Consider the following 143,100-nt stretch of genomic DNA (forward strand, 5'->3'; position numbering starts at 1 on the left):
TGAGGTCCAGGGTTTGAAATTTGAAACTTGGAAGTTGAAAGGGGGAATTCTCTATGGCAATTTCTTTTTGAAAGTGTATACAAACTCCCAAGTTTCAAATCCTGGCCATGTGCTTTCTTTGTCCAATGACAGAAACAGTCCAGAATCCTTATTCAAATATCTGTGTTTAGAATTGATACCCACACCTTTGAGACATGGCTGGAGGCAACTGTCAGTGGAAGTTAACGATGTGCCAAGAAATGAAGGGATGAGGTAGTCGTCACACTAAAAATCATAAAAGCAGTTAGAGTGAGGGAAGACTGAAATGCCCATCTGTGCCCGATGCCAGCAATGGTCAGGGGTCAGGGGAAGTTATGGAGAGCTGGTGGCTGGACTGGGGACTCAGGTGAAAGCTGACCTCAACAAGAACTGTCGGGAAAAGCCCGCTGCCGGGGCTTTCAAGTACCCAGAGAAGAACGGCAGATGTCAAGTGTTGCCTACAGGACAGTGAGGAACAAAAACAGACAATGAAAGCAATTAGCTTGAAAAACTGAGAAAGATGAGCTGAAGTGTTTTAATAACTGGTCTCTTAGATTTAGTGGTTATAACCAGACTCGTGTTCTCTAAGTCAGTGGTTTTATTAGAAATGGGCAGCTCGATCTGTTTCTAGAAGTTTCACATCTGTAGGAAGACTGGGAGGTATCTAGGCATTGATCTCTCAAAGACCACGGCTGTATATATGATCACATACTTGTTTTTTCACATTTTTAATAGCTCTGAAAACAGAATGCATCTTACAGTTGATGGCAGTTTTCAGTGTTTATTGGCAGTATGTTTTCATTCTCTGTGGTTCATAACATAATGGTACCTTTTATGATCAATATTGCTTAGACTCCATAAAATATGGGTGTATGATGAGTGACTCAGCTAAGGAGAGGGAGCTATGAGTGGATAAAAGATGCAGGAGAAGGAAGCGGAGGAGATAACTCTGAACAGCCGTGTCATTCGGTAAATATTTGCTGAGTGCATGAGTTATGCACACTGATGGGGTGGTGAGGGTGAAGTTTAATTATACTCTGTGTTCAGGGCTGGAAGGACAGAGGCAAGATGCATGGGGTGTGGAGATGAGGACCAGCTGATTAAAACCCTGGGTGGAGTGGCCGACAAGCTCGGAGACGCCATGGAGGACAAGCATCTCATTAGGAAGGGGCCTTTCTGGGGAGAGCACCCCAGTGTGGCGTGTGCTTGATTGGTGTCAAGAAGGGAGACAGAGGTTAAGGCCGTGGGTGTCCTAAACAACCCATCAACCCTGATGTGGGTGTTGAGAGGGCAATCCATGGGTGGAACAGGGCAGGAACCACTGGAGGAAAACCCAGTCGGGCTCAGAGTCCTGGGGGCGGGGTGGGGGGTGCAGAGTAGATCTTCTGAAGCCAGGAGAGCCCCAGCCTCAATTTCTCCCTGGAGGCTGGGCTGTAGCCACAGAAGACACCGGTTTGATCCCTGGATCAAGAAGATCCCCTGAAGGAGGGCCTGGCAACCTACTCCAGTATTTTTGCCTGGAGAATCCCATGGACAGAGGAGCCTAGAGGGCTATAGTCCATGGGGTCACAAAGAATTGTACATGACTGAAGCGATTTAGCATGCAAGCACACAAATATTTAAAAATTTTAAGGACAAGGAGTCCCTTTTTCCTAATTCAGAAGGAAAGATTGCCCCTCTAGATGATAATGTGATAAAAGAGTACACAGTCTGCAGTCTGCCTTCCAATTTCAGCCAGATCCCTGGAGGACAAAGAAAATAGATAAAAACAGCTGATGGTGGGTGGAGGCAGAAACACCACCACCACACCCCCCCCCCTCCCCCCCCCCCGCCCTGATCCTGGTGTGTTTCATGTGATGGCGGCTGCACACAATCCAGGCAGAAACAAACATCAGTCATAGCTCTTAGCCACTGTTGTCTTGTGATCAGATGATGCCTCTTTCAAGTAAAACATCTTTGTTTGAAAATTCTCTGCTCTCCATTCATTTCTCTAAGTCATGCACATCCAAAGTTGTATGTACATATATGAAAGGCCCATTGAAAACATTTTGCTTACCCTAGGAATAAATTCTGCAAACCTCTGCACACTGGCCCTGCCTTCTGATAACTCACATGTGACAAGCCACAGAGAAGGGGTCCAGCCTCTGAGCTCCAGGGTGGGAGGCTGATGGAGACCCTACAGCTGCTGACTCTCTGCTTTCTGGTCCTCTACCCCTGGAACTGCCTTCAGGAACCGTCCCATCCTCCAACGTAACTTTCCACATGTGCTCTTTTCCCTCTCAAATGCCTTAAAGTTGTACCCCCTTGGTAGCCGTTTAGTTGCTAAGTCAATGTTTGACTCTGCAGCCCCATGGACTGTACCCATGAGGCTCCTCTGTCCATGGGATTCTCCAGTCAAGAATACTGGAGTGGTTAGCCATTCCCTTCTCCAACGGATCTTCCCGATCCAGAGATTAAACTCCTGCTATTGGCCAGTGAATTCTTTACCACTGAGCCACCAGGGAAGCCCTTGCATTCCCTTGCTGTTGCTACTGCTGCTAAGTCGCTTTAGTCATGTCCGACTCTGTGTGACCCTATAGACGGCAGCCCACCAGGCTCCGCCATCCCTGGGATTCTCCAGGCAAGAACACTGGAGTGGGTTGCCATTTCCTTCTCCAATGAAGGAAAGTGAAAAGTGAAAGTGAAGTCGCTCAGTCATGTCCGACTCTTTGAGACCCCATGGACTGCAGCCTACCAGGCTCCTGTCGCATTCCCTTAGTTGTTCTCAAATTTAATTCTCTCCCAACATAAGAGGGGAGTGAAACACCACCCAGGGACCCCACACGAGCCTCTCCCCTGGGACGTGGGAGGGCACCCATCACCTCCCTACTGCCCTCAGTACCTTTCAGTCTCAGCTCAGGGACTTAACAAGCCCGACTTAACAGACAGCTTTCACTTCAGACAGCCAATGTAGGAGACACAAAAGACATGGATTTGACCCCTGGTTGAGGAAGATCCCCTAGAGGAGGAAATGGCAACCCACTCCTGTATACTTGCCTGGAGAATCCCATGGACAGAGGAGCCTGGCAGGCTACAGTCCAGGGGATCGCAAAAGAGTGGGGCACAACTGAGCAACGGAGCACAGCACAGCACTCTGCTCCAAGGGGGGTTCTGCTGTCTTTAGGAATTCACCAATTCTGGGAGGGACAGTCTCTCCCTGGTCAACATGGGCCCATGATATGAAAATACCAGAAAATACAAAACATGATCAACATAATCATTCAGGCCTTCGAGCCACCCATCCCCACCCCCACTCCAACCATGACCATAGGCAAGGAGAATCACTCTTCTTGATCCTAGAGATTCAGAGAGAAATAAAGCTTCGTTAACGTGCACTAAGCCCAAGGGCCTCAAATTTTATCATGCATGTAATTTTCTGAGCCATCTTAAGAAGGTTTCTGATTGGGTGGGAGGGGTGGGGTCTGAGTAGCTTCAAGTCTAACCATCCCCCAGATGATGCCTGGGCTGCTGATCCATGGCCCACAAATGTGGGAGGGCATTCAACTAGAATCATGTGCCCCATTTATTCATGCATGTCGATTTGTTAACTAAAGACGGAGAATATTATTTAATGTGTAAAAACGAGCATTAGCCTAAGACTTGTTTATTCCAAAGCAATTACAATTAAGGCTTTTTTTTTTTTTCTGTACCAGCCACTTTCTATCTCCAAATAAAATTCAATCTTACCATAAGGCTCATCTAATGAGAACTAGCCCAGGGACCTTATCAATTCTCAAGACAAAAGGTGCCCTCAGCCCCCTGTTGCTCAGAAGCCCTGGACTTAGGCAGGAAGGAAGTGGGTCTGTTGAGGGGGACAGACCTGGAGGCAGGTTAGGAGACTGTGTCTGCCCTGGCATTATATTGGACATGCAGTCATCCCTGTGGTGGACTCCACAAACGTAGAAACTCCTGCATATTTTGAAATCATCCCAATCGGGTTTGGTCATGAGAACAGACCCCCAGCTGGGTGGTCAGGGGCAACTTTCTGTTGTTCAGTCGCTCAGTCGTGTCCAACTCTTTGCAACCCCAGGGACTGCAGCACACCAGGCTCCCCTGTCCTTCACTATCTCCCAAAGTTTACTCAAACTCATGTCCATTAAGTCAATGATGCCATCCAACCATCTCATTCTCTGCCGTCCCCTTCTCCCCCTGCCCTCAATCTTTCCCAGCATTACAATCTTTTCCAGTGAGTTGGCTCTCCTCATCAGGTGGCCAAAGTATTAGAGCTTCAGCATCAGTTCTTTCAAGGAATATTCAGGGCTGATTTGCTGTAGGATTGACTGGTTCAATCGCCTTGCAGTCCAAGGTGCAGCTTTAAGGGCTCCTTAAAACCAGGACCACAGGACTTACAGTGGGCATCACCGAGCAGGCTATGGCTGCTTCTGGGGGACCGCCCACCTCACCACCGGATGACCTGCACCTCCCCTTCTCATCCAAGGGCACTCCTCACTGCTGGCCAGTCTCTAAAGCTGCAGTTCTCAACCTTGCCTGCCCTTCGGCATCAACTGGGGAGACTCGGAAACTCAGAAGAACAAATCCTGGAGGCTATTAAATCAGGGTGCCCTTGGCCTTGCAAGGGGTAGATGCAACCAAGCTGAAATCTACCAGAAAGGGTCCCCTCGGACACAGGATGCAAGAGGCAAATAGAACCACCTATAGGGCTGCTTTTAAAAGGTTTTATCCAGGGGAAAATAAAGCACATGCTCAATTCCACTCTTTTCCTCTTCGAATGAATTTCACTTTATTGGAGAGAATGTAGCATCAACTGTTTCACTCTGTGTGGAGCTTTTCAGTTTTCCTGTTCCATTTTACAGCACCTCCACTCCTTCAGCTGTAATTTTATATGATGCCTTGCCGGCATTTGCAGAGTAAAACATTACATGTAGTTTTAAGTGCCAAAAGGTGTAGGAAGTTTTGTAAAACTCTGGAAGGGAGAGAGCAATAGGTTTATCTTAAGGTCATAAAATTTTATATTTGATTTTTTTGCCCCTCCTTTATACTTGTTGCTGTTACTTTAAAAGTCTTTGGGCATTTAACTGGCAATAAACAGGGCAAAACAAACTGTTCCTTCCTTTAGATTGTGCAATTTTTATTGCTCCAGTTTACAGCCACCAAATATGCCTTTTCAAAAAATGCTTGTTTAACCACCTTCTGTTTGTAAGCAGTAGGGCTGTGAGCCAACCCTCCCCTGGGGTGAAGTCATACTGTCTGAGAGCCCCAAGGTTTTCAAAGATGCTTAGAAACAATCCGAAGTTAAGTGACACTGATGATGCTGGTTCCTTAGCCAGACAATTGCGTGGAATTGAATCAAAGACAGCTGAGCTTGTGTTGTACCCACTTGTCACGCCCAGGCATTTAAAGCAAATGGAAAAGCCAGCAGGATCGTGGTTGTAACCGAAGGAATCAGGGAGGAATTGTCCGTTTCCACGATAGTTTAGAAGCCAGTGACCAGAGTAAATACTTCCATGCTAAATCAGGGAACACATTTTGGATCCCGTAGGCAATGTGGGCGGGGAGGGTGAGTTTTATTTTAGCTGACACTATGCCATGCTTCCAGTTTTCACATCTTTTCAGTACATCTCCACCTCAACCTCAAAAACTTCAGGGTAATGAGTCAGGATCCAGCCGGATTGGGGGGAGGGGGGTTGGGGGGTGGGAGGTTGCCTACCAGTATATTCCTTGGGCAGGAAAAGAAAAGTAGGATTTCAGAGCAGTAAGTACTGTCAACATAAAACATAGCCACACCCTAAAAGTTGAGAGTTACATTTTATTTGGTGGGAATTTTTAAAACTTCAAGCCCACAAGACAGCATCTCAAATGATCCTGAGAAAACTACTCTTAGGAGGTAGAGGGTGGCGGTGTGGGGCAGGGTGGCAGTGGGGGGTGGATAGGGGTGGTGGTGGGGCGGGCGGGGGGAGTCAGGTTATATAGAAGTTTGCAACAAAAGGTAGCTAATCTGAACATCAAAAGTATTTTTGTGAATTAAAGAAAACCAGATATCTCAAGGTCCTAGAGAAGGAAATGGAAACCCACTCCAGTATTCCTGCCTGGAAAATCCCAAGGACAGAGGAGCCTGGCAGGCCACAGGCCACAGATGAGTCGGACATAACTGAGCACACACAGACATCTCAAGGAATTTAGCGCTTTTCTGTTTATGGGAAGATGCAAGAGTCTGGGTTCACTGAAATCATTCCTGTATCTAGGGCCAATGTCCTGTGCTTTTCACACCCTGAGCTCCTCAGGGCTCCCTGTGGGGAATGGCTACATACAGACTGATGGCCGCCATGTAACTCAGGTCTTCTCCTTCCTGGATGTCCTGGAGGGCTGGAATCCCTGAGGACGATGACATCCTTGTTCACTGAGATGGCAGGAAATACTCTGTTTCTCAGTACTTAAACATTTAAAGACAAAATTCGAAGAATTTGGAGGATTTTTACTCTTCTCTGAACACCTATGTTTTTGGCAATATGTTTAGCCTCCAAGGCAAATAGAGCAATAATCTCCACCATCACATAGCTTTTTTGTTTTGTTTTTCATCATTGACTTCTTTATTTATTTATATTTGTAGTCATGGTAGCAACCTGAAATGAAAAGGTTATTATTTCCTATGTGAAAATAAGAAAATCTGGAGCTTCCAGATACCCCCCAGCTCCACAAAAATCCTTCCTCCAGAGTTTTCTATCTCCTGTCAGTTATTACACAATGCAATTAGAATCATTTGTCTCTAATATTGCTTTATCATGTTGCCACCTTCCTCAAGAACACTGTAATAATAACAACAATATTATTTAATTTTATGGCACATTTCCTTCCCACTAGACACTTTGCTAAGTACATTATCCACACTGCTTATTTAGTTTCACATTAGGAAGCTCTTATTATTTTATTGTATCATTTTACGGTTAAGAATCATCAGCAACTTAAGTAACAGCCAAATATAGCTAGAAAGTTGAGCCCAGCTCTACAATAATGCATGAGTGCTCAATCACTCAGTGGTATCTGATTATTTCTGACCCCATGGACTGTAGCCCATCAGGCCCCTCTGCCAATGGGATTTCTCAGGCAAGAATACTGGAGTGGGTGGCCGTTTCCTCCTTCAGGGCATCTTCCCAACCCAGGGATCCAACCCCCATCTCCTACACTGGCAGATGGATTTTTTTACCACTGCGCTACCAAAGAAGTAGTTGTCTTGCCTGCTAATAGAATGTTAAAAGCTGTCACTTTCTCCCTGTAGCTCTGACAATGTTTCCTCTCAATAGTTCATTGTTCAGCGCACCTAAGCTTAGCTGTTTGTGCATGGCCAGTTGCTTCAGTCATGTCTGTTTGCGACCCCATGGACTGTAGTCCACCAGGCTCCCCTGTCCATGGGATTCTCCAGGCAAGAATACTGGAGTGAGTTGCCATGCCCTCCTCCAGGGGATCTTCCCAACTCAGAGATCAAACCAGGGTCTCCTGAATCTCCTGCATTACAGGCAGATTCTTTATTGTTGAGCCACAGGGGAAGCCCCAAGCTTAGCTAGAAATCATATCAAATACATATTTAAATGTTTACCTATTTATTTATACATATATAATTCCATAGATGTAAATTAGATGAGCTACATTTGCTATAATGTCTGGTGATTCGAATCTTACAACTAAGAGTGAAGCACATACAAGTCTGAGGCTCTTTCACATAGGACACACCAAGTTTTCAAATGACCAGTCTCTGGGTAGGGTCCCAGTCATGTCATGACCATCTGAGGATGAGAAGGGGCAGCTGATGGGGTCGCCAGGTGGCCTTTCTCTCCGGTGCTCCGTTGATCACTGCTGGGGGCACTCTGCACAGACTCCCCAGTTAGTGGGTCCCTGTGCAACTCTCTCCATGGTTTCAGGACAGCTCCCACCCCTGAGCATGTCCAGCCCCTATATTAATGCTGTGTTTGGAGGTCATCTCATGCCCTTCACATGAAGGGCTCCCTGTGATGAGCCGGCAGGAGGTGAACCTCATTTTTAATCCCAGCTCCATCATTAGGAAACCGTGTGTCTTGCACTTCCGGCCTGATTGCAAATGAGGGTGGGAGGGCTGTGGCCCTTCTGATCCCTGGGAGGAAGATGAGATCATATTTGTGCACATCTGTGTGTTGGTGTGTGCACATGCACGTGGAGTATTACTTTCAAGAAGTGGGAAAGCCCATGAATAGCAGGAAGCACTTATTTTTTCCCCCCGCATCTGCCAATGTTTTCTGGGTCCTTGGAGAGGCACTAAACACCTGGTTCTCACCATAAACACTCTGCAGAAGAGCGAATCCATGCTTCCCTCTGGGCAGGACCTGGGGGACCCAGGGGCCACAGGGCCTTCATCCCAGACTCACCTGCCTTCCCAGCACAGGCAGCCTATACCCACGTAGGCATAAGGGTAGCAAGTCCTCTTTTAAATACGTTCATCGGTATATTTGGAAAGACAGTTTCTGTGAGCAAGAAAACAGAAATGAGTTGCTTACTCCTTGTAAGGGAAGACTGTTCAGTTTTATTGTATCTTTAATAACCAGAGAATTAACTCTGACACGTTTGACTGCCACTAGGAAGGGAAAACAAAAAGCAAACAACCCAGCAACCCCTTTCTTCACTCTGCATGTGTTTGTTTTTGAAATGCTATGAATAAAGAGTTTAAATACTGTCCAATACTCATGAAGATTAGTGAATAACTTTCTTCTTTTTAAATATATACACGCATACATGCATGTATAGTTATCATCCCACTTTTTTATTATGAAGGATAATTTGTGGGTAGACAAGAGGGTCACGTCAAATTCTAGCTGCAGGGGTCACTGGTTTTATGATCTTGGAAAATCACTCCAACTCACTTTGCTTTATTTATAGGTGGGATTGCAGTGATGCCCACCTCAGGAGGTTTTGTGAAAATTCAATTGGAAGAGTCCATAAAATTTTATCTAGGGCAAGCAATAAGGAACCACGACCACACAAGTGGCAATGAAAAATTAAAAGTAATCTTCGTTAAAAAATGTGAAGTCAGTTTTTAAAGCACCATAATCACATGAAACCACATGAATCCACAATGGAGAGGAGTTCCTGTCTAACTGCATACTGGCTTCTTGCCGTCCCCACACCTCCCTCTCTGGTCCCATCTCTGTGTGTGGTTTTGCTGCAGAAATAGGACAGACTCCCTGAGATTCATCACCTCCTTCCGCCAAGCAGTGCTATGCTCGGGATGTTGCTAAATGTAAACACAGACCTGGATCAGCTCGTCATCATTCATGGGCGCCTGGCAGTCCACAGTGTACCTAAAACAGGACTTACCTCACCAGTCTCCCACCAACAGCCCTTCATGGCTCTTACTTCCTTTTTGTCTTTTCTGTAATGATGATGCTTACTTTTCAGTTTTTGTGAATGTGACCTCTTATTGGATGAAATCCAGAAAGTGGAACTGAACACCCAAGGGTCCATATTGCTAAGATTTTGTGTCCAGGGTGACAAGTTTCCCCCAAAACTATCATGACAGTGTACACCCCCACAAACAACACATGAGGACATCTACTTTCCCACAGCTTTTCAACCTTTGCTAATTTTTTAGCCCTAAATTATCTTTTTATTGTGATAATGCATTTAGTTTTGATTGCTAGTATAAAAAGATGTGGTGAGGTGACATTCATGAAATTAAGTCACCACGTTGCTGCAGAAAGTGGGAGACAGCAAACCACTGTGATGCACTGAGAGGACTGCACGTTCCCTGGACTCAAGGGGAGGCTGGGGCCCTGGAGGTGACCCAGAGCATCCGGCATGTCCTCAAGAGACAAGCCCGGAGAAGGTTTTTCCAACCCACGGTTCTAAGGAAAGACAATGTACTCATGGTGGAAGACAGCTTGGGGGTGAATGGATTTACGACTCTGGAAGGGCTCACACCCACGGAAGGTGTAGGCAAAGCTGGAACAGTCTACCAGGGAGCCACCTCGGGACCCCCTTTAGTGTCGAGCAATGACTGTGAACCACGAAGGTTACAGGCCTGAGGGCAGTGGTCCAGTACCCAGACCAGGAGAGGCATTCCCACCAATGAACACATCCATCTAGAGAGCGCAAGCCTGACTCCCGCATCCCTGCTCTCCTTCTCTTTGCCTGATGTTTGGAGTAGGATGGCGGCCCTTGGGACCACGTAAGCCCCAGGATCTCTGGATAATTGAAAGGAAGTCTCAAGAGGGTGGAAATGCTATGTCATAGGCTCTGCAGATGAGAGCATGTCAACATTGGAGCAATTTGCTGGGAAAGAAAGAAAAACCAAGCTGGGGAAACATACCCAGTGTCACTGAAAGAAAATTTCACATGATTACTGGCCTTGCAGAATTCATGTTCTGAAATTGTCCTATTTATAGCCTCCATCCATTTTTCCTGGACTGCTTCTCTGGCTCTTGGAACAGGAAAGAGCTGTTTATATGCCGGTGATGTTAATGTTGTTGTGAACACTGGAAACATCAGGGAAGGGAAAGACCTAGGGGAGAGAAATGGAAATGCAAAGTGAAGCAACTTCTGGTTTGTGAAGACTTTTTGTTGACTTCTGCCCTCACCAATCAATTTTTAAATAGGTTAAGCAATAAAAACATTTTAACACATTTAGAAACCTTTTAAAGCATTCAGGGATTCCTAAGGGAGCCTAGAAACCTCAACTTCTTTGGGGCTTAGAAGCTGCAGAATGTGAGCTGGGAGTTGGGGGGATGGATGGGGAGAGGACTCAGTCATTCCATAGGTGGCCCCGAGAATGAAGGGCTTTGGAGCAAGGAGAATGCCTGTGGTCAGAGTACTCTCTCTTTTTTTTTTTTTTTAATTGAAGTATAGTTGATATACAATATTATGTAAGTTTCAGGTGTACAAAACAGTGATTCACAATTTTTAAAGATCATATTCCATTTATAGTAATTATCAAACATTAGTTAAATACCCTGTGCTGTACAATATGTCCTTGTAGCTTATTTATTCTATACGTAGTAGTTTGTACCTCTTACTCTCTTACCCCTATATTACCCTGGTAACCACTAGTAGGTTCTCTATGAGTCTGTTACTGCTTTGTTAGTTGTATCTTTTTAGATTGCACATATAAGTGATATCATACAGTCTTTTGCCTTTCTCTGCCTGACCTGGTTCACTTAGCTTAATGCCCTGTAAGTCTATCCACATTGATGCAAACAGCATTATTTCATTCTTTTTTACAACTGAGCAATATTCCACTGTGTATATATACCACATCTTTTTTATCCATTAGTCTGCTGATGGACACTTAGGTTGCTTCCTTGTCTTGGCTATTCTTGAACATTCTAGCAGTCTAATCCATACTCCCAGTTGGAATTGGGACAACAAGGAATGTATCATTCGGAAAACAAGTTGACCTATTTTTGACAAAAAGTAAACCATGAAACCACATTTCAAAGAAGAGTCAGAAGTCTGATTTCAAATGGGAGCATGAATACTTACCATCTAGGAGCCTTGAGAATTCTCGAGCAAACATGTTCTGAACATCAGCTCCACGCCAGGACACAGAGCTGTGTGGGCACCAGGATTTTTAAAGATGTGAATGAAATAAACGATTTCAGTCAAAAAGCAGCCCAAACTCTGTAAAGACATGCAGATGTGTAAACATACAAGTGTAATTCAGCCGCAGGTAGTGACAAACACAGCTCAGCAGAGCAGTTAGGATCAGAGGAGCTGAAGAATAACCAGGTTCCAGTTGTTAGCTGTGTGACCTTGGACAACTTGTTTAACTTCTCTGTGCTTCACTGCTTCATCTGTAGAATGAAAATAATACTAGTCCCTACTTCCCAGGTTTGACTGAAGATGAAATTAGTTGATACTCATGAGTGAGCAGAACAAAGCCTGGAACATAATAACTGCTCAGAAAGTGCTAGCTGTTGTATGTTCATAAACAGCTCCCGACCTCAGCCTTCCCATCTGTAACATGGGAGTAATAATTAGAGGCTGCCTTTAAATTATGACCATGGGGCTTTCCTAGTAGTTTAGTGGTAAAGAGTCTGCCTGCCAATGAAGCAGACATGGGTTTGGGAATATCCCACATACTATGGAGCAGCTAAGCCCGTGGGCCACAACTACTGAGCCCCTGCTCTAGAGCCTGGGAGCCTCAACTACTGAAGCCTGTGCGCCTGACAGCGTGTGCACCACAGCAAGAGAAACCAGTATGGTGAGAAGCCCGTGCACTGCAACTAGAGAGTAGCCCCTGCTTGCAGCAATGAAGACCCAGCACAGCCTTAAATAAATAAATAAAATTTTAAAAAGGATGACCATTACCAGATGGGACTGTGCGAAGACTTGGAGCATGGTCAGGACTGTTCAAAGGCAAAGTGTTGCTTGAATGATAACGTTCCCCTGCAAGGCTCTTCAGCAAATAAGGTGTGTGTTTGTGGATTACATCACAAGGCCATCTGCCTTAACTTTCCACAGTGTTACACTTTGTGATTTTACAAGTGTTTGTTGGTGATGAGGCCAAAATCACGCTGTGATGCTCTGCCTCCCACGTCACACATCCCATTAAAGAGAAGCAGAGGGGACATATATACACCTATGGCTCATTCATGTTGATGTTTGACAGAAAACAACAAAATTCTGTAAAGCAATTATCCTTCAACTGAAAAAAAAATTTTTTTTTTTTAAAGAGAAGCAAGTAATGGATACAAATCTAGCTCACACAAGACTGACAACAAAACCTTTTGCCTTCCCAAAGATACAGGAACCCAGAACCCGCTTGCTTCTGCTGGGCCACTGAGGAACCATATGCGTGCAGCCTCTGGGGATCAGGACTAGGGTAATGGATTTGCGCCATCACAGAGTCAGGCCCAAAGCAAAGTCCTCACCACCAAATGAAGGATTAGTACGGATGGAGCAGCAGAACTAAACTGCTGACCTCGTGAATTGCTGTCATCATTTGCCACTCTCCAACCAGCTTCGCCAAATGTGCAGGGAAGTCCCTGCTGGTGTCTGAAACCTTCCCACCCCGACAAATGACCCCTGAGGACACTTGCCCATCCTCCTTTGTCCATAGGCTTTCCCTTCCAGCCCCCTCTCTGCCTGTCCGGCTCCTAACCACCTGGAAAACCCCAAGTGTGCACTTTCCAGCTTGAATGTTTGGGCAGTTCATTTCTAAAGCCCCTCATGCTTTCCTGCAAAATCTTTAAAAAGAGCAGACAGATAGATGAGGCCAAAATGAACACACAGGTCTTACCCGGCCCATCAAAGATGCTCCAACCCATGAAAACAGGACTTTATAAATGTCGCTCTGTTAATACCAGGTCAAATGTTCCTAATCACTAGAAAGTGAAGTAAGATTTCTGTCAAGTTAAATGCCATTGTTCTCATCATTAGACCCTGGCGTCTGAAAATAAGAGAGAACGTGTCTTCCTCTTTGCTGTGAATGACAAGCCATGAGCCATCTTTACTGTTGACTGACAACTGTTTAATAAGCCATGTGATGGGATAAAGCTTGTCTTTCAGCCTAACTAGTGGCTCATCTCTGTCCCTAAACACCTGCTGAAAGTGAAAGTGAAATTCTCTCAGTCACGTCCGACTCTTTGCGACCCCATGGACTATACAGTCCATGGAATTCTCCAGGCCAGAATACTAGAGTGGGTAGCCTATCCGTTCTCCAGCAGATCTTCCTGACCCAGGAATCGAACCAGGGTCTCCTGCATTGCAGGCTGATTCTTTACCAACTGAGCTATCAGGAAAGCATAACATCATACCCTGTTACCACCACAGCCACGGAAATCTTAAACAAGGCTGTTAAATGGACATTTCTTTCTTTTTTTTTTCCTCCCAGTTATTGAATTTGGAATGTTTTAGGTGACTGAGACAATCAAGAAAATAATGATTAGATATCATTTCTACGTGTCACACCAAATGCTTTGGGAATGCCTCCTTTTTTGTTAGCTTCATATGGTTTGGTGATTTGTTTCCCATTCTTATCACTGATGCTGAAGTAGCTTAATGCAGTGGTCCTTGTCTTCCAAGAGTTTATCATCCAAGTAAGGCCATGGGATCAACCACTGTGGAACAACTGGAGAAGGTGGGATAATCAAGGACTGCATGACGGTGGGTTTCTGAATGAAGAACACCCCTGAGAGCTGGCACAATCAAGGAGAACTTCTGGGGGAGGTGCTTCCGCTGGTCAGAACCCTCCCATGATAAGAGGAGACAGACCGTGAGCTGGCCCTGGACCATGGCAGGTGAGCATCAGGGTCGGTCCCTGGAGGACCTCATGAGGCAGTGGGGGGGCAAGGGGACCTGGTGCCTTGCGATACATATGGTGATGGAAAATGAATGAGCAAGGAGACAGATGAAAGCAACCTTTGAGGAAGGTTAATCTGGCTGTAGTGCACAGATTGGGGGGAAATGGGGGAGAATGGTCTGGCCATTCTTCTGTGAGGCTGTCGCAGTGATTCTGGGGTGATGGTCGCAACCTCTCCTAAAAAGACACACTTAGAAAAAGTTGAGGGGAAATAACAGGACTTGGTGATCTGAGGAATAGTGAAGGTATCTATGGGGCTTGGAATACGTGGTTCTCCCTGTTTTCCCAAAAAAACCAATGACTTTGAGTCAGCTTTGGGGGCTGCACTCGAGACTAAAGGAAGCAGCGGTTTTGAAGGAGACCCTGCACAGACTTCCTAAAGGACCAACACGGTTCCTTTACAGGGGGCTCCTCACCCACAGCCCTGCCATCCCAGTGTCACATGAAATATCCTTCCTTATCATTATGTGAGCCTCAGCCACTCTACAAATCTCACAGGAATAACTTCCTGCCTTCTCTGGAGGCTTGATCCCAGAGCTGCAGACCCCGGGCCCCTCATCAGGCCAGACTGACTGATGGCCTGGGTGTGGACACAGCACCCGGCTCCCTGTCAGGACGCCTTCAGCACCCTTGGTGAGCAGGTCCAACAGCAGGTCAGCCCATGGGCTGGGTTACAACCCTTAACAAAGCAGACCTGGAATTCTCCTCATGGAGCACAGTATCCAAAATATCCTTTATAGTGAAGCATATTTAAAGGTTTCTTTTCAAAACATCCTCCCAACTACTGAAAACAACCTTTTTCTTTACTATTTTTCACAGTGCAGGATAGCGCAAACAACCTTGATCACTCATGTGTCTAAAACACCATTCTAATGAAAGCAATGATAAATTGATTGTGGCTGTCACAGGCCGTTTAGATTTGGAAAATTTGGGGCCTTCAGTGTGTTCACCTGGCTAAGTCATGCCCGGGACTGTAGAGTTTCTAGTGAGGACACATCACTGCTGAATTCCACTTCCAAACTCTGAATCCTGGGAACGTGCATTATGCCCCAAAACCAAACGCTGTGATATTGTCATAAGGCCTTGTAAGCAATGAAGAAATGGTTAATACAGTATATGACACCAAAGATAAATTATCTAGCTATACCTCCCATAATTAAGAAGGAGGCATGAAATCAAAGGTAGAGACCTAGACAAAAAAAAAAAAGGAAAGCAGTTATACTTGTAATTCTGGTTTTCTGGCTATTCTTGTTTGGCAAACAAATGTTGGAGGTTTTTTATCTGTTGGCTCTCCCTATAAGCTCTCCATTTGGTGAACTCTTACGTAATGTTTATGCTTATTTATTTATTTTTAAATTTTTTTTCTTTCCCTGAGCCCAATTATCTTATAGACTATATTTTTATTGTATTTATTTTTAATTAGAAGATAATTGCTTTACAATGTTGTGTTGGGTTTTGCCTGTTTCTTTTAAAAACAGTAAAAAAACAACAACAACAAAAAAAAAACCACCCTCTAAAATGTAGTATGAAAATCTTTAGACAGGAAATTCTTGTGAAACTGTCATTTTTTGAGCCAGTTTATTTGGAAAGGCTCATTACACAGACTTAAATATCAGTGAAAGAAATGGCCCATTTTCTAAGTCATAATGTCTATATTGTTTTGAAAACCTGTATTTGAAACCTGTCACATGAGTTCAAATTTAAATGAAAGGGCATACTTTTTAAAAGCAAAGGATAGTTGCCATGTGTAGGGAAACGATGGTATTTAGAATTTAGTCACCAGTTTGAAAACTTAAATATCCTGCAATCTTTTCTGGGGCTTTGCTGGGCTGCGCCACCCCCAGGCAGCATCAGAAGCCGGCCTGCTTTCTCCTGCATCCCGTCTGCTCCTCCTCTGGGTCCCCACGCCCTCCCCATGCTGACCTTCAGAGAACACAACTTCTCTTGGCCTCCCCAAGCCCAGTGGTCCTCTCCTGTCAAGTGGGAGGGGCCACTGGGGTGTGTAGCTTATGTAGAATCTACTGGGGGTGCAGGGGCCACATACAGGGGGCCCAGGCAAGAGGGCATCTTTCAAGGAACCCTGGTTTAAGAAGGACTCTTGGTGTCATGGGCTGAACTCACATCAACATCCTCACTTCCATGCCTCATAAAGTGATTGTGTTTGCACACACCTCAGTGTTCATAGCAGGAGTGTTAACAACAGCCCAGATATGGTAGCAAAAGAAGTGTCCATTAGCTGATGAATGTTTTCTATTGCCTGTCAAGGCAGGAGATGCAGGAGACGTGGGTTCAATTCCTAGGTCCAGAATATGCCCTGGAGAAGGAAACGGTAACCCACTCCAGTATTTTTGCCTGAGAAATCCCAGGAACAGAGGCACAGAGTGGGCTATAGTCCATGGGGTTGCAAAGAGCTGGACACAACTTAGCGACCAAGCAACTATGTATCTATATAGTCACATCTTCTCCATCCATCATATATATATATATACATATATGTATATACATATATGTATATATATACATATACATATGTATATAACCACCAAAAGTGAAAGTCGCTTAGTCGTGTCCAACTCTTTGCGACCCCCCATGGACTATACAACCCATGGAATTCTGCAGGCCAGAGTACTGGAGTGGGTAGCCTTTCCCTTCTCCAGGGGATCTTTCCAACCCAGGGATGGAACCCAGGTCTCCCCCATTACAGGCAGATTCTTTACCAGCTGAGCCACAAGAAAAGCCCCATATATATTATGTATAAACATACATAAAACTACTCAGCCATAGGAAAGAATGAAATTTTGCCATTTGCAATAATATAGATGGACTTATTATTTTGCTTAGTGAAATAAATCAGAGAAAGAAAAACATGGTACTTCTCACTTATAATGTGCGATTTAAAAAAATAAAACAAATTAGTCAGTGTAATAGAAGAAGAAACAGACTCACAGATATAGAGAACAGATATAGAGAACACACTAGTGGTTATCAGTGGGGAGAGGGAAGATGGCAGGGGCAAGATGGAGGCAGGGGATTATACAATACAAACTACTATGTATAAAATAGATAAGCAACAGGATATATTGTACAGTACACCTGGTATTTTATAATTACTATGAAAAGTATAATCTTTAAAAATTGTGAATCACTATGTTGTACACCTTACACTTACATAATATTGTACATAAACTCTATCTCAATTAAAAACTCTATAAACTCATCCCCCGCCCCCTCCCCCAGTGTCTGTGAAGAAGTGATTAAATAAGAATGAGGTCATCAAGGTGGCCCTGGTCATATCTGACTGGTGTCCTTAGAAGAAGAAAGGCTCAGGACACAGAGGAAGGGTCACGTGAGGACACGGGGAGAAGCTGTCGACGTACCCATGAGAGAAGCCTCAGAGAAAACAGCCTGTCCTCACCTTCCTCCAGGACTATGAGAAATAAGTTCCTGTTGTTGAAACCGCCCCACTGGTAGTGTTGGTTATGGTGGCTCAACACACCTGGTGTGAGTGTGTGCCCAGCCCGACCTCGCTCCCTCTGCCAACTCGAGCTTTTCCATCATCCCAGGCCTGATAAGTGGCAGGTGGTGTCACGGGACCCTGGCAGAGCTGTAGACACCAGACCCACCAAGTCATCAGAATTCAACTTCCTCTACCGTCCTACTGGGATGTGCAGAGGCCGCAGGTATGGGGAGATCCAGCCGAGATGAAGGCCCGAGCAGAAGAGCGTCAGAGCAAACCCTCTGCAGGACAACATACCCTGCCTGGGAGAGGAGGTTCCTCCAAGCAAAGTGCCTGATTATAGATGTTGTGATGTGGGGAAAACAGGATCAAACTGGTTGATCAGAATTCAGACACGAAAGAAAAGACTGAACTTGATTTGGAGAATAACAGAAATTTCTGTCCCTGAGTCAAAAAACCTTGGGAACAGATTTACTAGTTTTTCATTCTTAAAAATAGAATTTAACTGTCACATCCTCACACCAGGATGGGTTTCAGTTCTGAAATCAAACGTGTCCTTGTTCACAATCAGTGTTCCATGGCGGTAATCAAAAGATGAAAATTTCACTTTTTGTCTCTTTTTCCCTGTTCATCTGGGTAATGCATTGCTTTTCCTTTGAGTGTGTTTTAAACTTTCGCTATTTCTTCATTTTCTTTAAAACCAAAGGCTTCACATTTTAAGATTAAGATGAGAAAGAAGAATCCCAGATCTCTTTTGATCACTGATATACTCTCAACCAATGTATTTCTAGGAGTATAAATGTCTCAATAATTTATTTATGAAACAGCAGCAAATCAACATGACCTCATCAGCGGACACTAACTAGTTGTGTTGTCTAGAAAGTGCTGACATGGTGCTACAGCTGTTGGTGTTTTCTCCTGATGAGTGGAGGGGAACAGAAATAGAATTTCTTGGCACTGATGGCCGTGTCTCCACACATGCAGTCAGTTCCTTCCACTACAGGAGAGGAAGTGCCGATCCACATGGCCCCAGGAAGATTAGATGCAGGGAGGGCTTTGGGAGGGAGAAGGTGGGAGGTGAGTGCTGGGAAGTGGGGTCAATGGAATCAACACGGATGACAAGACCGGAGTGACTTGGTGTGTCTTGGGTCACAGCTCTCAACTGGCTGACGGCCGTCAACAGTCAACAACTCCTACCAGAGGTGCTGCTCCTGTCCTCACTCAAAGCTGTTCCTTATCACTTGGTTGATGTTCTTCATTGCTTGTTTCAGCAGCTCATCAGACTGAATCCACTGCATGTCAGGCACTGCGGTAGACTCCAGAATCGCAGCCGTGAGCTAAAAAGACAAAAATATTAACGTCTGTCCTTGCAATCTGTTATTAGCATCTTGAAGCTGTCACCTTATGAAACAGGATATAATAATCTGATTTCCTGCATTTTTAGGTTACAATTAAGATTTGAGTTATGTTTTGCCTTCATTGTTGTTTTGTTCAGTGACTAAGTTGTGTCTGACTCTGCAGCCCTGAGGACGTAGCCTGCCAGGCTCCTTTGTTCTCCACTATCTCCCAGAGTTTGACCTCCTAAGAACCCCTAAATGATGACAGAATAAGCAGGATGTGTATTTCTCACTCAAGGGGTAGTATGTGTAGCTAGACCCTTGATGATTGGGCAGCATTCCATCCCCCGGGTGAGTTCTGTTTCTCAGGTGCTGTTTAGGACCCCTTGGAGAGAAGTTCTTTCTCTTCCTCTGGAAGCAGTATGGGATGCAAACTCAATTCTTGGGAATTTTGCAGCCATTTCATCACCATGAGGGAAACAGCAAAGATGAATCATGGGGTTGGTTAGCAAACCCTAGAGAAATCCAAACAATCATTGCCAGGGTACTGCTCAAACCATACTGTAAGAATAGTGTCCAATTCCTACAGTTAGACAGTTGTGTATTTTCTTTTAATGGATAGTGTTAGTATTAGTCACACAGTCGTGTCTGACTCTTTGTGACCCCATGGACTGTAGCCCACCAGACTCTTCTGTCCATGGAAGTCTCCAGGCAAGAATACTGGAGTGGGTTGCCATTTCCTTCTCCAATGGACAGTGGTCAGTGTCAAATCCCTGACCACATGGAATAGTAATTCAATCATTTCATTTTTATCTGCCCATGTTACAGCTTACTGAAATTTACTTCTCTTGCAATTATTTAAACTCATTTTATATGTTGGGTTAATAAGGATTATTAGGTTGCAGTTTTCAAAATAACAGAATATAGCAATGAAAAACATTTGAAGATTACTGATCTAGAAAGCATCACAAAACATCCATTCCAAAGCAAAGTTATCTGAAATTTGACCTTTTAAAATTTATTTGAATATCTTTGTCATTTTTCTCAAAGGAGTAATCAATGACAAATACCTTTCATGTTTCAATGGTGAAGTATGTATTATTTGGTTTAATTAACTAATAATTGCATCATAATTTCCAGGGATGATCTTTCCTGAAGCTATACCTCCAATGATATTTATTTTGTTGGATTTTTTAAAAATCCCCTCAGAATAAATGTTTTAATATTTTTTTTTCATTTATTTTTATTAGTTGGAGGCTATTTACTTTACAATATTGTAGTGGTTTTTGCCATACATTGACATGAATCAGCCATGGATTTGCATGTATTCCCCATCCCGATTCCCCCTCCCACCCCCCTCCCTACCCCATCCCTCTGGGTCTTCCCAGTGCACCAGCCCCGAGCACTTGTCTCATGCATCCAACCTGGGCTGGTGATCTGTTTCACCCTTGATAATATACATGTTTCGATGCTGTTCTCTCAAAACATAAATTGTGTGGTTCATACACATTTTAGAGCTTCCCTTGTGGCTCAAAGGGTAAAGAATCTGCCTGCAATTCAGGAGACCCAGTTTCAATCCCTGGATCTGGAAGGTCCCTTGGAGAAGGCAATGGCTACCCACTCCAATATTCTTACCTGGAGAATCCCATGGACAGAGGAGCCTGGCGAGCTACAGTCCATGGAATTGCGAAGTGTGGACACAACTGAGCAACTAACGCACACATACACACGTTTTAACAGAAACATATAGCATTTTAATAGAAACACACATATGCACATGTACTTAGAGATTTTAACTTTTAGGACCTTAGAATGAATTTGGAGTTCTTACTGTCTTAAATAATTTCAGCAAACATACAAAAGAAAATGAATTAATTTACAGTAGGTAGTAAAACTCTACAGTGTACAGTCCATAGATGTAACCATCTGGATGCCTGTGGAGAGAAGCAGAATATAGCTTTAACTGATATGTTCTGGTCTGAACAGATATTTCCAAACCCACCTGGAGGATGTGTCTCTGAAAATAACACAACGGTTCCAGGTGTAACATTAGAATTGTTAGCAACAAACTGCTATTCGCTAAAACTAATAAAGACAGAACGTTAGAAGTGTTTTATAGGGGAGAGAGCCATAATACACCCTCATTGAGAGGTACCCAACAAATATGTATAAGTGCAGCCACACTCACAATTATGTTAAGAAAAATGTATAAGTCCTGGAAGTAAAGCAAAAGGATGGGTATTTGTGTGTGTGTTTATGTGTGTGTATTAAAATCCTTTCACACATGAGAAAATCCTCCCTGGCAGTAAGTTTCAACATTCCTTCTCAGCTGAAATCTAAGAATAACATTTTCTCTATTGAGAGGCATTCTGTCCTGGTCACACCCCTGAACTGAAAAGCAATTCCGCCATTTACATGCCATCATCCTACCCTTTAACATGCAATGACCAGCTCCTGCCTGTTTCAAGTGTGACAACCAACCATTCAGCATCTTGTCCGTAAGTGCTACCCTTATTGTGTAAAAGCAAAAATCAGAGAGGAATCCGTAAGTTGGGGAAAGAAGAGGAGGAGAAAAATGATCACAAATAAAGATTTGCATTTGTTTTACACGTGGTTTTTTTGGTGGGTGGGGGGTAGGGCGGGGGGCATGCTCCCTAAGGCAGGAATGAGGTAAAGGGGACTGGGACAAAATGGTGATTTCACCCTGAACATACAAGTGGATTACCAAAAGCAGGTATTTCTCTTTATGAAGAAGTGAGAGGAAGCCAAAGAAGTTATATGCCAACTTCTGATATATTCAAATTTGACCTAATAAGCTGTGGATGCTTTAATTAATGTGGGATAAATTATACAAGACTAAATAAAACATCAAGGTAAGAAGTCAACATGGGAAGTATTTGTCTGAATGTTTTAAAATTTTTCTGATGAGATTAACAATCGACATAAGAAAGTCTGTTTTTATACAAAACTGGAAATCAGTGTAAATGGTGTCCTTTTTTAAAGCAGGTTTCTCAAGGGGCTCAATGGTAAAGAATCCACCTGTCAGTGCAGGAGATGCTGCTTTGGTTTCTGGGTCAGGAAAATTCCCTGGAAAAGGAAACTGCAACCCACTCCAGTATTCTTGCCTGGGAAATCCCATGGACAGAGGAGACTAGGGGGGCTACAGTTCATGGAGCTGCAAAAGGTCAGACACAACTTAACTACTAAACAACAACAACAACAAAGAATCATTTACTTTCAATGATTCTAATATTCTTGTTTCTCTCTGTTTCAGAATGCTGTCCCCAGTGCCTACTAGGATTAAATTAGATTTTTCCCTCAAATTAGGAAGTCTGTGTTATTAATTTCCAACAGATGAGTAAAACCAAACTAAATTGCAAAGTTTATTGCTTATTTTTGTTAACTCCCTTACCTGCTGGTGGCAATTATGATTTAGGGTTAGAGGCACATAGCAAAGAACTCCCATAAACTCAATAACCAGACAGCTCGGTTCTTGGAGTTAAACTTTGAAAAGGAATCTCCTCGTACATAATGTAATTTGCTTGACAACAAAGAGGGAATATTTTGTAACTGGACTCTCTAAAAAATACCTTTATGGCTTTGAGTAATATATGACTTCTTACCAGAGTAAAGCGAACTAGAAGTTTTAAAAAATTAATTCTAAGCTTTTCAATTTTCCCTTGAAGAAGAATTCTATTGCACTCCTGAATGTGCAGAATGTGGGAATCAACTGAAATAAAGAAGGTTTCCAGGGTGCTGAGACGCAACCTTGCACCGTATTTCATTGTCTGACCAAATATTTGGGGAGCAAATCAGAGCACAGACATGGGGCTAGAACTGTAAACAAACAACTGGTTATCTAAAACGCCAAGGCCTGCAGAGTTAAGCTTGGACTTTGCCAGAAACAGGCAGCAGGCTCCCCTACAAGAATCCGGATATCGGTCTGTTCTGGGGCCATAAATCCCATGAGCCTGATGTGCTGGGACATAGATTTCTCCAACAACATTCTTGCCTTTCTTACTCATGCCAGACACTGTGCTCTGCTTTCAACTGTCAGAGACCAGCACAGACGCTGATGGACAAGAGAGGCCCTCCCTGGTGTTTATCAGCCTCAGTGAGTTATGTGAGATGCTCTGCGTTCCTGAACATCCTTTTACGGTTATTATGGACATACAAGGTTCTAATTCTTAAGGGGCTTCAGAAACGCTGCCCCACACACCACTTTGGCATATTGGTCACTTTTGAGCTGGAGGTCTGGAGAACCAGCAGACACAGGAAGGGCTGTCTGACCTCCCATTTGCTTACCCAAAAGCAGGTCATCAAATTCCCATGAGAAGGGTGCCCTCCCTGGACCAGGAAGATCGGAATGTTCTTACTGATGCTGGAACGAACCTGTACAAGCCACTTCCTAAAATAAGACTGAATCATCCATTAGACTCCCCCCACATATCTCCCAGCCCCTGTCCCACAATTTATCACCCCCAATCCAAGCTTCTTCTCCTTGTCACCTCCCCACTGTTCCTCATTCTTTATATAACAGACATATCAGCTTTGGAAACGCAGAGCTTCTTCAGATCTTCATTTTTCTTCTGAACACTTCCCTGTGCACATAAAAGTATTCAACACAATTTGAATGCCTTTCTCCTGTTCCTCTGTCTTCTGTCCATGTGATCCATGGGTCAGTGGTGAGTCTAAGAGTGTGCAAGGGAGATTTTCCTCTTCTACGAGCTCACCTTGTCTTAAGGCTTCTTCAGAGGAGTCCTTCTTCCTCACATACTCCTGAAGCTTCTGTTTCTAACAGGGGATGACTGCAGGGCTCAGTGGATGGGGTTGGGTTGGGGACTTCCCTGTGCAAAGCTTCTCCTCTGACATCTAAATAAGACATGAGTAAACCTTGAAAGACATTGTCCATCCGGCCAAAAACATGCAGAATCTCCTTAAATATTTGTGGAGTAAATATCTATCACCCCATTAGTTTTTCACATGGAAAAACCAGCAGAGGTGGGACTTAGTCTGTGGGACTGACAAGCCATTGTGGGTCGGCTTTTCTTCTGTTTGCAGCTGACTAAAATGCTCATTTTAAAGTGAAAAAGAATTTTTCTGAAGTTATTTGCTGACTGTGCACAACTTGCATCTTCACAGTGATACAGTGCAATATAGTTGGATTTTTTTTAAACTAAAATTTAAAAAAAGAAAGAGCAAAGAGAAAATTGTACTTCTCTCTCTAGTGAAAAATGTAATTCTTCAGTAATAAGCCCTAAGTTGAAATGGATACAGAGGTGTGTGTATGTGTGTGTGTGTGTGTGTGTGTGTGTGTATCTCCAGTATCAACATGGTCATGATGGTTTAGTTGCTCAGTCATGTCGGACTCTTGCAACCCTACGGACTGTAGCCCACCAGGGTCCTCTGTCCATGGGATTCTCCAGACAAGAATACTGGAGTGGGTTGCCATTTCCTTCTCCAGGGGATCTTCCCAACCCAGAATCGAACCCGGGTCTCCTGCATTGCAGGCAGTTTCTTTACCAACTGAGCTATGAGGAAAGCCCAATATCAACATAACTAAAGGTTTTCTGGTCATTTTCTACTTAGATGTATGTCTATGAGACACATCACTCAATGCCTGTGTCAATAGACACTAAACCTTCACAGCAAGCAATGTATGAGACACTGGACACTGTGATAATGTGGAATAGATAATGCCCAGTTCACACTTATTAAGCTTATTATATAATACTTATTACTAAAGTAGAGAAATCCTATTATAGATGTTCACTTCAGTTCAGTCACTCAGTTGTGTCCAACTCTTTGCATCCCCATAGACTGCAGCATGCCAGGCTTCCCTGTCCATCACCAACTCCTGGAGCTTGTTCACACTCATGTCCATTCAGTCAGTGATGCCATCCAACCATCTCATCCTCTGTCATCCCCTTCTCCTCCCGCCTTCAATCTTTCCCAGCATCAGGGTCTTTTCTAATGAGTCAGTTCTTTGCATCAAGTGGCCAAAGTATTGGAGTTTCAGCTTCAGCATCAGTCCTTCCAATGAATATTCAGGACTGATCTCCTTTAGGATGGACTTGTTGGATCTCCTTGCAGTCAAAGGGACTCTCAAGAAACTTCTCCAACACCACAGTTCAAAAGCATCAATTCTGCAATGCTCAGCTTTCTTTATAGTTCAATTCTCACATCCATACATGACTACTAGAAAAACCATAGCTTTGACTAGATGGACCTTTGCTAGCAAAGTAATGTCTCTGCTTTTTAATATGCTGTCTACATTGGTCACAGCTTTTCTTCCAAGGAGCAAGCGTCTTTTAATTTCATGGCTGCAGTCATCATCTACAATTACTTTGGAGCCCATGAAAATAAAGTCTCTCATTGTTTCCATTGTTTCCCCATCTATTTGCCATGAAGTGATGGGACCAGATGCCACGATCTTAGTTTCCTGAATGATGAGTTTTAAGCCAACTTTTTCACTCTCCTCTTTCACTTTCATCAAGAGGTTCTTTAGTTCTTTGCTTTCTGCCATAAGGGTGGTGTCATCTGCATATATGAGGCTATTGATATTTCTCCTGACAATCTTGATTCCAGCTTGTGCTTCATCCAGCCCGGCATTTCTCATGATGTACTCTGCATAGAAGTTAAATAAGCAGGGTGACAATATACAGTCTTGATATACTCCTTTCCTGATTTAGAACCAGTCTGTTGTTCCATGTCCAGTTCTAACTATTGCTTCTTGACCTACATACATATTTCTCAGGAAACAGGTCAGGTGGTCTGGTATTCCATCTCTTGAAGAATTTTCCAGAGTTTGTTGTGATCCACACAGTCAAAGGCTTTGACATAGTCAATAAAGCAGAAGTAGATGTTTTTCTGTAACTCTCTTGCTTTTTCGATAATCCAATGGATGTTGGCAATTTGATCTCTGGTTCCTCTTCCTTTTTTAAATCCAGCTTGAACATCTGGAAGTTCACAGTTCGTGTATTATAGATGTTACATTGTTCCATCAGCAGCAGTACCTTGTAAGCTGTGAAGACAAAGCACTTTGACCTATGGCACCCAGCTAGCAAGCTGCAGAACACTTTGGATTAAAGGATTCCCCGAAAACAATGCCCACTGTATGTATCCATGGGGGTGGGGCGGTCACAGAGATTTATGTGTTCTTAGAGGACAGTCTGCGTCGGACTGTGAGATCATCATGGGCAGTGACTTTGAGGATTGGGAGGATTTTTCTAAGTTTTACTTTCTTTTAATTTTTATTGGAATAGAGTGTAGTTACAATGTTGTATTACTTTCTGCTGTATAGCACAGTTAATCAGTTATACATATACATACATCCACTATTTTTTAGATTCTATTCCCATATAGATAATTACAGAGTATTGAGTAGAGTTTCCTGTGCTCTAGACAATATAGATATTTATGCACTATATAGATTATAGTCTATAAAATTAAAATATAAGTATTTATAATATATATGACATGTTATATATTAGAATAAAATATATTACATATTATTGCATATTTCTATATAGTAGATACATTATTTGATCTATAATTATATATATTCTGTTTATTGTGATTATATCATATAATACAAATACTATATTATATAATATGCTATATAATTTATAATATTGTATATTATATATGTGATATATAATTTATATATCATGTGTATAATATAAATTGTACTATATATGTACATATACTGTACTATTTATATTATACATAATATACAGTAGTTATGTGTAATTGTCCACTATTACAGCGTGTTATGTAGACATATGACCATCGCTGTGAAGCAGATGGTCTTGGTCACTGCGCTGGAGCCCGTCTCTCCCCTGCCAGGGTTACTGGCTGCTCTACCTGCTGTGTAAGTCCCTCCCTGCACCCCCCGATGAACTGCTGCACCCCATCCCTCCCAGCCAGCCTGAGTCCTGGGATCTGATTTGTTTTACAGCCTCACAGTAGCTCTTGTCTCATTGCAGAGCAAGTTCAACTCTGGCTGTATTTGTTCAGGCTGATATCCTCTCGATACCAGCTGGCCGCACGGTCCCCACATTGCCACTCGTCCTACCCTGGTACCTACGGTCACTCTTCAGTCAGTCTGTCCAGAAAGACTGTCCAGCAAGGGCTAGCTTAATGAGTCAAATCCTAAGAACCATGAAAACCTTGATATTTGAAAAATGAATATGTTTTCAATAATCAATTCTAAACTGTACCCAGTCATGTTCGCCTACTGGTGAAAGTGGATGCAAATGTCTCTCATTAAGCTTAACGAGATGTGAAATAGGAGACAGAAGTTATGAGCATGAACACGCTCAGAGGAAAGATCCAGAGCCGTGAGAGCCCTGAGCCCGTGTCTCTCACCTGCCAGTCCTCACTGTCCGGCCTAGACGACCCCTCCGGTCCTCTGTCCTAGGTGACCAACTCCAGGGATGTACCACCCCCACCCAGGATTCTGCCCCTGAGAAAAAATTTCACCTAAAATAACACATTCGGGAGACCCTCTTCTCTGCTGAAAAGGATGAAGAATCTTACCTAAGGCATCTAAGCTTGTAATTCAGATGTCTTATTCTTTTCTTAAATGTGTCCAAAAATCTTACCCTTGATACGGAACTTATGTGAGCAGGGGGACCAATCATGAAAAAGAATGCCTCTCCACACATTTTTGCTGAGAAGTGGGCTGGGGCGGGGAGGCAGGGCGGGTTCGGGCTAACTCCACCAGCGAGGAGCAGAGCCTGGAGGAAGACAGCTCTAAAATAACAACCAGACTTTCCCTCTTCATTTAAACCTCCCTCACAGGCTGTTAACATTCCATGAAAGTGGCTGACATATTTGTAAAAATTACTGTATTTCTCAGCCTTGGGGGAGGCCCTGCCTGAGAAACAGCATGTGGGCTGCCTTTGAAATAAAACCTCAGACCCAGAGCAAGAAGACACTGTGCACCCAAGGAACCCAGGTCCCCACGGGGAAGTGCAATTTCCTGTCGGTCTCTCCACTTCCCGGGGAACCCAGGACCCCAGGGGCACAGGGGTCCCAGGCCGCTGGTCCATGGGGGCCCCTCACCTTGACATCTAACTGTAGTGTTTCTCTCCCTGAACCTGAGTCACCCAGCTTCTTCTCCTGATCCCTGAATTCTGCACTTCCCTCATCAGGTTGATCTTGAGAATTCCTGCCATCCCACCCTACTCCAGCTTCCTGGAGAAAGTGTTTTAGACACCTTTTATGGAGTAGAAGGAAGGAGAAAGCACAGGTCTTGGATGCCCTGTTTCTGAGCTCTGCAACCTTTAACCTTGGATGGAAAAGGGCCATGAGGAAGGGATGACCACAGCCTCCTGAAGTGACCGTGACTGGAACAACACCAGGGAGTGATTGGGCCATGTCTCCGGCCATGGACTCTGACCCATGGGCTGTAAATTCATCTGTGGGCACAGGGGGTGGGTCAGGGACCAGCCAGGTCAATGGGCCTCGTGTAAAGAGGATGGTGGAGAGCTCTGCACAGGACTTGTTTCAGAAACATGAGCTTTTAATATTCATTTGGCTCCTATTTCTTGAGTTCCCACCAGAGGTATGGCAGGGGCTTCAGAGATGAACTTATTTACAAAACAGAAATAGAGTCACAGATGTGGAAAACGAACTCATGGTTACCAGGGGTAAGGGAGTGGGAGGGATAAATTGGGAGATTGGGGTTGACATATACACACTACTGTATACAAAATGGGGGCTTCTCTGGTGGCCCAGATGGTAAAAATCTGCTTGCAATGCAGAAGACTCGGGTTTAATCACTGTGTTGGGAAGATTCCCTGGGGAAGGGAATGGCTACCCACTCCAGTATTCTTGCCTGGAGAAATACATGGACAGAGGAACCTTGCTGGCTACAGTCCTGGCGTCACAAAGAGTTGGACACAACTGAGCCTCTAACATGTTCACTTCACATGTAAAATAGATAATCAACAAGGACCTACTGTACAGAACAGGTAACCCTACTCAATACTCAATAATAACTTATATGGGAGAAAAGTAGATATACATATATGTATAACTGAGTCACTGTGCGGTACACCTGAAACTAATACATTATAAATTAACTGTACTCCAATAAAAATTTAAAAAAAGAAAAGAAATGAGAAACTTGTTGGTAGAGGGCAGACAGAGCAAGAAAAGTGCACAAGTAATGACTTGAGGAGGTGGCTGGAAGGTGCAAGAACACAGCATGCCAGGGAAACCAGACAAGCCCCATTCTTCCTCTAAAAGTAGCCACACGTGGAGAGTCCACACTCCAGGGACTGGCGCCTGATGAAGCATGTTAATTACTGAATGATGCAATTAATTTCCATTGTGCAAACAGCTATCTGTGTGATCTTTGTCTTGGACTCTTGGATGAAGCCTGGTTTCTCTTGCTCCTCAGAATTGAGGAAAAGTGACCAGCTCTAGATTCCCTGGTCACATTATGAGTCCAAGATTCCAAGGTGGCCTGAGCAATAATAATAGAAATCAAGGTGATTATCCCTGATCTAATTAAGTTGTGATTAGGGTGCAGTAACGTGAGGGGCTGCTGACTTCCGCTCTTAGGACTGGCTCTCTGGCATGGTTCTGAGTTTGGATCAGCACAGTGATTGCCAGACATTGTTTTTCTGCTCCATAGCGTTCAATTAATTGCATGAAACACTGACTCATCATTGGCCAGTGTCCTCATTCAGAAGAATGTCCATTAGAGTCAAGTCAACTAAAATTCATAATGGAATGGGTGCCCTGAAGCTTTCCTTTTAGAACAGAACATGTAGGAAATTGAGCCTGTTTTGCCCACTTGACTATTTTAGGGGTTTTATTTTGTTGGTTGGGGATAGTATATATATATATTCACTTGACATCTTGAGTACTTTTATGCTGTGATTTACCTGTGATCACTTTGGAATATCAAGGTGAAAAAGGATTCTATCTGAAAAATTAATTCTGGGAAAGAAAGAAATATCTTTCCCTCTGAGAACCTTTGGGGAAGGTAAAATTCGTCATGGTTGTGTGCTCAGTCACACAGTAATGTCCGCCTCTTTGCAACCCCGTGGACTGTAGCCCGCCAGGCTCCTCTGTCCATGGGATTCTCCAGGCAAGAATGCTAGAGTGGGTTGCCAGTTCCTTCTCCAGTGGATCTTCTCAACCCCGGGATTCAACTATGTCTCCTGCATTGGCAGGTGGGTTCTTCACCATCTGAGCAACCAGGATAGTCATTAAAAAATGCTAGCTTATTCATTATTGTCAAAACATGACATCAACCAAGACATCCTTCAAAAGGTGAATGGGTGCATAAACTGTGATTCATCCAATGGCTATTCAGCCAAAAACAGAAGTCTTGTATTTCTTCTAGTCTTAAGTCCTGCTTTTTTGAACATCGAGGTGTGTTGGTTATGCAGGAAATAAAATTTGAGTCCTTGCTGTGGATCCACAGACAACTGAAAGGTAATACCCAGCCTCTCCCCAACCCCTCTCATAGGTATATGTATATATTTACATATATTCATAGATACATATCTATCTATGTACATATACATGTACAAACATGTAATTTTATACACATACACACATCTCAGGGTTTTTCCACCTCAGCACTTCTGACATCACTTGGGGCCAGGTTATTAGCTGCTGAAGGGACCATCCTGACACTGTGGTACCCTTAGCAGCCTCCCTAGGCTCTGCCCACTAGATGCCCATAGCCCTCCCCACCCCCAGTTCCAACAACAGAAAACATTCCTAGTCATTACCAATATCTCCCAGGTTAGGGCGGACAAAATCCCCTGATTGAAAATTACTGATATATATACTTTTTTTTTCAAGAAATATACATAAAATGTAAAAAATGCTTTGTATCTTAAAAATAAATGAAAACATTCTTTGATTTCTATCACTGAACCAGCATTTGGAGCATAACAAAGAAAGCAGATTTAAAAACCACTTTGCCGTCTCATTCTGTACAGACCACACCATACCACAGTTGGCATGTCAGCCAGATCTTCCCAATTCTGAAATCACTGTTTGATCCATATTTCCATAAAATGAAGAGCTCCAAATAGAAAAAAAAAAAAAGAATATAGTTCTACCATTTATCTTCAGATTTCCTTCCAACTATTTTTGGAGCTTTGCCAAATAAACATGACTGCCTTGTGACTGCTTATTAGTGGACCACTTCACTTGTGTCTGGATATGAAGATAGAAAACATCACCTCAATCAAGAGACTTGTGACTGATTTTTAAATATCACAAAGCCACGTGGTTCCCATCCCTGCAGTTGGCCAAGCCGGTGGGGTAAATGTTGAGTAAGCCCTGGTGTGGGGGCTGTCAGGTCAGGGGTGCCCGCAGGGAGCAACCCCAGGGAGGTGGACCACAGCAAGCACCCTCCTCCTCAGCCCCCCGTGGACATTGCTAGCCATTTCTTCATCTCCCCTCTGGCTTGGTCACTGCCTGGGAACATGCTCCCCCTGAGGTAAAGCTCAATGAATCCAATGGTCTCATGAATGACTTCTGCCCTGCTGATGTCCACCTAAGCGGTGCAGAAACAGTCAAGGTCCAGTCTCATCACAAAAAATCTCAGCAGAGCTGACTTTGGACTTTTCCACCACTAAGTTCCCCCAAAGTCGAAGTCTCATTCCAACCAATAACCATTCAAAGGCTGTGATTTTCAGGACTGCCAAACAAGACTAATATTCTAGTGTCTAAAAATAAATGAACAAAAAATAACCAAGCACAACATCTTGGGTTATTTATCAATAACATCATTGAGCTCCAAAGCTCTAAGAAGTAACATTGACCAAAAGTGAGACGAAACGAAAGACCAAGTTTATTCTGAAAATAGGTAAGGTGTAGCTAACAGAACACATCCATACAGTTAAGCAGTCCATGACCTGAGGTGGGAGGCAGGCCATGCTCCTGTCAGATGGGGTTGCTGGTAACCGTGCCCTATAGGTGGATGTCCTGGATGGGCCTGGGGAGCTGCACAGAGAAGGATACCCCTGTGCTCAGAGCCCAGGGAGCCCGAGGTGAAGGTCACAAGGCAGCTGAGGGGAATTTGGGGAAACTGGAGTTGACCTGGCTTTTCCCAGAAGACTGCTATGCTTATCCCAAACCCCATCGCCTTCCAAGGCCCAACAAGGTAAGTCAGTATGAGAAATCTCAAACATCTTTTAATCTAGATTTCATTTTCCAAGCTTGGATAGACAGACATCAGGAAAATAGTTCCATGGGAGCAAACATGAATGGGCAGCTGCCAGGCGATGCTAACCCACGTGGGACGTTGACATGGCCATCGCATGGCATCTGGCCACCATCACTCAGCAGTCTCAGACTCAGGTAAATAGCTCCAAAGTCCAATGCTCCCAAAGGTCCCTCTGCCACCCCTTCCAGTCCCAAGTGGGATTTCTCCATGTTTAGCCATTGATTCAGAATTATTTACCCCACCCCAAGAAAATAATTTCTGTGGATGAATCTGGCCCTTAGCCCAACAGAGCGGGCCCTCTGGGTCCTGTCCTCAGGTGACATGTGAGGAGCCAGGGCAGGGGACTGTGGTCACTCCAAGGCCTGGAATGCTGCCCATCAGACCCTGCTTCCTTCAGGTCCAAGTGTGGATTCACTGTGTCCCCAGTCACCTGAATCATCCTTTGGTCTGACCCATTGACTTCAGCTAAGACGCAGAACATTGTGCACTGAGGACCCTTTCATTTGCCATAAAGTCCGTGATTTCTTCAAAGCCTGCATTGCGATACCTTTCTCCATAGCTTCATTTACTTAGAATTTGGAAAATGTGCACAGATGCCCAACTATTCGTCTGTCTTCATTTCACTCCTAGTCTCTAGCTTGACACACAGACACTCACATGCACACATACACACACACACACACACACACACATACACACCCCTTGCCTCCTCACTAGAGACCACATTCTGCTTCAGTTAAAAAGGCCCTGCACCTGTGTGTGTGAGAGTGTGTGTTTGTGTGCAGTAGTTACAATGCCTATCTGACAGTTCTGAGTATAAAAACCCACATATCAACACTGAGCTGATTCGATACTCACTCTGTACGAACACAGTGACAATGGCACCGGGATCAGATTCTGCCCTACTAAAAGAGAAAACATTTTTTTCAGAAAAAAATTAAGATTGTGAAAGTCACATATGCCAGGAAAATGTACATTTCACTCTTCTTACAACACTGATGGGAAATTCATTGCACCCTTTCATCTAAGACCAAAATGCTCAATGATCAGAACTGACATGAGTCATGATTCCTGCCATAGGCCGATGAGATGAAATGCACTCGTCGGCCCCAGGTTGATAGAAAGTGCAGCTTCAGTAACACACCAGCCCTCCAAATGACAGAGCCGTTTCATGGGTTTTAGAAAATAGGAGATGAGTCTGAAGTGCTAAAATCTTATCACCATCATTCCACCCATGCCTTCAGGCAACATTAAATGTGGAATTGTGATTTTTAAGAATAAAGACTTGGAACAGGCAGGAGGATTCTTTGCTCCTGGAGAAATGGGAGTCTTCAGGATATGGACCCTGCTGAGTTCTCCTCTGGGGCCATGGGCATTGGGTGAGATGAGGCACTGACCTTCCTGTCTGAGCTGCAGAGGTCTGCTAGCACTGACCACCCCCACTATTGATATGCATCAGCCCTGGGTTATTGACCTGAAGACGTGGGTTATGCAGGTCTGTGCTTTTGCCACAAATAAGTTACACAACTTTAGAGCCTCACCAAACCATTTTCTGCCTTCCCCGGCCAATAGGCATCATCATGCCTGACCTCTGTACTCACATAATTATTGTGGGGAAGATGTCAGTGATAGTAGAAATCGTGAACACACTGGTCTTCATTGAATCTTATTTTGGTCTCTAACCCTGATGCTGGGAAAGACTGAGGGCAGGAGAAGAAGGAAGCGACAAAGGATGAGGTGGTTAGAAACATCACTGACTCAATGGACATGAGTTGAGCTAACTCTGGGAATTGGTGAAGGACAGGGAAGCCTGGTGTGCTGCAGTCCATGGGGTCACAAAGAGTCGGACACAACCGAGTGACTAAACAATAACAACAGCCCTTGGAAGTGTTGAAACATTAGAGAAACTGAAGAAACAAACTCCAAAGAAAGAGACATATACCTATGAGAACTAGAAATTGAGATGAGCAGTTTATTTGGAAGTGGTAACTATAATAAATTAGAACACTTAATCATGTAACTGATATCTGTGTGCTCACTTTGAGCTAAGCCCAAAGAAAGGCAATGCCAAAGAACGTTCAAACTACCACACAATGGCACTCATCTCACATACTAGCAAAGTAATGCTCAAAATTCTCCAAGCCAGGCTTCAACAGTTCCTGAATCATGAATTTCCAGGTGTTCAAGTTGAATTTAGAAAAGGCAGAGGAACCAGAGATCAAATTGCCAACATCTGTTGCATTATTGAAAAAGTAAGAGAGTTACAAAAAAAATCTACTTCTGCTTTATTGACTATGCCAAAGCCTTTGACTGTGTGGATCACAACAAACTCTGGAAAATTCTTCAAGAGATGGGTATACCAGACCACCTGACCTTTCTCCTGAGAAATCTGTATATAGATCAAGATGCAATAGTTAGAACTGGACATGGAACAACAGACTGGTTCTAAATCAGGGAAGGAGTACATCAAGGCTGTATATTGTCACCCTGCTTATTTAACTTCTATGCAGAGTACATCATGAGAAATGCTGGACTGGATGAAGCACAAGCTGGAATCAAGATTGCTGGGAGAAATAGCAATAACCTTAGATATGTAGGTGACACCACACTTATGGCAGAAAGTGAAGAAAAACTAAAGAGCCTCTTGATGAAAGTGAAAGAGGAGAGTGAAAAAGTGGCTTAAAACTCAACATTCAGAAAACTAAGATCATGGCATCTGGTTCCATCCCTCCATGGCATATAGATGGGGAAACAATGGAAACAATGAGAGACTTTATTTCTCAGGGCTCCAAAATCACTGAAGATTGTGACTGCAGCCATGAAATTAAAAGACGCTTGCTCCTTGGAAGAAAAGCTATGACCAAAATAGACAACATATTAAAAAGCAGAGACATTACTCTGCCAACAAAAGTCCGTCTAGTCAAGGCTATGATTTGTCTAGTAGTCGTGTATGGATGTGAGAGTTGGACTATAAAGAAATCTGAGCACCAGAGAATTGATGCTTTTGAACTGTGGTGTTGGAGAAGATTCCTGACAGTCCCTTGGACTGCAAGGAGAGCCAACCAGTCCATCCTAAAGGAAATCAGTCCTGAATATTCTATTGGAAGGAATGATGCTGAAGCTGAAACTCCAATACTTTGGCTACCTCATGCTAAGAGTTGACTCGTTGGAAAAGACCCTGATGCTGGGAAAGATTGAAGGCAGGAGGAGAAGGGGATGACAGAGGATGAGATGGCTGGATGGCAGCACAGACTCAATGGACATAAGTTTGAGTAGGCTCCATCACCAGTAGTTGGTGATGGACAGGGAAGCCTGGCGTGCTGCAGTTATGGGGTCGCACAGAGTCAGACACAGCTGAGCAACTGAACTGAACTGAATTGAACTGGGCCACACAAAATCACAAAGCCTATATTCACTTACATGTTAAAGTTAAACATACACAGATCTGCTGGAGCACAGTGGTTAATTGATTATTTGTATGTTATCATATTTCATCACATTAAAGAAATTATCAAATTTAATGGATAGCATTACTTTCTATACCACACAAATCTTTAAGTGATCAGCACAGACCCACATTTGTCAAAATTTCTAAAAAATCAGAATGAACTTTTTCTCTTCTTTTTTTGTTATTTTTAGATGAGTCAATTATTTCTGAATGAGATAAATCCCATTTCTGCCAATTTTGACACTGTTTTCAACAATTGTCTGCTCTATAGAAGTTTCCTCTCTTGAAAACCACTGAAAATGAAATCACGGAGCCAGCCGTGCGCTCTGTTGTGGTCTCTCCGCGTCTTCCTCCTGAGCTGACTCAGAACCACCCCTAGTTCTCCCTTGGGTCTCCTGGACCCAACCCATTGCCTCATTTAACCATTTTCCCCATCACTTCTCTGGCTCACTTCCCCACTTGTAAGAAACGTTTTGTTTCCACATTTGCTAAATCCACACATGGCTATAAATTTGGCTCTGGTGGCTGAAAACAGCTGCAAGGTGAGCTGAAGATGAAGCAGGGGCTCCAGAGAGCAGCTGCTCAAACAGCCTCTCCTGCTATGACCTGAACTGGGAACAGGCCAGTGGTGTGGACCTGGAGATGTCCCACCATAGACAGAAAGGGCCGGAGTCAGGCCTCATTTCCAGCCTCACATGTGCCATAAAACGTGCCCTTTGCCAAGCAGTTTCTGCCTCTGCCAACTCAAGACAGGATGAACAGAAGCTGCCGGGGAAACCGAGGGGAAACCCCACAAGTGTTGGCCCCACGGAGCGAGTTTCTGTTGCTCCATCAGATGCCCTATCTCTCACTGCAGAGCGTGGTTTCCAAGAGCTGAGCAGAGTGCAGAGAGCAGGTGCTCTGCCACTGCTCCGGAGAGGCTATGCTGGGAGCCGGTTCCCATTACTGCTTCCCCAAAACAAAAATAGATGCTCTAGTCAGCCACAGACATTCAGTAATGACTCCAGCACCCTCAGCAGGTAACCATTGTGACACCTGAGTGCCATGCCAGAGGACACACCCACACCCCTCCTGCCAACACAGAAAGAGGGATGGAGGAAAAGAGGGAGGGAGGGAGGAAAGAAAGAAAAGAACAAAGAAAGCAAAGAGAAAAAATAACTGGCACCATATGAATAGAAAATATAAAAGTGACTGTAAGGAAATGCTCGAGGTGTGATACCCATTGCTGTGGCTCATTCTAACATGTGCAAACAGTTCACAATCTCTTAATACCTGTGTGCACATTTTTCAGCTCACTCCACATTCTTCTTAAATTTTGGTCAAGAGAGCTCTGCAAACATTCTTTCTGTTGCCTGCCAGTCTGCCCAGAGGTAAACCAGAGCAAGCCACACACACATGTATCACCAGCAGCCCGAGGTCCTAGACACTGACCCTGATGGCTGAGGCAAGAGACGCTTCAGGAACGTTTGGCCCCCTCGTGCTCAGAAGGTTTACTCACTGGGCAGAGCAGAGACGTGTCTGACATCAGGTCTGTGTGGCACCAGCAGTGACCAATGATGAATGATGATTGGAACATCGTGTGTAAAAGATTAGCAATAGACTTTTCTGTGTCAGAGCTGTCCAGGGTAGCAGCCGCCAGCTCTATGTGGCTACTGACATTCAGAAAATTAGAAATTAAATGGAAGTCAGCATTCAGTGCATCGACCACAGGTGAAGGGTTGCACGAGGCTCCCGACTGCCTCACCAGGCCTGGCAGAGGAAGTTGTGCCATCATGAAGTTTCCCTGGGACGCCCCAGTCACAACACTGACCACCTGGGTCCCCCGTGCCCTCGGGGCCACCATGGTACTGTCCAGCTTTGCATTCTCCCTCCTTCTTGCAGAAGGTCAACTTTTTTTTTTTTGTAACTTATCTCCATTTCATTTGTTATTTTGGCTCCTGCTTTTATCAAGACGACAGTTGTGGTGCTGTTTTAGGATAAGTGAAGATGCAGCCCTGCGAGGCATCAGAGCTCCCCTCCCCTGAGAACAGGGCAGAACACCAGGGTGGGCTGCTGTCCAGAATATCCTGACCTCACCTCACTTCCGACTCCTCGTGATTAATTGGTTTATTGATCTGTTGGAGTCTGGGGTTTGCTGGCTTGCTTGCATTTCAGAGCTAGTACTTTCTGAGCCCCTGGGGGTAAGTTCCAGATCACAAAAGTCATACTGAAGATTCTGGGATCTTTGAGTTGGGGCAGGATCTGTGGTGACTCCCACCTATTCAATTCAGTTCAGTTCAGTCACTCAATGGTGTCCAACTCTTTGCGACCCCATGAATCACAGCACGCCAGGCCTCCCTGTCCACCACCAGCTCCCAGAGTTTACTGAAACTCATGTCCATAGACTCAGTGATGCCATCCAGCCATCTCATCCTCTGCCATCCCGTTCTCCTCCTGCCCCCAATCCCTCTAAGCATCAGGGTCTTTTCCAATGAGTCAACTCTTAGCATGAGGTGGCCAAAGTATTGGAGTTTCAGCTTCAATATCAGTCCTTCCAGTGAACACCCAGGACTGATCTCCTTTAGGATGGACTGGTTGGATCTCCTTGCAGTCCAAGGGACTCTCAAGACCTGTTACTGAGATTTAAATAATTCCCTTCAATCAGCACTCACATTAGTCAAGATCTGTATTTTACACAATCAATCGCCACTCCTGTGAAGTGAGGGATTCCTTCCGACCTTTCAGTCCTACTGGAGAAGGTATGTTAAGTCCCACCTTCGCCCACCTGCATCACACTTATTTTTAACTTTCAAAGGAGCATTGCATCCATTATTCAAAGCCTCTTCCTGAAGATCTGGGACAGATTCTGCTCTGGATATCACCCTCAGAAGCTGTAATTTGCCGAGCCCCCAAGCAGAACTCTTTTCTGCTTTGTTACGGTTTTTATCCATCACTTCCATTCCCTGAATCAGCGAGAGGAATCATTATCACAGAGAATCGTGGGCATGACTGTATGGAGGAGTTGATGCTGGTCTTGAATTTGTGATGCCTTGTTTATTCTTCTAATCGCCTCAGTTTACATCCCATCTGCTGAGTTAGAGGAGTTTAGTTTCCTTCTTTCTATCAAGATTGAGTGATGAGTTGTGTGTCTCTGTGTGTCTGTGGACATGTACTTCAGTTTTCATTCACAACTTTGCAGGATAAAATGAACTTCATTGGTCCTCAAGGTATTTCTCCATTTTGCCACCTGTAAGAAAACATGATTCCATAATAGATGTCTGTTTATTTTTATCCCTGTGTGTGTGTGTTAATTGCTCAGTCATGTCTGACGCTTTGTGACCCTTTGGACTGTAGCCTGCCAGGTTCCTCTGTCCATGGAATTCTCCAGACAAGACTACTGGAGAGGGAATTCTCCAGGGGATCTTCCTGATCCAGGGATCGAACCCAAGTCTTCTGCATTCCAGGCAAGTTCTTCACCATCTGAGCCACCGGGGAAGCCCACTTTCATCCCTAAAAATATCCACCGTGGTATTAAAGCAGCAACAAGTTCATGGTGGCATCTGACAGCAGGAGTAGCTGATGGCAATGACTGTGGCCACAGCATCCTTTCCTCGCATCACTGTGCGATCTCTGTAGAAAGCCCGTGTCTCACTGATCCAAGGGCACCATGTGGACAAGGGCCATTTTCATCAAGTTCACAGAATCCCCAGTGCACAGCTTACAGCTCTCATCCATAGCAATAATTATGGTTTGCTTTTGAAATAGCCAATGCAAAAATGATTCTTCTTTAGTTGTTATTTTAGTTACTACTTCTATCAAAATGACAGTCATGCATGGGTTCTAACAATATAATCTAGTATTTTTTATGAATTTCACTTGGGAATGAATGCAGGGCTTTCAATAAAGGAAGAAGGACTTTTTAATGAAAGCTTTGGAAAAATAAATTGTTGAAAAGAATGTGAAGAGCACTGTAGACTGAGTTTATACTGATCTACCCAATAAATGTAACACCATTCAATAGCTTGTCTTTTAATTTTATCAATGGTTTTCTTTGCTGAGCAAGTATTTTTAAGTTTAATTAGGTCCCATTTGTGTATTTTTGCTTTTCTTTCCTTTGCCTGAGGAGACAGAATCAATTTCTGTCACAGTGTTCCACCTACGTTTTCTTCTAGGAGTTTCATGGTTTCCAGACTTACATTTGTCTTTAATCCATTTTGAGTTTATAGTTGTGTATGGTTTTAGAGAACAATCTAATTTCATTCTTTGACATGTAGTTGTAGAGTTTTCCCAGTGCTGCTTCTCTGTCTTTTCTCCATTGTATATTCTTGCCTCCTTGTCATAGATTAATTAATGGACAACCAGTGAATGGGTTTATTTCTGGGCTTTCTTTCCTATTCCATTGATCTATGTGTCTGTTCCATTCTAGTGCCATGCTGTTGTGATGACAGTAGTTTTGTGGGATTGTCTAAGTCAGGGTGTGAGGCTGGACCACACTGATTCCATCCTGTCAGCTCCATCTCAGGTCCCCTGTCCCACCCCTGCCCTGAGGTTTGCTCCCCCGATCCATCACCCCTCCCCAAATGAAAGGCCCTCCTCTGAGCAGACTGGTCAGTGTGGAAGCCCCCTAAGCTGTGCTTCCCTCCATGGACCAAAGCCCCCAGAGGATGGGGCCATGGCTTCTGCTTCTACACTGAGCCCTTGGTGCAGGACCACAACACACATCAGCATGTGACTCTTTGGGCTCAAAGCTGCATGAGATAAGAGTTGAGAGTCAAGAAAGGAACATTGACAGTGATGGGCAAAGAGAGGTAAAGAAGTAAAAATGACAAATACCTACTAGGGAAGAAATGCCTGTGAGACGGGTCTGGAGAGTAAGTGCCGGAAGCACAACAATCACATTCAAAAGGGACGTTCATATCCTCTTCCCAAGAAATCATGAGGAGTGGGAGCCTTTACCTTAAACAAATGTCTCCCCCAGGAAGAGGGACAAGCACATCGACCGAGACATTTAGAATTAATTGTGCTGGAGAAATGATTTTTAAAATTCCACCAGGAGCTATAATTCTCTGGCAACAATATCAACTCAACAAAATGTTTCCAGTTCTAATTTCATAGGACCGGATGAAGTTCTTATTTTTATTCTCTATGTTATATGTGTATATATATTTAACTACCATCTTCTGAACTTTAAAGAAAGCTAAAAATTGGGAAAGAAGTGGTAGATATCTTTGAGAAAATATGCATGATTTTAGAAATTTTGGTTCTCACATCACAAATGAAATATTACAGAACAATAAGGTTAACAAAAAGCCAGCATCTTCATTCATAAAATCTGCCTTAAGAAAGAGCCTTATCTTACTGACCCATTTATTCCATTGTAAGTGTTTACTGCACATTCATCTGGATTCAGTGTTGAGTTCCGATGGGCAGGGCCTGCTAGGGGCCCTGCCCTGTTTATCACCACCTGCTTCCATCCAATATGCATATTTTTATCTGAAAGTTGGAGTCAAAATACCTGCTCTGCTTACTTCACAGAGAATGGAATAGACGATTAGGTTAAAAAAAAAAATTAAATAACTCTCCTGGCACGCCAGATGATTTTATGTGATGGTAGAAGAAAGACACTAAAACATTTATGTGACAGATAAAACCTAATCTATGATTAAGTGCTCAAAACAGCAATACAGGGGCTTTCAGAAAATGGGGGACTGGGGGGAGTGCCAGAATAGGCTGCTCCGGATAAGCAGGTACAGCTACCTAAAGACTGACTTAGTGTCTCGCAATGCACTTTTATCTCTAACCCAGATCTCCACCCGACATCTTCACCCTGTTCCCACTGGTCTGGTCCCCAGAGGAACCTGCCAAGCTCCCTGCTGGCATGAAGTCAGCCTTCAGTCTTCCTGCCATTTGGACTCAGGACCCAGCACTGCTCAGGGAAACCTGGTTGGCATGCCCCATCAGTCTGAGATCTGATCTCAGGAGAGTTTTGCTCGTGGCCACTCCTAAAATTCCGTAATGCTCTGGTTTCTCAGACTGCTCTCGGCAAACCAGGAAGCCATCCTGTCACAGGCCTCCCCACCATCCTCACCATCTCCATCCTAATAGCTTCACTTACAGGGTTAAGTTCTCTGCAAAGAAAACACATACTCACATTGCAACCACGTGACTTCACGGGCTTGGAAATTCTTTCCAGTTTTCCTAAGGGTATCTTGTGATACTCAATACTTTTACTTTTTCCCAATAGAGTGTCTAAAAGAATGTAACTTAGGAACCCCTAGATCGAGGAGACGCACAGGGCACGGGGTACAGAAAGGATGAGAGTGTCTGTGGCCTCTCCGGACTCCACTCTTCCCAAATCTTCACATATTCACCAGTCTCAAAGCTCTTGAAACCCCATTCTTTGGGGCTTTTACAGGCTTTTTATGGAGGCAGAGCTGGGAAACTGAACCTGTCACCCCTGATTGGCAATGACTCACTTTCTGAAAATTGCACTTCCCTGATCAGATCAAGGCTCCCTACTGATTTATAGTTCTGGGGTGATGATTCAGGGGTGAAGAGGTTACACCCCAAAATATGTGGAATGGGCACACTAGTTATTTTGAACTGAGGGTATTTGCACATACACGAAGGGCTTTCTAATCTCCCATTTTCCACCCAAAAGCCAAATTCCATGAGAAGGGTGTCCTCCCTGGACCAGGAGGACAGAAGATTCTTACTGTTGCCAGAATGAACCTATACAAACAACCTGCTAAAATAGCCCTAATCATCTACTAGACCCGGGTCCGCATATCTCCTAGTCCCTGCCCCACAATTTGCTACCCCCAGCCCAAACTTCTTTTTTTCCTTTGTTCCTTCAATCCCTAAAATTTGTCATTCTTTGTTAAAATGGTATCTAATTTGTTATGCCTATCTGCTTCTCTGAGATTTTATTTCTTATATAGGCAGGACTCCGTATACACACAGAAAATTGACATTGAATAAAATGTGAATGTTCTTCTATTAATCTGTTCTTTACTCAGTTTAATTTTCAGGCCCAGGTACAGAACCTAACAGGGTGGAGAGAAAGTCTTTCCCCCTCTGTGGTTCCAAGGACAAGATCATCTGACTCTCAAAGACTGTGATGATGTGACACCAGCCAAAATTCAGAAATGCTCCCATCATAATGACTTTTCTTCTAAAAGCATCCATCAATGATCATTCCCCAAATACATTTTTTTCTTGATTGCCATACTTTACGCACTTACTTTAATTTGCTTAAGCAGGTGTTATGATTATAAATTGGCTCTTGATTATCCACATAGGTATTATCTTCCAATGCTTTCTGAAAATAACTAAGCAGAAGCGGTAACTGGATTGTTTATTTTCCTTCACTTTATTCTGCTTGTCCTCTTACTTTTCTGGTTCCTGTGGCCTATGCAGTATGGGGGTTTAGAAGCTGAAATTCTCCATCCCTTGAAAGAAGGACAGAATAAACTTAGGAGACAAGAGAGTTCCCAGCAGATTTGCTCGAGGTGCCGGGACTATGAGCGATGAGGGGGCTCAAGCAGGATGGCTTCCCAGAGGAAGGAATCCTAGTAACCCTGCGTTTGGCTCCAGGCTGCAGGTTCAGAGCTGTTCGTTAGTTTATCATGTGATGCCTTCCCAAGCAGCCATCGAGAAGCCACCTTGCAGAGAGAGCTGAACAACGTGGGAGGATTCTTCATCCCACTGTCTCCTCAGTAGTGTGAACGTGGAGGAAGTGGCTTGGTGCCAACAACTCCCAGTGCTGAGAGAGCCACCTGGGCGCCTCGGCCGAAATGTCCTGTCTTCCTCCTGCGAGGGTGGGGACCTGTGCTCCGTTCACTGAGACACGTTGTGACCAGTGTCTCTATGCTGGGGGCCTGTCTTAGTCCCTCTGGGCTGTTATGGTAATACACCACAGACTGGGCAGTTGAACAGCGGACCTGCATTTCTCCCAACTCTGGAGACTGGACGTTGATGGTCAAGGTGCAGGCAGATTCAGCGCATGGTGAGGACGGCGTCTTCTCCCTGTGTCCCCGCATGGAAGAAGGGGCAGGGGGCTCTCTGGATCTCTTCCATCAGGATGCTGATCCATCCTGGGGGCCCCTCCTTCATGGTTTTGTGACCAGAGGCTCCACTCCTGACACCATCCCACTGTGGTTAGGAGTCTACAGCTGAACTGTGTGGGGATACAACAGTTTACAGCAGGCCCTGTGACACAGCCCTGAGAACAAGCCTGGAGGCCCCGTGTGAGAGACAGGGATGGGGGTGTGAAGCCAGCTCGGCCAGGGGACCACCCGCCGGCCTAGAGAGGGTGCAGGACCACCTGAGAGGCTGGTGGCCCTTGGGGGCTCAGGCCCACCTTCCAGTTGGTCACTCCTGTGGCTGGCCTTTTATTTCCAGAAACGTGCTCACCTTTTCCTCTGGGATCAGGCTGATCGGCTGCAGGGCTCCAAGTACAGGAGGCCTGCAGGCATCAAAACAATGGGAGACCACCCGTCCGTAGCAGAGCAAGGATTGGAGGGGCGAGAGACCAGGAAGCCTAGTCCAGGCGGCGGGAAGACTGAGGTCACAGCTTCCCCCGGGCCTGTGGGCACGTCCTCAGCGAGGGCGGGAGACCTGTGGCCATCCAGCTGTGACCTGGTCTCTGGGGCGTCCCCATGACCCTCTGCTGAGCCTTCCTTGTAACCTATGGAGTAACTTCTTTCCTCACAGGGGTCCTCACGGGCCACCCCAGGCAAAGGTCAGTCCAATGGGAGAGAGGGAGGAAGAGAGGCTGGGGAGTGGGCTGCTTGTGTGCAGTTTATTCGCTGGTTTGTGGAGAGAGGGGTTCCGAAGGTTAGAGGAGGAAGAGGTGGGAGAAAGTTCTAGAGAGAGAGAGACAGCAAGAGAAACAGCCAGCACCCACCATGGAGGGCAACAAGATTTTAAAACACATCAATGCCTGGATTCAGCTTTAATTAGTAAAGACGGTGAATTTCTCACAAATCCTGAGATGGAGTCAAGGGCCATCTTACCTGGATGTCAAGTAAAAATGATGTCTCAGGCTGGGGGATTGATGATCATTTGGATTATACTAAAATTTATATCACATTCTTATTAGAATGACCAAAATCTGAAAATACAGAATGCATTTGGTATATCTTAAACACCAAGTCCAACCCACTCCAGTACTCTTGTCTGGAAAATCCCATGGACGGAGGAGCCTGGTAGGCTGCAGTCCATGGGGTCGCTGGGAGTCGGACACGACTGAGCTACTTCACTTTCACTTTTCACTTTCCTGCATTGGAGAAGGAAATGATAACCTACTCCAGTATTCTTGCCTGGAGAATCCCAGGGACGGGGAACCCTGGTGGGCTGCCATCTATGGGGTCGCACAGAGTCGGACACGACTGAAGTGACTTAGCAGCAGTAGCAGCAGCAAACACCAAGTCATTGAAAACCTATGGCAGAAGGGGGCTTGGATGGGAGGGACAGGGGATGGAGGTAGCAGAACACACCCTTCTTGTGTCCACCAGGCTACAGCCTGACCCCAAGTGCTCTGGGGTGGAGGTCAGCCTGCAGTGGCCCCACCAAGGGGACAGGATTATCTGTATCTGGCCTCAGGAAGGAGAATTTCAGAGCCCTCAGCTCTGCACCCTGCAGCCCTTCTGGGGTGGAGAGGGGGGAACAACAACCCCACAGAAGAGTCTGCAGAAGAGCACGGACTATAAAAAACACCTGGGAGCTGAGACTCAGATTTCATTTTATAATGATCTCCTTGCATTCTTTTTTTTTTTTTAAGATTTTTTTGATGTGGACCATTTTAAAAGTCTTTATTTAATTTGTTACAGTATTGTTTCTGCTTTATGTTTTGGTTTTTGGGCCCCAAGGCATGTGGGATCTTAACTCCCTGAACAGGGTTTGAACCTGCGCCCTCTGCACTGAAAGGCAAAGTCTTAACCGCTGGACCACCTGGGAAGTGCCATCACTGCATTCATTTTTAAAGATTACCTTGTGGAATAGAACAAAAATTATAGAAAATGTCAGTGAATCTTTATTTTCAAATATTATTGAATCATCTGGGACGTCAAGCCTGGGAAATAAAGGGGTGGTTATTTTTGTCACAGTAAGTTTTTTTCAACCTTTAATTACCAATTACTGTAAACACTGAACGGCATGTGGATTTGATTTTGCTAATGATTTCAGGAAAGTAGCGATATTAGGTACACAAATAGGAGGACCGATTTAGAACTTAAACATATCATGAGAGACCTACACATCGGGGTCAAGTAAAACAGAAACAATTACGTAAAAATAAACATACCATTCTCTGAGAGGCAGGGCCAAGGTCATGACTGAAAACACGCGCCCTGGAGCAAGACTAACCCTGCTTTCACATCTGCTCCTGGACTCCTCCTGACTGGGGGACCTTCATGTAAGAAGGGAGAGAATAGTATCTATTCCAGGGCTGTCATCGTGGTTTATGTTGGACAGTAAATGAGAGCACTGAAGTGAAGTGCTCAGAATACATGCATACGCTGAAGAAATGCTGCTCGGCAAATGGAGCCATCTCTCCCCCAGGAAGCAGCCATGTGGGTGATGGAGGTGGGACCAGTGTGCTCTTGTCACTGCGATGATGTCATAACCAAAGTCACAGGCAGCAGAGTTATTATGTATAAGGCAGACTATATCTCACATCTTCTAATCCTCACTACAGCCTGAAAATCAGGTGCTATTATCTCCACATTTCTGCCAACCGAGACTCAGGAAAATTTAGTCATCCAATAAATGGATAAAATAGAATTTGAAGCTAAGTGTAATACTTTTGGATGGAAATTGAAAATTGATACTTGTTCAAGGAGGGGGATCATGGAACTAGGGCATCCTCCAGAAACTCAGCATAACCCCATACGGTGGTAGAGGAAGGCTCTGGCCATAGACGAGTGAACTCAGTCCTAGCCCCTCTCCTCTGCCTGGCGGGCAGGGATCCACCTGAAAGTTCCAGCCCTCTTGGTAAGCAGTTGATTCCCATGGGGACCAGCCCTCATGCTTAGGGGACCTAGGGGCTTCCCAAAAGTCACCTGAGTAACACAATAATGCACACCTTTGTTGCTCAGATCCCTTATTGTGTCCCAAGGGCTTTAGGGGCTCTGTGCCAATGGACCCCTACATTGCCGTTCAGTAACTCAATCATGTCCGACTCTTTGCAACCCCATGGACTGCAGCACACCAGGCTTCCCTGTCCATCACCAACTCCCGAAGCTTGCTCAAACTCATGTCCATTGAGTCAGTGATGCCATCAAACCATCTCGTCCTCTGCCATCCCCTCCTCCCCCTGCCCTCAATCTTCCCCAGCATCAGGGTCTTTTCTAATGAGTCAGCTCTTTGCATCAGGTTATCAAAGTATGGACCCCTCCATACATTCCAAGTATGTACCTCTCGTTGTGAATTGTGACATCACAGTATCATTAGTCAAAGACTTTGAGCTGGGGTGAGAAGGGTCCCCACCCAGGGCTCCCCCAGAACCAGAGTGAAAGCGAGGGAGCATGGGCACCAGGAAATACAGTCCGAGAGTAACTGACTTAGTGTCAGTGATGCACCCAAGTCTCTCCATTCAGTACACATAGGGCTCCCCTTCATGAACTGAGCCTCTCTCTGGGTAAAGGAGCTTTACAGAAGGTCAACGAAATCAGGCACACGAGCTCAGCATGGCATCAGAAACAGCACACTCCTCAGGAAATAGTGACTATTTGTCATTAAAACCTCTGCCACCACCTGGCAATTTCCTTACTTTATGTTATCCCATCTTATTTTGCTGTCCTACTTTTCAGGCTCTGAATCTGATATCTAACCAAAGATAGCAAGTTCCAACATCTATATTCTACAGTTTAGCCTTTTATGTTCACATTGTCTAAACTACTCGCAGCACACAGAAGTGTTCAGTAAATCCTGGGTGAATTAAGGAGATTTTCATGTTAATAGTATTAGCATTTATGATCTATTTTTTTTATACTAGGCTCTGTGCTAAGTGTTCTACATGCTCAGACTTATTTAATCTCTGCTCATAGCCCTGAAACGTAAGCACTCTATGAATGAAAGACGTTTCTTGATGTGTTGCAAGGATGCTGCTTTTGTTGCCATAGCAACAGAGGTCTGGAACTACAAATCCAATTTTAGAAGGCATAATCACTGTTTTGCTCCTCTTTTCTGTCACAGTTTTAATGTGTCGTTAAGGGTATTCATATAAAGATAGCTGCAGAGGGAGGCCTGCCCCCGGGAGTTTTCTGTCATTGATGTCAGGTTTCCTACAACTGAAAGTGGATGTTCTAGAACCTAGACCCTCAGAATCCACTTAGGTCTCCCCTTCATGAACTGAGATGCACTGACCTCAGAGGTTCTTGGAACATGCTCAAGGCATACGAAACCAAAGGCAGAAAGCTGGTGTATATTTAGGGATCTTGGCTTTAATTCAATTGTTAAATGAAAATGAGTGAAAACATTAGTCTTATGCTCTAATTGGTATGCTATCTCATGGATAAGTCAGTGTTTGCAGGAGTGTTTCATATAAGTTTGGAGTTTTAAGCTGCTGCCATGGATTGTTCAGACTTCCATGGTTTCTGCCCAGGTTCTTTGGGAGCCCAGAGTCCCAGGAATCTCTGGTGTGCAGGCAGTCTCATGTCTAAAAAGAAACTGTATCTAAAATTGTCCTTAGCAAGAGGTAAGGACTGTACTCTTTATATTGCACTGTCTACTGGAGCCTGTAATAAATCTTGGATAGTCATTCAATGAAGAATGAAAGCATAAATACAGTTTTGTAAAAAAAAAAGATGCTGAAGAGATATATACAAATTTACAGAAATATATATGTATGTGCTACAGATTTCCAAGTTTCAAAAGGTAACTGAAAGCCAAAATACGGTAGTCCATTTTTCTTACATTTTTGTTTTAGTAAAATATGCATCTTGCAAAGTTTACCATTTTAAAGATTCTTAATAATGATTTTTAATATTTTCAGTTCAGTACTGTTAAATACATTCACCTGTGGTGGAACCATCAGCACCATTCATCCCCAGAACTATCTCATCTGCCCAAAATGAAGTCCCAGCAAACACACACACACACTGCTTTTGTTTGCAACAGCTATCACAGTAAACACTGTGTGAAGATTCTTGAAACATTCATGTGTATACACATCCCTCTCTTCTATTGTGGGATGGTCATATCAGATGAATTCCAAGGCGTTGAAGACCTGTTCTATGGAAATGCGTGTCATGTGAAACTTAGTTCTAAGAAGTGACTTCCACTCTGTTACTGTGCTAAGGATTATTATGTGCACACAAGTCAGTAGATATCAAGCTTGAAATTTGAATAAATACTGCATGACTGGGGAGAAAAAGCAAAGGCAGCTGTGTCTAAAAGGAGCCGGAAAATGAAGTGGGTGGAGCTGCCTACCATAACAACTTCCAATAGACTATGGTCCAGTCTCTCGGGTTCATGTGTTAATCTCAGGCTCAAAATGAGTTACATGAGATTACTGGACTGGACATTACTTTGCCAAAAATGGTCTGTCTAGTCAAAGCTGTGGTTTTTCCAGTAATCCTGTATGGATGTGAGAGTTGGACCATAAAGAAAGCTGAGTGCCGAAGAATTGATGCTTTTGAACTGTGGTGTTCAACACTTGGACTGCAAGAAGATCAAACCAGTCCATCCTAAAGGAAATCAGTCCTGAACATTCATTGGAAGGACTGATGCTGAAGCTGAAGCTATCATACCTTGGCCACCTGATGTGTAGGGCTGACTCCTTAGAAAAGACACTGATGCTGGGAAAAATTGAAGGCAGGAGGAGAAGGGGATGACAGAGGATGAGATGGTTGGATGGCATTACTGACTCAATAGACTTGAGTTTGAGCAAGCTCCAGGAGATGATGAAGGACAGGGAAGCCTGGTGTGTTGCAGTCCATGGGGTCACAAAGAGTCACATGACTGAGTGACTAAACAACTGGGTTAGTGGTAAAGAACCTGCCTGCCAATGCAGGAGGCATAAGAGATGCAAATTCGATCCCAGGGTTGGGAAGATTCCCTGGAGTAGGGCATCCAACCCGCTCAGTATTCTTGCCTGGAGAATCCCATGGACGGAGGAACCTGGCAGGCTACAGTCCATGGGGTCACAAAGTATTGGACACCACTGAAGCAACTTAGCACACATTCCTGCATGCTCCACTACTAATACTGTTATAATTCTACATTCTAATAATCTCATGTCTCACTTGCCTCCACAGGTTGATCTTATAACTTTTGTGGGTGATGCTTTAAGTGGGGAGAAGATGGAACCACCCAAGCAGTGGATCTATAGCATGGCAGTGGCCACCCAGCATTAATCTACTGCTGCTGCTGCTGCTGCTAAGTTGCTTCAGTCGTGTCCGACTCTGTGCGACCCCATAGACAGAAGCCCACCAGGCTCCTCCGTCCCTGGGATTCTCCAGGCAAGAACACTGGAGTGGGTTGCCATTCCCTTCTCCAGTGCATGCAAGTGAAAAGTGAAAGGGAAGTCGCTCAGTCATGTCCAACTCTTAGCGACCCCTTGGACTGCAGCCTACCAGGCTCCTCCGTCCATGGGATTTTCCAGGCAAGAGTACTGGAGTGGGGTGCCATTGCCTTCTCAGCAGCATTAATCTAGGACTTGTCAAAGGCAGCTGTGAGGTGTTGTTGCTGTTGTTCAGTTATCAAGTCATGTCTGACTCTTAGTGACCCCATGGACTGCAACATATCACACTTCCCGGTCCCTCACCATCCCCCAGAGTTTGTCCAAGTTCATGTCCATTGAATTGGTGGCGCTACTCAACCATCTCATCTTCTGTTGCCTTCTTCTCCTTCTGCCTTCAATCTTTCCCAGCATCAGGGTCTTTTCCATTGAGTCAGCTGTTCACATCAGGTGGCCAAAGTATTGGAGGTTCAGATTCAGCCTCAGACCTTCCAAAGAGTGCTCAGGGTTTATTTCCTTTAGGATTGACTGGTTTGATCACCTTGCTTTCCAAGGAACTCTCAAGAGTTGGGAGAACCGGGTCTAAAAAATCGTAGAACTAAATTCAGTACCTATTTTTGAAGAAGAATAATTTTGATTCCAGAATTAGCTTTTCCAATTCTTTTTACTTTCCCAAGTGGATGAGCCTCTGACTTGTCAAAGGACTTTTCATTCATTACAGATTCATTGTTCCATCTCCTCTGGAGGACAGGCCATGAGAGTTAGAAAGAAGTGACTTGCATTACTAAGTATCTCTATTTTAATAGCAGTATGGCTGGGAGAACATTAAAGCTAAGCTAAGGACAAAAAAAATTGTATTTCCCTACTTTTGAATGATCTGCTTATGTCTTGAGGCTGTGTCTATATAAGGACATTCTTACTAATGGCTATGAACTAAATTCTACATATTTTATAACATTTATAAAAAATCCTGTTCTCACCAACCTGCCTCCCTAAAATCTCAAGAAACTCTGTCAGAAACACTAGATTTTAAGTAAAACAGAAAGAAATTCTGATTCAGAAAAAAAAAAAAAGAATGTATATAACTGGAGTATATAGAACGTAATTCTATTAAATTTTTTTTTTTAAAAGGAAAGAAAAAAGAAACAAGGGCTTCGTGGTGAGTCCACCATGAATTAGAGGATTTTGACCTTGTTTCAGGTCCACACCACAGAGACTGGACTCAGGTTCTCCAGCAATGCATTAGACTTCAACATCACAAAGCGATTTGATAGAAACTTGCTTGCATGCTAAGTTGTTTTAGTCGCATCCAACTCTTTGCCACCCTATGGACTGTAGCCTGCCAAGCTCCTCTGTCCATGGGATTCTCCAGGCAAGTATATTGGAGTGGGTTGCCATGCCATTCTCCAGAGCATCTTCCTGACCCAAGGATCACACTCACATCCCTTACGTTTCCTGCATTGGCAGACAGGTTCTTTACCACTAGCACCACTTGGAAGCCCATTTGGTTGGTTCTTATTTCTATTAGAGATATTTTGTCCATAAAACTATTGGCTCTGAACGTCATTGTCAAAAGGAGCAAACATACTAATATTAGAATCCCAGACAGTGAAAACAGATCATTAATTAAGATAAATAAAGAACAGATACTTCCTTCTCTAAATCCTCTGAAAGCAATCAGCTGGCCCCATGGGCAAAGAGGCTGGTCCAAGTAGGAAGCCTGCTTCAGGCTCCTGTCCAGGTGGACCCCCAGCTGACCGTCACCTCTTACATCATCAGTCCCTCCCAACTCCAAGTTTGGGGATGTGGAAACAATAATTTGTTGCAGTAACTGTTTTCCAATCACCACTGTTCCCCTCCTGGCACTTCCTTGTCCATCACTTGCCTGTCCAAGGACAATTGACAGGAGGCTTCTGCCAAATGTTGGCTCTTTTCTAAACTTTGGGAGTTGAGAAAGAAGTAAAACAACTCTGCCACTGGAAAGAACAGTTTCCAACCTCTGCTGTGGTTCTTGAGGATTGATTTAGCTGCTTCTGGTTTCCTGGGCTTCCCCAATGGCTCACTGGTAAAGAACCCACCTTCGAATGCAGGAGGCACAGGTTCGATCCCTGGGTCAGGAAGATCCCTTGGAAGAGGGCATGGCAGCCCACTCCAGTATTCTTGCCTATAGAATCCCATGGACAGAGGAGCATGGCAGGCTGCAGAGCCCCATCCATGGGGGTCGCAGAGTCAGACACAACTAAGCACGCACACACGCACAGTTTCCCAGGCACAATTTCCTTGAAACACTAAACAGACTTCTACTTTCACATCTATCAAGTTCCTGGCCCCTCCTGTTCCTCTCCAGTATTGACCATGAGTTTTGAATGTGAGGGATACACACAGCCCAAGCCTCTGTGGCCAGAGCACTTCCCCAGTGTCTCTCCCAGCCTTTAACTAGGTTAGGAAAAGATAGCCCACCACACAGAAGGCTTGGAGTCCACCATCCAAACTGAACATCTCATCATGCTCACAGCCCAATGTTCACTTAAACAAAACTAAAAGATTGCAATTAGGAAAGCAAAAAGGAAATGGAATGCTAAAACCCACTTGGGGGGAGAAGGAGAGGATGGGACAAATTTAGAGTAGCATTGACATCTCTACACTATCGTGTGTAAAACAGATAGCTAGTGGGAAGCTGCTGTTTAACAGAGAGGCCAGCTGAGTGTTCTGTGATGACCTAGAGGGGTGGGATTGGGGTAGAGGGCAGGAGGGAAGCTCAAGAAGGAGAGGCTCTATGTATACATATGGCTGACTGGAGTTGTACAGCAGAAATTAACACAACATTGTAAAGCAATTACACTCCAAGAAAGAAAGAAAACCCACCTCACCCAGACTAGCCACAGTAGGTGGTGGGTATTATTATTCCCCACTCCTGCACTTAATGGTTTAAGTTTAGCGATGGTCATAAATATTTTAGCAGACAAAAAAAAAAGAAACTTTTTCTTAATAGGAAATCATTCAAAATATAGGATAGTAATTAAAGAAAACTGTGAGTGTTTATAGCCTTATAATCCCCCCATTAAAATGAGAGATGTATGGAAAAATATGTATATCGTAAATGGTGATTATGGGCAGGGGAAGATTATCTATTTTAAGCTACATATAAATAATTCATATGTTTCCCATAATAGCACACGCTATCTTGGATGTTTAATTTACATGCATGACACAAAGAAACTGATAATATTACTCAAAGACAGTCATTAAAATATTTCTAGTTTCCATTTTCTACCACAAAAAAAAATGTTGGTAATTATTTAGAGCAGGAGTTTTAGGGTTTTTGTTTTGTGTTTCTTTTCTGAAATCACTAGAACAAAACCACTTCCTTTAAAAATGCATGGTGAAGGGAAGCCTACTGCTAGTTGCAAAACACATCTGGGCAAAGTTGCTAAAGACTCTCTCCTGATATCTCGTTTTTTTCCGAAAGTGCACCTCTAGTGTTTTGATGGTCCCTGGAAAGTGCTTGTCAATTTGCAGATTTTGTGTGGAATGTTACTTTAGGTAGAACATTGGTTTAGGTAGGAAAAAACTACAATTAAATCCTAATAAAAATAATTTACACATTACTTGTGTGGCCTCAAATATCTTCTTATTACCTAGCTATACTTTGCTTCTAAAGTAAGATTTGGGCTTGACTTAGAAACACATGGATAGGACACAAGCACAGATCATTAACAGGAGACTGAACGGGTTGGTCAAGCAGCTGATTTTCCTGAATCCTGCAGGAAAATTGTAATTCCAAAACTTGTATCCTCTCTGGGCCACACCTATCTGAAAATGGCAGATTGTATCGTAGGAAGAATCTGAGATAGGAACTACAGATCTTAGGAAACTCCAAATGTCTGCCATGAGTTTTAAACAGTCGTATCTGACTCTGCGACCCCATGAACTATACAGTGTATGGAATTCTCCAGGCCAGAATACTGGAGTGAGTAGCCATTTCCTTCTCCAGGGGATCTTCCCAACCCAGGTATTGAACCCAGGTCTCCCACATTGCAGGTGGATTATCCATCAGATGAGCCACCATTGAAGCCCACATACCCATCAGCAAGAGCCTAAGAATGATGGAAGACAGGAGAGAAGAAAATGTCCCAGACAAACAAGCTGGCAGAACAGAGATGTTGATTTGGGTTGTCTGTGCATGGTTTCCTCTTCTTTCACGTATTTGGACCCATTATTCACAACCATCAGCCCCCATGACCAGGTGGGTAGATGCGGTAGAATTAACAGGAAAGAGTCATCAATCAGTCATAGAGAATAAAGGGAAGTGAGAAATTAAGACTAGCCTGTAAGTTTAACAACTAGAGTGATAGATGGGTAAGTAGGAACCAGAGAAGCACTGATCTGCTCTTTATTTATTTATGTTTATTTATTTGCTCAAGAGTTCCTCTTTTGTCCAAACTAAACCTGTGCAGTATATTAACCCAGCAGAGATTTCAAGTACACAGCAGATTCACAAGTCTGAAGCTCGTGAGAGAAGTCATAACTAAAAATACCAACAGCAATTCCCTTACAGAATGACAATTTTCAGAGCCATACATCTGAATGAGGGTACCTGGGAGGAAAAACTGCTAGAGAAAAAAAGGGAATCAGGAATCTATTTTCCTGACTTTCAGCTTTGAGAAGATGAGAAAGAGCCAGTAAGATAGACTAAGAAGAAGTGGCCAATAAAGGAGAAGAAAACTTAGGAAATAATAATGGTAATATATGGTCAACTGTGTCAAAGACTACTGAAAGTTCAAATAAAATAATTCCAGAGGAGCAAACATTGGATTTTGCAATACAGAGGATGTTGTTGACCTTGAGAGAGCGGTTATCTGTGGAATCAGAGGAACAGAAGCCTCCAGCATGGTTAAGTGCTAAACTTAAGATGTGGAAAAGAAGATGAAGACATGATATTTCTATCTATCCATCATCCACTTATCTATCTGTCCATCCATCCATCCACCCATCTATCCACCCATCTATTCATCTATTTACTTACCCAACCATCCATCCTCCATCCATCTATCCATTCACCAATCACCTACCTGTCTTTCCATCATCCATCCAATCATCCACCCACCTACCCAACCACCTACCCATCCATGCATCCTTCTATCCATTCATCCATCCATCTATCCATCCATCCATCCACCCACCTACCCAACCACCTACCCACCCACCCATCATCCATCCATTGTCTATTCACCCATGTCTCAGGAGAAAGCACTGGATTAGAGAGAGAATGATGCCTAGTGACCTAATAGGCAAGGGCTATTTGAAGTAATGTTTCCATGCCCAAGTCGTATGTCTGATAAGGACAAAAAATTCCAGGAAGAGATTAGGCTGCATATAATGACACAGAAGATACTCAAGTCTATGAGTGTAGGTAGGACCAGTGAGGAAAAGACTTACTGGGAAGAGGGGAGAGGTCCATGAGAGGCGGCCGAGTGGTCAAGGATAGAAGCAGAGAAATGAAAGAAGCCAGAGGGTAAAGATAAGCTTTCATCAGAGATCCAATTCAGGGCCCAGACCGAAAAACTGCAAGAGTGCAAGAGGTTATTTAGGCAAATTCAAGCCAAGGTGCAGGAGGCAAGAAGTGAAAGTACCCTCCACTATGACTTGTTACCGAGAAAGAACCATCACATACCCCCAGGACGCAGCTGGAAGCCCTTCCACAGGCCATGCCAGCAGCACCTAGGTGAGCCGGGCTGGGGGCAGGAGGGGGAAACATGGGGGGGTTGCAGAGGGGATGGTGAGGGTGGTGGAAGAGCTTCTGGGGCTTCCAGCAGCCTGACAACCCTTCCAGAGGGCGGACCCAAGTTCCTTCTGAAAAAGGAGAAGCTGCTCTCCTGGAAGATCATAAAGCCATGAGATGGAAAGCACCTGGAAACTGATGTCAGATATCACCTTGGTGTTCCTCCAACAGAGGCTGAGGAAGTAAATCGAAGAAGAACCAGGTGTGGGAAGCAGGGAACAAAATACCTTGTGATACACTTCAGGCCATTCAAGTGTCCACGAATAACTTTCACTCCTCATGAGAGTTCTACTTTCGCAGGGGTTGGGAAAGGATGATTGGATTTGGTGCCATGAAGAATCATCTGGTAACAGGTACCTTACCCACGAGGGGATTTCCCACTGGCTCTGGAACCCAGGCTCCCCCCTCCTCACCCTGACAGGGGCTCCCAGGATCACAGCCAAATGTTTGCAGGAGATAAGCGGCCAGCTGGCTGGTCTACTGACCCAAAGCCCATTGCAGAAGACGCTAGTCCCAGCCTTCCAGGCCAGCCGCCCACCTCAGCCCATAGGCAGCCCTCTCACCCCTCCATCCAGCTGCTCTGAGACATCCTCTCTCCAAGCTTTCCCTCCAGGATGCATGGCATAGTGAGCTTCTGACATTTAGAGCTTGGGAAACCAATGCTGATGGTTTCAAGATTCAAGACTTTCATCTGTGTTTACTTGTATCCCTACTATTCTCATTTCCTCAGCAGGAACCCATGAATACAGGCAGCCTCAGTCTTTCTTGAGGAAGAATGGGGACACAAAGGAACAAATCACTAGTTTATGTCTTAAAAGATATTATACCACCACGTAACATACCCCAACTTCAGCATCCCTGCAGCTAAAAGTGGTGCTGCCTTTCCTTCGCACGATAACCAGCTCGGTTCCTGGATCTCCTCACGTGACTTAGCCTCAGTCACACCCACCATTTCCTATCACCCTCACCAACAGAACCTGCTCACCTCCAGTCTCACTCTGCCACACTGTGTCTCCTTTAAAATTTTTAAATAATGGTCCTTAGACATTTCCCTGGAAAAATACCATTTTTGGCAAATAAAACTTCTCCCAAAAGGTTGGCTAAATAAACACAAACAACTGAAAAGTCACTCAATTATATAGGTCAGTAAGAAAATAGAAACTGAAAAAAAAAAAGAATTCAATGAGAAGGTTTCCTGATCAAAAACATGTTATTATTCAAAAGGATGCCTGGAAGTCCTTTCTCTAAATCAGCCTCACTTTATAAAGAAACTCAGATGATACAAGGGAAAAGAGTGCTCATTAACAGAACCCAAATCAATGCCAATGTAATTATTCAGGTACCAACTCTGTCTGAACACCCAGCACTGCCTCGATAAGTATCTCTGTTAACCAATAGAAGGACTTGCAGTGAAATGACTTTTAGCTGCAGAAATTTGTGGCTTTCATAACTAGATAAGAAAGATTAAATTTAATTAATTTTAGCATAAAATGGAAGGACCATGTCCTGATTCCCTTAGATACTAAGGCAGCCATTTTCTAAGATAATTGATTAGGACTACCATATGCAGCTTTCTATATTTTTCTCAACACATAACATTCCTGTCTGTCTTTCCAACTACCTGACTAGCCCTCAATAATGGCTTAAATATATTCTGCTAAAAATTACCTGATATTACTATAAATAAATATATTTGTGGGCCAAAATCTCAGACATGATTTTTTTTTAATAATGGCTACATTTTAGAAGCTGAGAATTAAATGATAAATGAGATTCAAAATTCACATCATAACTACAAGGGTTTTTTTTCCTATTTGAACTTAGGTCTTTACTAAAATAATACAGAATGTATTTCGTATTGAAGTATAGTTGATTTATAACATTATGTTAACTTCAGTTCTACAGCATTTTTGAAGATTATACTCCCTTATAGGTGATTACAAGATAATGTCTGTAATTCCCTGTGCTGTACAGTCAATCCTTATTGCTTATCTATTTTATATGCAGTAGTGTGTACCTGTTAACTCCATACTCTTAACTTGCCCAGTCCCCTTCCCTCTTCTCTTTAGTAAGCGCAAGTTTGTTTTGTATATCTGTGAGTCAGACAGAACATATTTAGTCAATGCTATTTGATTTCTTAGAACTCTAGCAACTGGAAATTTTTTTTAGCAGAATAAGATTTCCCTGTGTTTGAGAAAGCCACAGACACTGTATGTGTCTGCAACTGCGAGAGGCATGATTATGCCGATTGCTTTACTAGTATTTTGTTTCCATGGATTTTCTTTCTTTTTTTTTTTTTCCTTCATTTACTGAAGGAGTGATTAGGACTCCAGGTTTTGCCCCCGTATATCAGACAGTTCTTTCCATGGGTTTGGCTTTGTTTTATTTCTGTTTTGTTTTGCATTGCTTTTCATAAAGAAGAAAGTAAATGAAACTTTTAAGACAGAGCTTTCTTCCTTTCACTGAAATAGAACATGCTGGTACTGAACCTTTGGAAATTTCCCTTCATGATCTATTACGCAATAAGCCACCAAGAGTGAAAGTCCCAGGACACTCTGCCGACGTAGTCCCTGGGACTTGGCGCTCCTGAGCAGCTTGGAGCAAGGCCTTATGACTCACGCTGTGCCCAGAGGAAGGGGTTTCCTTATCTCTGATTTCTCTCTTCTTCTTAGTATAACTTGAGTTCTAAGTAAACCACATTTCCAAACTGTGTAAAATCAGCGGGTGCATAATAAAGGTCTCATTTGAAAGAGACATTTAGTCATTTGGCAAGACTGGTTAACCTTAACACCACTACCTATTTCCAACCCCTTCTCTGCCAACATCACAGGGGCTGTGATTCACAACTGAGCAAAGCTACACCTGAACCTGGTGACAAATACCAAACATGTCATCCAGTCTTTCTTTAAAAAAAAAAAAAAAAAAGGAAAATTCAAACTAGGTTAAAAAAATAAAAAGGTTTATCTTTTCCGTTGTAACTTAATGGCCCTCTATATTCTAGGATGAAAAGGCATCTAATGTAGAGATCATTTTTATTTTCTTTGATCAGTTATTTCAGATTGGTTCAAATTAGTTTATTTGCATTAATTTTTCTAAGATAGAGCAGACTCTGATGCCTGGATTACCGCCTAATTAGACCTACCCCTAGTCTCCTCTTGAGGGTAACATGGGTGGTAGGTCCCTGATTCACAGCCAGGCCCAATTTCTCCAGGACAGCTTCCCCACTGACTTTTTTTTTTCCATTTATTTTTATTAGTTGGAGGCTAATTACTTTACAATATTGTAGTAGTTTTTTGTCATACATTGACATGAATCAGCCATGAATCAGCCATGGATTTACATGTACTCCCCATCCCAATCCCCCCTCCCACCTCCCTCTCCACATTAAAAAGAATTCATTTGAATCAGTTCTAATGAGATGGATGAAACTGGAGCCCATCATACGGAGTGAAGTAAGCCAGAAAGATAAAGACCAATACAGTATACTAAAGCATATATATGGAATTTAGAAAGATGGTAACGATAACCCTATATGCAAAACAGAAAAAGAGACACAGATGTACAGAACAGAATTTTGGACCCACTGACTTTTTATTTTACTTCTAAGTAACAAATATTCATGGGCTTCCCTGGTGGCTCAGACAGTAAAGAATCCACATGTCAATGCAGGAGACCCAGGTTCAATCCCTAGGTCAGGAAGATCCCTGGAGTAGGGAATGGCAACCCACTTCTGTATTCTTGCCTGGAGAATCCCATGGACAGAGGAGACGGGTGGGTTACAGTCCACAGGGTTGCAAAGAGTCAGACACGACTGAGTGACTACACTTTCTTTCTCAACAAATATTCATCTGGGGAGGTGCAGTGCTTTTGTGTGTCCTGATGTGCAGTTAGTAATATATTCCATCAGGAGCAAAAACAGTCATTTACTGAAATGAGGCCTAGTATGAAATCTGCATGACCCTCAGAAGAAGCCGTGCATTAGATGTGACCAACGCACTTTTACTGTCACTCTGTGGGAGGTGCTGTGGGGGCTCATGAGTGTGTGAGGGAACAGAAGCTTGGTCCTGCTGTGTGGCAGATCCCAGAGGGTCGAAAGGGACTGTTTATGTCTAAATTGTTACCAAAAAAAATTTACCGTCATTAAAACACTGATAATGCCCTCTTGTGATTACCCAGGGGAAATAGTGCTAAAATCGAGAGCAGCCATATTCTTCCATCACAAACTTAAAACTTTCAAAGTCATAGCTATCATCAATTGTCAAGTATTTATTAACCAAATTTTTTTTTAATCTTCAATTTACCATTTGTATTCTTCTTCTACAACTGAACAGATGACAGAAGACGTAGAATCCTAGATGGATGATAATAAACCATCTTGGGATCAAAGTCATATTAAATAAGTCCAGAGGCGAGATGTGCACACATAAATGTGTCCTGTTCAGTTGGTCATTAGAAAATGCTGAAAATATGATCTAGTCACCTTAAAGAAATAATGCAAGACTTAAAATTCACTAGAGCCTTTTAACCCTAGCCGAGGTTGGACACAAAATGGCAAGTTAAGGGCAGACCGGTATTTTTATCCTAGCTTATAAAACTGCCAACAAGCATCACAAAGTTTGGAGGCTAATTTCAAACTCGTAGACCAAATGTCTGGATGCTGGGGGTGGACCAAGGATGCTGCAGGTGGAGGGAGAAACATGGCCTGAGTACAGGCAGTGGGGGATGCATCATCTCTGGAGAACTGGAAACAGTAAGGAAACCAGCTAAGAGTCTGTCTAGGAGTCAGTCCTCCATCTGCCAGGAGCTGGCATTGCACACAGCATCAGTTGATCAAGTTTCGGTCCTAGAGAGACCTCTGCCCTCCCACCCATCACCCACCCCTCAGCCCCTGACCACATCTGCCTCCTGCTCTACAGGTCTCATTGACAGGAGGGAAATCCCAACATTTTTGAAACATTCATCCTCATCACCACTTGCTGATAATCACCAGTAGCTTAAATAAATATAAAAACTCTCCCTTAGAGCCAACAGACATAAAACAATACTGGATCACAGTTATCTGATGTGTTGATTGTCATCCCCCTGTAGTTCAGACTTGGGTCATACGTCGTCTAAAGGACTGAAGTAGAAATTGAAGCCGGCATCTCCAGAATGGAAGGGACACCCTGCTATCATCTGATTAAACATGTTCAGTACTTCCAAGGGATATGTTTTGGAATACACAATCTGGAACACTGCCATGACTTTCTTTTTGGTTTCATTGTCGAAAATAACTTCAGATGGACTTTAGCCACCAAGATTAAAGGACCTGGTATGTTCCATGAGCAGCGCTGTTGAAATCTGCTAACTTAAAGCAGCCCATGAACATTTTTGAAGTGCTATTTTTTTTTTTTGGCAGTTAATTTATTCACTATAATATGTGCTAACACACACCCTTGCAGTTCCAACATGAAAAATGAAAGAAAGATGCAACATTCCAGGCACGTCGCTGGGGCCGAGTGAGAAGGCAGATGAAAGAAACACATCAAAGAGGAAGCACATTTCCAATCAGCCTCTGAAGAGAACACAGGATGGAGTGTATACAATTGGTCCATACACACACATACACACACACACACACACAGCCGATGCTTAGTATTTATGCAGATATACAGTTGGTATTTAATAAATATGTGTAACCAGACATGCTTAGTGTAGATTTATGTATACAGTTGGTACTTAAAGTGTATACATGTATAAAGTGTGAGCTTTACCTGCAAACACTTAGGGCCCCAACAGCCGATATGTAAAACCTATAAGAACTGAGATGTGGACTAGCCTGTGAAGAATGGTCAGCAGTTGTTTTTGTTGTTTTCACTGTTAAGAAACAGGAGTGAGGAAATAAAATCATGGATGGACCATGCAGGTAAAACATTCATACTTAATCCTACACTAGAGAACTTCCCTCATTTCTGCTGACTCTCCACGCACTGAACTCACCTTGAACTCGCCTCTTCTATCTTCAGAACAACGAGGATCTTTGCAAAGAGCATACACTCCCCTCTGTGTGGGGCTTCCAGGTCAGAGATGCCCCTATCATCATGTCCTTCATCCTTGGTCTTCCCCTCTGCATCCCTTATGGTCTTACAGTCCTAGGCATCAGCAGCTTGGCTTTCCAGAAGCTAAAGATTACAGTGAAAACCAAGGAGACTATGAAGGTTAACAAAATTGGTAAATAATGGGCCAGAAAGATGAACACTACTTTTAATTGGGTTTGGTCTCTCAAAATGGTAAGGAAAAAGAGAAAGAAAAAGAAAAGTGAGTAATTTTGTTTTTGAATAGCTCAAAGCTTTAAGACTGGAGTAGGTACTGAAATTGTATCAAATCACTTAGCACTCAATTAAAACAATAAGAAAAAAAAATCTGCTCCTATTGATACATAGCCCACTTGGTTTCAAGTGGGTAAAGCAGCATTTCTGAGACACAGGAGGCAGAGTTCTGAGGTCTGGTCACAAGAACCTGTGGCTGGAAATTCTGGTCACTGGCTGCCACCAGTGACCTCTTGAACCACATGGGCCAGCTGGTCCCACCAGCGGGGGCTTCACATACTTGTGTAAGTTCAGCAAGGAACACAGGCCATGGCCAGTCATGACCAGGGAAGGACCAACACCAGTGCCCTTGCCCAGGCTTCTGCTGGGGGCTGAAAAGCTCATCTGATGTCTGTACTTTTTCTGAAATGGCTTCTTCCATTTGCTGCCAAAGGCGGAATCTTCAGACTCATTATTTTTGTGACTGCTTCACTCCACCCTTCTCTTAAAATGAGAACTTTAAACTGCTGATGGAACACAATGTCTTCTAAGATGAGTTAAATTTGGAGCCTTAAGACCATGGTCAAACCATTCAAAATACACCAGCTCATCAGCATTGTTTTTGTACATTGCCCTTTGCAACTTTGAAAATCCAGGTTGATCCTAACTGGCTTGTCATACCAACCGAAGTCAGAAAATTTAGGGGCTTTCATGTTTCAAGGTTGTTTTCTGTGGGGACATGATCAGCACCAGCCATGTCTTCTCATCCTAGACATTCTTATTCATCTCTTATATGTCCTGAAATCATTTGGACCACATACCTGAGTTTGATATCCTTTCCCCGTTGAACAGGTTGGATGACAATTGTGAATTACAAGGTTTTATTAATAGTTCAGTTCAGTTCAGTTCAGTAGCTCAGTCGTGTCCGGCTCTTTGTGACACCATGAACCACAGCACGCCAGACCTCCCTGTCCATCACCAACTCCCGGAGTCCACCCAAACCCATGTCCATCAAGTCGGTGATGCCATCCAACCATCTCATCCTCTGTTGTCCCCTTCTTCTCCTGCCCTCAATCTTTCCCAGCATCAGGGTCTTTTCAAATGAGTCAGCTCTTCGCATCAGGTGGCCAAAGTATTGGAGTTTCAGCTTCAACATCAGCCCTTCCAATGAACACCCAGGACTGATCTCCTTTAGGATGGACTGGTTGGATCTCCTTACAGTCCAAGGGGCTCTCAAGAGTCTTCTCCAACACCACAATTCAAAAGTATCAATTATTTGGCTCTCAGCTTTCTTTATAGTCAAACTTTCACATCCATACATGACCACTGGAAAAACCATAGCCTTGACTAGACGGACCTTTGTTGGTAAAGTAATGTCTCTGCTTTTTAATGCTGTCTAGGTTGGTCATAACTTTCCTTCCAAGGAGTAAGCGTCTTTTAATTTCATGGCTGCAATCACCATCTGCAATGATTTTGGAGCCCAGAAAAATAAAGTCAGCCACCGTTTCCACTGTTTCCCCATCTATTTCCCATGAAGTGATAGCACCAGATGCCATGATCTTAGTTTTCTGAATGTTGAGCTTTAAGCCAACTTTACATAAGTATTAATTGGCTTCCCTGGTGACTCAGTGGTAAAGAATCCACCTGCGTGAGAGAGACCTGGGTTCGATCCTTGGTTGTGAAGATCCCATGATGAAGGAAAAGGCAACCCTCTCCAGTATTCTTGCCTGGGGAATCCCATGGACAGAGGGGCCTCTGCTGAAGGTATCTTCACAAACAACAAGTGCTTTGCAGGATGGAGCTCTTTGCAGAGTCCATCATCATGATCTCATTATTGTATTTTCTTCCATTATTCATTCACTTTTATCTCCTCAATACCGGTCAGATGTCAATTCAGAAACAGATACGAGTCTGAAGTCTGTCTAGAGTTCACAATGTCCCGATGAATATATTTAACTTGTGACAATTTTGTACAACTCCTATTTCCAAACATGAGAATTCAATCATTTCCAAAATTGTTCCCAAATCCACAGCTCAGGTGGTGATATTCAGGGAAAATGTGCCATTTCAACCCAATCGCTTGTATTAAGCTGCGCATCAGAGTATCAAATAAGCAGCTGAAAACGCTTCTTAGGTTCAGCAGGAATTTCATTTCCTCCAAATTTCTCCTCCTGTGTCAGTGATGACGGTGGTGTGTTAGGTCATGTCTTGTTCTAAGGTGAGGTGACTGTTTCCTGCTGCCATGAGCTGAGATGGCTCTGGCCAGGAGCTTGCCTGCTGCCACTGTTCGTGATGATGACAGTGGTAACTGACAATAAGATACTAATCCCAGTTGTGTAGCTGCTGTGGGATGGGTGTGTGGTGTGGGCCAAGTGGGCCCTCAGAATGGACACACTTGTCCCCCTGTCCTGCAGGAGTGTGGGCAGCTGAACCCTTGCCCCAGAATGGCTCTGAACCCCAGGTTCCCTGGTTCTCACCCAAGGTTCCTGTCTCTGACTGGGGACAGCTAGATCTGACAACTATTCCAAACGGGACACAGAGGCCTGGCACCCGGCTTCGACTCATGAGACCCTGTGGGGCCTCAGCCCCCAGCTCCTCCCTGGGTTACTACCAAGGACTAGAAGGCATCAGAGTCCAGCTTCTCTGGCAGCCCAGTCCTGCCTCCTCACTGCTTCCCATCTGTGATCTTGAGAGTGCGCTCACCCCCAAAATCTCCATCTCGGAGTGCTTCCAGAAACCTGGTCCTTCCTGGACCCTGGTGACCACAGCATATGCATCATGTTCCCTCTGCAGCTTCCTCTCATAGATGAAGAGACAAATGTGATTGAGAGACAAGAGAAATGAGACTTGAATCTGTAGGAGACTAACATCAGGGCACGGGTTCAAATAGAGGAAACTTGAACCCACAGTTTGCAGTCCTTCTGCCACGTCCTGGCAATGCCCACCTCAGTCTCCAGGAGAGACTTAGAATCTTTCTGACATTTATCATTCTTAAAAACCACTTATGGTTCCCAGAGAACTGTTGTATTAAAAAATTAACAACCCACTTAAAGAAGTAAACAACATTCATCAACAGCCACAGAGTGGTCAATCACTACCTTTCTCCCAATTTAACTGATCTTCTATAAAATGTATGCAAGAGTGAACCGATTACTCTGTAAAACCTGAGCACCCAAAAAGCACAGGTTCCGAATCTCTGGAACACCCTTGTTTGAGAGGCCAGCGTGGCAAGGAGGCCATAGGTCTGGGATCAATCAGTATGGCTACTTCCTAGCCTTGGTGCCTGGCTCCCAGCCCAGCTTCCTAAACTCCGTGTCTTGATTTTCTAACAGGGACAGTCATATCAAATACCCCTCAGTGCCACTGTAGGGATTAAAGTAGATATGTGTTCATCTTTTATTGGGCTTCCCTGGTGGCTCTGCAGTAAAGAATCTGCCTGCAATGCAGAAAATGCAAACTGATCCCAGAATCGGGAAGATCCCCTTTAGGAGGGAACAGCAACCCACTCCAGTATTCTTGCCTGGATAATTCCATGGAAAGAGGAGCCTGGCGGGCTATAGTCCATGACGTTGCAAAGATTTGAACATGACTTAGAGATTAAACAACAACAGTCACCCTTAGGTGTCCTTGATGCAGCTGTGGTGGGTAAAGAAACGAATCAGTGTTCCATACATGCTTTTTAAAGCCATTGATTCAAATTTCTAAAAAGTAAGACACATGACCAATCATAACAATGTCTGTTGTTAGTAAGTGTTGAAGTATGCCGTGGTGAGTCCTAGATGTGCCCTCAAAAGTTTAACTCGATCAGAAAGCCGTCAGAAGGCAGAAGTCTCTCAGATGGGGTGGGGGGGCAGGGTAGGAATCCCAGCCAGCCTCCTTTGAACAACACGGAGAGAATTCCCATCAGGATGCCCCCCCCCTTGTAAGCAAGGTCATGTCACTAAACAGTAGCAATCAACTCTGGATGTGTCAGCTACAGCAAATAGCTTCCACTCCAGGAAGCAAAATAAAAGCTCATGGGCTTCCCTTTTGGCTCAGCCGGTAAAGAATCTGCCTGCAATGCAGGAGACCTGGGTTTGATCCCTGGCTTGGGAAGATCCCCTGGAGAAGGGAAAGGCTTCCCACTCTAGTATTCTGGCCTGGAGAATTCCATAGACTGTATAGTGCATGGGGTCACAAAGAGTCAGACACAACTGAATGACTTTTTCACTTTCACTTTCCATGATTTGTCTTCTATTTTGACCAATCCTCAGTAAAGTCCCACAGGAACATGGATGTATAGGTGTGGAGGAGGGCAGAAACTCAGGGTGTGGGGCGGGGAGCTGGGGGAGAGCAGACAGGCTGTATGTTTTTGGTCTGTTCCTGACCCTTGTCTGGAGCAGGAGATATTCTTAGATCCTTTTCTTGAGGTGGAAGAAAAAGACTGAGAATCTCCTAGAAATAATTTTAGGTAACCACAGCTATTTTTATCTCAACGTTCAGGAGCTAGTGTTTAATTTAAGGACAGAAATGAAAACAGTATCAAAAAAAAAAAAATGTCAGTTGTATGTTTTGATTTCTTTTTAGTTCTCTTTCCAGAGGCAAGATTTGCTTAGTCACTGAAGCCAGAGATGTCTTCTTAAAAGGAGTTTAAATCTGTAGCAGAATATTATTAAGAAAAGTTAAACCCATTGTCAAATGAAAATGAAATCCACAATGATAAAGCTAGAGTTAACGTTTAAAAAATGGAAACCAGATGTAAGCTAACCAAATGCCATCTGTAAAAGGGGGCTCTGAACCTTTCAGCCCAGGGATGGGATTCTGTGGAATTCCAGATGACCTCAGGTTCACAGGGTAGCATCTGGAAGGAGATGATCCCCACGTGAATCTGGAAGGTCTCTAACAAGGTGGGGACAGGTTGGGGTGGGGGGCAGTCAGGATAGGAGTATCCATGCCTGGGCAGGGGCCCGTAACCTCAGGCTTCTGCTCTAGGTCTGCTCTGCTTTAGGAAAATGCAAGTCACTTCTCTAGGGAGAGGAGTGCCATGGATGAGTCGCTCAGTCATGTCTGACTCTTTGCAGCCCCATGGACTGTAGCCCACCAGGCTCCTCTGTCCATGGGATTCTCCAGGCAAGAATACTGGAGTGGGTTGCCATGCCCTTCTCCAGGGGATCGTCCTGATCCAGGGATCGAACCTGGATCTCCTGAGTCTCCTGCATTGGTAGGCAGATTCTTTTATCACTGCGCCACTTGGGAAACAAACACCTATCTATTTTCCTTTCAGAGGCTACACAGGTTCACTGCACACACACCCAATAGAAGAGCCCAGGCCAACATCTGGTCAGAGCAGCACAGGGACCTCCCTCCATCCGCAGGGAAACCCCACATCTTAACATCTCTCCTCTCTCCTTCCCTGGGGACATCAGTCCTCCAGGCGCTGTTTGTTGCTTGTGTGTGTATGTGTGTGTGTGTGTGTGTTAAAGATACAGAGGAGATGGGAGTGGAGATAAAAGTATGAGAAAGAGAGTTCATCATTATTTTTCTTTGTTTCCCAGTTGCCATCTCAAGTGCCACTGTAGTCTCCAAAACCCAGCAGCATTGTGGGAAGCGGAGGATGTGTCCACCTTTGGGGCATCCTGTATGAGATGAACAAGACCTGGGAACAATGTGCTGCCTTCAAACACAACCTTTCTCTTCTTCACACAACATGTAAGTTAAATGCTTAACATTTGGCGCAAAAATTAAGAAAATCAAATTTTCTGGGCTTCCCTGGTGGTCCAGTGGTTAAGAACCTGCCTGCCAATGCAGAAGATATGGATTTGATCTCTGCTCTGGGAAGATCCCACATAACTTTCTCTGGGCAACTGAGCCAATGTGCCACAACTACTAAGACCACTCTCTGGAGCAACAACTGAAGCCCTCGTACCCTAGAGCCCATGCTCTGCTACAAGAGAGATCACTGCGATGAGAAGCCCTCACATCGCAGCTAAAGAGTAGCCCCCACTCGCTGCAACTAGAGAAAACCCTCGTGTAGCAATGAAGACGCAGCACGGCCAAATAAATAAATATTTCTAAAATCTCCTTTCAAGTTTCTTTAAGACCTAAGATACCTAACAGTATATTCCATAAACATCCCTGAGCATCTAAATATCTAACGTCTTTGCTAAAAAAAAGATAAGTGCTGCCAGTAACAATGAACTTGCTGATTGTTTTGGGTTCAAGAAGTTGGACTGTGATTGTTATTTATGGTTTTTTAATTAAGACAAAGATCAGCAGCTTTGCTCATCAGATTTAGATGGCAGTGAGATTTTTAGCTCTGGCATCATTGGATTAGGAATGAGCATCATAGACAAGCTCTCTGTTCTCAACTTATTTAAATTTTACTCTGCATTATATGTGTTTTTTTCTTACAAGTAAAATATCAACAACTTCCTGAAGATAGCCCCCGAAGTTGAAAAGGACTATGATTTCATAAACGGTTAGACTATAGTCAAGTTACCTTGCTGTTTTGGTTTCTTCCCTATGGCTTAATTATACACCACAGATCTTTTGCAGAAGCAGTCTTTTAACTAAACATGTAGAGATCAGCCCCACACAAAAACATGCCTCAGTGTGTGTTTTCTTAATCTGTCTCAGTAGAGAGTATATGTGGCAATAAAATGGTGTGGTCCTCGAATTTGAGCAGTACCAGCTTGTCGTTTAGTCATTAAGTTGTATCTGCCTCTCTGTGACCCCATGGGCTCTAGCCCACCAGGCTCCTCTGCCCATGGGATTTTCCAGGCAAGGATAATGGAGTGGATTGCCTTTTCCTTCCAGCCTCATGTCAATAAAGCATCATGTTTACTTTTGGGGGAGATGAACTTATATTTCCAGGGGTGGGGTGGAGTTTGCCTTTTCCTGGAGGCAGGAGAGAGGCTGTCATTGTCACACTCCCAGTGACACTGTCACCAAGGCCACTGACCAGCAGACTGTGAGGGGTCGTCCTCTCTCTTACCTCTGCTTTCTGAACTCCAGAGTCACAGTAAGCCAGAGCACTCCTAAGACTCCTGTAGTTCTTCATGTTGGTGGTCTGCACAGAAAGGGAATTTGATGTAATGCATCATCACCCACACTTCTGATTACTTTGATGGGAGGCAGTGATGACTCCCTCCTCTTGTTCTTGCAGGATCTCTGAGGGGATTATGTTTCTCTCCGTCCGGGACCTCTGTCCAACTCCTGAAATGCAGCCCTGAGAACCGAGCTTCCTCATCTGGGAACCTCCTGGGCTCAACAGAGTTCCCACTTGACTATCATGTGAGTTTGATAAATGTTCTCACTCTTGTTTATTGTCATGGTTTCGAGGGGGACAAACAGAACCACTCACTTACCCCCTAAGTTAAGACCTCTTACAATCTTCCTCATGGTTTTTCCTATTAAGTATATTCAATAAGTAACTAAAATTCCATAAAAACACTTTCCTTCTGCAAACCAAGTTTTCATATTTCTAGGGCTTTTTAAAAATTGTATACCCATTGCTTTTGTATATGAGTATTCTTTTAAAGGATATGTCATGAAAAATATGTACTGTAGCCTTTGCTTAACTATCTGTTTGATGTTAAAGGAGAAACAGTGCCATCGTGTTGAAAAACATCACTGATAACTTTTGGACAGGGAAAATAAGAAAAAAGAAAGTTGTAAAAGAAAATAGCATCTGAAGTGGATTTCTGAGAAAAAAATTCATAAAGATAGTTATGACAAATAGTTAAAGAAGTGGTGCAAATGCTATTGTAATATTAAAGTGACATTGATCTGAGCAATTTAGGCTTCAGTGCAGTACTACTGACTAAGCGTTCTCCCTACTCTTTATTTCTGTGAAGGACCCAGGCGTGCAGCTGAAGTTTCGAAAAACTACTTAATTTCTAAGGGAAGATGAAGCCACCTGGTTTGACATGAAAAATGAAGAAAATAGTATTAACTGTCTGAAATATCTTTAACTTGGGGGAAATCTGACACTGCATCTCTGGGAAAATATGTTTCACGTATTACGGGGTCATCGTTCGGTCTGTCCCAGTTCAGGCACCAAGTGCTTCTTAAAAGCAGAACATGATGAGGCAGTTCTGGTTGGAAGGGGGCACTCAGGCGGGGAGGAGGGCTTTTCTCTACGTGTCCTTGAGCGGGCGGTTGAGACGCATTTGTCTCCATTTCTGCATTCATAATGTCAGAAATAAAACATGCTTCTAAAACTACTGAAGGACCCCTGATAGAAAGGTGAAGAGACCCACTGGCGTCTTTATGGAGCAGTACATCAGAGGATTAAAGACTACAGAGAGAAAGGCCATTGCCAGAGAATAGATGGTTGCAAATGAAACAGCAAATTACATGCAAATTTAAAATTAAATGTAATGTCCTTCTGCCAGACCCTCTGAAAATCTATGCCTTGGGTATTTGAACCTGGAGGGCACACTCATTTTGAGAGTATATAAATTTCTTTAAAGCTACTGTTATTTATAAATTATTGGCTATACACTTTAAAATTTTACAGTTTAAGCTCAGTGGGTTAAGCGACAAGACAGGAAACCTTGGGAAGAAAGTGGGTTACTTACTGTCAAGGTGTCAAAGGTCATGTTGGAAAATCTACTGGAATTTTACTTTAAATATAAGGCAACAAAGTCATGGAGTCGGCCCTTAACTGGGATGAAATCTTTTAAATTTACATGTCTATAAAGTGAACCACTGTCTCAGAATCAGAAATACAGGGGCTAATAGATGATATAGTTGATTTAATTTTCAAGTTTTTGATACATACTCCTTACTTTGAAAGGACTAATATGACTTAAGTCACTTTTATTTTAAAACAGTTAACAATTTCCTTCATCTTGAGCATGTCAGGTTCTCACACTTAGAAAATAAAACTTTTTAAAGTGTGTGCGTTTTCTAAAGTGACATTGGTTTTAAACAGAGCCCCCAGCCTCTAACTCTGCTTCCATCAAGACTTAGGGGGCTGTCCACTGCCCTTGAACGTGGGCTCTGCAACTGCCTGCTGGCATGTGGTAGAGGGGACACTGCAGGTTCTCTGTCCAGGCCCTGAGGAACTATCTTTTTCTCCAAGAAGCCCCTGAGGGCCCCCAGGAAGGTAAGCAAAGCCCTGAGTCCTCAGTCTAGCCAAGCTCCCAGCCAACATCGCGCTCCAGCCAGCCATGTTGGTGCACCGTCTTAACAGTGGGCTCTCCAGGGTCTCCTCCCCAAATAAGTTCCTGTTCCTCATTTGAGCCATTAAGTGTGGGGTGATTTGTTCTTCAGTCGTAGGTAACCAGGGCAGATCTACGGACCTGGCTGCAGGGTGCTGCCCTAACAAATGTCTAAAAATGGGCATTGACTTTGGGACAGCAGCAGGTAGATGCCACAAGGGCCTGGGGAAGAATTTTTGTAAAATCCTGAAACACTTCAACATGCCAGAAGTGAAGGCCCCCCCTTGTGTGCCCTTTGCTAGGTATCTTCTAGTAAACAACTTCGCTCCCTGCTGGGGTGGGGGTGGGACAGGTTATAGTCAGTCAGATGGTGAGGAGTTCATGGTAAAGCTGGGTTTCATGGTAAAGCAGCATTTTCATTCCTTCCATTTGTAAAAGTTTGTCCTCTCCCTTTTGTTTCCAAGTTCCCAAAATATAAGCGCAGAAAGTCACTTTCAAAGTCTGTAAAAGGAGAAGTGGGAGGCTTTGCCTTCCGCCATCTGACTCACTTGTCTCTCTTCCCCACCTGGATTTCTTGATCTTGCCAGATTCCATCCCTTGCCCTCCAGGATTTGTGAAAGGCTCACCTTTCGCTTCCTGTCAGAATTCAAAAGCTGGGGCAGGCAGGCTCGTGCGGGACCACATTCAGGGCAGTTCAGAGACGGCCTGCACAGCTAATGAGATGTCGCAGCCCCGCGGGGGCTGGGGGTTCTGGGCAGAGCCGGCTTCAGGGGGAGCTGCAGACATGACACCAAGCGCTCCCCACGGTGAGCGACTGTAGGGATGAAAGAAGCCCTTCCCGCCTGGCCTAGATTTCAGATGTCTCTGTTCAAACCAGAGCGCTAAGGCCTGGCAGGCAGCTAGCACTTTTTCTCTTTTAAGAAATAAAAATGGATCCAGCAAAAGGGGGAATCCAAAAATAGGAGTCGGTCATCTAATCAGAAAGATACCCCACCAGCTTGGTAGGGTTCATGTGTAGACGGTGCGCTTGCAATATATTTTTTTTAAGGGAAAAGAGAAAGAAAAGGTTCTTTTATTGTGTGTTTGGTTCATTTGTTCAGAAGCTCCCCCTCCTAAAGCCTTAAAAAGAGATAGCGCTTTGTGTGTCTGAGAACTTTTAAAATTCACCCTGTATTATTTGAGAGAAAAATCAGCAGGAAACTTTTTCTGCAAAAAAGATGTTTAATTTTATACTCCGAGCAGCAGCACCAGCAATGACTAAAGTAACCAGCACCAGATAAAGAAATGATAAACCAATTTGTTTTACAGGGAGTCCAAATGCAGGTTAAATGTGCAGAACCACTCCTTAACTGCCAAAGGGCCCTTCAGCATTTAAGATGTTTTTCTAATGGGTTTTTCTTACTCAGAGCACAATTTCATGCAATTTTTATGCAAAAGTCCCTGCATGTTTATTCCCTGAGTTGCCTTCCTCATTCAGGATACTGCGGAATGAAAGCCCTGCGTAGTCAACACTCAGTGTGGAAGATGTTACAGGCAGATAACAAGATGTTACAGTCAGACTTACAACAAGAACCCTTGCCAAGTGCCACGCACCGTGCAAGCACTTTATATCTGTTACCTGATTTATCCTTCACAGCCAACCAAAAGCAGGCACCTTAGGCAGCATCCTGACTTTACAGATGAGCAACCTGAGATGGAGAACATCTCTGTCCCTCCCCGAGGACCCAGAGTCAGAAGAGGCAGGGTGAGGGGCCCACTCAGGGGGTCTCTGCAGGGAGACCCCACCCCTGCCCACCCTGTCTCTCCTCCTTTATGATGGTCAGGGTCTTTCTTTCCCTTCATGGCCAAACACTCTGCCTCTCTCCACTCTGTATTCCATAAAGAAGCCAAAGAGTTCTTTCCAAAAAAATTCCTGAATTTCAGCCGCTGAATGTCTTCTCCATGGTAAGCTCCATATAGACAGGAATTTTGCCTCCTTTTATTCTAATTGATCTCTGCCACCCTCCTGGTACACAGATGCTAAGATGTATTTGTTAATGATGGTTTGAGGAGGGGCTGTCTTAGCCTTTCAGATCTAGTCCTTAACCTAGTTCACCTTGTAGATCAGTACATTTGATTTAAACACTTATTCTTAGTGATGTGAAAAGGAAATCTTATTGATTTGGGGACTTTTTAAAAAGGCTTAGGTCTCTACAAAGGTGGTGGAAATCTGTGTAAACAAGAACTTTAAGGTTAGTAAATGTAGCCTTTTAAAATAAATGAAACAAGTTTTACTCAAAGCTATTCTTCCCTACTTTTAATAGATTACATGACTTCTTTAGATTTGGAGGATAAAATTCTAAATATGATCATTATTCTCCTGTCTGTATCTAACATTTGAAGTTTGGTCTATGTTGGAGCATTTTCATCATTTCTTGTTTGTTTGTTTGTTTTTGACTGGGATATACAATAAAAGTAGAAGAGAATGAAGGAAGAAAATCTCCAAGTTACCATATATAACAGGAATACAAAGATGACATATAGCTGCTCCCTCCAGCCCACATCCTGGTCCTCAGCCACTTAGAACATGGACTGCCCACATATTTTTCATATAAATTTTCTTACCCTTAGTGGAAGCCATGCAAGCATGCTAAGTTGCTTAAGTCATGCCCAATTCTTTGTGACCCCATGGGCTATTGCCCACTAGTTTCCTCTGTCCATGGGATTCTCCAGGCAAGAATACTGGAGTCAGTTGCCATTTCCTTCTCCAATTGGATGCCATGTTCTCTATATTTTCTATTTTATTCCATCCTATTCAGTTATATTATTCCATGATATTTTAATCTATTATATTCTATGCATCCTACTTTAAGATAAGTAGCTTTGCTACTGCTGCTAAGTCGCTTCAGTCATGTCCGACCCTGTGTGACCCCATAGATGGCAGCCCACCAGGCTCCCCCGTCCCTGGGATTCTCCAGGCAAGAACACTGAAGTGGTTTGCCATTTCCTTCTCCAATGCATGAAAGTGAAAAGTGAAAGTGAAGTCGCTCAGTCATGTCCGACTCTTAGTAACTCCTTGGACTGCAGCTGACCAGGCTCCTCCGTCCATGGGATTTTCCAGGCAAGAGTACTGGAGTGGGGTGCCATTGCCTTCTCCAAAGATATTGTTTTACAACCCCATAAATTAAATTACCAACATGGCATGTCTTTTTCAAAATCTGCAAGATGCTAAAGTTGATGCTTTCAAAGTAGAACTAACTCAGACAAAACAAAACCAAAAAACATAGTGCCATTCTTTATCAACTTGTTTTGTTGCTATGTCTTTTCATCCCCAGAGATATAAGCTACAATGATTGTAAGGATTAGCATAAATCTGGTGAATAAATACAGAAGAATCTTTCCCAAAGTTTTGCCAAATTTCAATATTAATCAGAAGCACATGGCCACAAACACCTGTTCCATAAGGAGAGGCCCTTTTGCAGTCAAGAGCTGTTCAGAAATGTTGAGCTGAATTATGCACAGTTTATAAGTCTTGAAATGAATCAAACTCTGCACAGAAGAATTGCCAGTGAAAACCACACATCCATCTATTCAGCTCAATAACTCAGATATGGAAACCTCCAGTAAACTCTATACTATTAAGAGATGGGACATCCTGGTGACTCAACTGGTTAATAAAAGTGGTAGTCCACATGCGTTAAGTCTAGACACATTCATTTTCTCTTTACCTGGAGATACTTAGCAAAATCAACTAAATGGCTAACTTTGACTTCAGTTCTTATGGCAACAACTGTAAACAAAAGTTTAGCTACTGGCTAAAGAATAGGTCGAGTTCTTTTTAACTAGTGAGGTCTGTTAACAAGGTGAGGGGAAGACTCTCCCATGAGCTGGTATCCAGGAACTGTCAGAGTATTTATAGCTCAAATATCTGCCCAGGGAATGACTGAATGTGTGATTGGAGTGTTTTTAGAGTTTTTTGCTAGGTGTCAAAAGAGATGAGTCCAAAATTCTTACAATTCTAAGACCGAGTGGTAACTCTGAAAAGTTTCTGTTTGCATTCATATTTTTCTGGACCATTTATATCAGGACCCATTAGCCTCTTAACATCTAATAACTTGCCTCCTATGACTCAAAAAGCATCCTCCAACAGTCAGCTTCATAGGTCCTGGGTCTGCTCATGGCATTCTGTTCTTCCCAGAATCTTATACACAGTCACAAACAAATTCTCTTCCATTATTTTTTCCATTATATTTTTCATTATTTTTGTCCATCAGCCTAGCACCTTGTCCACATCAATTGTTCTCTTCTCTATAGACACTGATGGTTGTCCCTTAATTTCCTTTTTCCTTATGTTCCATAGAAACAGAACCCCTGGATTTTGTCTTTCACAAATGACTGCCCAGAATAGATCCTCTATTTTGAAACTAAATGAAAAGTGTCATGTGACAGGTTCCAGGAAATGTCTTTTCTGCTTTCTCTTTGAATCTCTCTTTATCCTGCTACTTGGACATGGATGTGAAGACAGGCACTCCAGCTGCTTTTTGGGGCCTTGAGGATGAGGGCTACACCTCAGGGATGGCTCTAGATGTCTCAGGACTTTGTGGAACTGAGATGCCCAGCTAGGTCTGGGTCACTATCTCCTGGTTTTTTGTGTCGGAATGCTCCATGCATGCCAGCTTCTGGGGCTACAAGAGATAGGCTTGATGTTGTGGTTCAAAATGCCATGCTATGGAGCAGCATCCACCCATGTGGCTGGTGTTCCCTGGACCTCAGGTGGCTCATGGAGAAGGGAGTGCCAAGGGCAGCTACAAGAACCAAAGACAGAGAGGCAGCTGTCGATTGCATTCAGTCCAGCCCAGGCTCAGGTCAATGCAGCAAGTTTAACACAAAGTTGAGATGAGGCCATGAATTTATTTTCTTCTCTTTAATACTCTTTTTTCCTTATGGTATTTAACATTCACTGGCACTCATTCGCTCTGTTTCTACAAACATGTTCATTATGCACTTCCTCCTTGTAAATGTATTATTACATCTATCTTTAGCATCTAAGCTTTCAAGTTAGCCCTCGGCCTTTTTATCTCTATGAACTCTTTCAAAGTCAATATTAACATAGAAAGCATCAGTTAATCAAATTGTCTTTTCTTTTTTCCTTTGACCCTGCATTTGATGTATAAAATCTTTCCAGATGAACTGTAACATTTTGTTTTATTAGAGATTAACGTCCACTACTGTTTTCAGAGAACGTTCCAACATCTTTCCACATCAACTTACTTTTAAATTAGCCCGGGAGACTTCAAACTCCAAGCCTCTCAGCAAAGGGCATGTGAAACAGCATCTGAGCAGCTGCCACCAAGTAAGGACTCCGTTTGATGTGGACTTGTTACTGGATGAGCACATCAAAGCTCTCCCAAACGCCTGCTGGCCTGGGATCCAGGAGCAGAACTATCCTAGGAGAAACCATAGGGAGATAGAAATCACTCCTGGTTGAAACCATGGGCAACACAAATCTCCTTCGTGGAGGAGCCAACATGTCTGTCATCTGTGCTTCTGGGGACTCATCCTGACTTGACACCCACCCTTCTCGAGCACACCTCCTAATTTCCACTCAGGTGGCAGAGAATCTGGTCTTTTAATAATAGGGAAGAACAGCACAAGAGTAGAAGTATGCTTCACTATTTTTAACTTTCATATTTTAAATATGTGGTTGTGTGTTTTTGTAGAGAGGACAGAGGATGGTGACGGAGACCCTAAATTTGATGAGGGGCAGAGGTTTGACAAAGCCCTTTCTTGACACAGTGACACCTGCTGTGTCCTGGACCATATCAGAGCTCCCACATTTAAGATGCTTTCCCAATTAACTCCACATACCCCAGAGGCAGAGAGGTGGTAAATTCGCCTTCCAGCTTCCCTCATTTTGCAGACAGGAAATCTGGGCCCCTGACCAGCAACGGTCTCGTCCAGAGTCGGCAGAGTCCCAGTGCCCTTGGGTCCCAGGCTGCATCTTCCAGAATCTGTCACTAGGATGTGTAAACCGCAAGCCTTTGATACACAGTAGGAATGCAAGTCTGGCCATGATAAAGGGGTCTGTTCCTTACAGACTCCCCAGAGAGTTAGCTCCCTCCGTCACTGGGACCCCAGGCTCAAGATCAGCCAGTATGATTTCACAGTAGTTTTGGTTAAGCCAGGGTTGGCCAGGCTCAATAGGTCAGTTCATTGCTACTTCATTATATTTTATTTTACTTGATTATACTATGTTTTACTTTATTTTATCTTGCTTATTTTATATTTTATTTTATTTTCCTTTGCATTTTTACTGTATTTTATTTTTTTACTTTATTTTACTTTACATTTTTACTGTATTGTGTTTTATTTTGCTTTGTCTTATTTACTTTATTTTATCTGACTTCTGTTTTCCTGAAAACAGTGATGGACCCCCTCCTTACATGGGCACACGGAGGGTCTTCCTGCAGGCCCTGGGCTGGGCTCTGACTCGCACCAGGAGGGTCGCTGCAGCTGGAGAGGCCTCAGGTTAAGTTTCACAGGAGAGAATGTCCTCCACTTAAGTGATAGCTGAGTGAATCAAGCCAAAGCCCAAAATAGCAAACCTGCCTTTTCAGGGAAAAGAAACAAGTTGTGAAGATAACTTTCCCCACAGATCTGCTGGGAGCTGCAGACCTGGCTTCCTGAGATGCAGTGATAGGTGACCCATGACAGTGTGTGCAGAGGGGAGGCTGGGGACACACGGCTCTCCAAGAGCAGATGGAGTGTGTGCAGCCTGGGAGGAAGCTGAGGCCCCAGAGTGGGCTCCAGCTGCTCTCTAGATGCTGGAGGGGGCGGCGGGACCAGGCAAGTAGGAGACTGAGGTGATGGGCAGAAGCAGCGGGACCCAGGACAAAGGCGGGGACCCAGACATGAGGCCAAGGGGGTCAGGGACACGGGACTCCATTCCTTTCAGGCCCCTTGGGATACCCCAGCCTAGAGAAGCCCAGGCACAGCCCGTGGAGGGCAGGAGACTGCAGACCTCAGGCTGAACTCCAAGGGGATGAGGGGTAACGGTAAACCGTAAACTGGCCTGTCATCCCCTGTGATCAGAATCATCTAGAGAAATGAAGAGACACCAGCATCCAGAGCACTGCAGCCTGGCTACCTGGGCATCACTCTCTGCAGCTCCGCTGTCATAGGGGAGGTGACTATAGAGCCCCTGGGGTGTCTGCTCCCTCACCTGGGAACCATGGTCCGTCACGTATGAACCCTGGTCCCTCATCTGTGAACCCTGGTCCCGCATCTGTGAACCTTGGTCCCTAATCTATGAACCCTGGTCCCTCACCTATCAACCCTGGTCCCTCATCTATGAACCCTTGTCCCTCACCTGTGAAACTTGGTCCCTAAACTATGAACCCTGATCCCTCAACTTGGGAACACTGGTCCTTCATCTGTGAGCTCTGGTCCTCATCTGTGAGCTCTGGTCCTCATCTGTGAGCCCTGGTCCCTCACCTGTAAACTCTGGTCCCTCATCTGTGAACCCTTGTCCCTCAATGGGAACCCTGGTCCCTCACCTGTGAGCCTTGGTCCCTCACCTGTGAACCTTGGTCCCTAACCTATGAACCCTGGTCCTTCATCTGTGAATGTTGGTCCCTTACCTATGAACTCAGATCCCTTACATCTGAACTCTGGTCCCTCACCTGTGAAGTTAGGTAACAGCAGCTCTACCTCACAGGATGGGTTCAGGATGCAATGGGTCAACACACAGAGAGCTGGGACACGGTGGGTGTTCCATAAATAAGAGATGACAGACAGGTGCGTGGGTCTGAGGATGACAAGAAGAAGGGAGTCCCAGGGAAGGCACGAACCAAGGAGGATATTTACTCACTGCCTGTCAGCAGTGACATGAAACCCTCAGCTTCCCAAATAAAATAAAGATGTTTGGGGATTTTTCCACTTCACCCCAAAACCAGAAAACAGGCTGGACACTTGCTAAGACATCATGGTCATTACCACTGCATGTGTAGCTTTGCTGGGCTGTGTCAGGGTGCAGATCTCAAAAAAAAACAGGACAGGACAGGACAGGCTCGTGGTGACAAGCCACGGTCCAGAAAAGGCACGTGCAGCATGGGCACATAGGAGGTGTGGCTATAGACGGCACATAGACAGCCGCTGAGTGGAGGGCAGGTGAGTGACGACTTCAAGGCAGGTTGAATTAGCCTGCAGCTGGGAAGATGGCTTGCTGGCCGTCAGGATGTGCATCTACAGGGACGACTTTAGTCTCTGAATGCTGATCCACATCTGTTTCATGGAAAGTATGACCTCATTCATACATCTGTGGGTTACAGCCTATGCCTCAACGCGGTGGCCCTGAGGTATGGTGTGAGGCATTGGAACCCTGATCTAGGACAGCATAGTGCTGGCTGCCACGGCCACGACTCAAGTGACTCTCCTCCTCCCAGAGTCTGGAAGCCTCTGGTCCCTTCTGCCCTGATTAAGTCAGAACTGTCCGAAGGAAGCAACCGCACATGAAGCTGTGCAGGTCAGCCTGCTCTTGCGGAGCAAGTCCTGGGCCCTCGGTCCTTGTCCTGGGCCACAGGTTCCGGGGCCTGGGTCCTAAGTGTCCAGCCCCAGTCCTAGATCCCGGATCCTGCACCATGAATCCTGTGCCCCTAGGCCTGGGTTCTGGAACTTTCTCTTTCTGGCAATTAAGGGGCCTCAAAGCAAATGGCTTTCTCGAGTCCCCAGAAGCCTGGACTAATTCCCGCTTCATGAAAAGAAGACCACTCTCTCCCTTCTCAAAGGGAAGAGCCTCCTCAGGGCTTCAAGGCACTGCCCCAGGGGGCCTAAGTCTCTCTTTCTTCTCCCCCTGAGGGCCACCTGGGACCCCAGGGCCCCACGGGTGCAGTCTCATGACAGCACTCAATACCAGCGCCACAAGCAGGGACTCAGGTCCCCAGGATTGACCTGAACGAATATCGCTGAACTGATTGTAAAAGAAAATGCTTGATCTTTTTTCCCATAGATCGTGACTGATGCAATGTGCACACAGCCACCTGTACCTTGAAATTTTCAAGGTCCCCTTCCCCCGATCCTTCCCCCAGCATCAGATGTTAAATGGTGATGGGGGCTCTGAAAAAGCCCCTGGGTAGCAGTCACTTGGAGTGAGGAGCCGCTCGGCAGTGACGACAAAGGGATTTCATAAATGCCTAGACGAGCCTAACGGGATTTCAGTCATCAAATATCATGGTTTGTGTATTTTCTGCATTATGGTGGGAACACTCAAGAGCCAGCTTCTCTCCCGCCCTGTTCCTGTTAGAATTTTATTCTCAGAGTAAATTTACATCAGTTCCACTTGTGCCATGGCCCAGGTTGTGTCTGCACTTTCATTATAAACCGTGTTTACTGAAGGTTTACAACTTGGCTGCAAAAACCAATTGGCACCAGAACGGGACACTTGGCATGAACTGTTTGGCATCGACATTGCCCGGAAGCAGTTTTTCTATCTAAATCTGAGAAAAACAGGCTAGGTCATTTTCAAGTTATTTGTGTTATTCATGCATAAATAAAATGAAGGCTGACAGCTTCAAAATGTTGTTTGCTTTGCACTCCTCAAAAATAGACGCGATCCAAGAAAAGTAACATTTGGTAAACAAATTCTTCATGATGGACTATAAAAAAAATGAGGGGAAAAAAAGTGGGCTAGAGTACATTAAATAGAAAGGGAAAATGGAAGTGTTTCAAAAGTCACTCTGTGTCAGGGAGTAGGAACTAGGAGAGACATTATCAGATGATCTATGGGTTCTGGAGCCCATTTAGATATGCCCAGGGACTCCAAATTAAAAGTGTAAACAAACCAAAGACAGGCTCTCAAATGAAACAAAAATCTGTGAAAAACTGAGACACAGAGCAACTCAGCATTCAAGGTAACTAAACGTCTGATGGGCAAGCAAGCAACCAAGAAACAAACAGTTTTTAACTGTGTTTAACTGTGTTTTCTAAGAGCAATGGACTTTAAAAAAAAAAAAAGAAAGAAAGAAATGGAAGAGATGATAGAAAGAAGATGTAGGGACTTCCCTGGAGTTCCAATGGTCAAGACTTCTCCTTTCAATGCAGGGGGTGCCAGTTCAATCCCAGGTTGGGGAGCTAGGGCTGCCTCAAGGCCATGCCTTGCTCCCATGCCTCAAGGCCAAAAAACCAAAACATAAACCAGAAGCAATATTGTAATAAATTCAGTAAAAACTTAAAAAAAAAAAAAAGAAGATGTGAATGGCACCCGAAAATGTGTAGATTTTAAAAAACAAACATCTATTATTTGATATCAGGGTCTGAGGTCCCTTCGCCTATCTGTGTGTTGTCCGAAAAGTTTAAAATTCGGTTTGTGGGCTTTGAATTCCAGCACCGGCAACCAACTTTCTATAGGGGGGCCTACTGGCCTAGCCCTGTCTCCGAAGAAAGCCCTCTGGCAAATTTAAAAGTCAACCTTGACGTCAAGTGAGTGCTGACAACACTCGCTTTGAGCTCTGCGCATGTGGGCAGAGGGAACTTTCACTCTTTCTGCTCTATCGGGGGAGAAATACAATCAAGCTAAGTCAAACAGAAAGTGAAAAATAAGTCGAAGAGGAAAGAATGCAGATCAGGGAAAAGGACAGCAGAACTTGGGGCTCTGTCTGGAACCATGACTCTTTGTGGTGTCCCTGAGGGCAAAGATACTTTGCTTTGAGGGGCCATGCCTTTCACGTGGGTTTTCAGCTACTGTTACTCCTCAGATCAGATGCAGGAAGATTCAGGGGGTGTTCTTGGAAAGAAAATTGGCTTTAGGCAGACTGGGAGCAGAGAGAGAATTCTATCATTAGACAGGGGACATCTTTTGGCCACCTGAGCTATAGGATCAGTGAGCCCAATCCGACATGCTCACTCAGGCTACGGACACTCCTGGGACACATTCCAACACTACTGGTCCCCAGAACCATCAAATTAATCAGAGAATCTCCAGGCTGCACTCACTGTCTTCTGTAGCAGACATGTCTGACACTCTTCACTTCAGAGAAAGTGTGAAATCATTCGTTTGCCCTAAAATCTACTGTTCCCAAAGCAGTAATGGGGCATAGTGAAGTGAAAGTGAAAGTGAAGTCGCTCAGTCGTGTCTGACTCTTTGCGACCCCATGGACTGTAGCCTACCAGGCTTCTCCATCCATAGGATTTTCCAGGCAAGAATACTGGAGTGGGTTGCCATTTCCTTAAGGATTTCAACTCATTCTGGAGTTTGCAAACAAGTTTTTATTCCATGGAGAGCTCACCCTCCTCACTGAGGAAACAAATATGTATACGAATAAACACACAGAATCTCCCGATTTACTCTCCCCAGGAAGATGTGAAAGACCCAGGAAGTGTTATCTGGGCCCCAGAGGCCAGAAACAAAACAAATTTCTAGTGGGCAACAGTCCTCACAGAGACTAGAGGGTGAGACTCTAAGTGTTTTCTCAGAATTTGCAATTATTGGGACTTCTTCGTGGCCCAGTGGCTAAGACTTTGACCTCCCAATGCAGAGGGCCTAGGTTCGATTCCTGGTTAGGGAACTATATCCCATATGCTGCAACTAAGAGTTCGCATGCCACAACTAAAGATCCTGAATGCTGCAACTAAGACATGGCACAGACAAATTAATTTAGGGGAAAAAAAGGAATTTGCCATTATTTCTCCCTATGTTCCTTTAAAGGGGCATCATTGGCCTCACCTGACTGGTTCTACCAGCTAATTCCTTGAGACCTGGGATGTATTTTATTTCTGTATTCTCTGACTTCCAAGGTGGCTCAGTGGTAAAGAATCTGCCTGTAATGCAGGAGACAGAGTTTCATCCCTGGGTCAGGAAGATACCCCCTGGAGGAGGAAATGGCAACCACTCCAATATTCTTGCCTGGAAAATCCCATGAAAAGAGGAGGCTGGTGGGTTACAGTCCTCAGGGTTACAAAGAGTCAGACAGGACTGAGTGCCTTAGCACACGCAGGACAGCTGTGTCCCCAGCACAGCTCCCAAGCACTTCAGTGATCATAATTACAGGGATGGAGCAGTTGGCCTCGAACTGATGCTGTGACCTTATGAGTGTTTATACTTATGCACAGGTAGAGAGGTCTCCTGGTTTTAAGACTGAAGGAAAGTCTGGAGTTTGCAGCCAGGATGGTTTTAAAGTGTACGTGTCCTGTATCTACAGAGCAGGGGCCAAGTGAAGAAGGTTTGTTGGCAGGGCACGATCAGAAAGCAGGGACCGTCTCTAAAACAGTACCCTCTTTAGTTGAGTCTTCTAAACCTCTGGGAGCTGACAGCTGGAGAAGTAGCTCCCTTTCAACCTTGGATTTGGGCAGTTAAATGGTGAGTGATGGAAACTCCAGCAGAAATAAGTGTAGGCACGGACATATAGTCTGCACAAAGATTCCATAATTCAGTATAAAAGTTGTAACTGGGGGAAGACGCTGTATTTTTCATTCAGCCTAGGTGGATTCAAGAGCAAAGCTCAGCGCGATCTCCGAGCAGGATGGGCCCCCACCCCTCGTCATCCCCGCGGCAGACAGTGGGGTTTCAGGGCCCCCAAGAGGACAGTGTGTGTGCCCTCAGCTCCTCACACTCCACCCCTGGCCCTTGGCTGTTGCCCAAATGTGTGCTCCTCGTCCAGACTGGAAATCAGAGTGTGGGAAACACACTGTGACAGATGAAGCCAGCCCAGCATCCACGCTCCAAAGGGACCCACGTGGTCCTTTTGTCCACACTTCCTCAGCACCTTCTGGGGCATCCCGGGAAGTGAAAGGGAAAGCTAAGGGCCAGCATGAATTCTTGGAACTGAGCTGACAACAGAGAAGAGAAGAAACACAAAGTGGGAAGGGCTGGAGTTTCACTTTCAGAAAGAACTGGGTTATTCCTACCTCTGCACTTGCCAGATTATGAATTTGGGCTTGTCAACTTAACCCACCAGAGCCTTGGCCATCTTAGCCACAAGATGAGGGGACTCGTCCTGACGTGGAGGGGACTCCACAGAGAGGAAGGGTCGGAAGCAGTGCCCGCATGCCTGGCACCTGGAACAACTAGGCAAGACCCCCTTCTCCCCACACCCAGCGACTCCATCAGTGAGTTCATCCTGATGGACCCTCACTGCCCCCACGTCCCAGGCCTCATGAGCTCCCACTTGGACCAGCCCCAGGTGCTCACACTGCCTTCCTGCTTCCCCTCCGGCTCCCAGAACCCGTTCCCACAGCATCCTTGTGGTCCCACAACATCAGCCTCTTCACCCTCCCCTACCCTTAGCCCAGGTGGCTTTCTGACCCTCTGAAGATAAAGGGGCAGGACTCCCCCACCCACTGCCGTCTGCACCCTCCTCAGCCCATCCTGGCTTTCTTCCCCGTTTCTTCCACACCAGGCACCCACCCTCTGCCCCCGGCTCTGGGGCTATTGCCCCCACAGTCCACATGCAGTGCTGCCCTCCAGACCTTCCTTGCCTGGATCCTCCTGATTGTTCTCATGTATGATATCGCCTCTTTGGAGAAATCTTAACTTTTCAAGCTATTGGAACCTGGTCACCCTCCAAAACCCTCTGTTCACTTTCTCAGAAACTCTCACCTGAATTCTGTGGCTGCCTCACCCATTTGTTTCTGTCCCAGTCCACTCTAGCTGCTGTGACAAATAGAACAGAGTGGGCCTCACAAACAACAGACACAGATTTCACATGACTCTGGAAGGTAAAAGTCTAAGGTCAAGGTGACATCTGCCTCTGTGTCCGATGAGGGCTCTTCCTGGTTCACAGACGGTGTCTTCTCACTGTGTCCTCACCTGGAGGAAGGGTTGAGGAAGGGGGGTGCTCTCCTTTATAAGGTCACTGATCCATCCTGGGGTCTCCACCCTCATAGCCTCATCACCTCCCAAAGGCCCCACCTCCTGACACCATCACTTTTGGGGTTAAGAGTCAGCATATGAATTTTGGGGGTCACAGACAGTCTATAGCACTGTCTATATCAGTCCCCCAAGAATGTAAGCTCTTAGAAGTGCAGGACCACTGAACACCTCCAGAGGGTACTATTCCCTGGAATCCTGGGAGAGCAGTGCCCACGGAGATGTGACAGCCTGCTGGGCCCCATTCTTAGTCCCTGGTGCAGTCTGGGTCCATCAAAGCCACTGGACATGTTGGAGGGTTGAATTGATTTTAAGACAATTGCATTCTTATGTTGTAAAATCAAAATGCCAGCTGGCTTAGTGAGAACAGGGAGGTTTAGGAGAAGTTGCAGCCAAGCTGTCGAGTCTGCCGGTGGCTGCAAGATGGGGCTCGGGCGGCCCAGCCTTGTGGACACACAGACACCAGTGAAGGAATTTATGGGTGGTTTAGGCAAGCACTCTGGCTGAATCACATTTTAATGCCTTTATAAATTGCTTTATTCCTTTTCAGTAAGAGCATTACTGATGTGAAGAGGTCAGTTAACATTTTTAGTTATGTTTTATTGCATTTTAGAGGAAAATTACAACTTACAGTTGAATCTGCAAAGTTAGGTGTTTTCAAAGGTCGGGGACGACGTGACTAAGAAACATGAAGGCGACACCAGGCTTGAGATGATCTATCAGCTGCTGTAAGAAGGGCTTCTAGTCTGCCGCACATTTTCTATCTCATCCCAGACGCCCAGCCTCACCTTCGCACAGACGGCCTGGGGGTGGGGGTCTCAGCTCAACCCTGAGATGTCCTGGGGCCTCACGGCAGAGAGGGGTTGAGGCTGCAGGACTGACCTACAGGTGGGACCCCTTCCCCACATCTCAGGATACAGAGAGGGTCACAGGATCGACAGGCACCAATTCCCAAATGGCTCAGGCTGTGAACACCTTAGGTCTCATTTCCTGGTAAATGAATCTGACTGTTGTGGGTGGGTGATCAACAAATAAAGTAAAATTAAAAAAATAAGACCTGTTCCATTTTTGTCCCATGCTTGTTGGGGGGGATTAAAGAAGAGGGAATTCAGAGGGAAATAAACACATTCAAAAATGTATTTAGAAAAGGGGGGTTAGATGTGGATTTATGGATTTACTTGAATATCTTGTCCATTAAGGCACAGTCACCCTGACAAGTCACTCACATGTGTCTCCGTGGATGTGACACAGATGCCAAGGGAGGACGGTGGACTGAAGGAGGAGTACGTGGTTGCATGTGGAACAGAGCTGGGGTGGAGGGTGAACTGTCTAATCAACAGAGGGAAAAGGAAAAATAATGAATAGCCATCTCTTTAATCCTATTGTATCCACAATTTCAAGGGCTTCCCAGGTGGTGCCAGTGGTGAAGAGCCTTCCCCTCCAATGCAGGAGAGGTAAGAGACGTGGATTTGATCCCTGGGTTGGGAAGATTCCCTGAAAGAGAAAATGGCAACCAACTCCAGTGTCCTTGCCACAAGGACAGAGGGGCCTGGTGGGCTACAGTCCCTGGAGTCGCAAAGAGTTGGATACAACTTCAACAACAAGCCACAGTCTCAGATAACATTTTTGAAAATGTTTTAGAAATTTTGCTATGAAGACAGAGAAAAATGCTGCCACATGCAGTCCTGTCTGAGCAGGGTCAGGCTCCACTTGATAAACACGGTTCATGGTACTTAATCCCACACCCAGAATTTCTTTGACAAGAGAAGCCATCAGTGAAAATCACTTGTAGCTGAACAGGAGCGTCATCCAGCTGCAGGTAAAGCTGGTTAGTTTGTTCTAACACAGTATTTGCTTCTAACAAAATAGAAAATACATGCACTCTTCAGAGTTTGAGAACCGTGTGAGGTATGCTCAGCATTTCAAAAGAGAAACTTCAATAACACTTTCAATGAATAAACATTTTGCTTTTCCTCATAGGACTGAGTTATGGATCATTCCCCTAACACTCTTTCCCGTTCACTTATCCAGTTGCCAGGAAGCACGTCTATTCAGAAAGTCCCTGCTTTGCATGTATGCAAAGCAGATAGCCCCCAGTTACTCCCAGTACTGTTTGCCTATGCTGTGTGGAGCTCCGCTTGGCAGCCTGATAATAGCAGAGTTTCAGAAGCTTAGGTATATTCTCGGACTGACCCAGTTCACTCAATCACTCCCCAGATACAATGTGGGGCTATTGAAGGGTCCGGACCCTGGTGGATTGAAGCCTTTGTCCTAATTTCAGGATGTCTTTGTCCCGACAACAATGGGTGACATCCCACATAATGCGGGGCCATTTGTACCACTGCTGCCCAAACTTCCTGTTTGGAATGGGGCAGGGAGGTTTCTGAAAAGCCTGGCTGGGAAGAGAGAAAGGAGCCACACAATGCCAGATTTCCAGGATCATGTCTCGTGGAAGATGAAGGCAAATTTATGTATGGTGTTGGCCGCTTTGTCATGCCCATCTCTTTGAGACCCCATGGACTGTAACCTGCCCAACTCCTCTGTCCGGGCAGATAGGTAAAGGTCTAGGGGATTCTCCAGGCAAGAATATCAGAAGAGGTTGCCTTTCCCTTCTCCAGGGGATCTTCCCGACCCAGGGATCAAATCCAGGTCTCCTGAATTGCAGGCAGATTTTTTTTACCAATCTGAGCCACTAGGGAAGCCCTTACGGAAATGACAATATCCCACAGGATGGCCAATATGGCTAAAACTGAACGTTCACGTCTGTGAACTCACCAGGCTGCAATGGAGCTGGAGGTGGCCCTGAGCTGTTCTCTCAGCTATCCGAGCACCCGCCAGTTCTCAAGAGACACAAAGCCGGGTATCTCCCAAAGACCATTGTTTACCAAAAGAGAAGGGAGGGTCTCCTCAAATTCTTGGAAATACCTTTTCGCGGTTTACATAATTTTGGCATATTCTTGGGCTCTCATCCTAACTGTACTATTTCCCCCAAAAAAGGCTGAAACCTGTCAAGTGAAGGAGAGAGGCAATGGATCTTCTTAACAAAGTGTCTGTCACTGAAGAACCATGCAAGTCAGGGCATTTGCTATGGGACCTACACAGAGATGCCACATTCACACACACACACTCATGCACACACACCGAATCCACCGCTCACCCACACAGCCTGAGCCCGCAGAGGGGCATGGCAGGGGTCGAGTGGAGCACTGGCTGCAAAGGTCTCAAGTCCCAGCTTGACACACAAGCCTGAGGTCCTGAGCGAGCAGCTGGACCTCCCTGGGCCTCTGCCTCCTCCTGGGACAGGACAGCGCCTTGCACCGTGGACCAAGGACTCAGAGTTCATCATGGTTCTGCCCACTGAAAGCAGACCGAAGAGACATTTCTCCACCCGAATCTCCTTGGACTCCTGGACTGCGTTTAAGTAACAATTTTGTGATATCTAAGTATTTCCAACAGAGCTTACCAAAAGAGCTTTCCAACAGTCTAAAACCTTTTGAAGGGAGATGCTTATACTAGGGTCGTATTCGTTTCTGAGGAGGGTCTCAGTCTTATATGGAAAGCAAGTAGGCTTTATTTGTGACTTGTTCATGCAATACAAAGAGGTGAAGAAATTATTTGGTAACTTTAAAAAAAAATACATTAGGATAAGCATCTAAGAACATGCTAATGGTACAAAACGCACTTTCTTATTTGCTAATAATACTAGCTCACAATTACTGAGCAGTTAGATTGGGAAAGACAGAGCTCTCCACTTTATATGCAACATTATTCATCATTCGTCACACGGAGAAGGCAATGGCAACCCACTCCAGTACTCTTTCCTGGAAAATCCCATGGATGGAGGAGCCTGGTGGGCTGCAGTCCATGGGGTCACACAGAGTCGGACATGACTGAAGTGACTTAGCAGCAGCAGTAGCAGAGGGACAAGCCATTAATTTCTTGATATAACAAATGAGAAAACTGAATCAAATGAACTAGTAGACCCTTGATCTTGGATAAGAGAGAAGGTTAGATGTGGGTTAGCAGCAGATATTCAGGTGAAAATTTTTATTATGAGGAAATTCCATATAATACTTATGTCACTGATGTGATAGGTAAGGAGTGAGTCACTTTGAGTGAACACATCTCTCAGCCTCACCTGGATAGACAGGTAGATGAAAAACCGACTCTATCACACAATTTGTGGCATGTCTGTGTCCTTCTTCACTGCCATTCTGTCACCTTGCCATTTCAGAACCTGTAGAATAACCACAACAATATCCTGGTGACCTTGGGCTGGTGATTAACCTCACTGTTCCTCAAAATGGGCTCATAATAACAGCGCCCACTGGAGTGGGTACCACGAGGACCAGCTGAACTGAGTTGATGCCTTCAAAGTCCTTCAAGCACATAAGGGCTCAATAACTGATAGCCTATACAGTTACAGGGTATTAAAAAGCAAAGACATCACTTTGCTGACAAAGGTCGATATAGTCAAAGCTTTGGTTTTTCCAGTAGTCCTGTATAGATGTAGGAGGCTAAGAGCCAAAGAACAATTGCTTTCAAATTGCGGTGCTGGAGAAGACTCTTGAGAGTTCCTTGGGCTGCAAGGAGATCAAACCAGTCAATTCTAAAGGAAATCAACTCTGAATATTCTTTGGAAAGACTGATGCTGAAGCTGAAATTCCAATACTTTGGTCACCTGATGTGAAGAGCTGACTCATTGGAAAATACCCTGATGCTGGAAAAGATTGAAGGTGGGAGGAGAAGTGGACGACAGAGGATGAGATGGTTGGATGGCATCACCGACTCAGTGGACATGAATCTGAGCAAACTCTGGGACATAGTGAAGGACAGGAAAGCCTAGCATGCTATAGTCCATGGGGTCACAGAGAGTCATACACAACTTAGCAACTGAATAACAACAACATGCATTGATCATGGATGATCACTCCTTCATCTGTTGTGAATAGATAAAGAAGCCCAGAACTCAGTGCTGAGTAAACGGTGAGTTACAACACCATCACACTCCCAGCCCTGCAGGATCTGGCTACCCCCACCTGCCCCCATCTCCAGCACAAACCATTGTCAGTCTCTCCTGAACTGCTTTGAAGTCTTCTTCCTTCCTCCCTATCGCTCTCCATGGAGGGAAATGTGGTCAAAACCAGCGTCCACACACTGGAGGGCAGGCTGTCTTCTCCATCTGCCCAGCCCCAGCAAACCTAGCCCCTCGGTCACTCGATGTTTTGTCACTTTCTCTGGAAACACCAGGGTGTCTGTCTTCTTTTCCAGTGTTTGCATCTAACAAATACTGTCTTTTCTTGAACTTGCACTGTGAGGATTTCATCCAGAGTACATCTATGTTCATTCCGTCAGTAAAATTGTATTTTAAGATGTTCCCAATTTTTTTAAAGAACATGTGTCCCCTGGGTACTAACCAGCAGGCAGCAGGCTGGGGCTGGAAATACAAAGGGAAATAAAATGAGACCCTTCAGTGTGCAGTCTTCCCTGCCTGGCACAGGAAACAGACATCATCATGGGCAATTGAAATGAAGTGAGTCCTATGACTGCAAATGAGTGTCCAAGGAGTGCTGTCTGGGAAGGTGGCGTCATCCTGGGGGATCCCGACCCCACTGATGCCCAAGAGCTGGCTCACTGCTGCACAGAGAACACAGAAATTAAGGTCAAAAACCCCCTCCTTTCCCCCATCTTCTGTGGACCCTGGGCCTTGGGCCTGGTAAGCTTGACCTTGAGGAGAAGGCTTGGGAGGAGGACTGGGAGAGAATGACTCCATCTCCTTCTCCTGCACAAAAAAGGCTTTTCCAGGTGAAAAAGGTTCAGAGCAGACCCCTCAACTCCAGCAGCATTTCTTCAATCACAGCCCTGTCTCCCTGGACTAAAAAACCCAGGAGCAAGTCCTGTAACGATCCCACCAGGCAGGTGCATGGTCCCCTTAGGCCCCCTGCAGACCCCCACCTGCATCTCCTCGGCACCTCTGTGAATGGGGGTTGCACCAGAGAAGCCCTGCTCAGATTGTCATTTCCAGCTCCCTGATCAGAAGGCAGCGTGCAAGCCATCAGGAGAGGTGCAGAAGGTCATAAAGGTACCATCTACGTGAGGCCACTCATGCAAGAAAAGAAGAACGTGCTTGCTCAGGGACAGAGTCATGTGACTGCTCGCTGTATCTTATCTCCTAAAATTTCTAAGAGTTCCTATTTTTGGCCCAGAGAGAAGAGACCAAGAATCTGTAACACCACCTCTAACCCCTGCCCCCGGCCATCCACCCTGACCAACTCCAGAAGAACAGACAGAGACAAAGTTTGGGGACACGGGGAGGGGGCTATGTGGTTCTAAGATTAGAAGTCAGACGGGGGAGCAAATGCTCCCCAATGACAAAGGATTAGTCTTCATGGTCAGACTGTTATTGTTGATCAGTCACTCAGTCAGGTCTAACTCTTTGTGACCCAATGAACTGCAGCAAGCCAGGCTCTTCTGTCCTCCACTATCTCCCAGAGTTTGCTCAGTTTCATGTCTGTTGAGTCAGTGATGCCATCCAACCATCTCATCCTCTGTCACCCTCTTCTCCTCCTGCCCTCAACCTTTCCCAGCATCAGGGTCTTTTCCAGTGAGTCGAATTTTCGCATCAGGTAGCCAAAGTAATGGAAGTTCAGCATCAGTCCTTCCAATGAATGTTCAGGACTGATATCTTTTAGAATTGACTGGTTTGATCTCCTTGCAGTCCAAAGGACTCTCAAGTGTCTTCTCCAACACCACAATTCAAAAACATCAAATCAAAGTCAGAGTTCATCTTTAACACATGCATTCAGTGTCAAACTCATACACACCACAATGTTCACAGATGACCTTAGAACTGAGTCGGGAGAGAAAGCGTTTCAGAGAAATGCCCAGGGTGATCCTCTCGTCTTTTTAGCTGGTCGGGGTGACATTGTTCTGGATTTGAAACAACTTATTTGAGGTCCTGAGAGACGCACAGGCTCACATTCACATGGGCGTGTTTCTTTCTCCCTCCATTGAGAAACTGTGGACCCAACACTGTCTGTGCAAGATTTCCCCAGGTAGTGGAAGATGTGTGATGTAAACACGTCCACAAGGGAAGAATGATCTTTTCCTGGCAATCTGTGTGCACTGCTGAAAAATGCCTGTCTGTGATCAAATTATTAATGCTTCTACATCAAACCGAAGTTCCTTGCTCATACCCCGGGGTGAATATTGGATGCCATTTTTTTTCTGCTTGGCATTTTGATAGAATTGTGCAATAACGTCCAAACGAGTCCGTGTTTACATAAGCCAGGTGACAAGCGGCATGTGTGGAATTACGGCATTTAGGAAGGAATATTAGAAACATCAAAAGCATAATGAAAGCTATATATTGAAACATAATTTTTCTTCTGCAGTTTTATGTGTCATTGACAAAAAGGCAGGCGGGAGAAATGACTGCAATGGTGGAAGCAACTCCAGGCTCCACTATCTGTAAAAACATTCCTCTTATGGACAAAGTCAACAATGAACCAAGAAATGGCCAGAGACCAGGTAAAGGAAAGCGTAATTACAAAGCTATTGTAACTATGTAGAAATCATTTCTAAGCGTGTGAAAGGTTAATATGCACACTCCTGTATGAAGGTACATCAGACTACAATTTTAAATCAAACGGACTCTCAAAGACTAACTAATTACCAATCTGAACCAAAAAATTACAATCCCTGTGCTCTGGCCGGATTCTTTGGTCCTGGACTCAGACTACACCATCAGAGGGCGTGACCTCACATTCCTTAGGAGACTGGCTTTCTGAACCACGTAGATTTTAAGACAAGTGGAGAGAAAGGCAGACTGGATCTGGAGTAATCTACCTTCAGCTCTGGTTTTCGTAAGTCACTGTGGAACTCCTGTTTGATCTCTAGATGTGAAAGTAAATGATATCATTCTGCAAATATGGGAGCAATTCTTAAACTGAGACTGCAACACATCAAATGATCTGAGGGACCAGTTGGGTCGACAGGAAGCCTAAGATGCCATAGAATATCTACAGGAGATGAGTTTTTAAACTGTTGTTTGAAAGGATTGACTCACGCCCCCGTCACTAACGAGCTGTGCATGGCCGTATCCCTGACCTCTCCTTGTGGAGCACACGTTCCCTGAAGAATGTGCCTGATGGGACTTTAAATACTAAACGAGAAGAGAGATCTCTCTATCTTGTTGCTGCTTTTCTTCCTCTTTTTTTCCTGCTTTTGCCAAAGAGAATTAGTCTCATTATTATGAGGAAATTATCCCATTATGGCCATTTTGGCCAAAGCTGAAGGCTCTGAGGCTATAAAGCTCTCCTAACAATGTCCACTTCCAAGATATGTGGTCACTGAATCACGTCTGTCCCCACACGGTAGACGATGGTCCCCACTTTGCTGTTTGTCCTTGTGTAGTTATCGTCTACTAAGCTCAAGTTATCAGTAAAAGCTGAATCAGAGGCTGGAGCCCATTCATCCACTGCTAAGAAATCCAGGAGAAAAATATTTGCTGAGAAGGGTTATTAATTATTTTAAACTAGCAGAAATCCACGCCCTGCCCTTTAAGTACTCAGAAGTTAACTGGGGACTAGGTCTAAAGGCCTCTGCAGCATGTGATAGTTTAGTCTTTTAAGACTTTGTTTCTGCTTCTGTTTTGTTATGAACAATAGAAGATAGGAATCAGGGAAAATAAGCAAAGAAGGGACTTTCCATCAAAAGCGTTTTTAGAAAAGACTCAGAGTGCCCCCTTGTCCCCCATGCTTACTGTGTGCTAAGACATTTCAATCATGTGACTCTTTGCAATCCCATGGACTGTAGCCCACCAGGCTCCTCTGTCCATGGGATTCTCCAGGCAAGAATACTGGAGTGGGTTGCTGTGCCCTCCTCCAAGGATCTTCCTGACTCACAGGTCAAACCCACATCTCTTGTGTCTCCTGCACTACAAGCAGATTCTTTACCACTGAGCCACCAGGAGACACCTAATAGCCCTGCCTTTCCAAAGCACTAATAAGAAACCTCCTGGAAGGCTCCAGTGGCTTGTTGGGCTTGTTGAATACACTTGAGCTTATGACAGTGGTACAATGCACAGATCCCTAAATTCATAGAAAGGGTTCTACTGAAAGTTTACAAGTTCCATGTTGTGGACAAGAATACAACTGCAAACATAAAAGTCAGGATCACTTCACGGAAAATAGATAGGGAGAAAGTGACAGATTTTATTTTCTTGGGCTCCAAAATCACTGCAGATAGTGACTGTACCCATGAAATTAAAAGACATTAGCTCCTTGGAAGAAAAGCTATGACAAACCTAGACAGTGTATTAAAAAGCAGAGACATCACTTTGCTGACAAAGGTCTATCTAGTCAAAGTTATGGGTTTTCCAGAAGTCAGGAGTGAATGTGAGAATTGGACCATAAAGAAAGCTAAGAGATGAAGAACTGATGCATTCAAATTGTGGTGCTGGAGAAGACTCTTGAGAGCCTTGGACTACAAGGAGATCAAACCAGTCAATCCTAAAGGAAATCAGTCCTGAATATTCATTGGAAGGACTGATGCTGAAACTGATGCTTCAATATTTTGGCCACCTGATATAAAGAACCAACTCATTGGAAAAGACCCTGATGTTGGGAAACACTGAGGGCAGGAGGAGAAGAGGATGACAGAGGTTGAGATAGTTGGATGGCATCATCGACTCAATGGACATGAGTTTGAGTAAGCTCTGGGAGGTAGTGAAGGACAGAGGAGCCTGGTATGCTGCAGTCCACAGGGTTGAAAAGAGTTGGACATGACTGAGTGAGAGAACAACAACTGGGAAAGAGAAATCAAAACAGATTATACATGTTACAAAGATGAGGATCACCGCAAACTTCACAAATTCCAGAAGAATTCATTTTGTTTGACTAATTAATGACCTGATGACTCTAACATCACTCTATCAGATTCTTTTTTTACTTATCTCTTCTTTAATTGCCTCTCCATCGCAATAATTTTACAATATAATTTTCTGGAGATGGTAGGAAGACAATCTTGTCTTCTCTCTAGCAAGAGTCATCAAAAGTAGCTGTTGCTGTTATTGTTTTTTAATCAGCCTTAGCTTAGAAAAGTTCTTTTCAGCTTCATAACTCCTAATTGATAATGTCAGGTAAATAATTTACATTTCTCGTCAAATTCTGGAGAACCTCTATCAACATCTTTAACCTATAATCTGTAAAAACTTCAGCGCATATTATGTTTTCTTACAGAATAATTAATTGTACACAATACTCACTGCTTCTATTAGAAACTTACCTCTTCCTTTTAGTGAATGATGGCTTTCAGTCTGACCCGAAAAATTTTTATACATCTTACTTCTCAACTTGAGAATGATTTCTGTCAACGTTACTGCTTGTTACTGATTGTTCTTAGTTCATATGCTGTTGATTGTTGTCTGAATTTTCCCTCTCAGTTTTTTTGTAAATAAGTTTAAAGATATCCTTTAAATAATGTGATGTGCTCAACTGTATCTGAATCTTTGTGGCCCTGTAGACTGTAGCCCACCTGGCTCCTCTGTCCATGGGATTCTCCAGGCAAAAATACTGGATGGGGTTACTGTGCCCCCAAGGGATCTTCCCAACCCAGGGATTAAAACCCATGTCTCTTGCATCTGCTGCATTAGTAGGCAGGGTCTTTACCACTAGCGCCACCTGGGAAGACCAACCTTTAAATAAAGGTACTCTTCAAATTCAGAAGTCTGGAATTTCTAATTTGATTGAAACGTTCTCAAATGGCATCTCAAGTGGCTCTTAAAATGGCATATCACACTCCTGGAAACGTTCACAACACACATGCCCATGAGCTCACATGGGCCTGAAGCCTCTTCAGCTTCGTGGAAAGTCCACCTGGACACAGGTCGCCTCTCACGAAACACAGGAAAATTTAAATTACAACAATGGATTCTGCTGCCTAGAAGTGAAGAAGGCTAGAGAGACGCCACTAGGCTCTCTGTTAAAATTCCAGACCCTCACAACACCTTTTAAAACCTATGGCTAACCCAGCAAACTGCCATGTGGTCATCAGAATAGGATTTTGCATAGCCTCTCAGCAGTTCTGGAAGTGTCTTGCCTCCAACACTTTCTAAAGGTGCGTAACGCTGGTTTAAAGCACATGCATATACTTCACTGGTTCCCTGATTCACCCATTTTTTCATCCTTTGTGCCTTCCTCTGGGTCAGGCACTAGATTCCAGAAGACATAAACAAAGCAGAACAGGCTCCTTGAGGGGTCAGGCTCCAGCCAGGCTGACAGGGAGGGCCACATGGACAGTACTCAGTCAGAGTAAGTGCCTGGAGAACCAACGCAGCAAAGTCACGTGGACCCGAGGCCTGGAGGGGACAGACAGGGATGGGGCTGGTAACAGTCCTGGGCCAGCTCGTCAAGAGGTCAAAAGTAAGATTTCTGAACTAGTGCTAGCAAAGTAAGACAAAGGTCACTGAAGAATGCCATGCATGGGGAAGAAGCAGACAATAACTGGGAACCTTAGAGGAGGACTGATCGCATTCAGTTAGCGTTCATTAAAATACGTGTGTATTGGGTAACTTGCCCCAGGTCACTTTTTTGATTTGTTGAGTCCACTCTGGAGACAGATATACTTAATCTGTGAGAGTCATTGCAGGTCACTGTCAACTTGGCCACTAGGCTACCTTTCTACCTGGGGGATGGGTGAGCAAAGCCATTCACTGTTTCTTACTTCAGTTAGGCCCAAAAGTAGGGAAGACAGCAGAGAGAAAGATAGATAATGAATGACATGGAGATAAGAAGTGAGATAAAACACACAATGAAGAAATGGGTCACAGGGCAGATGGAGGGGTTAGTGCTGAGAGGGTTGAACAACAACTGACAAGCAGCCCCTGGCTACTGTCCCAGGCCATTTCATTTCATGTCCACTCGTCTTTAGAAGTCAGTGGCAGCAGCCAGTTCTATCACTTATATTTCCCTTTTAGAATTTTTTGTCCTAAGTGACAACTCTGAGAATAATTTCAATGGTGAACAAGAGTCAACAGACCATTTTTTCTTTTAACAGAAATACTGTTTTTGTCTAATTCTCTGCCATTGTAATCAGTCACCACTAGTGAACATCTTCACATTTAGTCTAGATCTGAATATGTGTAAACGACGTACAGCTCAGTCTTCCCTATGACTTCAAATTGTTTTATGGTCATTCCTTATGCAATCTGAACTTTTAGGGATGATAAGCTTGTGGCTCAGCTGGTAAAGAATCCAACAGCAATGCGGGAGACCTACATTTGATCCCTGGGATGGGAAGATACCCTGGAGAAGGGAAAGGCTACCCACTGGGCTCTCAGCTCCCTTAAAGGAGACAGTTAGACAAAGTAAGGGGTTGATCCCTGAGGTGGAAATACTTTCAGATGCTGAGAGCTCAATTAGAAAAGACTGAATGAACTCCAATATTTTCAGGGCAAGAAAGGACCCTCACAAGAGCATTATTTCTCCTAAAAAAATTGAGACAGAGGGCAAAAAGAGAGTTCAGATGGATGACCTGTTCTCTTCTGTAGGATACTTGATGGGTATGGATTCAGTTTTCAGAAAGATATGTGTAAGCACTGATGAAGCTACCCTATGTCTGTGATTCTGTTCAAAACCATTGTCCTGAAATGAATCAGGTCACACTTGGGGAGGAGGGGAGCACACAAATCAATTTTCCCCTTCAATGTAAATGCCTTTTGCAAAATGTTTTTTTTTTTTTAATATTTGAAACTCATCCATATATATATCCTATTCTAGAAAAATCCTTTTAAAAACCTTGAGAGAAAAAAACAAACAAAAAATAAATAAAAATAAAAACCTTGAGAGACAGGACTTACCTGGTGGTCCAGTGATTAAGACTTTGCCTTCCACTGCAGGGGATGTGGGTTCAAACCCTGGTTTGGGAGCTTGGATCCCATGTGCCTCATGGCCAAAAAACTGAAACATAAAACGGAAACAATACCGTAACAAATTCAATGAAAATTTAGAAAATGGTCCACATTAAAAAAACAATTTTTTTTAAACCTCTTTAAAAAAGAAAAAAAATTTTTTTGCAAGACCAGGAGAGGGGTGCTATAAATTGGAAGGTTGGGAGCCTTGGACTGCCTCTGGGCTCCACCACTGACCAAACTTGTGGTCTTGGGTAAGCTCTTAGCCCCCTTGAGTCTCCCATCTATAAAGGATAGATGATAAAATGTCCCTTTTAGAGCTGGCCTTGACAGAATGACAAAATGTCTGTCCCTTGACAGACCTTGACAGAATGACATCTGTGAACACAAGCCTCTGTCAGGTAAGAAGCAACACCACCTTGCTGCTGGAAAGACAGAAAGAATCCCACATGATGATGATGGGGTAAGGGAAGTGAATGTAACATTACACTATCAAAATATGCTACTAATAATGCACTATTAGCAATCTGATTGGATTATTACCAAAACCCCCAAAGTTAAGATGTCAGGAATAAAATACTATGTGGAGTAGAGAGTGTAAATCCAAATGCCTCCACGGTCCAAAAAAGTCACATAGAGAGAAATGGAGGCTAAGAGTAAGAAAAACAGACAAGGAAGTACAATAATGATGGGCAGGAAGTACAATAATGATGGGCAGGAAGTACAATAATGATGGACGGGAAGCACTTGACCTCAGTGAGGGGAAACTGTAGGGAATGCTAGAGACTGTGGAAAAATGAGGAGAGTGGTTCCTCTAGAAAAAGGCAGTGATACTCATCTCTGGCCAGTTGTGGTATCAGAGAAAAGTGGCTCTTACCTGGCTAGGTTTCCATCACCTCCAGCAGAAGATGGGAGTCTAGGTGTGTAAATAAAACCTTCCCATTTTTTTAAATGTTCTCTCATATTCTTCCCCTTAAAAGCACCATGTAGGTCAAACTGGGACCCAGGAAGCAGGTAACTTTGGGTCTTCTTGCCTGTTTTACTCTTTGAAGGGAAAAGACAAGAGGCAGAGAGAGGAGGGCTTGGAGGTTGGGTACATCCTTGTTGATGTCAAGATTCACTAAAACTCACTATTTGGCTAATGTGGAATGTGGATGTTATCAAAGATGCCAGTCACAAGAAAAGTGAAAGCTGAGTCATGGCCAGGTCATTGGTGGGAAATGACCGCTGAGATCATCCGTCCTCAAGTGAAACTGACCTTTCTTATTTTTTTTCCCTACTGCCAAACATTCCTGAGGTCAGCGTAGGTGCCTGAAGATGAAACCAAAAGAGCTCCCTCTGGCCAGAGAGCCCTTGATAACAGGAGAGGTGGGACTGGCAAATGCCCCAGGGGGACCAGGTGGTGGGGAGGTGAAGCTCACCCCAGCCAGACCAGCTGAGCCCAGAAAAAGGTGCCTGGCCCTTCAGAAAAGACTTCCCCAGAGAAACTGGAGGCCAAATGGGCTTGACTCAGTGACCAGGTTTTGACAGCAACATTTTTTATGGCATCTTAGATAACAAACAAAAAGGATAATGTGTACAAAAACAAACACCACCATGTTAGAGGAAAAAAAAAAAAACTCCCAGAAACAAAGACACCCTTTGATCCTGGAAAGAGATCCTTATTAGCCTGTTTGATGAAGATCTGTATTCATCACACTAGTAGCAACCAAACAAGCCAGCAATCCACAGCTGAATAAAGTTACATAAAATTGAATGTATCAACCTGTTTTATTTTAAAATTGAACATAGGACCAGGGTGTGTGTGTTACGTGTGCACTATGGGTGGGAGAGGTGGTTCAATAATCAGAGCTGTTATTTCCAACTTTTTATTAGTTGCAGACTTTTGGGGGATGTTTTTGGTATCATGCTAAAAAAAAAATCCATTTTGATTGAATCAAAATAATCGAGTCATAGAGAACAGACTTTTGGACTCTGTGGGAGAAGGCGAGGGTGGGATGTTCTGAGAGAACAGCATTGAAACAAGTATACTATCAAGTGTGAAACAGATCGCCAGCTCAGGTTGGATGCATGAGACAAGTGCTCAGGGCTGGTGCACTGGGAAGACCCAAAGGGATGGGATGGGGAGGGAGGCGGGAGGGGGGATCAGGATGGGGAACACATGTAAATCCATGGCTGATTCATGTCAACGTATGGCAAAAACCACTATAATATTGTAAAGTAATTAGCCTCCAACTAATAAAAATAAATGAAAACAAACAAACAAACAAAATAATCGAGTCAACTGAGATTACTAGTCAGGCGGTAATTTTCTTCTTACAGTTTTAATGAGATCAGCTATGGATACGGCAGTACAAAGGAAATTTGGATATTTACTTCTGATATCAAAAGAAACTCAGTATTTCAGATTCCAAATATAGATTGACAATTGCAAGAATTAATGGAAACATATAATTAAGGGAAATTTATGTCCACCTATATTTTTTCTGGGCTCACCCGGTGGCTCAGCGGTAAAGAACTCATCTGCCAATGCAGGAGAGTTGGGTTCCATCCCTGGGTCAGGAAGATCCCCTAGAGAAAGTGAAGTCATTCAGTCGTGTCCAACTCTTTATGACCCCATGGACTGTAGCCTGCCAGGCTCCTCTGTCCATGGGATTTTCCAGGCAAGAATACTGGAGTGGGTTGCCATTTCCTTCTCCAGGGGATCTTCCCGACTCAGGGATTGAACCCGGGTCTCCTACACTGCAGGCAGACTCTCTACCATCTAAGCAACCAGGGAAGCCCAAAAGAAGGAAATGGCAACTCACTGCTGTATTCTTGCCTAGAAAATTCCATGGACAGAGGAGCCTGGTGGGCTACCGTCCGTGGCGTCACAAAAGACTCCAACATGACTTAGTGACTAAACAGCGACAACATTTTTTCCACCCACATTTTCCTAGACTCCATCCCTTGGTCCATCCATAAAATTGCTGACGGCCATGCAGCTTAGTCTGTCAACATCCTGGTGCACACTAAGCAGATTTTAGTACCTTTGGTCCCGAATGAGGGTAACCACGCCAGGAGATAAGCACCCTGGAAAACAGCACCCTATCTTGGAGCTTCAATTCATTCCTTATTTAATTCACACTTATTTACAGAGGTCAATGTGCCAGGTGCGAGGATAAGCACAGAGACCAAAGCTGGCCAGTCATGACCTTGCCCATAGGGACCCTTCCCCCCACCCCCACCCCAGCCTGGCCCTCTGATAGTGTGTAAAAAAAAAAGTGAAATCACTCAGTCTGTCCGACTCTTTGCAACCCCACGGACTGTAGCCCACCAGACTCCTCCATCCATGGAATTTTCTAGGCAAGAGTACTGGAGTGGGCTGCAATTTCCTTCTCCAGGGGATCTTTCCAACCCAGGAATTGAACCCAGGTCTCCCGCATTGCAGGTAGATGCTTTACCGTCTAAACCACCAGGGAATCCCATGTAAGTAGTGTGTAAGTAGCTGCTTAATTCCTTGAGAACTGGCCCTGAAGTCAAGAATGATGACTCTTCATCTCCGTAGTGACCGTTGATCAAGCATATTTGAGGAATAAATGAATTCGTAGTGTCAGGAGCGGAAGGGAGGAGGGCAGGGAAGTCTGGGGACACACATTTGTGTCTGGGGCCACCTTGGGCTCTGAGGTTCATCCCTCCCAATGCTGAACTGCCGTGGTCATCACTGACCCCAGACAACGGCATGCGAGGCTCAATGTTGCCAGGGAATTCTCCTTGGAGAGAAGGGTGGATTTCCTCTAATCTACTACTTTCCCCACCTGCCTTGAATTCACAGGAGCCTCAGGAAACGTCTAGAAATTTGAGATGATGGATAGAATTACATGAGAAACCCAGCAAATCCCTTTGAGCATGTGATAATTGTCTGGTAAGAAGGGCTACTCAGCCTGCAACAGAAGGTGTTCTAGTAAATCAACCATTCTCCAATAGAAAATGCAAAAGTTTTGATTAATCAAAAAAAATAAAAAGTGTTTCACAGTCTGTCTGGCTGAACCAGGACAGGACAGGACGCCCCCAGCATGAGGTAAGGCTTCATGGAATTTCCTGATAAGCAGAGTGGGGCCTGTACCTCCCACCCCTGCAGGGATCATTGTTCATTAACTGGTAGAAAATAAGTCCTTTTATTCCCCTAGTTATGTGGCTCAAGGAGGAAATTTCATCATCTCTTCTTACTCCTCATTTGCTGCTGGAGTTCGTCACTAGCAGGAGCTAGCCCTGCTTACAGTTTTAATCACTCTGTCTCTGTCTTGGGTTTCAAGCTCTGCACAGTTCACCCATGGCTTGGAGTTCCCTGTGACGTCGATAATAACTGACTTGTTTATCGGCGCTCCCAGATGCTGATCTGAAAGCAGGGGTTTGAAAGAATGGACTTCAGAAATCATTACCCTCCTGTGAGCACAATTAGTGATAGGAAAACCCACAGCAAAAGCTAGAGAGACGAGGGAAAGTCCTTGTGAATCCTGGGGAGGGGAGAAATCCCTAGGAAGGTCAGAAAATGCCTCCTTGAAGGCCAGATCAGTATCTCTGGCTGTCATCAGGGTTCCTCTTTAGCTGACATGAACTTCGGTTTGGTTAAAACCTCCGTAGCAAGTTAGTTAGCATAATAGAGTCCAGTTCCTCTCACCTTAACCAAAACATTACCTCATCTGCAAAGAACTCTCATTAACCATTTAGACCCTGAGATCAAATCCTTTTTCTAGGTCTCTGGAAGTTTCTTGCTTTCAAAGCAGTTCAGAACGTGACCCCCTATCTCCAGAGGAGAGGCAGCTTAAAGGGTCACCTACCTGATCTGTAAGAGAAAGGAATCTGAGCTCCTGGAAACTTCTGCAAAGTGAGAGGAACTATCATTTTAGAAAAATACCAACACAGAATTATGTGAGATACATATGAAAGAAAACAATCAGCAAGTATTTCAGGAAAAAAAAGAGAATGCCTAAGAAGACTGACTCTTTTGGAAAGACCCTGATGCTGGGAAAGATTGAAGGCGGGAGGAGGAGAAGGGGACGACAGAGGATGAGATGGTTGGATGGCATCACTGACTCAATGGATTCGAGTTTGAGTAAACTCCAGGAGTTGGTGATGGACAGGGAGGCCTGGTGTGCTACAGTCCATGGGGTCACAGAAAGTTGGACACGACTGAGTGACTGAACTGAACTGAAGAAGACTTCTCCTCAAAGAGTTGATGTTTAAAAAAGGAAAACAGTTAAGCATCCATCTCTAACACAAGCTACCAAAAACAGGACCATTGCTTGGGGGGTGGGCAAGGCATCCAGGTGACCCAGAAGCAGAGTCTCCCACCAGGTCACTGTCTCTTCCTTCTCTCCTGCAACAAAGCTGAACTCACACTTCCTCTTCACCAAGGAAGCTTCATGCTAAACAAGTCAAGTTCAGTGTCAGCCTGGGTGGGGAAGAAAGACTCTGCTCTTAGCGGGCAGGGTGGGGGGGATGACCATCCCAAAAAGGGGGTTTCTGCCCCAGGAGTCAGACCTGGAGGAAACACAGGACATGAATGCCTAAGCACGCTGACTCAGACAGCGTGGACAAGATGAGACCCAGGATAAGAGGCAGAGAGCGAAGGACCACCCGTGTCAACGTTCACACTCTAAGACAGGATAGAAGCGAGTGAGGATGGGAAGAGTCAGGAGTAAGGATTGACCCTGAGCTGCACTTGACCCCAGTGCAAGTCCTCAGAGATCTTCCGGAGAAAGAAACGCACCACTGCTGAGGGCAACAGGGCCCAGCCTGGGAGCAAGGGTGCGTCCTTCAGAGTCACAGGGCCAGCGTGCGCTGAGTCTGCGTGGGTGGGAGGAAGTGTTTCCTGACCCGTAAAAACCTAAAGCAGTTGTATGATCTAGAAATAAAAGACTCTGAATGATCCAGAACGTTCAACTGCAAATACTCTTAAATAAAGATGACGTTGTAAGTTGGGCCATGTGAACTTGAAAGAGAGTTAGAGGGTAAGAAATCCTTCTTTTTAAAATTTTTTGGTCCTCCATATAAAATTATCATGTTTATAAGTCCAGGGCACTCAAGGTTCTTAGTGTGAAAGCCTAGCTCACATGTGACCTGTTGTGAGTGGTGAAGACTATAACTGCTGGGGACTGGGGTTTCCGTGTGATTTATTTTTTTTACTCACTCACTCACCACTGTAAATTCGTCGATCTGTATCTACACATCTTTAAGCATCATTCTTCAGTCTCTTCCCTCAATGTCACTGTGTGGTTTCCTAAACAGAGATCTCCCTTTGCCATCTTTGAACAGCTTTCCCAGGACTTCAGCCTCCTCTCCTTCCTCTTTGGCTTCTCCTGCATCCTTTCCCTTAAGTCAGAACCAGTGTCATCTCGCAGGCAGAGACTGCATTGCACCTGCTGTGTGTTCCTGTTACTCCCTTATCTGTCTCCTCCCTAAAGCTGGGCAGCTTACCTTTGTCATGGTCATAAACTCTCAGTCACTCTCATCAACAGTGCCATGTGATCCCATAGCTTCTGCTCCAGGCAGCCTTGGAAACGACTTTATCAATAGTCAGAAACAGCACCCCAACCCCTCCCAGTGTGTACTATCCAAGCCAGGCACACCTTGTTTACTGCACTTCCTTTACTGTGCTTTGTAGACCCAAGTATTTTGCAAACTGGAGGTATGCGGCAACCCAGTATGGAGCAAGACTATTGGTGCCATTTTTTCCAACAGTAATTGCTTACTTCCTGTCTCTGGGTCACATTTTGGTAATTCTCGCACTATTGCCATGTTTTTCATAATTATTATATTTGCTATGGTGATTTGTGATCAGTGACCTTTGATGTTACTATTGCAATTGTTTTGGCATCTTTAGCAAGAGTACTTTTAAGGTACGTACATTGTTTTTTCAGACATAATGCTGTTGCACACTTAATCAATGATAGTATAGTATAACCATGAGTTTTACGTGCACTTGGAAACCAGAAAACCTTGTGGCTTGCTTTATTGTGATATTCGCTTTATTTCAGCGGTCTGGCACCGAGCCCAAAATATCTCTGACGTGTGCCTGCATCTGGAATTTCCCCGAATTAGAATAGCCTCTGATCTTTATCTGATTTGCATGCCTATTAGAACCACATTTCAAAATTTCAGCGATTTTTATTAAGAAATATCAGCGATTTCTTTGCAAGACAATCCTAAATCAAAGGTCACTTGAGTACACAGCAAGAAGAGAGCCATCCACAAGGCAGGAAGGGGGTCCTCACCAGATACTGAATCTGCCAGCACCTTCACCTTGGACTTGCAGCCTCCAGAACTATAAGAAAATAAACTTGTTGTTTATTTTGTGGGTATTCTGTTATGGCAGCCAGAGCTGATGAAAACATTTGGTCACATGGTTACTACTGAGGTTATGTTGACAAAGTTAAACCCAGAGTTTAATAATTATTTCATACCCAAAACATCTGAAATTATCTAAAAGTCCTGGTCTCCCCAGCCCTTTCTGCTAGTACCTGACCCATTACTAAGCTCCCTCTAGAATCTGAGATCTTAACCTGACTTAGAAGCTTCAGAGCAGCTACATGTTTGCCAAGATTACAGAATCAAAGTGTAAGAAGTTTATAATCAGCTTTAGCCAAATGGGAAGCAACTCATAAAAGCACACTCTATGACTAATGGTCTCCATGGCAGTTACAGGAAACATTATTCACTTTCTAATCACCGCTAGCACTTCTTGGTCACTGGGCAGAAGGCAGTGCTCTAGTCACCCCGTGTACGTGATCTTGCTCCTTCCCACAATGGCCTTTGCCATCAGGTACCGAGATCCCTGTTGCCAAGATGACCATGTCATGTGAGGGACAGAGAGGTGAGTGAGTCTCTCAAAGTCAAGCAGTTCAGCAAGTGTTGAGCTGGAGTCTGAACTTAAGGTATCCAACCATTGAGTCCTGGGGCTTAATCATATTCCTCAGATGCTACTCCTGTCTGTTGTTGGTGAGTCACCCCAGGTTATTCTGTCAGGGCTTTGGGGCACCTTTGGCAAACCTGATAGCTATCTTGAAGTGTTCATGTACAGGGAAAATCTTCTGAGCTTCACCTTGCATATATAAACTGCAGAAAAGCCCCATAAAATCATGGAGACTTTGCTTGTGCATCCCCCTTCACGTTTGCACAAAACAGACATAGAAGAATGGCTTCATGGTCTCAGCAAGTGAGAACTATCCATCCGACTGAATGTGTGGCCCTGGTGATTTGGAATGGTGGATTGACTTCACTAAACCAACTATTTGCTAAGTTTCCCTTTTTCTTTGTTCTGTGCAAACACCAGTTTGGTGTTAGTGCTTTATAGCACAACCAGAGATGCAATAGGACAAGATGAATGTTTAATTTTAATTAATACAGCCAGTAGAAAAACATACATGCATATCTCATGGAAATAAATACACTTGCTTGCATCTGTGTTTTATAGGCTCGGGTTTTTTGTTTTTTTCTCTCCACGCTTTTTTATTTGGAAAACAGTTTCTTTCTAAATCATGATCATCCATATCAACATTCTGTTAACAGAGAATCAAGAGAATGGTTATCTATTTGAACTGAATATTCAAATTATAGTCATTATAGACTTTCAGAGAATATTTGCATTATTTCCTTCTACTGGACTGTCAGATTTTTCTACAGCATTTGAAACCATCATTTATAAAAGGGCATATCTATATATACATATAACAACATGTGCATAAGAAGCAGGGGAGAGCTTATGCTACTTCAGTGTTGTTTGTTAGATACAATGAGATAAGAGTCAGGAGTAATATCCTTCGTAATACTTATTGAACATTGTCACTTGCCACATGCCACTCTAACACCTTAACTGTCGTGAGCTCATGTGCCCCTCATCATGTGAGGACGACACCATTGTCACCCACATTTTTTACATACTAGTTTATCATTGACAGTCAAGGAATTTTCCATGGCAAGCAAGCACTATTGGAAAACTGGATGCCTCATTTTTTCAAAGAAAACTGGTTTTGTTATAATTCTATTGCTATTTTTGAGGAGGGCAAGTAGACTCATCGTGATTCACTATGAGGTTGGTGTCAGTGGAGTGAATATATTTAATACAAATAAAAATGAAAATAATCCTGTGTTTGCATGGACTTATTAGAAACCACTATCCCTTTGATTCTTGGAAGCTTATACAATCCTTGACAATGAGATCATAAGTAAAGAAAACCCAAGTGACAAAATCCCCTAGAAAGCCCTGGATTCTTTTTTAGACCATTCAAATACAATTTCCTTTTAAAATATCTCAGAAAAGAGCAAGTTGCCATTCAAAGGTTTCCATGAAAGAAACACTGCTATTAAGATATAACAATTAAAACACCAACAAGTTTCAGAAGTATAAGAGAACAGAAAACCAAGCACAATTTCATCTGAGAAAATCTAACTGGATTTGTTATACTGTCTACATAACAAAAGGAAATAAAAACATACTTTCTTAGAGAATTCCAAAACATTCAGTATATTGTATTTTTTGATAATTATGATATACAGCCAGAATCTCTACTTGTTTGTAGATGAGTCACTGAACTTCTAGTTGGCATATTAAACTATTTCTGATGATCAATTCAAATTCTGTTATACATTTTTCCTGATACAACTGAATCATTTTGATCCTTGGACTCATTGCTGTTCAGTCACTAACTTGTGTCCAACTATTTGCAAACACATGGACTCAGCACACCAGGCTTCCCTATCCTTCACTATCTCCCAAAGTTTGCTCAAACTCATGTCCATTGAGTCAGTGATGCCATCCTACCATCTCATCCTCTGTCTCCCCCTTCTCCTCCTGCCCTCAGTCATAGGAGAGTCAAATCAGCTGATTTGAATATGTGCACTTCTGCATCTACCTGGATTTGTCCTGCATCCAGAAGGAGGAGGAGTATCACATTTGATCTTTGAGATGAACCCAAGAGATTTCAGCCAGCCCACTCTCCATCTCACAAAGAAGTCATGTGCTGTGTGTGTGCTATGTCACTTCAGTCATGTCAGACTCTTTGTGACTCTATAGACTATAGCCTGACAGGGTCTTCTGTCCATGGGATTCTCCAAGCAAGAATACTGGAGTGGGTCGCCATGCATTCCTTCAGGGGATCTTCCTGACCCAGGGATCAAACCCACAAGGAAGCCAAGTTCAACGAGACTGGATGGTCTGGATCTTGTACTAGAACAAGAACCCCAAATACACCAAGGTAGTTTGGGTACCCACTGTTACAGGAACTGGCCCCTAATTGGGGTCTTAAAAAATCTGAGAAAAACTCTGATTTGGGGAGTGTAGGTTCTTCTCATTAAAATGTGGTCCCTGGACCAGAGCCTTTGGCATTACCCAAGAATTTGTCAACCACACAGAAACGCAGTCCCCACACAAACCTGTGAACCCAAATCCACATCTCAGCAAGGTCCTGGGTAATTGTTTGTACACGAGAGGCTGAGAGACACTGGTGAAACTACACTTCAAGGGTGGCGAGGAGGAAAGGACCTCTTCTTAGGGGCTTTCCACGTCACAGGGCTGCTGTCTGTGGAGGGAACCCACATGATGAGGCATCTTTGGGAAGTCTGAATGCCAACCTCCCCTGGATCGAAGAGTTAAGGCTGCCTGCTGCTGCAAGTGGGCAGAAGTCAGCCCAGTGAAACCTGAAGAGGCTTGATCAGGGCAGAATGTCCACAGACACATCTCCTCGCAGCACTACAGGGGAATCGGGCTCTTTCTGACCCCAAACTCCAAATTATCAAAAAAATAGGAGCAAATGTGGTAAATCACAATGACTACCTCTTAGCTTAGTTAGTCACCATGTTCCTTGTTTACATCTCCAACCTCCCAACTATTCTGCACACTGGGTATTACTTTCCTAATTTTATAGATGAGGTAACAGAGGCTCAGAGGAGTTGAAATCACAAGCTTCAAATCCCACAGCTTGGATGTCAGAGCTGAGTTGGGCTGGCTCAGAGTCTGGCTGCCCCCAGCTCTCCACCCAGGGTGCAGTGAATCCCAAGTTTGACACCAGCTTCTGTCATTATTAGGGGCTTTCCAGGTGGCTCAGATGGTAAAGAATCTGCCTGCAATGCCGGAGAACTGTGTTCACTCCCTAGGTCGGTAAGATCCCCTGGAGAAGGGAATGGCAACCCACTCCAGTATTCTTGTCTGGAGAATCCCAAGGACAGAGAAACCTGGAGGGCTACAGCCCATGGGGTCATAGAGAGTCGGACAGGACTGAATCAACTAATACTTCTCTGTCATTATGGACTCCTTTCCCCACAAGGGAGCAAACCAACTCAACTTTGCAAATGACTAGATTATACCCCTATCTCAGGGCCCTTCCTGCTAAAATTGAGATGGCTTAATTAGATCCCATTTGTTTATTTTTGTTTTTACTTTCATTTTTCTAGGAGGAGGGTCAAAAAAGATCTTGCTGTGATTCATGTCAAAGACTGTTCTTCCTCTGTTTTCCTCTAAAGGTTTTATAGTATCTGGACTTACATTTAGACGTAGGTACCCTGCCACGTGTAAAACAGACAGCTGGTGGGAAGCTGCTGTTTCAGGGAGCCCAACTCAGGGCTCAGTGATGACCTGGAGGGGTGGGGTGGGGTGAGAGTGGGAAGGAGGCTCCAGAAGGAGGGGCACAGGTATCCTTAGAGCTGATTCCCTTTCTGGTACAGCAGAAACTAGCACAATACTGTAAAGCAACTCTACCCCAATTAGAAAAAAAAAAATCTTTTTAGATTGAGATGGGAACTCATTTAAATCTGTTCTTCAAGGAAGACATATTCAAAAGGAGAGTGAGGAGTAGGCTTCTGAAAAGCCCTGTTAAATGAGGCAGAGCTCAGGGCACTAAGATGCAGACGTGCACAGCCCAGCGGCCTTTTACAAACATCTAACAGGACACGGCAGTGTTTCGGGACTGTTAATACAGCTCCCTCACTTTGGGTAAATAAGAGCAATCTTCCCCTTTCCTCCATCCTGCAGGTGGGCCACCTTCTGCTCCAAGTGCCCTGAGGCCCTCCTGGAGGAGGCAGACATAATTTACCCAACTCAAGCAAACTGGATAAGCTGGAAGCTGGGGGGAGGCCACAGTTCCATTTCTGAAAGAGTCCAAATGACTTGCTTCTTAGAGAAGAAGTTAAGGGTAATGATGAACCAGTTTAAAAGCAAAGATCCGAAACCTACTAACTTTTCTCTTTGGTTTCAATCAAAGAAAACAGAAGCCATAAATTTCCCTTGAAGTCTGTTTCATAGTTGTTCCTGTGGGGCTGTAAAATAAAAAGGCAAAAATGGGTAGAAATTACTTAAAATGAAAAATGGCAAAAGGAAATATTGCTGTGGGTGACTTATAAATGACTTTAGAGATTTAGGGAAGCTGAATTATCCAGGCCAACTGAAAAACAGTCATTTTAATCTGAAGATGGGTAAACTTCTCCTTGTATATTGTTCACGTATTGAAACTCTCTTATTAAATTATAGTGTTTTATAACTGGTGAATAAAATTGGTATCATGTTTGCTATGCAAAATTCCCACTATTTTTCAAACAGATATGTATTTTAATATGAAATTTAAATTTAATATCAAAAGCACTAAACAATAAAACCAACCCACCTAGCTTCAAACCCTCCTTAAATTATTTTTTGAATTTTGTATCTAATAACATAGCACAATAACAGTGAAACAAGATTAACACTGTGATACTATTTGTTTAGGAAACCAAGAGTGTTGCTATGGAAACAGCCGTTCTGCATAACTATGGAAACAGTGACAGTGTTGTAAATAATGACACTGAAAAGAGAACTATGTAAACTTAACATAAGAATTCTAAAAAGAATAGAGAATGAGGAGGTGGAGGGAGGAGGAATTATATTTCTTTGAAAAAGAAGCATAGTTCTATCTATTTTTGTCTTCTGGCAGGACTTCTGGAAGTTTTCAAAAGCTTGACCTCCACGATCCGTTAGTTTCTCTCATATTAACTGACAAAATCGTAATGTTATGTTTTTAATTTTGTTTTCTGTAACCTATTAATACTTCATAAGAAAATTCACTAAAAACTGTTTTTGATTCAACTTCACTTTGGTAGCATTTTATAGACCAAGTTACTTTTCCTAAAAATGTTAAAAAGAAAGGAAATCACAGAAAGCATGTTTAATTTATTACACTTGGAGATTCTAAAATAATTTTCTTAAAGACCTGCACATACTATTTACCAAATACAGTTTTCAGTTGGGCTAGTAAAAGAAAATTACTCTTTTCTAAACATATGACTGTTTGAAACCATGCATTGGAATGCACATTATTCTTGGTTGACTTGTAGCTCATTCCCCGCCTATATCGTGTCCCACTAGGAGGAAATGATTATGTCTTACTCACCTTTGCAGTTCCCCGGATATCAGCTAGACAGCCAGGTGACCAGGAAATACACACACACTGTGTGTGTGTACCTTTATAGAAGCAATCGAATATAAAGTAAAACAATATAGTGTCCTAAAAACAGCAAAAGGCAGAATGGTGCCAACTTCCTGGGAGTGATTCAATCAATGAGTCTGCTCAGTTACAAAGGTGAGAGGCTGACCTGATCTCACTGAAAAGGTAATGATGTTGTAATTCAAAGACCATGAAATGAGGGAAGCAACTTCAAGAAGGGAAGGAAGCTGAAGCTCAGCCATTAAAAGCAGGTGAAAGGTGCACAGTCTGTTTTTACCGAGCAAAACCCAGGACTCACGGGGTGTCCTGATATTTCATTATCTCAAGGGTTTGCCATCACCATGAAAGGTGAGACAGAGACAGACATAGCCATCCCTTTGGAGCTGAGAGCTGTGTTTACACCTAAACTGTTGTTCCCCAAGTCTTATGAGAATTTAAGTTCATGTTCAAGCACTCCCATATATCCTGGCATTTTTTTTATAACTGTAGAATAATGATTTTTTTTTTTTTGAATCCTGTCATTTTTTATCTAAATTACTTCCTTACTCCAAATATAGACACAATATTGGTTAGGACTTCAATCTATGGATTTCGGGGGGCGAGAGGGGAATGATGGCATAGCAGTGTTTGCTATGTTTTGTTCTTTATGGTTTAAAGAACTGGAGAAAGCAATATAAAAATGCAATTGTTAGTTAAGTGCTGGTATAATCACTTAATAGAGCATTGCACACTCATTCAATATTATATTTTTCAAGGTTCTTCCAAAACACAGAAAAGGCCTTGGATATATAAGTGAAAGAAGTCACATATAATAGTGTGTATGTACACAGTATATTGACAACCTCTTCCCAGAAAAAAGGGCAGTGGGTATATTTGATTATTTTTTCTGGCCTGCTGTTCTGTATTTCCTAATATTGTATTTTCCAATATTACAATTAGAAATATTATAATATTATTACAATAATATTATAGTAATACAATACTGTATTTTCCAATATGCCTTTATGCATATGGGTTACTTATTTTTTAAGGATAAAATAAATACAATCATTTCACAACTTGTACGTAAATCATACCATCATGCCATGTGCCTTAAATACACATAACTTTTATCTGTCAGTTATATTTCAATGAAACTGAAAAAAATGTCACTTTTTCCTGAGACAAATGGTGAACAGTAGCACAGTATGCACCATGAGAAATGATGTCTGTCCTTCGTTTGTATCTAACCTGTATTTCTAATAAGCTGCAGACAAGTTTTGAGAGGCTGAGTGGGTATTACCAAAATGGTGACCAATGTATTCGGGAAAAACAATGATAATTTGTTGTTGGCCTTCTAGACAGTACAAGATGTCTCAGACAGACAGCTGTACATTGGCTTTTATTAATTTGAAGAGCTCTACATGCAAAGTAAGCAGACTGTTCTTTTATCAGTTCTCTATCCAATTACTCCAAGGCTCATTTTTAAATGTGACATCAAACTTTCCTTTTGTGCTTTAATTACTGCAATCACATCATAGAATTACTCACTTTTAATTTTTAATGCAATGAGTGATATCCTTAATAAGAACACATGGCCTAGATAAACCTCCTCTGTTGTGATTGGTGCAGGGAGAGATGTGTAAGAAAGCATTGGGAGGTGGTTAATGTCAACACAGGGATCAATAGCTCGCAGCAAATGAACGGTTGAAAGAAGGGTGAGTTACTTGCAGTGCATTTCACAAGTATAGAATATCCAAGAAGAAACCTTGCCAGGCAGTAGGGATGACTAATTATTTTTAGTAGCACATTGCAATTTTGAAGTTCCAGAATGAGTCAAATTTCCATTGTGGTTTTAAGCGATTGCCTCTGTCTCACTGTCTCTAATATTTAAACTTATATTTCAGGAATTTCCTCAGAGGAAAGTAAAATTATGATGGGGTTTTATTCTGCACCATAAAAGTAGAGTTTTCATGAGCTGTTGAAAAGAAGGTACAATTACGATATGTCATAGCAAATATGAACACGCAGTTATGCCTACTAATAGAAAATTAAAGAAAAAATTCACAAAACAGGCCAAAGCTATATTTAAAGGCAACCCAAGTCAATTATTAAATAAAGTTTCTTTTCACTTTCACTAGTAATTGAACGTTGAAAATGAAGTTGAGTTTCATAAGCTCTACAAGCGGCAAGAAATATTTCCATCTTTAAGTATAAAATCCAATTTTTCTTTAATGATTTTAAATGGTAAAGTCATTCCTGGGCAATAAGGACCTTGCCATAGGCATGTCTTGTGTGTTGACTTTTAACAGCAACTATAGAGCTCTATGGAAGTAGCAAAATTACATTTTGCAGTTGTGTTTTTCTGTTGTTGCTTGAAAAGGTACGTAAAGAAACACACACCCTCCTGGAAATTTTGAGCCTGGTGATGACCTTCTCCTCCCTGACACCACCTAACACTCTCACTTACCAGGGGGTCATTTCCACCAGGCTGTGTCTCTTTGGATGGCCAGTGAGAACACAGGACATTATTAGTCAGAAAAGAGATGGGGTCTTGGCTTTTGGTCTTTCTTTTCTTAAGATTTTTTTTTTTTTTTTTGGATGCAGACCATTTTTAAAGTCTTTTTTGAATTTGTTACAATATTTCTTCTGTTTTGGTTTTTTGGCCACAATGCATGTGGAATCTTAACTTCCCAGCCAGGCATGGATCCCACACTTCCTGCATTGAAAGGTGAAGTCTTATCCATTGGATCACCAGGGAAGTCCCTTGACTTTTGTTCCCAGCATCCATCCCCCAAGCTACGGGCTTTGGGTTCTTCCTCTAGATTCATTGGCATCCTTCCTCTTTCTTTCACTCTAAGCTGTGGGACTTTTTGGAGGTTTTGGTCTGTTTCTCTTGGTCTTCTGATTTCTGATAGTATTTACAGTTTGAATTACTCTAGGGCCTTCCCCCGAGGATACACCTGTGGTTGCTCAGTGTTTCAGGGGGATCGCTCACTAAATTCACCATAAGCGCCTGATGGGTGTGGATTATGTTGGTCACGGTTTTGACTCTCTGGGTGTCCCGTGTATTTGTCTGCTGGGGCTGCCATAACAAAGAAGCACAAATTGTGTGGCATCAACAACTGATATCCAGTGTCTCATGGCTCTGGAGCAGCCCCAGATCCAGGTGTCAGCAGGTGATTCCTTCTGAAGGTTCCACGGGAGAGTCTATTCCAGGTCTCCCTCCTGGTGCAGGTGCTGTCATGGCAGCATCTTCCAGTAGACGCATCTTCCAGTCTCTGACTGTGCTGTCACATGGCCTTTACCCACTGTGTACGTCCTTGTCCTAATCTCCTCTTTTTAGAAGGACACTGGTCTTGTTGGATTAAGACCCTCCCCATGACCTCATTAACTTAACCTCCCCCCGCAACCCCATGAGACCCTATCTCCAAATCAGGTCACATTCTTAGATAGTGGGGTTAGGATTTAACACAGGAATTTGACACAGTTCAACCACGAACGGAGGAGCCTGATGGGCTACAGTCCATGGAGTCACCAACAGCCAGACAAGACTGAATGACTAAGCACAGCACAGCCCATTACACCTAAGTGAAGCCCACAAATGACTGAACTCACAGAGCCCTCAGCATGATCAAAATGCTGACATTTTAGGCTGAAACGCAAGATAGAAAACTTGTTTTTATAAGGCTCTAGTTGTTGAAAATTCTAGCTTGTCTACATGTTTAGTTTGTAAATTTGGGTGACTTAATCAAGCATCTTTCTTATTTCCCCTGATCCCACCTCACGCAGATGACAAAAGCAGAAATCACGGCCTTTGCTTTCACATTCATCTGTTTGACTCAAAGAGAAGACAGAAGTTTCTTTCTCTGTTTTCATTTTTAAATCTCACAGCCTGTCTTAATTGGTCATTCTAGCAAAACCGACACCAGATCTGAAGTCGGGAGAATTCACTTCTACTTCTTATTCCTACTCAAAGTCATCATGAGAGGCAGAATAAAATCAAGTCTTTTTTTTTTAATCCAATTTATTTTATCTAAGAGTTAATGAGTTCACCTGGGTTTAAGGAGATTTGTAATGGATTTTCAAATTCTTGCTATTATTATTTTTATTATAATGTTGGATTATTAATACCAAGCTAAAAATGTCACTGGATATGCAAAATGAAGTGAGAAGTACCATTTGGCTTTTAAGAAGTACATTATAGAAACAGTCCATTAGGGAAATAATCTCAGGTTATAGCCAGCTCTCAAAAGGCCTGGGAAATAAGATTTTAAAATCAAGGCACTTGCAGCCTATTATGACAACTAAATTGGTAAAACATACTAAAATTGCAGCATAATAAGTGCTCCTCAGAGAATACTGACAAATTGTATTAATAGTGTATTTCCCAAAAAGTGAAAAAATCAAAGAGTTGGTTAAGGTTGAAATGACCACTATCCAATGACATTAATGAGGATGGACGCAGCATCTGCGAACGTTGTAAAAAATAGGCTGGAGGGGATGCTCGGTCCTAAAGTGAGGGTCACCCAATGGCCATGCACTGATCTTCCAAACAAGTGGCAGAAATGCCTAGTCATCACCCAGAGCTCTGCTCACAGCCTCAGGAACATGAGAGCAGGCCCTCTCCTATCTGCAAGAAGGCAGGCTCCAGTTGTCTGCAGGGGTCAGTGAGATGTGGGTCAAGGGCAAGAAGAAACCAGAAATCCTTGCCCGGAAGCCTGAGGGCAAAGCAGGTCTAGGACAGACACAGCCAGGCAGGCAGTGATAGCTGAGGTGGACACTTGTGCACAGGGAAGGCTCCTGTCGTGTTACCTCCAGGATACACAGTGCTCCGCTCAGACAGATACAGTGTTCCCGCTCAGATGCTGACAGCTGAGGATCACAACTCTGTCAGCCCACAGAAGTGGGAGCTGTGGGTGTGGATGAGTACCAGAGGGATGCAAAAGGAAAATAAAGTGAAGTGAGCATGACTTTCTGCATTCACAAGCATGTTTCCTCCTGCTTGGACATGAAGTCCTCTGTGCGTGTGTGTGTGTATATATGTGAAATCCAACTATATAGAACCACCAATGCACTTCCTTCATTTTTACCTTCATTTTTTCATTGAGTCACACAGTTTCAAATTCACAAGATAGAATGAAAAGGAATTAGGAAATTTCTCTTTTGGAAAGGTTTTGGGATTGAATTTTGGACACAAAATGACTTCAGAGTCACACTTCAACTTCTGTTTGTTTGTTTTTGCTAGAAGTCAACATTCCCCCAGTGAATCACCCACCACCACTAAGAACCATGAAAAGACTGGGCTTCAAACAAAGGTCATTAATTCCTAAGTACTGAAGGTTGGGAGGGCTCTAAAACACCCACAAGAGAGTTCCAAACTGTTTTGAGCAAGGGACACATCCCTAGTCCAGGATGCAAACTTTCTGGAATCTTCTTAACAGGTCTGAAGATTCAGGCAAAAGCTGTCATAAGACTTAGAAATTTAGCCTTTGGCAACTCTATCACTCCATTAATTCAATTAATTGTAGCTGGCATTTGTATTATCCACTGAATTGCTTGTTTTTTTGGATGACTGTTTTGATTGCTCAAATAAAAGTAAAAAAAAAAATATTCTGTGGCTTTTGTACGCTCAGAGTAAAGTTCAAAACTGCTCACCAGACTGTTCATATCAAAATAGAATTTTAAACTCAATTGTTTCCTTCCCCATGGCTTATGACAGTAGAAAACTTGGGCAAATACCATCATGAATTAACCTGTGGAATTTTGCTCTCATCAGTGTGCAAGATGACAAATAGGTGGTTCCTTTAGAGATATAATCACTTTTTCCTTCTCCCTGTTCAATGAAACCCCAAAAAGAAAAAATTATTACTAAGGATTCTTTTAGGGAAGGATCATACACTGGAAGTGACAAATAGATACAAGGGATTAGATCTGATAGACAGACTGCGTGAAGAACTATGGATGGAGGTTTGTGACATTGGACAGGAGGCAGAGATCAAAACCATCCCCAAGAAAAAGAAACGCAAAAAGGCAAAATGGTTGTCTGAGGCGGCCTTACAAATAGCTATGAAAAGAAGAGAAGTGAAAGGAGAAAAGGAAAGATATACCCATTTGAATGTAGGGGTCCAAAGAATAGCAAGGAAAGATAAGAGAGCCTTCCTCAGTGATCAGTGCAAAGAAATAGAGGAAAACAATAGAATGGGAAAGACTAGAGATCTCTTCAAGAAAATTAGAGATACCAAGGGAACATTTTTGCAAAGATGGGCACAATAAAGAATATAAATGGCATGGACCTAACAGAAGCAGAAAATATTAAGAAGAGTTGGCAAGTATACATAGAAGAACTACACAAAAAAGATCTTCATGACCCAGATAATCACGATGGTGTGATCACTCACCTAGAGCCATACATCCTGGAATATGAAGTCAAGTAGGCCTTAGGAAGCATCACCACAAACAAAACTAGTGGAGATAATGGAATTCCAGCTGAGCTATCTCAAATCCTAAAAGATGATGATGTGAAAGTGCTGCACTCAGTATGTCAGCAAATTTGGAAAACACAGCAGTGGCCACAGGACTGGAAAAGGTCAGTTTTCATTCCAATCTCAAAGAAAGGTAATGCCAAAGAATGCTCAAACTACCGCACAATTACACTCATCTCACAGACTAGCGAGGTAATGCTCAAAATTCTCCAAGCCAGGCTTCACTAGTACATGAACCATGAACTTCCAGATGTTCAAGCTGGATTTAGAAAAGGCAGAGGAACCAGAGATTAAATTGCCAACAACTGTTGGATCATCGAATAAGGGAGAAAGTTCCAGAAAAATGTCTACTTTGGCTTTATTGACCAGGCCAAAGCCTTTGACTGTGTGGGTCACAATAAACTGGAAAATTCTTCAAGAGATGGGAATACCAGACCATCTGACCTGTCTCCTGAGAAATCTGTATGCAGGTCAAGGAGCAACAGTGAGAACTGGACATGGAACAACAGACTGGTTCCAAATAGGGAAAGGAGTATGGCAAGGCTGTATACTGTCACCCTGCTTATTGAACTTATATGCAGAGTACATCATGAGAAATGCTGGACTGGATGAAGCACAAGCTGGAATCAAGATTGCTGGAAGAATCAATAAACTCAGATATGCAGATGACACCACCCTTATGACAGAAAGTGAAGAGGAACTGAAAAGCCTCTTGATGAAAGTGAAAGAGGAGAGTGAAAAAGTTGGCTTAAAATTCAACATTCAGAAAACTAAGATCATGGCATCTGGTCCCATCACTTCATGGGAAATAGATGGGGAAACAGTGGAAACAGTGACAGACTATTTTGAGGGGGCTCCAAAATCACTGCAGATGGTGACTGCCGCCATGAAATTAAAAGACACTTGCTCCTTGGAAGAAAAGGTATGACCAACTTAGATAGCATATTAAAAAGCAGAGACATTACTTTGCCTACAAATGTCCGTCTGGTCAAGGGTATGGTTTTTCCAGTAGTCACGTATGGATGTGAGAGTTGGACTATAAAGAAAGCTGAGCACCAAGTAATTGATGCTGTTGAACTGTGGTGCTGGAGAAGACTCTTAAGAGTCCCTTGGACTGCAAGATCCAACCAGTCCATGCTAAAGGAAATCAGTCCTCAATATTCATTGGAAGGACTGATGCTGAAGCTGAAACTTCAATAGTTTGGCCACATGATGCAAAGAACTGACTCATTGGAAAAGACCCTTCTGCTGGGAAAGATTGCAATCAGGAGGAGAAGGGGACGACAGAGGATGAGATGATTGAATAGCATCGCCAACTTGATGGACATGAGTTTCAGTAAGCTCTGGAGTGGGTGATGGACAAGGAAGCCTAGCATGCTGCAGTCCATGGGGTTGCAAAGAGTCAGACACGACTGAGCGACTGAACTGAACTGAACTTAAACTCAGGGGACAGAATACCACTGGACATTCTGGCTTCCGTCCCTGATCCACCATTTATTTCAGTTCTGTGGTTGGAGGTTGATATAACTTCCCTGTATCTGGTTGTATCATCAATGAAGTGGGGAAAGTAAAAGAACATCCCCTCACATGGCTGTTGGGAGATGTCAACTAAGTACCATATTCATAAGCACTGTGTCCAGCACATAGGAGCCCTAGATTCGTGTTAGCTGGTTTTATTCTTTTGCTTTAGATCAGTCAGTTATGTCTTTTAATCATTAAAAGAGTTTTCTGTTAATGCATTTACTTAGGACCTTTTAGAACATAGGTCATGGTAGGCTTGTTACCGCTGTAACAATTAACTGTCCCATCAACCTCAGAATGAGTTTTCTTGGGGTATAAATTCAGTTAATTTGCCTGCCAGCTTCTGTGCAAAGAAGAAAAGCATTTGCTCTGGAATAAGGCAACTCTGGCATCAACTCCCTATCTACTGCTGACCAGAGAGGCAATATTTCACAGATCGGGGAATTTCTTAATTTCTTTCTCATCCTGGGTCCATATAAGCAACTGCGGATAGGATAGTTTGGCTCACAAGGTCATTGTATGGATGAATTTTGAAACTGTCACCCCCAGAACACAAGGAGCTCTCAATAAATGTCAATTGATAATATTATTAAATATTTCCCTCTATTCAAGATGTTGACCAAAAGGTACATTTTTTGTGACGCTTCCTCCAGAAACCTACATTGATTCCTTGAGTGTTTACTTCTGAAATGACTCAGTGTTTTGATGCATTTAGAATATCATTCAGTTGCAAGTTATGGAGAGTGCAATTAATAGAGGCATTTACGATTGAGGCTATATTTAAGTTGCATAAAAATAAGTACCGAGGAGGAGAGTTCAGAGCTAATGAAGCTTCACAGTTAACATCTTCAAGGATCAGCTTCCTCCTCTCATTGACCCCTCCTCCCTGCTCTCTAGGGTTATTCTCATGGTTCTAGGATGCCTGAAGCTGATATAGCAGAAGTTTTTAAAGCAGTTATCTAAATAATCAATCCAACAGTCTGAGCAAAACTTTTATAACTTCAACTGTCTCTATGGGTTGTTTTGCCCTGTGTTGTGGAGGAGGAGACTGTGGCCAAAACCAGTGAGATGATTGAGTCTTTGCTTCTCCTACCTATGCTTTGCTGAGATGCAGCTGAAAGCATCAGTCAGGTGGGGCTCAGGCAAGTCACATAGCCACCAACTTGTGATGTGGCCTTTTCACTCAGATGTCATAATTTAAAGTAAAGGTGGCAGAGCAGTTTTTTAAAATATATTTGCAAAGTATAGAACTGATAACATGACAGATAATACATTTCTGAATATGAGTGTTGATTAAGCAAATGTCCCCCTAATATCATCTGAACTAAAGCTGATTTTTACACGTAAATAGAAAAAGTAACTCATGATTCCGTGACGTACATCTAGCATGTTAAATTAAGCAGAGGGTCATTTTAGGTTAGAAAAGCGAATGAAAAATCCTTTGGGATTATTTTTTGACACACAGTCTTTCTGTATAAAGAATTAAAAATCAAGATTGCTGAAAGAAATATCAATAATCTCAGATATGCAGATGACTCCACCTTTATGGCAGAAAGTGAAGAGGAACTAAAAAGCCTCTTGATCAAAGTGAAAGAGGAGAGTGAAAAAATTGGCTTAAAATTCAACATTCAGAAAACTAAGATCATGGCATCTGGTCCCATCACTTCATGGGAAATAGATGGGGAAACAGTGTCAGACTTTATTTTTGGGGGCTCCAAAATCACTGCAGATGGTGATTGCAGCCATGAAATTAAAAGGCGCTTACTCCTTGGAAGGAAAATTATGACCAACCTAGATAGCATATTAAAAAGCAGAGACATTACTTTGCCAACAAAGTTCCATCTAGTCAAGGCTGTGGTTTTTCCAGTAGTCATGTATGGATGTGAGAGTTGGACTGTGAAGAAAGCTGAGCGCCAAAGAATTGATGCTTTTGAACTGTGGTGTTGGAGAAGACTCTTGTGAGTCCCTTGGACTGCAAGTTGATCCAACCAGTCCATCCTAAAGGAGATCAGTCCTGGGTGTTCATTGGAAGGACTGATGCTGAAGCTGAAGCTCCAATACTTTGGCCACTTCATGCGAAGAACTGACTCATTGGAAAAGACCCTGATGCTGGGAGGGATTGGGGGCAGGAGGAGAAGGGGACGACAGAGGATGAGATGGCTGGATGGCATCACTGACTCAATGGACATGTGTTTGAGTAAACTCTGGGTGTTTGTGATGGACAGGGAGGGCTGGCGTGCTGCGATTCATAGGGTTGCAAAGAGTCGGACACGACTGAGCGACTGAACTGAACTGAATCCCTTGAAGCTTCAATTCTTGTGGCTTGACTTTCTGATCAAGCTCAATGTATCATTAATTGAAAATCCTGCACCACATTAAATCGAGTGGCCTGGAGTAAAGAGTTTAGTTTATTTCACCCAGAGCAAAAAAGGGAACACAAAGTAGAAAGGAATCATTTCTGGTTCAAGGGATTTTCCCCCTTTACAAAACAGAGATTAAATAATTATAAAGAAGAGAACAGCATGAAGGCACTCTGATCTAGTATCAGATAATTTAATGGGATTGTAATATGATTGATAAAATGGCCTTCGTTCAAAGACAATTAAGTGAGTTTTTCGTAGACTCTGGTGTCCTGGGCCCCGTTCTATGTCCACATGCAGGCTAAAGGGCAGGGCTGAGGTAACCCTCTCTGTCTGGATCATTCCAGGAGAAAAATAAACTGCACATTCATATCACCAAATAGACAGAAATTTTGTGCATAATTATCCCCATGTTTCTTTGCCAATTCTGAAACCAAAGTAAAACTATTGCAACATATCAGGTCCAATTTAGCTCATTATCTCTCAGACTAATTAATCAATCAGCAAATATTACACTTTATAGTGTGAGAAACGTACTTGGCTAGTACCCGAGGGGTGCAAATCATGATACAGCCTGTTACTGGAGTTCTGAGCGTGGAGCTTCTAATCCAGGTGGAAGGCAGAAACGCTGTAGAGGGCCCAGAGCACCGCCCAGCAGAGGGCAGGTGGGGAGAGCAGGGCTGGCCCCTTGGAAGGAGAGGCCCTCCGTGTCCAGGTGGGCAAATGGGCTTTGTCCCTATCAGCTCGGCTGGCTTAGCTGAGTCCTACAGTCCAGGCAGCATAGACAATAGGACTTTGTCTCTCATGGTTTTGAAGGCTGGAGGCCCAGTCGAATGCCGGTGAGCCATCTCTTCTGGGCTTGCAGATGACTGCCTCCTCACTGTGTCCTCATTCACAGGGAGGAGAGAGACAGAGGAAGAGAGACAGACAAACAGAATGGGAGGTGGGAAACGAAGTTCTCTGCTCTCTTACCCTGAGGACTCTAACCCTATCACATGAGAAAACCTCTCTGGTCACCTCATTTAAACTTCACCACCTGCATAGAGGTGGTTGTTCAGTCACTCAGTAGTGTCCAAGTCTTTGCAATCCCATGAATGGCAGCATGCCAGGCTTCCCTGTCCATCACCAACTCCCAGAGCTTGCTCAAACTCCTGTCCATCCAATCAGTGATGCCATCCAACTATCTCATCCTTTGTCATCCCCTTCTCCTCCTGCCTTCAATCTTTCTCAGCATCAGGGTCTTTTCCAATGAGTCAGCTCTTCGAATCAGGTGGCCAAAGTATTGGAGCTTCAGCTTCAGTATCAGTCCTTCCAATGAATATTCAGGACTGATTTCCTTTAGGATGGACTGGTTTGATCTTCTTGCTGTCCAAGGGACTCCCCACCCCTAAACACAGGCACCTCAGTGTCTGGGCTCCAAGACGATGCTCTCAGTCAAGAGAATCCCAAGGAGAACCCACCTGGACTGGCACCTCATGCATATCACCTGAGCCCCAACCCAGCTTCTCGGCTCAGTGACCACACAAGGAGGCACCAACCTCTTCCTGGACTTGGCTTTGATGGTCACTTCTAAGTAATTTATCTACTTGTGCTCCAACGAGCTCTTACAGGAAAGCAGATCAAAACAGAGTTGTCCAGTTTGTGAAACCGATGAGGGGTGGGGACATGAGGAGGCTTAGCATCCACCTGGTACACTAACTGTCCTGGGGACCAACGCACTGCCTCGGCAGAGTCTCAGATTCCAGATAGGGAGTCAGAGCACCGTGATTTGTCAACAAGGAAGGAAAAACATACAAAGTGACAAATCTCTTCTGGGCCCTGAAGTATTTGAAATTACCCCGCCCTCACCCCCAACACACACACACACCATCCTGCAGTGTAATATTTAGACCGAAGTTCATCCGAAGAAGTCATTGCAAAGCATAGAAAATACCTTCTAAAAAAAAGTAGAGTCCCATGGATTTCCAGAGACTTAAAAATTCCAATGGCCTTTTATCAAGAAATCAGAGCGAAGAAGCACTAAGACAAGCTCTTGCCATGAGAGCCCGTATTGACCTACTGCAACCTGACCTCTGCCATGAGCAGGTATGTGGAGTCCCGCTGCCAGGGGTGGTGGCAGGCTTTGCGATGACCCAACGGTACTCTCTTGGGAAGTGGTTGGCTGATGTTCTGGAATGTCGTCTGTGGCTATTCAATGAATTCTTTCCTCCGGGCAAACAAGCTGGCTCTAGAAGTAATCACACGTGGCCGTTTATTCCCATTAGCAACCCCAAACAAGCCAGTGGCCTTACCCAAACGGCAGGAAAGCCTAGGTTATTTTTAAATGCACTCAGTTTAATGTTTCATAATTCGTGATTTCCCAACGACAAAAAGAATTAAAGGCACAGCTGTTAGAGTTACAAGAGAATTCAGAAGAAGGAACGCCACGTAGGGAGAAAGGCAACACAGGGCAAGTTACATGTTATTACAATATAAATGAGTGAAAATAATGAAGTCCTAGTTAGAGGAGCCTATTTCCACCGCTGCAAAGTCCACATGGGATTAACAGACACACACTAGCACATACAGAACAGGTAAACAACAAGGACCTCCTATATAGGGCAGAGAACTAGGTTCAGTACCTTGTAACAAGCTGTAATGGAAAAGAATGGGAAAAAGTAGCTGATGACTTGATAGACAGATGTATAACCGAGTCAATTTGTAGTACACCTGAAACATCGCAAATCAATTATACTTTAATTTATACTTTATTAGTTTATACTTTAAAAAAAAAGTCCTCGTAAAATCTAGTCTAAGAAATGAGCTACAACTTCGGGTGATATTCAGAGGATTGTGTTGATCTACTGTTTTTCTCCCAACAGGGTTCTCGGACTTTAAAAAATAAATATGCTCCAAACTGGCTTGGAGGAATGTGTTTGTAAAGGCAGCCTGACTGTAAAACAGATAAAACAGCTAAAGACAGCCAGTCAAGGAGAAGGAGATCTCCTGCTTTCCCAAGATGGCAGTGGTCTCTGAGTCAGTTCAAATCTACCCAACTTGGCTGGAAATCCCCAACCCCGTGAACCTGGACTGTCCATCAGTATGGAGGGGGTATCCCACACCTCCCACACAGATGTCCTCCACAGATGTCCAGAGTAACAGCTGTAATGTCACCAGCAAAACATGTCTGGTGGAAAATAAAAACAAAAGTTGATGTTGATTCCACATTTCAGTTAATGGGAAAATTTCCGTCATCTTTACTCCTGATTCCTCCACAGGAATTCTTTCTTGTAAGTAGCATCTGAAATCAGCAATGGTTAAGGATAAAAATGGACCTGACTTTTAATGTCTGACATTATTTCATAAAGAAATTTGCTTTTTCATAGATCTCATTGCTGACAAGACAGTCTTACCTTCAGTTTTGCTTTGAAAAAACTCACCACATATTACCTGAAGGAATCATGACTTACCTGGGGGATTGTCATTTCTCGGACAATCCCTTTCATCTGTAAATGAGGAAATGAGTCAGCTTTACTAAGTGCTACCTCATCACTGGCATTCTGTCATTCAGCAGGGATGGGAACGCATTTTGTTACTCACAGAAGCCTGGATCACCAAGCGTACAGGTCACTGTGGAAATCTGCTCTTCAAATAATGACAGGTTCTGTTGTCAGAGATCTTAACAGTCCCTCTGATTGGAAAAGTGCCTGGCTGGTCACAAGACAGCATGACTCATTACCGCTCCGCAACTTTAGCTGTACACAAGGCTAAAAGAATAAACCACCTCCCTGATGTCATCTCTTTTCTATGTATCTTTAACATAGTTTAGATAGAGGTTGTTGAGTAAGACGCAAAGCTTTCAGATGAGAATGCGTCTGAAATACTTAGGGAGAGAAAACACCAGACACGGTCCAGGAATTCTGGGTGTGTGGTCTTCGCTGATACACAGCCGTCCACAAGGTTTCAAGACCTATAAACTAGTCACCTGGTTGGTCAAAGTTTAACTCGATTGAAATATTTTAGGCTTAAGTAACCATTTAAGAATGTCGAGTTTCCAGTACAGATCAAGGTGCTTTCTCATTTCCAATTACTGGGTACCTACAAACTCCATGCACAGAGACTTCCTAAATGTGCTTCAATGTCAAGGAATATGCGAACAGTGTTTGTATGTGAGTGGTGAGGATTATCAGTAACTTCTTATCTTTCTTCTATTCTTTTCCAGTTCTTTAAAGAGCAGAGATTGCTTTCATAGTGACAAAAATTAAACAGAAAAAAAAAAAGTTTCATGTTTCCTCAGAGGTGGCTCCTTGAGACAAAAAACACAAAAGCTAAAACAAACAAAAGAAGTAAATTGACGACTACCTCATGTCTTTTATTACAATGTCAGTAAAACTGCAATGACCAAAAATGAGATCACTGTTTAACTCATTACACTGGTGGTCCCTGAAGAGCGAGAGTGAGAGGGGTCCCATATTCATTAGCTGTTGTAATGCTGGCAGCAACCTCTTCTAAGAAGCTGGATCACTCATTCTGGCAAAAGTCAGCCAAGAAGAACGTGTACAAGTCACTGGACAGCCAAGATGAAGGAAGTATTTTTAATTAAGCTGATGACACCACTACTTCCTCAGGGTGGCTTTATTTAGAAAATGAGAGAACTGCAGAGAAAGGGTTGTTGCATTAGGATCGGTTTGGTATCACATGGAAAAGTTATGTTTCTTTCACACTTAGCCAAGCATTGTTTAACTTCCCTTTTTTCTTCTTTTTTCCAGCATTGCATGTTTGTGTCTTAAGAAAATATAGAAGATTTGTCAGATGCTCACGAGGAAGTCCAGAATTGTAATGAGACAGCATTGCCCACTGTCAGAGGGCATCCTGAGCCATCTCTGAGGCTCTGCCTCTGCATCTCGAGGGTGAGTGTCCTGAGCTCCTGACATCTGTGACCACGTCTGTTCTCCCTGCCGTGTGCCTCACCATTTCCTGAGCTAATGGTTATTTATCCTCAGCTTTCACCTGCCATCCTTACATCCACAGAGTAGAATGGATGACTTTAACCTTGAGTAATTACCAGAAAAGAAACCTTTGCAACCAAAGATTGGCATCAAGAGAGGCCAGGACTGTTCATACTGACTGCATAAAAAACAATAGAAGGGCCCCCAAACAATAATTAAATGTATATTGATAAATATGTCAGTTGTTTCCTGTGTATTCTCTCCTTCCACAGAGATTCCAAGAGTTAAAGATGACCAGATAAATGTGTTTTTCAATAAAGACAAAATTTAGATTACTCTGAAGACCAGAAAAGTGGTGCCAAAAGCCTAAACCTTATCTTAAACTTGAAAAAACTGAAGCTTTAAGGGGTGAAAATGACAAATATAAAGTCGCTTTTTTTTTAACATCTTGTTTAAAATGTGTCTATTATTTAAGATTAAGGTAACAAGGTTTTCCCCATAATTTAATGACTAAGCTTTATTTTATACAAGCTTCAAAGGCCTCTTAAGATGCGTTCCTCTCCTCTGGGTGCTCATTAGTTGGTACCCCAACTTCATTTCCTGCAGCCCCCTTACATCCTACTAATGGTCCATCCTGAACTTGCTCCTCCAAAGCCAGCTGTGTACACAGAGTATTTTATCTTCTGTAAAACAGAGGATAAACTCACTCAGACTAGAGTGGCTGTGACTATCCCCTCTTCCAATTGCGTTAATGTTTTGAAAAGAACATACCAATGAAAAATAAAAGAGCATCATGAACAGAAGTAAGAGGCTCCTCCCATAGCCCCAGAAATTTAAACACAGACTTAACCATTTTCTTCTGTTCTGTGAATATATATATACACATACACACACACATATACAAACTTAATTAATAGTTGAACAAATGAGTTTTTTCAGATTAGTAATTTTACATAGATATGAAATTCTTACACAGTTACAAAATTTAAACTACATGTATTGTGCATTCAATAGCTTTCCCCCACCAAATGGAGCAAACTCATTGAAAATCATGGAAAACATAAAATTCCTAGTGGCCACACTGACCAGTAAAACCAGACAGTTAAGATAAAATGCTGGTAGGAATCATCATCATTAGCAAGAGCACTCTTGTGCCTTTATTGCCCAGCAGTAAAACTATACATCCTCCCCGTTTTATCACAAATTTCAATCTCCTCCTCCCTGACCACTCCCATCAGAGTCTTTTCTTTCATAAGTGCTAATAGTTTTAATAAAAATTTAATAAAAGCATATAACTACAAGCCATTGCAATCTTGTTCGATTTTTACGTATTGAATAAATGTGCGTGTATGCTCAGTCACTTCAGTCTTGTCCAACTCTTTGTAGCCCCATGGACTGTAGCCCACCAGGCTCCTCTGTCCATGGGATTCTTCAGACAAGAATACTGGAGTGGGTCACCATGCCCTCCTCCAAGGAAACTTCCTGACCCAGGGATCAAACCTGGTCTCCCGCATTGCAAGCAGATTCTTCACCCACTGAACCACCTGGGAAGTCCATCGCACAAATAAAAGCAGGATATTGAGTGAATATTTACACATACTTATACATATACTTCCAGTTGACACTTGGGTTCCACAGTCTCAAAACATTTGTCATGTGTTATATATATATATATATATGTGAATGAGTAAGAAATTTTAGAAAGAAAAAGAAAGGAAAGGAAGAAATTCACTCCCCACCCAAACAAGTAGGAGAGAGAGGTTAACTACTACAGGGAATGCCAGATAACAAATTTCAACAAAGTAAACAACCAGTGCATTTCAGAAAAGGTCCTGATATGATTTAGTTCATTTCTACTCATCAGGAAATAGTTGAACGTGTCGATTTGAAATGAGATTACCTATAACGTCCATGACAACTTTTCTAGATTCAGGCTGCCTTATATTTTTATAGTCATTATTTCATTTAGCATGGGAGAAAGAAGAGAAATGTGTGTGTGTATATGAATATAAAACTACATATAGTAATATGTGTATATAAACTACATGTATAATGTAAAACTATTTATAATTTTACATTTTTATACACATGCAGAGAGAGACAGAGAGGCAAAGAGAACAGATAGAGTCTGGGCTGTAGAGTTTTTTTTTCTCTTGATTTAAAGATAATAGTATCAGTATCTTTATTTCAAGAAAAACCATTCTCTCATGTTACAATACCCATTAAATATTGTGTAATTATTTGAGACGTCGGATGATTATTGATCTCCTTCCAAACATCCTAACCTCAAGAGCAAACCCAGCTGCAGAGGCAATGATCCAATTTCAGAGTCTCCTGTATTGCTGTCTCCTATCTAGTTATTTCTAGACTGAATCACCGCCGTTAACCCCAGGCAAAATGGCAAAGTTTTTGCTTTTGAGTGTCCATTGATGTTTTCAAAGGCAGGTTAGCAGAGAGAAAAATAGGCTTAATGATCATATACAAAGTTTGAGATATTTTCTCAAATATAGTTCTATTTCAGGAATTAAAAGTTCCTACTAATTTCCAATGAACAACAGCATCCAATAATGCAACATTCTGTAAACCAGAAATCACAGTAATTGGTTATTTGGCATATCTAAGATAATCCCCAGCCCCAGCAATTTGACGTCTATAGCTCGCACAGTAGCAGACTGGGGTTATTCTAGTGAGTGTTTTGTTTACCCAGATATGTCCCAAGGAATGAAAGAGAAAGAAGAAAAAGCAACTAGAATGAAGTAACTCTCAAGGGACTGATTGCACAAAAAAAAGTGTGTCAAAATTTCTGAGTAAAACAGTTATTACACTATTCTAAGCTTAATAAATCTGCCTAATGTACTGAATAAATCCACTTTAAAAAAAAAAAAACACTAACAAAGAAGCAATAAGGGAACAGATATTTTTAAAATGAAAAAAAAAATATTTTCCAACATCGCTGGAGGTCATGTCATGTGGCTTCAAGCCAGTGACCATTTTTAATGAAAATATTCAGACAATTCTGTATCCACATTCTGAGGAGACGATATTTGCTAACAAAATTTTAAATGCAAGGTCTGTAGGTTGCCATGCCCTCCTCCAGGGGATCTTCCCAACCCAGAGATTGAACCCAGGTCTCTTGCATTGCAGGCAGATTCTTTACCGTCTGAGCTACCAGGGAAACCCACACATTATGACAATTTAATTTAACTAATACTATGTCATGATTGGGGCTTCCATGGTGGCTCAGAGGTAAGGAATCTGCCTTCAGTACTGGAGTTGCTGAAAACGCACGTTTGAACTCTGGGTCAGGAAGATCCCCTGGAGAAGGAAATGGCGACCCACTCCAGTATTCTTGCCTGGAAAATCCCATGGACAGAGGAGCCTGGAGAGCTATAGTCCACAGGTTCTCAAAGAGTCAGAAAGGACTAAAGCAACTTAGCACACACACACTCATGTCATGATTACTGTGCACACACACAAAGATAGATAGATATAGAGATTTGATGTAAATATAGATAATGATAATTTTCAGATTACAAGCTTTCTGGAGGGGGATGTCACTTCTGTCTTACCACCTGTTCTCGACAACTAGCAAAATGCCTGGCACTTGGCCGGGAATCATTGAGCATCTTGAAGTGAATAATAATGTACAAAGAACACTGTTATATGCTCCAACTTATCCGACAGGGAGATTGCATTGCCCTGGAACCAGCACAGAGCAACACCCAGGAAGCCCACCCTCCCGCACTCTCCTGTGTGCACTCTCTGGGTGACTGGCCGCGTGCTCTAGCTCCCTGATGGCTGGAGCACCATGGACTGTCCCAAGGGTTGTCCAGCCAGGGTCACCACTTCACTGAGGGTTCCTTTTAGGTGTCTGATAAGAGCCTGATAAGAGCACAATGGACCTCAGGTCTTCATTTGTTTTTGAACCAAGTCAGATTGCCACGGGGTCAGTCCCCTGGACTTGGGACTAACCTGCCAGCACAGTGACCACTTGGCCAGTTCCTCTCTGCAGGGAGCCGGGTTCCAGACTGTGCCCGTATGACTTGGGGCAGAGGAGACTCAGCCATGGACAGCTAAGCGTCCTCTCCAAGATCTACAGTTAAAGACACAGAACCTACACTGTGATCCTGGCTGGAATGTGTTTCCAGGGCAACAGTACACGTAAGTTTACTTTCCAAAAATCAGCAATACTTCCCACCATAACCATCAGCTCGTGGGCCCTCTCAGTGAGCGATTGTGTGGTATCACCCCTCCACTCCAGGCCCCCTGAGCATCAGGGACGGAACCAGTGCCTTCAGAGTCTCTCTGGCGGAATTCACGGCCCAAACACCGTGGCCCTCGGGTAACCTCAGCCTACTATATGCTTCTGCAGGACTATGAGCTAAGAAGGATTTGTACATTTTTTAATGGCTGAAAATCAAAAGAAGAATAGTGCTTCTTTTTTTTTAAATTTATCGAGGTATGACTGACATATAACACTGTATTAGTTGACAGTGCACAGTGTAATGATTCCATGCTTGTGTATATTGTAAAATGATGACCACAATAAGTCCGGCTAATATCCATCACCAAACAGGATGACAAAAATTATTTTTCTTGTGATAAGAACTTTTAAGATGCACTCTCTTAGCACCTCTCAAATATACAATACATATTTATACAATCATCATACGGTGCAATTCCATGCCCATGAAGTATTTATATATAGACGGAAGTTTGATGCTTGTGCCTTTGACTCCCGCCTCATTTTGCCTGCCCCTTCTCCCCACCTTTTCATACTGTCCATGGGGTTCTCCAGGCAAGAATACTGGAGTGGGTCAGCATAGTGAAGGAGGAAACAGAACAGGCTCTATCTTGAAAGCAGGACTCCATCTTAGGCCGGACTGTGGACTTTGAGCTATATGCCCAGTATCTATGGAAACGACACACCAACTGGAAAACCAGGCCCCTGGAAGGAAGAGCCCCAGGGCTCTCCATTGCCTAAAAAAATACCCTAATTATCTGTGTAACCGAATAGAATCATACAGTCTATTATGCTTATTGGGGTATTACCACAAGCTATTGATAATAGTCCACTGTTAACTACATAGACTTAAGGCATATGAACCACTGGTTAACTTTGATTGTATCTTTCTTCCTTTATTTAGACTAGTTTCAGGGAATTTGGGGAGGTGGGTTTGGGCACATACGCTTAAGGTATATAAAGTTTTCACAAAAACTGGTTGGGGTCTTTGGCTAAGAGGAGACTCTGCCTTGGGCCCGCAGGTGTAATAAACTGCACTCCACTATCTGCATTGTCCTTCTGAGTGAGTTTGTTTCCCAGAACACGTGGCTACCACAATAGCCTCACCAACTCAATGGACGTGAATTTGAGCAAACTCAGGGAGATAGTGGAGGACAGAAGGGCCTGATGCAGTGCAGTTCATGGGGTCATAAAGAGTCGGGCACAACTGAGGGACTGAACAAGCAGCAACACTCCCACCTCTGACAACCATCAGTCTGTTCTCTGTATCTGTGAGTTTGCTTTTCTTTTTTTAGATTCCATATAAAAGTGATACCATAAGATATTTGTCTTGCTCTGACTTATTTCACATAACATAATGCCCTCAAGGTCCATTCATGTTGCTGCAAATGGCAAAATTTCATTCTTTTTTATGGCTGAATAATATTCCATTGTGTGTGTGTGTGTGTGTGTGTGTGTATGTATGTATATACATACATTATATATACATATAAAATGAGTCAGAGAAAGAGTCGGATACAACTGAGCAGCTGAACTGATACACACACACACACACACACACACACACACACACATAATGTGTATGAAACCATTCATCCAAGTCCAACTCTTTGCGACCCCATCGACTGTAGCCTGCCAGGTTCCTCTGTCCATGGGATTCTCCAGGCAAGAATACTGGAGTGGGTCGCCATTCCCTTCTCCGGTGGATCTTTCCAACCCAGGGATTGAGTCCAGGTCTCCTGCATTGCAGAGAGATTCTTTACTATCTAAAACAACAGGGACTATATATATTATATAAAGTTTTCTTCATCATTCATCTGTTGATGGACACTAAGGTTAAGTTTCCATGTCTTGGCTATTTTAAATAATGTTACAATGAACATGAGGATTCAGACACATTTTCAATCAATGTTTTCATTTTCTTTGTGTAAATCCCAAGCAGTAAAATTGATGGGTCATGTGGTAGTTCTATTTTTAATTTTTTGATAAACCTCCTTGCTATTTCCATGGTGGCTGCATCAATTTCCATCTCCACTAACTGTTTATGAGGGTTCCATTTTCTCCACATCCTTGCCAACGTGTCTTATTTGCTGTCTTTTTGATGATAACTGTTCTGACAGGTGTGAGTTGATAACCTCCAGGTTTTGATTCTCAGCCACTCATTTTTTTCTGTCAGAAGCGGACCCAGAAGTGACCTAATCTACAATTATTTTTCCTTCTTTCTCCATTCAAATACTCAAATACTTCTTTTTAAGCATATGGCCTAGTCAGTCCCTTAATTTTCATATGAAAACATCAATTTTGTCTGACATTTTGATTCACATAAAAATAAATAGAGTTCTTATTTGCAAAAGAGAATTTGGGCTTACTGATTATTGCCAGATCAAATCATCGTAATTCTGTTGGTTGGTATTAAAAGGCACTGGGAATTCCAGAAGGATGTGGAGTTGTTTTAATCCTCTAGAGATTATAAATCATACTCTGGTTGGAGACTATCAGAAAGCTATACACTTGAGCAATATCATTTAAACCTGCCCTTTCTTTACTAAATTGCCCTTGATATTATTTGTTGCCTACATTGATGCATGAAAAATAGCAATTCAGTTCACTGACAGGTGAATGGAAAATAAAATGTGGTATATTAATACACCAAAATACCATTTGCACAGCAGTGCAAATGAGCACACTGCAAAACACTCAGCAGCATGGATAATTACCAAAAACATGATATTGAACAGATAAAGCAAGGAGCAGGAGAATGCAAATACACCAATTCCATTTAGATTCAGAAAATCTCAAAAGTAAATAATATGTTGTTTATGGATGAGTGTGAAAGAAAAGTATAAATCAAATCAGGCAAGCAATAAGTACAAAATTTTAGCAAGTTTAATAGTATGCTGTCAGAGAAGGGTAAGAAGGTCTCAGAATTATTGGTAATGTCATTTAATGTATAGAGAGATTCTTTATTAGTATCTTCTTGCCTTTCATATTCATGTCTGTAGGCACATGTATAAAACTTGTATATATGTAATGTTTTATAACAAACAAGAGTACCAAGGTGGCCCCCCAAAATCTGCTCCTGTATGGACACATATGGGGGTATGCTGTGTACTCAGTCACTCAGTCGTGTCTGACTCTTGTGACCCCATGGACTGCAGCCCACCAGGCTCCTCTATTCCTGGGATTTTCCAGGTGTGAATTCTGGAGTAGGCTGCCATTTCCTACTCCAGAAGATCTTCCCAACCCAGGGATCAAACCTGCAACTCTTGCATCTCCTGCATTGGCAGGCAGGTTCTTTACCACTGAGCCACCCGAGAAGCTGTAGGGGTGTGGTGGGGACCCCGCTTTCAGGAGGCCTGTTGAAAATGCTCCTCATGGCTCTTAGAACCAGGAAAAGTTAGTGATTCGACTGAGCAACTGGCTTGTTTTAAACTTTTGAACTCTTGTAATGAAGCTAATTGCTTCTTTGTTCTAATCAAAGGGAAGTTCAGAATTCAATTTACAGTCCATCATGATAAGCTGAGCAGGGTCAGGCCAAGCGTGTGATGCTGACCTAACTCTTCTGGGCTGTCTGCCTTCTCCTTCACTATCTCAGCAACCCCCATGAATCTGACACCCTGGGATATCCCGTCTTCTGGAAAACAACCTCAGTGGTCTCCTCTTCCCCACTGTTCTTTCCCTCCCCCTCCTCATACCCCTCTTCTTCAAGGTCGAATTGTCTAAGGCTCTTTAGAAGCTCTGGGATAGTTGTCAGATGTGTCGGGGGAGGGGTACCAGCAGATTCTGCTGTTCAAGGTAGGGGTGGCCTTGGTTGAGCTTAACTCAGATGAGATTCAGTTCAGTTCAGTTCAGCAGATGAGACTAACAATAAGCTTTCAGAGTCTCTGACTCCCACCCAACTGCTTTGTTGCTGGCATTTCCATTTTTGCTGCATTTTTCTAAAGTACAAGTCTAGTTATGCCATCTCTTTGTTTATAATCTTGCAGAGACCCCACCCCAACCCTTACTCCCATCTCATCTCCTCCAAGACTCAGCCTGGCCTGGACACCTTTCTTCCTCCTGGCCTCAGGGTTGAGCACCGCCAATAAAGCACAGATCCAAACACGTGGATGCTGCCCCACTGCCCTGACCACCGGGACAGCTCCCAGGTCTCGCCTGGAGGCTCTATCTGGGGCCTCCTCACCCCCGAGGAAGATGTGACTCTCAGCCCTGCCCACCCCCAGGTCCACTAAGTGCCCCTTTTCTAGCCTCATCACCAGGTAGTGTTAACACTTAGTTTCCATTTCAACTCCCCTGGCTGAATCTTACTCTGTTTTTATCTCAAATATCCAGGCCATTTTAAGCACACACATCCACACTGAAGGAAGAAGTGCAGTACAATGTCCAGATCTGCAGCATTTTAATTTTCAGTCCATTAGGGTAAACACTGCCAAAATTGTAATAATGCAGTTTAAGCACCCTGAGTTACTAGAAGCCTACTGTCCTCTTATTACACTAATGTCACCATTACTTTCCATCTAATGGATATCAGCTGGCCTCTCACTCCTCTGAGCGACCTCACAGTCAGTGTGGGCATTTGTGATGCGTCACATTCAGAAGGAGTAATTTTCAATACAGGGTAAGAGGCAAGACTGGCTCTGCTCAAGGAGGACAGAAGGATCATTCTAGAAGAGAGATCATCCCAGAGTTGGGCCCTGAGATCCATTTGCCCAGCCTGAGCAGAGAGGGTGGGTGACCTGGGAACTCCTGAAATGACCTGTGCGTTAGAGGCCCACAGAAAATTCCTGCCGAGCTGCAAAGGTGGAAGAAATGTCAAGAAACCACTATTGAGCAAATAAGGGTGCTTGAAGCCACTCACACATGTTAGAAAGATGCCATCAGCTACAATATCTTTCACCATTAAAAACAGAGCAGATATGTTACATAATATTTGTTCAAGTGATATAATTTAGATTTAAAATTTAAGCCATCCTGGATAATTTTGACACAGTGAGTTGTCTCATTATCACTATTATTATTATTGTTAGAGAGATGTACAGCAAATACAAATACAAATGCATACCAGGTGCTGTTCAAATTGTTTTAAACATATTCACTCACTTTATCCTTGCAAGAACCCTCTGAGATAGGTTCCACATCCTGGATAAATACACTGAGACGCAGAGAGATTAAGCAAAGACTGCTGAGGCAGAACTCAGAAACAAATTCTGGGCTTAAGAGTCTGTCCCTTCTCTGTGGAAGGGTGGCTCTCAAGAAAGAAGGGAGTAGAAATAGTTGGATTGGCAGCTTCCTCCTATATTTAATTCCAGGTGGCTAAAGTGAAATTGATGACCTGTCAATCATCTTGTGAATCTGGTCTGATCTGCTCTGATTTGTGCATATGTGTCTACACAGGCCTTATTTTGTTGGGGGAGGAAAAAAATACCAAATTATTTACATTGAACATTAAAAAATATAAAATAACAAGTGACTTAAAGCAGCCCTTTTATATTGTTAGAAATGAACTAAAATTTCTGCATGTTTTGAAAAAATGATCTTAGCTATGGACGGCCAGCCAGATTCTGTTCCAGGGATAGACAAACCTCCATAAGCATGTATGTAGGAAAACATTCAAACCAGGGTTTAACTTCCATGGAAGCATAAAGAATGTGGAAAAGCTACATCGTGAAGGCCTTGACTTGGTCTTGGTAACACTGAGGAGTTCACTGAGAAGGGCATTCTACAATCTATAAACTGTTATTCTAGTGGTAGTTAATAAACTCATTGCTTCCAACTGTAAGAGTGTAGGACAATTTGACAATCTGAGTGGCTCCAATTTTTAATATCATATATCTGTATCAAATCCATAGAATTTAGAAATATTATTTTTAAAGACGTTGAGATTGAAAACATTCTTACATAGACACAATGACACAACAAAAACAATACACATATGAGATAATTTCAATGCTAATCTATTCCTAGATATGAATGCTTAAAAATCAAATATAACTATGGGTACAAATAGATCAGTATAAGTACAGATGACTTAAAATACAGGTATGAGTTTTCTTTTAGTTTCTTTTTGGTCTTTTTTCTGCCATTTTATTTTTTTTTAATTTTTTTAATGAAGTGTAGTTGATGTACAGTATTATATAAGTTATAGGTATACAATATAATGATACACAGTTTTTAAGGGTATACTCCATTTGCAGTTATTATAAAATATTGTCTAGATTCCCTGTACTACACAATTTATGTGTGTGTTGTGTGTGTGTTAACTTGTAGCTAATTTTATGCTTAATGGTTTGCATGCCTTAATCCCCTGCGTCTATACTGACATCAGTTTTCTAGAGGGTATTGGGTATAGTGGAAAAAACAAACGCCATGCTATAGTCCATGTAAATGCATAAGAAAAAGTTAATGCCATATTATAACCTGTGTCCATTGATGAGCTTGCTGCTGAGGTAGATTTAAAAGTCTGTAAGTCACACATTCTTTAAGAACCTAGTGGGATTGCCAAATATGCTAAACTCATTAAGATGCTTAAGAAGTATCAGTAATTTGCCCCAGGGGCTGCCCAGCCACTTCATGTTTTAACCAACTTCACAGTGCTTTTAAAAGGTATGAAGCTGTAGCAGTAAAACTGAGCCAGATTGCTGTAGTTTCGGCTGGCAAATCCTGGGAAGACCAGCAGCGAGCCTCTGAGTGCATCTTCTGCTAACAGCTCACCTCTGCTCTATCGTCTCCAGCTCCTCTGCCAAGGGCAGCTGTTTGCAAAATCAGCATAGCCAAGGGTTCATAAACCAACCTGCCTTTGACAAGCAGTTGACTGAAAAGTGACTGGCTTCATTGGGGTTAAAAATTATGATTTTTAACTGACCAATCTCCAAAAAACTGACTTCAAAAATCAGAAAGTAGTTTGGTTTCAAAAAAAGAAAAAAAAAAAAAAAAAACCACAAGGACCTACCATATAGCACAGGGAACTCTGCTCAATATTCTATAATAACCTAAATAGGAAAAAAATTTGAAAAAGAGCAGATATATGTATATGTATAAGTGAATCACTCTGTTGTACACCTGAAACTAACACAACTTTGTAAATCAACTGTAGTCCAATATAAAATTAAAAATATTTTAAAACTCCATATAGTGTATGTACTGGAGGAAGGATGAGGGAATTTTTCGTTTAAACTTGGTTCTCCTCAGACTTTAAAGGATTACAATTGAGTCAAAGGTATTTTCAAATCCCTCAGAGAAAATAACATTAAAAATGACCTAATATTACACAATAGGTAAGTGTATTTAGAGGGCTATTAACATTTATCAATGGAGTTAATAAATGTAGGCATTTATGAAGAGATTTAATGAATAATTGAAAAGTCTTAATTATTAATTTGAACAAATTTTAAAATTCAGTTTTACAAATGTATCACATATTAGAATAAATAACAAAGATTCAGTTCTCATGTATGCATTTTCACACAATAAAATTTTATTAAGTAGATAAAACATTCACAAAAGGAAAATCCATAGGAGGAGTAACGTCCATATCATGGGCAATCTTCAACCAAAAGTCATATATTTTTAAGACAGGTTTGGTTCATTAAAGTTTAATTCATTGGAATTAAAAAGAAAAACAAAAAACAGTGCATTTAATTCTAAGTAGTGTGATTAATTCAACCAACTACATATAGAATTAAAGCAATTTTTGCTGTTTTGTCCACATAATGCTGAAAGTTTTTGATTAAATATACCAATTATTTTGTCATTCTATGCCTCAGTCAGGTCTTCTTAAACTTTTGGTCTTCATTCTCTTCAAAGACCATCAGCTCTCTTTCTCTTCAATAGGTCAAATTTAATCTCATAGCGGGAAGGTTTTTTAAAGATTCGTATGGAAAAGCACCGTGTGTGACAAACGCTTTGATGAAACAAACCCAGAATAAAGATGAATAAACCCAATCACTTCCCTCCAAGAGAGTGCAATCTAGTTTTCAGAAATCAATAGCTCTAACCTATAATAGATTTGATGATTATCCCACTGGGGATCTCACTTTTTTGTTAATCTGTACCTTGAATTCGAAACAAATATTTTTGGACTTGGTCAAGGTCCAAAGGTATGACTCTAGAAAATTGTCTTTGTAGTGATGAGAAAACTGAAGAGCCTGTAGCCGAGCCAACACTGTCTTTGGTGTGCAGATACGATGGGAACAAGCTTGGTCCTTCCCTATGGGACTGAGAGTATAATGGGGGAACAGAACCAGCGTCACAACCTTCTCCGCCCCAATCCAAAGAGCTAGAGCCCAGCTTTCCACTCAGGGTCTCAGGCACACATTTCACACAGAGGGGTCCAGAGCGGCAGAGGAGGCATAAGTAGAATTCAAAATCATGTGCCTTCGGCCATTCTCAAAACCTCTCTCCTCCGTGTTCCCACAGCATGAAGTCCGCCTGCCAACCTCGAGTGTTCGTGGTTCACTTCAACAGCTCTCTGAAAACTATCCTCCATCACCAAAGCAGTGGGCTCCATCCAGCCCAGGTCCTCTCCCACCTGGCTAAAGGGGAAGCACGTCCTCTGAGACCTTCAACTCTGGACGGAGGATGCTTTAGCACTTAACTCCTCCCATCAAAGATGATCCACTGATACAAGGACATTCGGAACAGAAGCAGCTAAGAGTAAGCACCTACACATCACATGGATTGTCCCCTTTTGTTTTCACAGTAGCCCTGGCAGGGAGCTGCCCCTACCCTCCTCATTTTAAGTTGGAAACAAGAGTTCGGATGGATTAAATCTTGAACCCTTGATTGCGCCACTACTACCCGGCAGAAACACCACGTCCCCCTGGACAGCCTGTCTGTAGACCTCAGGATCTGGGCATTACTCTCAATTAGACGCTGCAGTTAAACCCTGGAAAGGTATGGGACCACATGATAGTGCTTCAGAAAGTTCCTCTGATAGCATCCTCTTTCATACAAGGGGTGGCCTGGTGTGCTTTGGAACCAGTCTGAGCCAGAGTTGGGATATCTGAGCATCCCCACCAGCCCCACCTTGGGTCCTGCCCTGGGCAGGCTGCACTCACCCCAGAGAAGGCAAGTGTCACCCTGCAGGACATGAGAACACAAGACGTGGAGATCCCCCCAAGAGCCTTTCCACAGTCAGCTCTTCAGGACCATCCTGTCTGTTGGCACAGGGTGTGAATATCTCCCTGACTGTCCTGCTCACCTCTGCTCTTCCATTTATAAGCTTTTATGCTTCTGACTCTGTAAAGATTCTCATTCTCTTCCTCAGGACCTGCCAGCCACTGTCTTCAGAAAAAATGAAATATATATATATATATATATATTTTCACTGATTTCAAATGATGCTTTATACTTTGATAAGCAGCTTAAAAAAAACAAAGAAGTACAACCCATAAACCAGACCCCAGGCTCTACAATAGCATCTGGTGTCTAGAGATGAAAGGTCCCAGCAGAAGGAATTTTCTACTTTAGTGATGGGCAATAGCTATGACCTTAAGCTGCATTCTCATCCATGTGGCCACCAGTAAAATAATTTCCATCTCTTTCATTGCATGAGATGTGAATATTTAATCAGGTGAAAGCACTGAACAAGAAGGCACAACACTTGGTTGTTGTCTTCCTCCTGAAGACTCTAACCACAGGATGCTAAAGTCTAAGCATCCCATCCTTCATTCATGAAATGAGAGTTAAATACCTCAGCATCCTCACAGAGTGATGGTATGGGAAATAACAAGTTTATGTGAAAGTTAAGAAAATGTAAGCATGATCACCACGCTGTTATAAATAAAACTTCTTCCTTCCTTTATTTCTGAGGAAATTGGCTGTAGTGTCATTTTGCTTTAATTAAAAATTTGTTCTCCAGACTTGTGGTTGCCAAGAAGGGGCAAGGTTGGGAAAGGGATGCAGTGGGAGGCGGGGTTAGCAGATGCAAACTATTATACACAGAATGGATAAACAACAAGGTCTTGTTTTATTGCACAGAGAACAATATTCAGTATCCCAGGATAACCCAGGATGGAAAACAATATGCATGTATATGTATATGTAACATTTTGCTGTTATAGCAGATATGGTGGGAATTAACAGAAATGAACACAACAGTGTAAATCAACTATAGTTCAGTAAAAGAAAAACATTGGGAAAGAGAAAAAAAAACACCACATTTTTAGGTACCCATTGCTCTGGCAGTTGCTAGCAAGTCCACAGTAAGAGTTGCTGAACAGAACTAAGTGTCAGGGTCCTGTGACCTGCAAGACTTTTCAGTCACACACAAGAACACTGAGGCTGCTCCAATCAGTTTCTCCCAAAGCACAGGTTTAATTCAGGTGCAATTGGCGATAAGGGCAAACAGCTTTAATTTTTTCATCATCTGAACTCTTTCTGCAGGTACATAAACTCATGGAAGTATCATTAGGCCCCAGTAAGAGAAAATTGCTCTTCCTGATGTGGAAGGGTGCAGACCTCAGTCACAAGACTGATAGGATGCTAGTGTCCCTCTTACTTCACAAATTCAAAGAAATCACTCTTGTAGCCAAAGTACTTCATATAAAAGCCATACACCGAAGGCATTTCGTAATGCAACGCTCAACGCTATTCAGAAAATGTTGAGGCTTCATTGAAAAATAAGGAATTCGTTCCTTCTACTTCCCAAGTCTGATACGTTAACCACAGCCTCTGTTTTCCATATGTGTCATGTTACAGCTAAATCCATGTTGGTGTGGACATAACGGAAGTATAATTGAATTAACTTCCCAAAAGAAACCTGATCTCAACCAGAATGATCACTTTTGCAGTACAATATAGAGCTTATCTTTCCAAATAAATGGGGAAAAAATAAAGCTGTACAATTTTTCCATTAATGTTGCTTTGCCTCACTGCCCCCCACCCACCCACACACACACCATCATCTCCTGTCACCAAAGCCCAGGAACAGCATTAAAATCAGCTCAAATTCCAGGTACAGAACACTATAAATAGCCTATCTTCAAACCCTTGTTTAGAATGCAAATAAAACCTCTGTGGATACAATTTTAAAATAGGAATTGCTAATACATTTTGTATGCATCTTACGGAAAAAGTTTTCTTTTTATGGGGAAAGTTATTTCTGTTGCACACGTTTTGAACACACCTCAGTCTTTTAGAAAACAGATTAAAATCTAGTCTTTCCAGTGAAAACATTGATGACCTGATTTGCACATTCTGCCATCTTCATGTTTGACTCACAAACTGTCATCAGTGTCTTTTTGCCATCAGAATCTTCTGTGCTCCAGCCACAGGACAGAATTTCTAATGAATGTGCTGTTTACTTTCCAAATGTGTTGGGACCTGTGTGCTGGAATTCTCTGTTAGCTGGCTTAGATGTTTATTTGAATCAATGAAAGAAAACCAAATAATTAGCATATTAGCATTTTTCAAAACAGCTGAAATTAAATCCTGATCTGGATGTTGGTGATTAAGCGATGCTGTTTGGACAGCCTGTCTGAATGCCTTCATACTGTTGGTTTAAAAAAAAAAAAAAAAAAGAACTATTTGCTTCATTTGTCAAATAAGTTTCAGCATTTTCTGAAGCCCTGTTCTGCCCTCAGTCAGTCAGTTCAGTCACTCAGTTGTGTCCAACTCTTTGCGATCCCATGGACTGCAGCACACCAGGCTTCCCTGCCCATCACCAACTACTCACTGTATTGGACAGTTACTGTGTTTTAGGCACTGTGTGAGACAGTGTGTGTGGTCTGTAAGTCTGGATTATATACACGTTTTAATTAAAGGAAACTGGCTTAGAGAAGTTATGTGTCACACAAGATCTACTCCTTTAAAAACCTATATAAATTTATCCTTGGACTTTATATAGAAACTAAAGAAATCAAAACAGCCTTTGATGCTAGGTTGTGCAAACAGAAACTCTTGTCTTGTTTCTTGATAACAATGCTCAGAGTTGGATGGT

At 43.3% G+C, this 143,100-nt stretch overlaps 1 long non-coding RNA gene across 5 annotated transcripts; it reads right to left on the reverse strand.

The window, feature by feature from the left end:
• Positions 1 to 6,138: 6,138 nt before the first annotated feature.
• On the reverse strand, positions 6,139 to 98,204 carry LOC122448464. 5 transcript variants are annotated; one of them, XR_006271622.1, is made up of 9 exons: positions 98,145 to 98,204; positions 89,424 to 89,522; positions 33,198 to 33,244; positions 23,438 to 23,540; positions 18,640 to 19,132; positions 11,518 to 11,655; positions 10,349 to 10,540; positions 8,412 to 8,507; positions 6,139 to 6,638 (listed from the first exon to the last, which is right to left on the reverse strand). It is a non-coding gene; the product is annotated as an uncharacterized LOC122448464 (long non-coding RNA). The 5 variants fall into 5 exon arrangements; XR_006271621.1 differs by lacking the exon at positions 23,438 to 23,540; XR_006271620.1 differs by lacking the exons at positions 23,438 to 23,540; positions 33,198 to 33,244 and having other exon boundaries at positions 18,993 to 19,132.
• Between the last annotated feature and the right edge of the window lie 44,896 nt (positions 98,205 to 143,100).

The sequence above is a fragment of the Cervus canadensis genome, chromosome 10 (assembly GCF_019320065.1).
Source record: "Cervus canadensis isolate Bull #8, Minnesota chromosome 10, ASM1932006v1, whole genome shotgun sequence".
NCBI classification, from domain to species: Eukaryota; Metazoa; Chordata; class Mammalia; order Artiodactyla; family Cervidae; genus Cervus; species Cervus canadensis.